Genomic DNA, 144,179 nt, shown 5'->3' with positions numbered 1-144,179 from the left:
AAAAAAAATTGGTTAATGTTTCATGTGGAAGTGTGTTTTGTTTAAAGAGTGAGAGTGAAACATGAATTTTCCGTTCCGTAATTTTTATGTTTCTCATAGTGGTAGGATGCCAACTCCTACCAACTACCCTCAGAATTTACACCCATATGGACCATGTTCATACTGCTCCAATCCGTATCATAGTTCTAGTAATTGTCCATCTTGGGGACAATTGTCCAATTTTTCATATGAGCAGATGAATACAAATTTCTCCAGTCCAGGGTCTGAATCAAATTCCAATTTCTACACCCCAAGCTGGAGCAACCATTCTGATTTCTCGTGGCAAGCTCATGCTACGGGAAATTATGCTCCCCAAGTCGATGAACTGCACCATCCTGAATATTCGCAGTTCGATAATCCATCTTCCATTCCTTCATCGTATGACTATCTTCCTCAACAATCTTCGCTAGAAGACTCTCTCAAGGAATTCATGTAACTAACTAGTCAGCCATGAGTCCCGTGCCACAAGAATTATCATTGGAAGACGCACTCAATGCATTCAGGCAAACAGCCAACTAGTGCATACAAGAGCTTAAGAACTCAACCATGGTTGATAACCAAGCCATTCAAGAACTCAAGAATGTCACCATGGACAACACTCAAGCAATTGCAAGGTTGGAAGGTCAAATTGATCATCTAGTTGCTGAGCTCAACAAAATCAAGGAAGAGGAGCTTCAAAGTTAGGAGATGGCGAGAGGGCAATACATGATTGATGAGGACGACATCAGCAATCCTTATCATGAGCATGTCCAAGCCACCACCATAATTGGGAGAGAGGAAATTATTGAGGAAACTGTTGATGAGCCAAGTCTGGAGGACCCAATAGAAAAGTGCTTTGCTCAATTTGGATGTGACCTAGACCTTGACAAGTTACTTGAGCAAGCTGATTCCTTATTGGACTCCACTCCTGAGATGCAAACTGGAAATGGGGAAACCACCAATACAAAAAAATAGAGGTTTAGTGATGGTTTAGGGCTAAAACCCGTCACTACTTTTGTAGTGACGATTCCGAAAGGTAACTAAACAAAGGTAGGAAAATGGGAAAATGTGTCGGTTTAGGCAAAACTGTCACTAATTAGTGATGGTTTTTAAAAAAACCATCACTAATTTATTATATATATATATTGTTTTTCCCACTTATTTATTGATTTCTTTTTTCATTTTTTACATTTCATTTTCATTTTCATTTTTATTTTTATTTTCATTTTAATGTCGATCAAATCCAGATCTCCTTCTTCTTCTCCTCATTCTTCTTCTTCTTCTTCTTCTTCTTCTTCTTCCTCTTTTCTCCTTCTTCTCCCTCTCTTTTCTCGATCTCCTTTGTTGACACCAACATTGATCTCTCTGTACGTTGGGCTTCTTCTTCTTCTTCTTTTCTCCTTCTTCTCCCTCTCTATTCTCGATCTCTCTCTGTTGATGCCGGCATCGATCTCTCTGTTGGGCTTTTTCTTCATGTGATTTTGGCTCTTGCGGCTTGCAATCCAAAAATGGCACGCACAAAATCAACCTTGGATTCCAAGGAGGTAGCACAAAACTTCACATCTAGAATGGGCTTAGATTCACAAACATCCAGTGTCCTCTTGATTGCTTTGGTTTGGGAAAGATGTTGAGGAACCACCATATGAATGGCTGCCTATATAAAAATGCACGAAAAAAAAAAGGTGATCAGAAGATCTAGTTAGAAAAAAAAAAAAAAAAAAAAAAAGAAAAAAAGGAAGAAACGTGAAATGGGATGATAGTGTGTTAAACTTTTAAACCCAAAAAAAGATTCAAATTAGAAAGGAGGGTTGAATCTGTGTTCAAAATTCAAAATTTGAAATTGGTGTTGGTTGAACAGTCAACTGACACCAATTTTAGTGTTAGTTTTTGCTCTACTGACACTAAATTAAAAATGGTGTCAGTTGAGCAATAAACCGACACCTTTATTTGTAACACCCCACCTTAATGACACACAATATTGTCCGTTTTTGGCTCCCCCAAACCAGACTTCCCAGGAGGTCACCCATCCTGCTACTATTCTAGCAGAAGCACGCTTAACTGCGGAGTTCTGATGGGATCATGACCATCACGGCTTTAAAACGCATTGTTGTCATTAAGGGTGTAGTATACATTTAAGCATATCCTCATCTCCACGCCCAGGCGATGTGGGACGTCACAATCACCCCCTCTTAGGACCCAGCGTCCTCGCTGGCGGCCCTCATGGGATTAGCCCATTCTTGGCATCTGTCCCAGGGAGTGCCCGCTAGCGATCTACATGGGCTTGTGCACGCTCCCCCCATCTCAGGCTGGGCAATGGCTCTGATACCAAAATTGTAACATCCCCAACCCATTAGAGTTAGGTTTGTTAATCCTTTTTCTTACTCGCAACGATCCATAAGGTTTACCAATTTTAAAAGACTAGAATAAAATGAATGCATGAAACTCTAGAATATCATGTCCTTAAAATAAACCGAAATATTTATGCTTAACAAAAAAATATGTCTCACAAACGATAATAACGTTCCTTATAAATTCATCAATCTCTGAAAGAAAACTGTACCAATGCACTTATTAACTTGACTAATATGAAATCACAAGAAATCCTAAATACGCCTGCCCCCATTCCGGCCTCCTAATGCAACCTGATCACCACTTGAAACAAGAAATAAAACTGATGAGCCCAAAGGGGGCCTAGTAAGTGAAATCCACAACCATAAGCAGTTTTACTCCTTGTCCCATTTTAAAAATTGGAACTCATAACTATATATGTTCCCAGTATATTTTTAAAGAAAATAGAAAGCAAATAAAATATATTATTATCAATAAAATTTATGATAGTCTTTATCTCATACTAGGGCCCATGTATACTATTGCCCATGTGTACTAGGGTTGCGCGGTCCTTGCGACATGGGATGAGATATTGTTGCCGCAGCCCCATCCCCTGGCCAACCGATTAACTCTAGGTGCACTCAGTATGGCAAAAAAAGAAAACTATGATGGAACCACCTTCTGGCAGAGCCTCTTTCAGCGGTTGCACCTCCATCCTTAGCATCGGTACCGAGCTTCTCTCTTGTTTCTCTTGGGGCCAAAAATACACTCCTCCCTACATGTGCCCTAATTTTATAACACTCTTTTCTCATTTCTTGTACTTCTCTAGGTACATCTGAGGGCAACATGTAGGAGGGTTTATTATCATTTTCTCAAAATTCTCTTTATAAACATCACTATTTTCACAATGTTTCTTTTTCTCAAACTTGTCATGCATATAGCATAATTCCATAATATAAACAAAATAATCATTTGCAGTTTGAAACAAAATTGCATAAATAGCATGACATGATAATTTTTTCTGGAAGGGATAGTAAATTCACTTACCTCTTGACTACAGTAAAAATTTCCTCTGACTGCTAACTAGCCTCCTGAAGGAAATACAAACATGTTACTACCCTCATACACGTCACAGTAAAGCATTCTATTACTACTATGAGTTGGCTTGCTAATCAATTGAGAATGAACTTACTTAGGTATTTAGGTATGTTTTCCCACAAAATTTTCAGAACTTATTTTATTTAGTAGTACTCCTTTATATATATATACTTTTAAGTTCTTCCGTATATATATATTTCATACATAACCATAGATGATAGTGAGGGTCTACGGCTAGCTAGAGTGGGAAAGAAGAAAATAACATTAATGGGAGAACCTGTTAAAACAACAATCAAGAGGGCTGGTTTTAAAAATGTGAGTTTGGCACATAGTCATAACTTTATTTTCTCTAAGGACAAGTAGGTGTGAGATATGGCAATGGAATCACGTATAGAGTAAAAGAAAACAATCCCTCCTTTCCACTACAAGACAACACGATAACCGAGGCTACAATACAAACAATAACTTTGACACCACTTGCTTTTGAATGAGTATATGTAATAATAAGAAGAAGAGTTGTGAGTCCAAGGGTCATACCTAGCTAACACTCACGTTGAGGAGGGAATTGCACCTAGACTTGGTGTGAGTGAATTACTGAGAGAGAGAGACGTATTATGAGATGTGGTTGTCCCTCTAGGGTTTGTCTTATTTGTATAAATAGGCTTGGCAAGAGGAGAAAAAGACAGGCGGCGCTTAGGCTTTTATGGTTTCTTTTTTTTATTATTATTATTATTCGCTGGTCCATTCTCATTGTTAACTTAAGCCAACCCTTTTTAAAACCTATGAGTCAACTAAAAATACCCTAAAGGGACTTAGGATTGTCACAGTTAGTCCAAACACGAGTGAACCCTCTCCGATACCAATTGAAAGAACAACAAGGATCGTGTTCTACCCCCAAGTCAAACTCATAAGCAGTTTATATAAAGGAAACAAATTGCAATGCACAATATCACCAAATAACCAAGGTATGGAACTAGGTCATATAACAAAATAAAACTTCCATAGCGAAATTTAAAGCAACATCACAAACACAACACAAAGTTTGTTTACGAAGTGGAAAACCCTTGAGCACCTCCTCATAAGTCATGTTGGATTGAATCTGCAGGGGCTCGCTTTCCAATACATGCGTGGGGTCCGATACGTACTTCCTTAGCATGGATATATGAAATACGTTGTGAATTCCTATCAAGTTTGGTGGTAGTGCCAAACGATATGCCATCGTGCCGATCTTCTTGAGAATCTTAAAGGGACCCACAAATCTGGGGCTCAGCTTCCCTCTTCTTCCGAACCTCATTACTCCTTTCATAGGGGCGACCTTGAGAAAGACCTTTGTGCCGACTTCAAACTCTAGTTCTCGTCGTCTGACGTCGGGGTAGCTCGTCTGTTGACTCTAAGCTGCTGCTAATCTCTACTTAATCACTACTATCTTCTCACAGGTGTCTTGAATGATCTCTGGTCCAAGTAGTTTTCTCTCTCCTACTTCATCCCAGTATAATGGTGACCTACACCGCCTTCCGTACAAGGCTTAATAGGGTGCCATCTCCATGCTAGCATGATAGCTGTTGTTGTAAGCGAACTCTATCAATGGAATGTATTGAATCCTGCTTCCCTTGAAGTCCAAAACACATAGTCGCAACATGTCTTCCAAGGTTTGAATCATCCGTTTAGTCTGTCTGTCTATTTAAGGGTGAAACGCTATGCTGAAGGTTAGCTTTGTTCCCAATGCTCCCTGTAAACTCCGCCAAAATCTAGTGGTGAATCTTGGATCCTGATCCAACACGATCGACACAAGAATCCCATGTAATCGTACAATCTCCTTGATGTAAAGCTCGGCAAGTTGGTCCATACTATAGGTCATCTTGATGGGTAGGAAGTGGGCAGTCTTAGTCAACCGATCAACAATGACCCATACTACATCTTGGCCACTAGAAGCTCGAGGAAAGCTTGACACGAAATCCATCGAAATACATTCCCATTTCCACTCAGGAATAGGTAGAGGTTGCAAAGGTCCTGCAGGTCTCTAGTGCTTTGCCTTGACTTGCTGACAAATGAGGCACTGTTATACATATCGTGCGATATCCTTCTTCATTCCTTTCCACCAATAATTTCTACATAAATCCCGATACACCTTGGTGTTACCTAGATGGACTGTATATAGGGACTGATGGGCTTCTAACTAGATGACCCTCTTTAGTTCTGCGTCCTTAGGAATGCACACTCATTTGCGAAACTTTAATATCTCATCTCCAGCTATGTGAAAATCCGATTGTACCCCTTTTTCCACTTCTACAGGGCTTCTACTAAATTCATTGTCCGATAGCTGGGCGGTTCTAATTTGCTCCATTAAGATCGGCTCCAAGGTTAGGCTACTCATGTAAGACTGGATTTCCCCCACCATCATCTCTACTCCGGCTCTCTCCAAGTCAAGGAGTAGTTCCTTTTGCATAGTGAACGTGGCAAATACGCTTCCAGCTATGGTTTTTCTACTGAGAGCATCAGCAACTACATTCGCCTTCCCTGGGTGGTAGTTGATCGTATAATCGTAGTCCTTTAGGAGTTCCAGCCAATGTCTTTGGCACATATTGAGCTCTTTCTGGGTGAAGAAGTATTTTAGGCTTTTATGATCTATGTAGATTTCACAACTCTCCCTATATAAGTAGTGTCGCCATATCTTAAGAGAAAAGACTACTGCAGCAAGCTCAAGGTCATGAGTCGGATAATTGCGCTCATAAGTCTTCAACTGTCTCGAGGCATAGGCAATTACTTTCCCTTACTGCATTAGTACGCAACCCAACCCTTTGTGTGAGTCGTCACTATAAATTATAAATCCATCCAATCCTGATGGGAGCGTGAGGGCCGGTGCGATGACTAAACGTTGCTTCAATTCTTGGAAACTTTGTTCACACTCCTCCGACCACTGGAATTTCTCGTTCTTCCTTGTAAGTTTGGTCAATGGTGCTGCCAACCGAGAAAATCCTTTAACGAACCTCCTATAATAGCCAGCAAGACCCAGAAAACTTCGCACCTCATGGGCATTCGACGGCCTCACCCAATTGACTACCGCTTCCACTTTACCTGGGTCTACTGCAATTCCATCCTTGGTAACAACGTGCCCTAAGAACGCCACATTGACTAGCCAGAATTCACATTTCTTGAATTTCACATAAAGTTGGTGTTTCCTCAAGACGCTCAACACAGTCCGTAATTGCTCCCCATGCTCCTCCCGACTCTTTGAGTAGATTAAGATGTCGTCGATAAATACCACCATACACCGATCAACAAGCTTTCAAAAAATCTGGTTTATCATATCCATGAAAGCTGCCAGAGCATTAGTTAACCCAAAAGGCATTACAAAGAATTCATAATGCCCATACCTTGCTCGGAATGCGTCTTATGTACATCCTTCTCTTAAATCTTGAGTTGGTGATAGCCGGAACGAAGGTCAATCTTAGAGAATACCTGTGACCCTTGGACCTGGTCAAAGAGGTCATCAATCCTCAACAGTGGATATCTATTCTTGATTGTCACCTTATTCAATTCTCAATAGTCGATTCATAATCTCATCGACCCATCCTTTTTCTTCACGAATAGGACTGGTGCTCCCCATGGAGAAACACTAGGGCAGATAAAACCCTTGTTCAGAAGTTCTTGTAACTGATCTGTGAGTTCCTTGAGTTCCTTGAGTTCCAACGGCACCATTCTGTACGGAGCCTTGGATATGGGTGCGGTGTCTGGTAATAAGTCAGTGGTGAATTCAGTCTCCCTGTCCGGCGGTATCCCTGGCAGCTCTTCTGTAAAAACGTCCACAAATTCTCGTACTATAGGTATTTCGTCAATCTTGCGTCCTAATTTCTCTTCCATCACGCAAGCCAAGTATCCTGAACACCCACTTCTCAGTAATTTGGTCGCCTGTAGTGTAGATATCAATTTGAATGTGCAGGTATTTTGATTCCCCCGAATCTTGAACTCTGCTACTCCCGGTGGTCTAAACACGATCTCCTTGTGGAAAAAGTCCACGCAAGCATGATACATGGATAGCCAATCCATACCTAAAATAATGTCAAACCCACTCATCTCAAAGATAATGAGATTCGCTGGCATGACATGGCCTTCAACTAGAATATGACAACCCTTAACTACTGAGGTGCATAAAATTGTACTCCCTACCGGTGTAGCAACTGCTAAATTTACATCTATGGCTTCAGACTCCAGACAACAGGCTTTAGCAAAGAAATACGACACAAACGAGTGTGTTGCCCCTGAATCAAAAAGAACAGAAGCTCTACCAGACGAAATAGGAAGAGTACCTATTCCTACGTCATTTGACACTGTTGCATCACTTGGCATCAAAGCATACACCCGAGCAGATGCTGTGGTTCTCTGTCCCTCTGGATAGTTCTGATTGGCTTAGTTGTTGGCAGGGGTCCTACATTCCCTTGTGCTATGTCCAAGTTTCCAGCACTTAAAGCAGCCTGATTGCCAGTAAAGGCAATTCCCAGTATGCATCCTACCGCACTTCTGGCATGATGGGCGTTGTTCGCCCCCTCTTTGGTTATGGAATTGCTGAGGTATGTAATTCCTTTCTGCTGGTTGGTTAAGTCTCCTCTTATTGGCATGGAATGATTGTCCCCCTGAGCGGTTTCCTTGCAGTGTAGTTCTCTTCTTTTGATTGAAGTATTCCGAGTTAATTTTTTGTGTCCGCTCAATTACTGCCGCCTTACTGATCAAGTCTGTCAGTTTGCCAATCTCGAATCCCACAATCTGGTTCACGGTAACCCTCGTTCAAACTTTCTTTCTTTGAGCTCTTCTGTGGACACCAAGTAAGGCGCGAACCGAGAAAGTTCAATGAACTTGGCAGCATATTGCTCCACTGTCATTGATCCTTGAATGAAATCTATAAATTCCTGGGCCTTGACCTGTCGGGTTGGTTGAGGAAAGAATCACTCCAGGAATGCCTCCTTAAAGTCCTTCCAGGGAATGGTTGCTCCAACACCTAGTCGTTGTTGCAGGTTTTCCTTCTGAGCGGTCCACCATCGTTCAGCTCCCTCAATGAGGTAGCAGGTAGCATACTTGACCCTCTGTTCTTCGGTGCAGTTCATCACATCCATCAGCTTCTCTATTTGTAAGACCCAGTTTTCAGCAGCTATTGCGTCGGGTTGTCCCTAAAAAAAAAGAGGGCATTGCCGATTAAACCTTTCAAAAGTACACCCTCGTTGTCTTTCACTGGTTGTTCCTCCCTTGGTATTATTGGTACCCATTGCTAGTAAGCTCTCAAGTTGCGCCGCCAACGCAGTCAGAGCTTCTTGTTGTTGGTTGGCAGTGGTGTTTCCTTCATTCCCAACCTCGTTGCCCTCCATATGACCCTCCTCAGTGTTGTTAGTATGGCTGCGAGTCGGGGGTGCCATTGTTCTACGACCGTGGTAAAAGAGAAGAAAATAATAAGCAGTTAGAATGTATTCATGTTCTATGTATAAGTGACTACAAAGACAGTCTCTACTTGGCTGGAATGTGGCTTCCCATTACCCCGCTACTTCTATCAATAGTTCTAATTCTTAAAGTCTACAGAACCTTATGACTTTTGCTCTCATACCATTTGTAACACCCCACCTCAATGACACACACTATTGGCCACTTTTGGCTCCCCCAAACCAGACTTCCCAAGAGGTCACCCATCCTGATACTACTCTAGCAGAAGAATGCTTAACTGTGAAGTTCTGATGGGATCATGACCATCATGGCTTTAAAACGCGTTGGTGTCATTAAGGGTGTAGTATACATTTAAGCATATCCTTATCTCCACACCCAGGTGATGTGGGACATCACATTATTAGTGTCGGTTTATTGTTCAACCAGCACCATTTTTAATTAGTGTCAGTTGAACAGTAAACCGAAACTATTATTAGTGTCAGTTATTGTTCAGCTGACACCATTTTTAATTTGGTGTCGGTTGAACAGAAATTGACACGTTATTGTGTCAGTTTCTTAAACCGACACAATCCAAACCGTCACTAAAACCGGTTTTTTATTTTGTAGTACACTGAGATATCATCCCCTAAATCATCTTCGTCAGCAGCAATGCCTCTCAGCTATGAGGAGGAAGGAGAAGAGGAGCAGGTTGAGCACACAAAGCCCCTGCCAACTCCAAAATTGTCCAATGACAAGGAAGTGAGTACTGAAGCTCACTGCTTCATCACAATCCCTCTTGAGACACTCCATGAACCCCAAGCTTCAGTTCCCCAAAGTCTCAAAGAGCCATCTCATTCTAAAATTCTCAAGGATCTATGCAAACAAGTGAGCAAATCTAGGAACCTTTGTCCTAAGAAGATCCTTCTAAGCAACAAGGTTGGATACCTAAAATGGCGAAACATCCTTCCAGAGGGATATCAAATTCTAAAGAAGAAATGGTGGCAGGAATTGGTCGGACACCCAAATGATCAGGGAATGTGTGGTATTTTTTCTTTTTTATTTTTCGCACTTTATTTTTTAGTCTTTTTCTTTTGTCATTTTATTTCTTATCATTTTTTTTTTCTGACAGCAATGTCATGCCCGAAGGGCATGACATTCCATTCATAGTGGCCAAATGGTGTAACAAATATTGTTTTGTAGCTATCTTGTTCATGGATTTGGATCTACCAAAATCCACTTTTCATATCAAATTTTGAAAACACATTGGCTTGACCTATTCTATTTATCAGGTCCTTTTTGTTTGGAATAAGATATCTTATCCACTGTAAGACTTTATTAAGAGGTTTGTAATTTATTACTAATCTTGGAGCTCCTCTTTCTAATTCTGCATTTTTCTGTACGTAAGAAGCTGAACAATACAAAGGGGATTTGCTTTTTCTAATTATTCCTTCATTAAGTAATTCTTTAATCTCCGTTTTACAAAGTTCCATTAAGTCTTGACTCATTTGGATGGGTCTAGCCTTAGTAGGAATATTTCTTTCACTGAAATCTTTTACTTAAGGAAGTTTTACAATATGCTTTTTCCTATGCCAAAAGGCATTGGGGAGATCAGAACAAGCTTCATTTTGTATTTTTTCTTTGAATCTTTCAATTTTCTGTAAAAAGGATTTCACTTGATAGTTGTTCTTCGATTCTTTTATTTTTAATTTCTTCTTTTAGTTTTCCGCTTATATATATATATATTGCTATGTTGTTGTTAAGCATGAGCTTGCTGTACCTATGGAGTTTGTTGTACCTATGGAGAAGAAGAGAAGGGATCATTCGAGGTCCGACGCCCCGAAGCACTTCAAGAAGAAGTTCAATAATCACAATTTCACCCCGCTCAACGCCAACATTTCTGAGGTCTTGATGGAAATCAAGAAAGATCAGAAATATCGAAGACCTCCTAGGGCTCCACAAAATCAGAACTCAGATCACTATTGTGAGTTCCACGAGGTTAATGGGAATTACATAGAAGGCTGCATTGCTTTGCGGAATCTCATCGAAAAGTTTATCAAAAAATGGTAAACTCATTCAATTCTTGGGAGAGCAAAGAAGAGCAGCCCCTCCTCGAAAAAACTACGTCCAAGAAGTAAATTACAACCCTCCCCTGGATCAATGGCGATAGGAACGTTATCGAAGCAGAAGTTCCAGCCGCAGAAATCACAATAGGTATCCTCGGGAAGAGAGAGCAAGATAGGAGGAACCTAGAGGAAGGCATGCCTGCCTAACCCGTGAGCCTAAGAACCAAGCAAACATCCAGGAAATTCACACCATAATTGGTGGATTCACCAAGGGAGGTGAGTCAGGAAGGGCAAGGAAGGCCTATGCCTGACAACTGGAGAGCTCTCATGAAGTCTACACTATAGGAAGACCAATGAAGCAATCCCGAAGAAACAAGATAGTGATTGGATTCTTGGATGCGGACTATGTGGGTATATCTTACCCACACACAGATGCCCTGGTTGTCACCCTAACAGTGGCAAAACATAACGTCCATCGCATCTTGGTGGATAATGGGAGCTCGGCAGACATCCTATATTGGTCTGCATTTAAGAAGCTAAATCTGAGGTAGGAGAGAATCATCCCAACCAGCTGTCCCTTGTTGGGATTCACAAGGGAACAAGTGCAACCGGTCAAATCAATCGAACTACCAGTCATGGCAGGATCATACCCAAGACAGACACACTGTTTGTCTTGGGTATGATCCAAGATAGACAGTGTCTTGGATTGGGTGTGGACAAACACACTGTCTGTTTGTTTGTTTGTGTCTGTTTGTTTTATTTTGTCAGTTTTGTATATATATATGAATGGGGCCACGATATATTACAATTTCTTAAGGAGGGCAAGCTGCCATCCGATAACAAGTTAGCATGGAAGATTCGCAACCAAGTAGCACGCTACACGCTAGTTGACAAGGTCCTGTACCGAGGGGGTTACACCCTCCCTCTGCTCAAGTGCCTATCAAAGGATGAAGCCGCATACGTACTCAAAGAAACTCACAAAGGAGTATGCAGCAACCACTCAGGTGGAAGAATGTTAGCTCACAAAGCTGTCAGAGCAGGGTATTACTGGCCAGGAATGAACCGAGATTCCCATGAAATGATAAAACATTGCGACAAATGCCAGCAATTTGACAGAATACTAGCCAATCCACCCGAGGAATTAAGCCCAGTTTTGGCCCCATGGCTCTTCGCGCAATGGGGGGTCGACTTAGTAGGCCCACTTCCAAGTGGAAAAGGAGGATGTCGGTTTGTCGTAGTCGCCGTTGATTATTTTACTAAGTGAGCAGAAGACGAGGCATTAGCCACTATAACCACTAGGAACATAAGGAATTTCTCTAGAAAGCAGTCGTTTGTGGATACGGCATCCCGCATGCTTTCGTAACCGACAACGGCAAACAATTCGATTGCGAACCTTTCTGAAGTCGGTGTGCCGAGCTTCATATCAGAAACTACTGCTCATCTCCCAGACACCCTCAGGCCAACGGTCAGGTAGAGGCGACAAACAAAACTCTGATGAAAACTCTGAAGAAGAAGCTCGAAGACAAGAAAAAAGCATGGGTAGAAATCCTTCCAAAAGTGCTATGGTCATGCAGAACGACCATCTGAACACCGACGAGAGAAACCCCTTTCTCTCTGGCATTTGGATCCGAGGCAGTCATCCCGGTAGAAATTGGTTCGATCAACTTCTGAGTGAAGCATTACAACCCCAAGATGAACAAAGAAGGAATGAAGTTAAGCTTGGATTTGCTCCAAGAGAAGAGGGACAATGCTCAGATGATGATGGCAGCCTATCAACAAAGAATGGCCAGATATTTCAATAAAAAATTCAAGCCAAGACAATTCAAGACTAGGGAATGGGTCCTTCGGAAGGTTAGCATAGCCACCCAGGACCCAGCAGCAGGAAAACTCAGACCAACATGGGAAGGACCGTACAAAGTCATTCGAAGTCATCGACAAGGAGCCTATTACCTACAGGATGCGGAAGGAAAGCCACTGCCGAGACCCTGGAATGCCGATCATCTGAAAAAATACTATCAGTAATTTTCCCATTTTATTTTATTTCTTGTACTTCCTGAATATTTCAATATAAAAGTCTATTCATGAAGACTCACTTGAGCGTCGGAGAACCCTTGGTCAAAACGACCATCGAGCCAGGTGACAAATTCCCTGTCTTGCAGTAGTCTAGGAAAGAAAGGAGTAAACCCTTAACGAACAAAAATCCCTCATCACAGAAACATCCCGTAAACCCTTAACGAAAAAAAATCGCTCGTCTCGAAAACAAGAGAGTAAACCCTTAACAAAAAAAAATCCCTCATCTCGAAAGAAGGGAGTAAACCCTTAACAAACAAAAATCCCTAGTCTCGGAAACAAAGGAGTAAACCCTTAATGAAAAAAAAAAAAAAAAAAAAAAAAAAAAAAATCCCTCATCTCGAAAGAAGGGAGTAAACCTTAACAAAAAAAAATCCCTAGTCTCGGAAAGAAGAGAGCAAACCCTTAACGAACAAAAATGCCTCGTCTCGGAAACAAGGGAGTAATCCCTTAACGAAAAAAAAAAATCCCTCGTCTCGGAAACAAGGGAGTAAATCCTTAACCAAAAAAAAATCCCTCGTCTCGAAAGAAGGGAGTAAACCCTTAACGAACAAAAATCCCTCATCTCGGAAACAAGGGAGTAAACCCTTAACGAAAAAAAAATCCCTCGTCTCGGAAACAAGGGAGTAAACCCTTAACGAACAAAAATCCCTCATTTCGGAAACAAGGGAGTAAACCCTTAACGAAAAAAAAATCCCTCGTCTCGGAAACAAGAGAGTAAACCCTTAACAAAAAAAAATATCCCTCGTCTTGGAAACAAGGTGATAAGTGCTAAAATATTCATATTTTCAGCCCTTAACTTGCATGTTTTAATCCTTTGGTTTTAGTTAATTAGGTCATTTTAATTCCTTTTTGTGTTTTTCATACTTTTCCAGGCTTTCGGAAGAAAATGAAGTAAAACTAGGTGATTTGGGCTCAAAGAGAGAAGATGGATAAAATTGGAGCTCCCTGACACTGCGATCAATCGCAGGGTACATACAATCGAGCGCAGTACCTGAGAGGACACAACACAAAGCAGGCCAGGAGCGATCGAGCGCATGCCAGAAGAAGGATCGATCGCAAACGGCGATCGAGCGCACACGAGATGTGATCGATCGCACCCGTGCCCATGAGACACATCACGTGGCGGCTAAAGTGTCACTCTTTCCATATTAGGGTTTTCCAACTCCCAATTGTAATAGGTATCAAAACCCTACAAAATCCCTAGGTTTACTACTTTGTCTAGGACTTCTAAAACCTATAAATAGACCTTTAAGCCTCTAGAATTGAGATGCCTTGTAAGGAGAAGAAGAGGAGCTCTTGAAGTTCAAGTGTCGGGTTTATTCTTTTCTTTTCTTTTCTTTTATTCTATGAAGATGTTTAACATTAATTTTACGTGTAGCTAATTTATTAGTAGGGCTAGATTGAAGCCCTAGTTATGTTTATTTAATATTTCAATATTGGCGCCTTTGTGATGAACTTGATATGATATCTAACTTGATTAATACTTAGTTTCATGGATGACCGAGTCCTGGGTTTAACAAAAGTAATCCACACTGGGTTCTTGGGTTAATCAACATGGGGAACCGGGAGTAGACAGCCATGCCCTAGGCCTCATGTGTTTGTCGATTTCGACAATTTTTATGCTTTCTTAAAGAACAACTTAGTAGACACCCATGCTAAATCCTTTAAGAAAGAAAAGAATTAGAGTAGACACCCATGCCTAATTTGTTGCTTAGGGAAATCAATAGCTTAAGGAGTAGACACCAATGCCCTTAGGTTGACAAACATTAGATATTCATAACATGATCAAAACATTGGCATATTGATATATTAACTAAATATAATTAGCGGTGGATATCAAAGCCCTACCTTTTTATCATTATCAACTTAACCCAATCTTTGTTTTAGTTTACTTTTGGAATTGATTTTAAGCAAGATTCAGCAATCCTCATGGGAATGATTCCGTATTTGCACACTATACTACTGTGTTGACCTCATGCACTTGCGGGTAAAACACATAATTACTTGCCTATTAATATAGGTAGGTAATTGTGAACAACACAAGGGAGTAAACCCTTAACAAAAAAATCCAACTAGGAAGACCGAGGATTCATCAATAAAGACATTCAAACACGGCGAAACAAACAAACAAAGCCAAGAAGAGGATTCATTACACAACTCCAGCGAAAATCATGCCAGAAAAGCAGTATGCAACACATCAATGGAATCCAAGGTAAACGTTTCATTGAATATTTTTTACATTACAGGAAGATTCAATTACAATAGCCACAAAAGATCAAGTCAAAACAATTAGATGAAAAATCAAGCAACAACAGACATTTAGCTGCTTATAAATCCAACTATCACATCCGCACTTGATCTGGTACTCTACGTCCGAAGAGACGATGTACAAAGAATTGCATTTGGGCAAACACCCAGGAATATGATGAACAAGAAATTTAAGGCCCTAGAAGGGCCATTGCCGTTTATATCGAAGGCTACTCTCGGTGACCTTCACTCGGTGGACCATGTTTCTTAAGAGCCCTAGCATTCCATAACCGATATTTTCCACGAAGTCTCCGGCAGTTCTCCTTCTCCTTCAGAAACAATCGAGTAGAAGAGTAAACGTCAGAGGCTTTCTTCCCTCTATTTTCATGAATACTAACAAGATAAGCCTCGAGATCCACGATTCGCCAATTTCGTGACTCCAACTGCTGATCTTTCCAGGCTATTTGATAGTCCTTCACCTCAATATCGCCCATCAACTTCGCCAACTGATTGGAGCTGTCCACTAAGCACTGTTCCCATCCCTCCAACAACAAACATAGTTCGGCAACTTTTGCCTCAGAACCGCGAGGGGCAGGAGAATGAAGCCGCTCAGCTAGTAAACAAGATGAAGAAGCAACATCCCCAGGAGGAGGAAAGGCGGTTGTTAAGTGCCAAAATATTCATATTTTAGCCCTTAAACTTATATGTGTTAATTCCATTTTATTCCTTTTCTGCATTTTCTGTGTCTTTGTAGGCCTTTGGAAGAAAAGGAAGAAAACCTGGAAGTATTGAGCTTAAAGAGCAAATTTGGGAAAAGCTGGAGGCTCTGGTAGTGCGATCGATCGCAGGGGATCTGTGATCGAGCGCACCACAAGCGGAATGACCAGACGAGCGCAAGCATGCACTTGTACACACATAAGGAGACTCGATCGCAGACGTGCGATCGAGCACACACGAGCTGCAATCGATCGCACCCGTGCGCTGGAGAGCAGTGAGCTGTGGCCAGAATTCCCTTTCCATCCATATTAGGGTATTCCAAGTCCCACTTGTTATAAGACTAAACCCTACGAATTTTCTAGGTTTACTAGTGTTTCAAGGACTTCTAGAGGCCTATAAATAGACCTCTTAGCTTCTAGGAAAAAGTGTGGAGAAAGAACCACAAGCTCTAGAAAGGAACTGAAGGCTAGATCAAGAGGAGTTTGGGTTTTTCTTTTCTTCCACCTTTCAATTTTGTTATGTAGGTTATATTTTAATTAGGGCTAGATTGAAGCCCTAGTCATGGCTATTTATGATTTCAATATTGGCGCCTTTGCTACAATAATATTTTGGTGTATTTAACTTGATTAATTCCTGTTATCTTGAATTCCTCATATGTGTTTGCCTGATCAACATATGCATGTGGTATGGATTAGTTAATTAAATCAATTTTGATGATCGAGTCCTGGGTTTAATAAGAGTAACAAAAGAAATCCACACCAGGTTCTTGGGTTAATCAACATGGGGAACCGGGAGTAGACACCCATGCCCTAGGCCTCATGTGTTTGTCAATTTCCATAGATTTATCCTTTCTTAAAGAACAACTTAGTAGACACCCATGCTAAATCCTTTAAAAAAGAAAAGAATTAGAGTAGACACCCATGCCTAATTTCTTGCTTAGGAAAATCAATAGCTTAAGGAGTAGACACCCATACCTTTAGGTTGACAAACATTAAATATACTTTTATGATTGGCGCATTGACATATACTTATCTTAATTAGTCTGATTAGTGGTGGATATCAAAACCCTAATCCTTTTTAGTTTTAGTTTATCTTTTATTTTATTTCTTTATTTTAATTCAATCGTGACAATTGATTTTTATCAGTTAATTAAATAGGAAATTACTTCTAAACATAATTTACCAATCCTCATGGGAATGATCTCGTATTTGCCTGCTATATTATCGTTTGATCTTGTGCACTTGCGAGTAAAACGTATAATTATTTGCCTATTAATTTAGGTAGATATTTGTACAAGAGCGGTAGAAGCGACCGATGACTCTGTCTCCGCCAAACTCCTAGATGAAGAAGTAAAAGCCATGAACAAAGAAATCAAAGAGAAAGAAAAATCGAAGTCAGTTAAATGAAAATACCTTACATCCAAAAGAATATTTATAGTACGAAAGCCCTTGGAAAACGAAAAGTCACCCTTAAATGTGAGAAGACGTCCCGCACAGAGTTGCCTAGGAAATCCAAATGGTAATGCACCACGTGTCCCTCCATGGAAGACCGTGCAAGATAATGATGATCTCCAAAATTTGAAATGGCATATACCAAAAGGCTAACGGAAAATCTAATGACCGAGGTTTAAAATTACATTTTAATCCTCGGCCATGGGGGGTAGAACACCCGACCATAGAGTACAACAACGAGGACATTCAAAAGCATCCGGAAATATCAAAAGGCATTCGAAGATCAAAAGGCATTCAAAGCATCCAGAAACACCAAAAGTTCATAGACAGTTCAAATATGCACAGAGCAAAAAATCCTTATACAAACAAAGAATAAAAGAAGGTTTTAAGTCAGGGGAGCTACTCCCACATCATCAGCATCATCATCTATGACAATCTCGGGACCAAAAACGGGGGGTAAGTCGCTTCTGGTCTGAACCCATGCACATTGATTTTCGGAGCATCAGGAATCAATTCTTTACCTGCATCAACCATTTCATCAACAGCAGTAGTAGGCACCTCCAAGGATTTCGACTCCACTGTGGCGGGGTCAATGCCAAACTGATCCTTGCAGATGGTTAGGTATCGATGATTCTCAAAACCCCAATGAAATCTGCAGGCCCACAATAAATCCTGGAGCCAAGGAACAAACAACAAATCCGCAAGATAACGGACCGCTTTAGCCTTCCAGTAGCGGTACCCTTGGCGAAATTGATCACACTTGGCCTAGGAAGCTCCCAAATCACCTACAAGCTTCCCACAAGCGTCTTTTGACTGGGATAATTGAGCCTCAATCGTCTCGGAAAGTTTTTGGAAGCCTTCTTCGGAAACCAGATCGGGTAGCTATGGACTCTGCCTCCATGACTATTGCTCCAACTCCTGGCCCTTCCAGTCGGCAACTTCTAGACGCGTCTGAAGTTGAACATTAGCCAACTTTGATTCACTAAGCCTTAGCTTGCTCTCAAAGAGCACATTCTCCTTTTTTGCCAGCAGAAGGCGAAGATTCTCTACTTCAAAATTAGAATCCTGAGAACCGGAGGCCTCTTGCGGATTGCTCATCTTCAGAACTAAATTTCAAAGAGTGGCTCTCTCATCAGCATACTCCTGCTGACCTTCCAAGAATTCTTTGTACTAGCCCGCGATAAGGGTAGAACTCTACACAAGAAGAAAACTACGTCAGAAACCACTGAGACGTCTGAAAAATAAAGTACAGATAACTCACCGAGTAATGACCCTCTCCACGAGTATGGTCCTCCGGAAGCAGCTTGGTGACAGCAACGAAAGGGTTCCCACCCAAACCCGATGTCAATGACCTGATTATTGGTGAATTCTTTCCAGAAGGCCCCCTAAGCAGCTGCCCTCGGTACACGAGAGCTTGGATGGATGGTTCAGTCAGGGGGTCCATAGGTTTACCCCTAGGAGAAGCCGGAACACGAGTCTCATTTTGAGTGGCCACTAGCTCTCCCAACTCCCGAGGCCGCACATCCAAAGGAACTACATGAAGGGAAGTGACGTCCACTGAAGAAGGAGCGGGCTCCAGAGTTTCGTCCGAATTGCTAGGAGGTCCAAACGTTACCGGAGCAGAGTCGAGCCGAATGGAAGACAACAAGTCCAGGAGATCCCTCGATTTGCCCAGTCACCCTTTCTTCGGAAGCGGATCCAAGGGCGCTTTGCCTTTGTCAGCTTTTCTCTTGGACACCAACGAGTCAGCCTCAGACACCGGAACTGATGAAACCTGACCCTAAACATGGGATGAGATGACTTAGAAGCCAAGTCCGAATCTCTCAGAGTAGGAACCGCAACAGCAATCGGTTTGCACGAATAGGAGACATTCTTATGTGCTCAACTCTTTTTGCTTGGAGGCATCGCAGGCGACTTCGGAACCATTTTGTTGCCAGTTGGATTTGGTCTCTTAGGATTTCCTTGATGATCCCAGATGTTGTGCAAATATCTACCTAAATTAATAGGTAAATAATTGTACGTTTTACCTGCAAGTGCACAAGGTCAACATAGTAGTATATGGTGCAAGTACAGGATCATTCCCACGAGAATTGCTGAATTTTCGTTTAAAAATAAACTCCTTAAGTAAAACAAAGATTGATTTAGTTGATAATGATAAAAAGGTAGGGCTTTGATATCCACCACTAATTATATTCAGCTAATATAACAATATGCCAATGCTTTGATCATGTTATGCATATCTAATGTTTGTCAACCTAAGAGCATGGGTGTATACTCCTTAAACTATAGATTTCCCTAAGCAACGAGTTAGCCATGGGTGTATACTCTAACTCTTTTCTTTCCTAAAGGATTTAGCATGGTATATACTAAGTTGTTCTTTAGAAAACATATGTTCTATGGAAATCCACAAACACAAGAGGCCTAGGGCGTGGGTGTATACTCCTGGTTCCCCATGTTGATTAACCCAAGAATCGCGGTGTGGATTCTTTTGTTACCTATGTTAAATCCAGGACTTGGTCCTCCAAATTAATCTAGCTAACTAGTCCCCACATGCATATGTTGATCAGGCACACACATATGAGGAATTCATGCAAGCAGGTATTAATCAAGCTAAATAGCACAACAAGATCATCACAAAGGTGCCAATATTGAAATATTAATTAAACATAACTAGGGCTTCAATCTAGCTCTACTAAATAAATTAGCTACACATAGAGTTGATGTTAAACATCTTCATAAAAAGAAAAGAAAAGAAAAGAATAAACCCGAGACTTGAACTTCAAGAGTTCCTCTTCTTCTCCTTACAAAGCATGTCTATTCTAGAGGCTTAAGGGTCTATTTATAGGCTTTAGAAGTCCTTGACAAAGTAGTAAACTTAAGGATTTCGTAGGGTTTTAAGACCTATTACAATTGGGAGTTGGAAAATCCTAATATGGAAAGAATGACACTTTAGCCGCCACTTGATGTGTCTCCTGCGCACGGGTGCGATCGATCGCAGCCCGTGTGCGCTCGATCGCAGGTCTGCAATCGATCCTCTTCTAGCATGCGCTTGATCGCTCCTGGCCTTAATTGTGTTTAATCCTCTCGGGTACTGCGCTCGATCGCAGGTACCCTGCGATCGATCGCAGTGTTAGGGAGCTCCAATTTTCTCCATCTTCTCTCTTTGAGCCCAAATCATCTAGATTTACTTCATTTTGTTCCTAAAGCCTGTAAAAGTATGAAAAACACAAAAATGAATTAAAATGGCCTAATTAACTAAAACCAAAGGATTAAAACATGCAAGTTAAGGTCTGAAAATATGAATATTTTAGCACTTATCACACCCTCAAACTTACATATTACTAGTCCCTTAGCAATACAAGACTGAAAACAAGAATGGAAAAACAGAAAACCAAAAGATAAATCCATCTTTCATGGGATGTACGATTGCATTTAGCGTATGCAACAAGCCTTTTAAACCCCTAGGAATTCCCTAGTGGACGAGTGAAGTCTCGTGAGGGTTTTCCAAAAATGTTACCCACAAACATCATGTACAGTTCATGTTATCCCAAAAATTAAAGTATCACTTCAAGATCATGGTTTTCATTCATAAGCAAACTTAAAAAGATGAACTCCATCTTCACAATAAATTGGAATCTCAAAGTGCAATTACTTACAAAGGACATGCTAAATCATCACAAGTTTGAAAATTGTGTACAGTGAACTAGTACAAAATTATGAGGCTTCCAAATCTTTCCAATATGCAATGTCTCCTTATCTCAGAATTCACTGAAATTCCTATTAGAATGACACACTGGCATATTTCTTTTTCTTTCTTTTTCATTTTTTCTTTTGGTCAGGTTGTGCAATGTTGGTTCCCTTAAGCTTTCTATTTGACCCTTTTAGCGAGTGTTAAGTCAATGACTCCCAAACCAGATGGTTTTTAGGGCATTAGGTGTAGAGACACCCCTAAGGACCTACTAACTTGAGTCAAAAAGGCCACAAAACCAACTAACCATGACATTGATCAAATCCAAAATTTTCACCTTTTGACGTGAACACTCAATGCTTTGAGACAAGAGGTCCATTTACTCAGTGAAATGCCATCAATGATCATTTATTTATTCTTTTTTTTTTTTTTCATCACTATATATGCCATAGTGTCATCTAATAAGTCATCCAATTTCATCCAAGATGCAAAAACACACATATCAGACCTCATGTCATAACTCACAGATTATGTGCTAATGTGCTTGTGTGATCAGATCAAACATGTGATTTTTCAACTATCCTCAACAAGTAACCAAACTAACAGATTCACTCATCAGATCATGTGTTCAAAATTTTAAGCTCACTGATGAATTCAAATCACAATTCTTTTTAGATCAACTTTAAAATTTTTGAGCAAACCAGAACATGCATAAAAAATTTTAATTTTTTTTTTAATTTTTTTTTTCAAATAAACGAACAACAATATAAAACAAATAACATGAAATTGGGACAAAGTGTGTGTGAACATGTGTGCCCATACCCCCAAACTTAAATGACACATTGTCCCCAATGTGTCTAAGTAAAGGAAAGAATGTACCCGGGAGATGGTGGACATAGTCTTGGAAAGCATGGCTCATAGCACACCCCCAAACTTGAATTAAAGCACACTTGTCGCTGCAAAATAAGAAAACACACAAACAAGTAAAAATGAACAAAATCTAAAACTAAATAAAAATTGAACTGAAAACACATTAAACAAAACAAAATAAAAAGATAACTATGGGATGCTGCCTAAGTGCGCTCGATCGCACACATGGTGCGTTCGATGGCACTAACAGAATGCGTTGAACCTCAAGTGGAGACCTGCGCTCGATCACACCGCAGGTTGCGATCGATCGCAATAACAGAATGTAAAAACATGACAAAAGACTTGAAACACTAAAACACCAAAAACAACAAAACAAAAGGATATGCTATGGGGTGCCTCCAATGAGTGCTAAGTTTTATGTCTTCAGCCAGACAGTGGTCCCATCTCAATGCTGTCCAGAAGTAGATGCTCCATTTTGGATGGATTGGAGTGCCAAATCTTCATTTCTTGGTACTAATTTTACTTCAAGATATGGCTTGACTTTGTGTCCATTGACTTTGAATGATTGGTTGGTCTGGGGGTCGAGAACTTCCAAGGCTCCATGAAGGAATACTTGTGTAATAATGTAGGGCCCAGACCATCTTGACTTAAGCTTTCCATGGAAGAGTTTCAATCTTGAATTATAGATCAAAACCTTCTGTCCTATTTGAAACTCCTTCCTGACCAGTTGTTTGTCATGGTATGCTTTGGTTCTGTCCTTGTAGAGCTTGGCATTCTCATATGCATCACGCCTCAGTTCCACCAGTTCATTTAGTTGGAGCTTCCTCTAGTCACCAGCTTGCTTCATATCGAAGTTAAACTTCTTGATGGCCCAATATGCTTCGTGTTCCAATTCTACTGGTAGATGACATGCTTTCCCAAAAACCAAACGATATGGAGACATACCGATAGGTGTCTTGTAAGCAGTCCTATAAGCCCATAGTGCATCATTAAAGCACAGTGACCAATCCTTCCTGTTGGGGTTCACTGTCCTTTCAAAGATGCCTTTGATTTCTCTGTTGCTGATCTCCACTTGGCCACTGGTTTGGGGATAGTATGGAGTGCCAACCTTATGAGTGATGCCATACTTCTTCATCACAGAAGTAAAAGCATAGTTGTTAAAGTGGCTCCCCCCATCACTAATGATTGTCCTAGGTGTTCCAAATCTAGCAAAGATGTTTTCCTACAAAAACTTCACAACCACTTTGTGATCATTAGTCCTTGAGGGGACAGCCTCGACCCATTTAGACACATAATCCACACCCACAAGAATACATGAATACCCGAATGAGTTAGGAAATGGTCCCATGAAGTCAATACCCCAAACATCGAAGAGTTCTACAACTTGAATATTTTGCAGTGGCATTTGATTTCTGGATGAGATGTTACCTGTCCTTTGGCATTTATCACAAGAGCTGCAAAACAAGAAAGTATCTTTAAACATATTAGGCCAATAAAAACCAGATTGTAATACCTTAAGCGCTATTCTCTTGGCCCCAAAGTGTCCACCACAAGCAAACTGGTGACAGTGCTGCAAAATACTCAAGTGCTCATCTTCTGGGACACACCTTCTAATGATTTGATCAGGGCAGAATTTGAACAAATAGGGGTCATCCCAATGGTATTGTCTAGACATAGATATTAACCTCTTCCTTTCTTGGCTAGACATATTTGGAGGAAACACCTTGGTAGTGATATAATTCACTATATCTGCATACCATGGGAGTTGGATATCAACTGCAAACAACTACTCATTTGGAACATTTTCTTTCAGTGGGAGCTCATCTCCTTCCTCCTCGTGGAGTAATCTGGATAAGTGATCTGCCACCACAATCTCACTGCCCTTTTTGTCTCTAATCTCAAGGTCAAACTCTTGTAGTAATAATACCCATCTAATCAATCTTGGTTTGGCATCTTTCTTGGTAAACAAATATCTCAATGCAGCATGATCAGTGAATACAATAACCTTAGAACCAATTAGGTACAACCTGAACTTCTCCAAAGCAAATATGACAGCTAATAATTCTTTCTCAGTAGTAGAATAATTTAGATGGGCATCATTCAATGTCCTAGAAGCATAGTAAATGGCATGAGGTACCTTCTTGATTCTTTGACCTAAGACAGCTCCCACGGCAAAGTCACTAGCATCACACATGAGCTCAAAGGGTAGACTCCAATCAGGTGCTCGCATTATTGGTGCAAAAGTGAGTAGCTTTTTCAGTGTGTTGAAGGCAGTCATGCATTCTTTAGTCCATTCAAACTTGGCCTCCTTCCCTAGCAATGCACAGAGGGGTCTAGAGATCTTGGAGAAATCCTTGATGAACCTTCTATAGAATTCGGCATGTCCAAGAAAACTCCTCACCCCCTTGACTATCAGAGGTGGGGGAAGTTTGGAGATGATATCTATTTTGGCCTTATCCACGTCAATGCCCTTGCTTTAAATAGCATGACCCAATATGATGCCTTGTTGAACCATGAAATGGCATTTTTCCCAGTTGAGCACTAGATTGCATTCTTCACACCTCTTGAGAACATTCTTCAAATGGTGGAGGCACTCATCAAAACTAGACCCAAAAACACTAAAGTCATCCATAAATACCTCAATGGTTTTCTCCACCATGTCTGAAAAAATGCTCATCATGCATCTCTGGAATGTAGCTGGGGCATTGCATAAGCAAAATGGCATCCTTCTGTAGGTGAATGTGCCAAAAGGACATGTCAAGGTGGTCTTCCCCTGATCCTCTGGTGCAATTGCAATCTGATTATAGCCACTATACCCATTCAAGAAACAGTAGTGGCTATGGCCAGCTAATCTCTCTAGCATTTGGTCAATGAAGGGTAATGGAAAATGGTCTTTTCTTGTTACCCTATTCAGTCTTCTATAATCGATGCATACCCTCCACCCAGTGGTTACTCTTGTGGGTATCAGTTCATCATCTTCATTCTTTACCACTGTGATCCCACTCTTTTTTGGCACTACTTGGACTGGACTAACCCATTTACTGCCTGAGATGAGATAGATGATGCCCACATCCAGTAGTTTTAATACCTCTACCTTGACTACCTCCTTCATGTGTGGGTTGAGTCTTCTCTGTGCATCCCTGGTTGGCTTTGCTTCGTCTTCAAGGAAGATTTGATGCATGCACTTAGCTAGACTTATTCCTTTGATATTAGCAATGGTCCACCCCAAGGCGGTTTTATGTTCTCTAAGAATTCTCAACAGCTTTTCTTCTTCCCCACAACTCAGATTTGCAGCAATGATGACTGGTAGTGTCTTGTTTTCTCCCAAGTATGCATATTTTAGGTGCTCTGGCAATTGCTTCAATTCTAGCTTGGGTGCCTGTACAACAGAGGGAACAAGAGAGGTGTTAGTGGGCTCAAGAACTTCAAACGGATGAGTATACTTACCTGAGTATTTTGGAGAGGCCTCAAGGTGATGCACTATTTCAATGATGTCATTAGTAACATCTTCAGGTTTTGGCTCAATGTCCTGCCTTGTGAAACTATGGGTGAGGGTGGCTTCCAATGGATCTTTATGTTGGTCCTGCAAAACTGTCTTACCAACATCTTGGATTATACAAACATCAAAACATTCTAAATCTTCTTAAGGTAATTTCAATGCATCGAATATTTTGAACTCTATTGTCTCACCATTTACCTCCATGCTCACAATACCCTTTTTTACACCTATTGTAGTATCAGCAGTTCTCATAAAGGGTCTTCCTAAGATAATAGGTAAAGGTGATGGCATAGGAGATTCTTCCACATCCAACACAATGAAATCAGCAGGTAGAATAAATGTACCTACCTTTACCAAAACATCCTCAAGTATACCTCTTGGTCTTTTGATGCTTCTGTCTGCCAATTGCAAGGTGATAGAGGTTGGTTGAAGCTCCCCCAATCCCAGCTTTTCATATACAGTGTAAGGCATCAAATTCACCCCTGCTCCTAGATCCAGTAGTGCCTTTTCAAAAGAGTGGTCTCCTATCCTGCAAGGAATGGTAAAACTACCCGGATTTGTTAGCTTTGGTGGTAATTTTCTTAACAAGACTGCACTTACCTCTTCTGTTAAGGTCACTGTCTCATACTCCTGAAACTTCCTTTTGTTAGTGCAACAATCCTTTAAAAATTTAGCATATGAAGGAATCTGTTTAATTGCATCTAATAAAGGAATGTTGATTTCTACTTTCCTTAAGGTCTCAAAGATATCCATGAGTTGCTTTTCTTTCTTTGGTTTGACTAACCTTTGAGGAAAGGGGGGGTGCATTTACCTTCTCCATTTTGTTTACCTTAAAAGTTGATGGTCCTTCTAGAGTTGCTTGAGGTGGCTCTTCAGTTGCAATGACCTTGCCATTCCTGAGAACTATGACTACTTCCAGCTGCTGATGACCCCCTAGATTCGGTATTGTCTGGGCTGGCAATTCTCCCTGCTTTCCTTCACTCAGCTCCTTTGCCATTTGCCCCACTTGTACTTCCAGTCTTTGAATGGCTTTATCAGTCTTTGTATTGAATTTTTTTTTATTAGCCGTGAATTGCTGTTGTGAAGTCATGAACTGCTGTTGAGAAGCCACCAAGGTGTGTATCATATTCTCCAGTTGGTTCAGTTTTGACTCTTGAGTTGGCTGGCTTGCTTGTTGGGAACCTTTTTGTCCTTGATGATTACTCCATGATAAATCAAGGTGGTTTTGCCATCCTGGCTTGTAGGTGTTGGAGTATGAATTGCTCTTGTAAGGGTAGTTGCTTTGTCCCACATAGTGCGCTTGCTCCTGATCTGCAGATGAATATAAAGGGCAAGTTTCAATAGTATGATCTACTTGAGAACATATAGCACATACCTGGAATTGGGTGGCTGGCTGATTGGGAGAGATGCTCTGAGTAGTCATGGCGGTTGCAAGCATAAGGAATGCCTTCTGCATAGCAGCCATCTGATTTTGCATTTCGCTATTTTCTTCATTCCTGCCTTTGCTCCCTACACCATGCCTCCTTTTGGATGGAAATTGTTAAGTGTGTTCACTCAACCTCTCAAAGATCCCTATGGCTTCCTCACTGCTCTTCTCCATCAGCATACCTCCATAAGCTGTATCAACCATCCCTTTGTTAGTATCATCTAAACCTTCATAGAAAATTTGTACCTGCTCATCTTGAGGGATGTTGTGATGTGGGCACTTTAGAAGCAGGGAATTGAAGTGATCCCAGGCCTCAAAGAACAAATCTCCGTCTCGTTGTTGTAACATTTGAAGTTCCCTTTTAAGTTGTTTTTTCTTCTGGGCTGGGAAAAACCTCTTTAGAAACTTGGTGGTCAATTCTTCCCAAGTATGAATGGAATCTGCAGGCAAGGAATTGTACCACAGTTTAGCATTATCATTCAAGGAAAAAGGAAAAAGGACTAACCTGAGTCTCTCTGGAGTTAGGCCTTGGACATGCTGCAACTTGCATAAATCAAAGAATTCCTTAAGATGCAAGTTGGGATCCTCAGTAGCTGTGCCTCTGAAGTGAGTCAATGCATTAAGGATTTTGGGAGTGATATAATAGCTGCCATCCACCTCTGGTTGATATGCTATGCATGAGAGTTGATGGAGGTTTGCTGGAACGTATGCCTGCTTCATTGGTCTCCTCACCCGTGGTGCATTTGCCTCTAATGGTCTTGGTCCAATTGGACTCTCTTACAAGTCTTCCATATCAATTTCTTTATCTCTAGGTCGTTGCCGAATTGTCTGCTCAATTTCAGGATCGAGTGGCATAACGGTTGAGGCTTGAGATCAATGACCTTGCATCAATTGAATTACTTCTCCAGTTAGAGAGCTTCAGTACTGCCGGTCCGGATGCTCCTTGGAACTGCGCTCAATCACAGGTTGGTGAGTTCGATGGCAGTGCGCTCGATCACACCTGACTGACGATTGATCGCAATCACAGAATGCCAATCCGCAACCTGAAACAGAAAACAGAAAAGTTAGGGGAAACGAAAAATTCTTTTTGATTTTTGCTAACAACTAAATTAAAAATTAGAAATTTAAATAACAAAGCTAAAGGAAAATAATTTTAAACAAAATTCGCCGCAATCCCCGGCAACGGCGCCAAAAACTTGTTATGCAAATATCTACCTAAATTAATAGGTAAATAATTGTACGTTATACCTGCAAGTGCACAAGGTCAACATAGTAGTATATGGTGCAAGTACAGGATCATTCCCACGAGGATTGCTGAATTTTCGTTTAAAAATAAATTCCTTAAGTAAAACAAAGATTGATTTAGTTGATAATGATAAAAAGGTAGGGCTTTGATATCCACCACTAATTATATTCAGCTAATATAACAATATGCCAATGCTTTGATCATGTTATGCATATCTAATGTTTGTCAACCTAAGAGCATGGGTGTATACTCTTTAAGCTATAGATTTCCCTAAGCAACGAGTTAGGCATGGGTGTATACTCTAACTTTTTTCTCTCCTAAAGGATTTAGCATGGTATATACTAAGTTGTTCTTTAGAAAAACATATGTTCTATGGAAATCGACAAACACACGAGGCCTAGGGCGTGGGTGTATACTCCTGGTTCCCCACGTTGATTAACCCAAGAATCGCGGTGTGGATTCTTTTGTTACCTATGTTAAACCCAGGACTCGGTCATCCAAACTAATCTAACTAACTAGTCCACACCACATGCATATGTTGATCAGGCACACACATATGAGGAATTCATGCAAGCAGGTATTAATCAAGTTAAATAGCACAACAAGATCATCACAAAGGCGCTAATATTGAAATATTAATTAAACATAACTAGGGCTTCAATCTAGTCCTACTAAATAAATTAGCTACACATAGAGTTGAAGTTAAACATCTTCATAAGAGAAAAGAAAAGAAAAGAAAATAATAAACCCGAGACTTGAACTTCAAGAGTTCCTCTTCTTCTCCTTACAAAGCATGTCTATTCTAGAGGCTTAAGGGTCTATTTATAGGTTTTAGAAGTCCTTGACAAAGTAGTAAACCTAGGGATTTCGTAGGGTTTTAAGACCTATTACAATTGGGAGTTGGAAAACCCTAATATGGAAAGAATGACACTTTAGCCGCCACTTGATGTGTCTCTTGCGCACGGGTGCGATCGATCGCAGCCCATGCGCGCTCGATCGCAGGTCTGCGATCAATCCTCTTCTGGCATGCGCTCGATCGCTCCTGGCCTTAATTGTGTTTAATCCTCTTGGGTACTGCGCTCGATCGCAGGTACCCTACGAGGATCGCAGTGTTAGGGAGCTCCAATTTTCTCCATCTTCTCTCTTTAAGCCTAAATCGTCTAGATTTACTTCATTTTCTCCCAAAAGCCTGCAAAAGTATGAAAAACACAAACAAGAATTAAAATGGCCTAATTAAGTTAAACCAAAGGATTAAAACATGCAAGTTAAGGGCTGAAAATATGAATATTTTAGTACTTATCACCAGATAGTCTTGTCCTTCGGAACCTGGTACCCCAGACGTTCACGAAGAGTGGAATCAATAACAATGTTACCAAAAAGCATCCGGTCTGGATTTTCAAGAAGTTGAGAATACTCCAGGATGTAATCAACTCAGCCTTGTTGCTCCGAGTTCAGTGTAGGGCACTCCTTCCCTGCCAAGGAAAAGGAAATAAGGACGTGAAAAGTAGAATAAAGAAGAAGCTAAGAAAAACCGAGAACACTTACAACTCTCTCAAGAGACACCCTACTCTCTGGGAACGAAATGCTGCAGGGGCAGAGCCTCAGACGTCGATGCCTCCCAAGCTCCAGATACATAAAAGAACTGCTCCACCCAATGCTTATTGTTGGAGTATGTCTTTTTGAGCTCGATCAATTGGTTCTTCCCGCGAACCATGAAAGTTACCGTCTCGGAAGTAAGGTAGAAATGAGGCCCATATATGTTTAGAAATTCTGGGATTGATAGGGTCTTCCCCAGAAATACGGAAGGCCACAACAGAAGCGTAGCCATAAAATATCGCCTACCATTTGGCATCAGCTGTACAGGAGCTACCCCCAAAAAAGATAGCATCTCCTTCACTATGGGAGAAAAGGGCAGACATACCCTGGCCATAAACATACACTCAACGCATATGTCGCTAGGACCACCAACCTTACTGATAGAGCCATCTGGGAAATGTAGAAAAACTAATGAAGGAATGTCATGATTATGGTGGAGCACCCTCTCATCCTCCACCGAGAAATAGGATCTTTGCCGATGGAAAGTCCCTGTGCAAAGATGAAGGAGACGCTTCACCAACCAGACGCACTTTGGCGGAAGAACCGCCTGAACGGCGAATCAGAGCAATCTTCGGTGACTGCTCATTGATGACCTCGCCAGCCTTTGTTGGAAGCTTTTGAGAAGACATGGTCATTGGAAAAATCAAAACGCACTAAGCTCCGGTAAGATTAATGGAGATCTAGAAGACTTAAACAATGAAAGTCGACGGCGAAATCCTTATAGAATGGGAGAGACCTTGGACAAGGCGCAGGGCATTTAATATAGGGACATCATGAGCCTGCAGCCACGCTTGAACCGAAGAGACTCAAGCCATCTTTCCTTTCAAAAATGCAACCAAAGGCGCCATTCACAAGTCGACACCTGTTTTGTCAATTCTCGAACCACGTCCAGAAGAACACGTGGAAAAGATTGCATTTACGTGGATAGAGACAAAAGATTTGAAAAGCCGTAAGATTGCAATAGATCTCGGGATATCCGAAACGTGCAGGTGTCAGGTCCTATAAATGGTTAAAACACCAAGAACAAAAGCTACAAGGAACCGAGTAAGGAAGAGCCTTTGAATAGTTTATAAGAAGATCGAAAGTTTGAATTCTCTCCTCCCGAAGTCTTGGCAAAAGGAATTCGGGGGGTAACTATTGCACATAAACCCATCACTTGCATCGATGGGTCAAAGGCCCAACGTCCCAAGAAAGCCCAATACATCCGAATGGGCTCTATGAACGCAACCCAGTATAAAACAATGGATACGGTGTCGTTCTTCACACTCTCGGACGACCAAAGACCGACTATTATATCACAATGAATCTCCTACACTTAACATCTAGATCCATCCATCACAGTCATGACACAACTCGGCCATATGAACAGCTCACACATAGCAAGATCACTGAAATGGTTATGATCTTGCTCTTAAAAGACTCCTGACAATCATGCGCCATGCTCAGAATCCTATCAATATATGTAACGGCCCCTTGCCAATCATAATGATGGGAGACATGAGTATTAACTCTGCCAGCCGTTACGCCCAAATCCCGGATCCTCAGCCCGATCATCATAGCCACCCCCGCATGATCAACTAGAAAAGACCTCACCCCAAAGGTACACGACAAATCAAAGATACATACTGTGTTTACATAAACACTAACTTAAGCATTGGAGGAGGAACCGCCGGCCACCACCCAACGCATCCTCTTAACGTGTGCTCTAGTTTTGTAGGTCTGACAAGAAGCGCAAGGAAGAAAGGAGTAGCTTGGAGGCTTGGATCCCCTTGAGTTCAACGTACCGGAAACTACATCAACAATTAGAAAGCTTAAGGGAGCTTAAGCATCGCACAACCTACGCACACACACAATAAAAAAAAAAAAAATGCATATCTTGCCTTGGTTGTTTCATTTGATAGGGATTCGAACGAATTTTGAGGTATTTATCTTAAGAATTAAATTGAAGCCTCATGATTGTATGCTAATTTCACTTTGCACCTATCTGAGCATTTATTGTCTCAACTGTCCACTTATGAGTTCTTTGATTCTGGGTTCCCTAATGATTGTGATGATAGTGTTTGTCTTGTTAAGCTTGCTTATGAATGAGATCCATGGTTTGTGTGAAACTTTATTCTTTTCAATGACATAACACTGACAATGTTTATGGGTATCATTCCTATTAAACCATCACGAGACTTCACTCGTTCACTAGGGATGCCTAGAGGTTTAAAAGGTATGTTGCATATGCTAAACTGTGGTATTAAATACTACCTAAATTAATAGATAATATTTAGTACGTTTTAACTCGCAAGTGCACAAGATTAAACGATAGTATAGCAAGCAAATATGAAATCATTCCCACGAGGATTGGTAAACTATGTTTAGAAGTAATTTCCTATTTAATTAAATAAATAAAATTCAATTGTCACGATTGAATTTAATATAAATGATATAAAATAAAAGATAAACTAAAACTAAAAAGGATTAGGGTTTTGATATCCACCACTAATTAGACTAATTAAGATAACAATATATCAATGCGCCAATTATACCGGTATATCTAATGTTTGCCAACCTACGGGCATGGGTGGTGTCTACTCCTTAAGCTATTGATTTCCCTAAGTGACGAATTAGGCATGGGTGTCTACTAAGTTGTTCTTTAAAAAAGCATAAATATGTGGAAATCGACAAACACATAAGGCCTACGGCATGGGTGTCTACTCCTGGTTCTCCATGTTGATTAACCCAAGAATCCGGCGTGGATATCTTTTGTTACTCTTATTAAACCCAAGACTCGGTCATCCAAATTGATTTAACTAACTAGTCCATACCATATGCATATGTTGGCCAGACAAACACATATGAGGAATACAAGATAACAGGTATTAATCAAGTTAAATACACCAAAATATAATTGTAGCAAAGGTGCCAATATTGCAATCATAAATAGACATGATTAGGGCTTCAATCTAGCACTAATTAAAAATATAAATTACATAATGAAAATAAAAGGTGGAAGAGAAGAAAACCTAAACTCCTTTTGATCTAGCCTTCAGTTCCTTTCCAAAGCTTGTGCCTCTTTTTTCCACACCCATTCCTAGAGGCTAAGAGGTCTATTTATAAGCTTTAGAAGTCCTTGTTACATAAGTAAACCTAGGAAATTCGTAGGGTTTTACTCCTATTACAAGTGGGGGTTGGAAAACCCTAATATGGAAATACTAACAGTCTGGCCACACTCTTGATGTGTCACCTGCGCATGGGTGCGATCGATCGCAACCCGTGTGCGCTCGATCACACATGGCCGCTTCATGCTTTGTCTTCTCTGGTAATGCGCTCGATCGAAGGTTCCCTACGATCGATCGCACTGTCAGGGGCTCCAACTTTTCTCATTTTCTCTCTTTGAGCCCAAATCTTCTAGATTTACTTCATTTTCTTCCAAAAGCCTACAAAAGCATGGAAAACACATAAAGGAACTAAAATAGCACAAATTAACATACTTAAGGAATTAACACATATAAGTTTAAGGGCTAAAATATGAATATTTTGGCACTTAACATACCCCCAAACTTACATATTGCTAGTCCCTTAGCAATACAAAATTAAAAGCAAAATGAAAAACAGAAAACACAAAGATAAATCCATCTTTCGTGGGATGTATGATTGCATTTAGCATATGCAACAAGCCTTTTAAACCCTTAGGAATTTTCTAGAGGACGAGTGAAGTCTCATGAGGGTTTTCCAGGAATGTTACCCACAAACATCATGCAAGAGTTCATGTTATCCAAAAATTAAGGTATCACTCAAAACCATGATTCTCTTTCATTAGCAAGCTTAAAAAGATAAACTCCATCTTCACAATAAATTGAAATTTTTAAGTTTAATCACTTACAAAAGACATGCTGAGGCATCACAAGTTTGAAACAGTGTAAAGTGAACTAGCACAAAAATATGAAGTTTCCAATTATTTCCAATTTGCAATGTCTCAATATCTCAAAATTCACTGGAATCCCTATTAGAATGAACAACAATGGCATATTTTCTTTTTTTTTTTTTTTTTTTTTTTTTTCTTTTTCTTCTTCGTTAGGTTGTGCAATGCTTGGTTCCCTTAAACTTTCTAATTGACCCATGAACGAGTGTTAAGTCAATGACTCCCAAACGAGGTAGTTTTAGGGCATTAGGTGTAGAGACACCCCTAGGACTTACTAACTTGAGTCAAAAAAGCTACGAAACCAAACTAACCATGACTTTAACCAAATCAAAATTTTTTACCTTTTGACGTGAATCCTCAATGCTTTGAGGCAAGAGGTCCAGTTACTTAGTGAAAAGCTTATCAATGATCATTTTTTTTTTATCACATATATATGTGCCACAGTATCTATCTAATAAATCATCCTGTTTCACCCAAGACATAGAAACACACACATCAGACTTCATGTCATACCCCACAAATTATGTGCTTGTGTAAGATGAGATCAAACATGTGAATTCTCAACTATCATAAGCAAGTAACCAAACTGAAAAACTCAATTATTAGATCATGTGTTCAAAATTTTAAACTCACCAAAGAAAACAAATCACAATTTTTAAGATCAACAAAAATTTTAAGACAACACGAACATGCATATATATATATATATATATATATATATATATATATATATATATATATATATATATATATTTTTTTTTTTTTTTTCTTTTCACAAACAACAAAAATAAACATAAAATAAAACTGGGACAAAGTGTGTGTAAAGTGTCTCCCATACCCCCAAACTTAAATTATACATTGTCCCCAATGTGTCTATAATATGGAAAGAATTTACCCGAGATATGGACAAAATTGTCTCGGATAGCATGGCTCATAGAAAAACCCCCAAACTTGAATTGAAGCACACTTGTCCCTGCAAAATAATAAATAAATAAATAAATAAAATAACACAAAAGCAAGTAAAAAGAACAAAACTAAAGATAAAGAAAAATATCAAATGAAACACACAAAAATAAAATAACAAGATAAACTATGGGGTGCCTCCCATGAGCGCTAAGTTTAACGTCTTCAGCCAAATTGTGGATCCCCTCTCAATGCTGTCCCGAAGAAGATGCTCCTGATGGTAGTGGCAAACGGCTAAGAATGGACCGCATCAATTCTTCTGAGGCAGCTAGTCTTTGGTCCATCAATTCTTTATCCTCTCGAGCCTCTCTTCTTTGATCAGCCAACTCTCTCCGAAGGCCGGCCATTTCTTCACTGATTGAACGATACTGTGTTGCACGAAAAATGACTGGGGCCTCCTCCTCTGGTGCTTCCGGCTCAGCTGTGGGTGCATCTTCTACCATCGACTCTGCCTCGAACTCTTCTGCTTCAGCTACTACCACTTGAGGTACCTGGGGCATGTGGGAGCAACTTTTGTTCCATTGGCGAATGCCAAATATGGGCGTAGTGGTGACTAGCTCATTAGCTGCGGTACCCTTGATGCCTTTCTTCTGGAGGATATAAGTGATTAAATATGGAAAAGGCAGCCCCCATGAGTGGGTGGACTCAGCTTCTCCGATATGTACTCAATTTCAAAATTTGTGAATTTGGTTCCAAATGATATCGTGAATGGAACACCAGGCACCTTTATGAAAGGCATAGAGTGTTTGGAGAAATTGGTCCCGCCTTTGAGTCTTGTGCCCCAAGGGAAAAGCATTTTGGTGTAAAACAAAGTCCACAAACCAGAGCCGTGGAGGTAGTTTGGACCGGTTGCTGGCATTATGATGAGTGTCGGCATATTGCCCTTGACACATATCTTCAATGATTTTCGCCACATAGAATCTGGGCGGTTGCTCTGCAAGTTGTGCTTCTTCTGGAGGATGCTTGAACTTTAATCTGATTTAACCTTTTCTTGGATTTGGTTAGACTTAACCGCATCATCTAGGTCTTCTCAAAGTATGCTTTCTTCCAAACTTCGCATTTTTCCCTTTAAAGCTGTAGTTTTTCTTCAATGACCTACAAAATACTAAAAACACAAAACTAACACAAAATATTAAATAACGACACAGCTAAAAGATTAACTAATGTAAATAAAGGGGTCCAAATATGCAATATTTGGCACTTATCAATGCTCATCATTGCACTGGAGTGCAGCGGCAGTGTTAGCCCTTGTCACTTCAATAGCTCGGCCATTCACTGTGGAAGATAGGGCAGCCAGCTTGTTGCAATCATGGGACAGGTGGGCATAGAACTCAGTCACCAATTTTCTGTATGCAGTGGAGGTGACTGGCTTGAAGAGCTTCTTTAGCCCCAGGCGCTTCAACTTTGCAGTCGCCCATTGAGTTGCTTCAAGGTGTCGGAAATCTTCTTGGATAGCAAAAGTCGTTTCAAACTTCAACTCCCGCTCCTCAAATGTGGGCGGGGAAGAAGTGGCTTGGGCATCGGAGCCCCGGGAAGATGAAGCCCGAGTTTTCGGCATGATGTGCTTGGTTTGGGAATTCTGCCAAACACCTGGTGTGCATTGGGATGGCCAATGTGGAAAATCTCAGCAACTGCTACCCAAAACCCCCAACAAAAACAGTAAAACCCAACCACAGGAGCAAATGTAGGTGGACCAACACCCACAATTTGCTAAAATTATGAAAAGAAAAAAAATGGAGGTTGGGGGGAAACGGAGTTGGGTATGTGAGTGATGTGCGATGATGGTAGTGGTGGCTGAAGGGGAGGGTAGAGTCATGCAGGTGCAGATGCGGTGCGGTGGTGGTGGTTGAAGGCAGGTGGAAGTGAGGAAGAGTGGTGGTGTGCCGGTGGAGGTGTAGTTGCAGGTGATGGGGTGTGAGTGAGGTGTGTACAACGCAGGGGAAAGCGAAGGGAGAATGCGGGAAAAGTGACCTAAAATGGGTCACGTGATCTGCTGCCCGAGTGCACTCGATCGCACGTAGGGTGCACTCGATTGCACTCGCGCAATGGTGTGCATGTGTGGTTGATGTGCGCTCGAGCGCACACATGGTGCGCTCGATCGCACTACCAAAATGCAAAATAGCCAAAAGTTAGGTACTGCGTTCGATCGCACTTAGGTTGCGCTCAATCACAGTAACAGAATGTAACAAAAATGACAAAGGACTTAAAACACTACAACACTAAGGAGCAACATCACGTGAGCACAAATGCGCAGCAAAGGGTTCTACATGCGTTAGTGCGCTCGAGCGCACTAGCCATGCGATCAAGCGCACCCACGGCTAAGACTCGCACTAGCGCACGAGCACACATGCGTTGCAAGAGAAATCTCATGCTCGAGCACACCTAGTGTGCGATCCAGCGCACTGGCAGAAACTCATTTAGGCGCCAGTTTTAGGGTTTTAAACCCTACAAACCCCTATAAATACAATGTGAAGCTTTAACAAGAGGCGGTTGGTGACAAGCCCAAAATTCTTTACAGTGTTTCTCCATTTCAGTTTAGTTTTCCTTAGGTTTAGATTTATTTTCAATCATGTGGAGCTAAATTAGTTGAGGATGAAGCCTCACCGATGAAAAATGCACTTTCATGTAAGTAAATATTTTCTGATTTATTGGATTTTTAAGGTCTCAATTATTTTGCTTCAATTCAATTATTGAGATTACTCTTGGATATCTATTGTGATTCCTTGATACATGTGATGATTTAGGAGAATGTCATGTGATTGTTTGTTTGGATCTTTATTAAAATAAAATTGGATATGTATTTGTGATTTGTTCGACAGATACAATTAATGATTTGGTTTAATCCGGATATCTTTTGTGATTTATATAAAGAATGGATACATTAGATGATTTAATTGATTTGTGAAGCATAGCAAAACATACATAGGATTTTATGTATGCGAACTTCAGATTTTATTTTATTTTATTTTATTTTTTGAAGAACTTCAGATTTTATTGATGAACATGGAATTGTTCTGAATTGGTGAGTGTGGATTCCGCAACTTTAGTATTTTATCTTTTGATTTTTTTTTTTTTTTGGTCTATTTCTTTGTCATTTATGTTTTATTTTATTCAAAAATCAAAATCATTCAAAACTAGGTTAAAATAGGATTAATTTAGATAGAAATTGATTTTTGCAATGCAATTCCCTATAGATCGATCGCACTTGCACACGAGTCGTGCGCTTGCGAGTAATTTTAATTTGCACATCATTAATGTGTGGGCACCTCAACCAATGCATTTTCCAATGCATTCAAGAGCCAACCAGAAGAGGAGAAACGGTTACACGGGTCTGATGAGTGCAATTAATGCACATGGGTCTTTTTTAAATTCGTTGGGTTGTCCATTTATAAGACCCAATGATTTTATTGCATTGGGTTTTGGAGCATTGTCAACCCGATAGAGAAATTATGTGGGCATCCAAACGGAAACCCAGTTTTTCTTTGGGTTTCGGTCCTTACGGATTCAACGGGCCAAACATGAATTTAGTTGGGTTTCACAAAAAATTGAAAACAAAAACAAAAATTGGCCCATCCAAACTAGGCCTTAAACTCCTAAATCGACAAGATTACAAATAAATCCAAACACATGGATGAAACCCATAGAATCAAGTAGGAAATCAAGATACCTTGTGAAAAAGAGCAAAGGAGGAAGATCAAGACTTGATTTACCACAGAGACAGTGATAGGTGTCAAATATTCCATATTTGGACCCCTTTATTTACATTAGTTAATCATTTAACTATGTCGTTATTTAATGTTTTATGTTAATTTTGTGTTTTTAATGTTTTATAGGTTGTTAAAGAGAAACTGCATCTTTAAAGGGACAAATGCAAAGTTTGGAAGAAAGCACACTTTGAGAAGACCTAGATGATGTGGTTAAGTTTAACCCAATCAAGGAAAGGATTAAAGTGAAATTTTTCTAATCGGAGTCAAAATCGGATTGGATTCAAATTTAAATTCTGCATACGTCTCAGTATTTTGACCATAACTTTTTTCTAAAGTATCGAATTGAGATGATTCAAGTGGCATTGGAAAGGTAACTCAAAATACTACAGTTCATCGTGAAATAGAATTTTCCTAATTCAGAAGGTTACTATGCCAAAAACGCCCCGCAATAAAAGGACACAAATCTGGACGAATCCTATTCCGATTTCAGACTTCTATTTTGACTGTGAGACAGACCTCCGAATTATCTAGGTTTAATAGGGTCTCTAAGACTTTCATAAGCCTATAAATAGACATCTTTACATTCAAGAAAATATACACAATTTCAGAGATCAAAATTCTACAGTTTTTCTCTTTAGTTTAGTTTAGGTTTAGATTTTAGTTTTATTTATGTGGAATTAAATTCCCAACTAATGTTTGGATCAAGCCTCACTAATGAAGAACGACGTTACTTTTATGTAAGTTTTTATTATTCCGATTTTATTGAGCTTAATTTCATTTTTTTTTTTTTTTTACTTTTATTCAATGTGTGGAATAATTCTTGGATATCTTGTTGCGATTCAAGGATACACCTGATGATTTAAGATAATTTCACATAATTAATTACTTAGTTTTATTTGCTTAAAAATTGGATATCCCTTGTGATTTGTTCTTCGGATACATTTGGTGTTTCAATTAAATTTGGATTTCTTTTGTGATTTGTCAATGAATGGATACATGTGATAGTTTTGATTAATCTTTTGAAGCATAGTAAAACATACATAAGATTTAATTTGTGAGAACTTCGGATTAATATTGATGAACACGAAGTATGTTGTTATGATTCGGTGAGTGTAAATTCACAAACCTTAGTACCTTTATCTCTTTTTTCTTCTTTTTTTTTTGTTTATGTTTATGTTTTAATTTTCCAAAAAAAAAAAAAAAAAAAAAAAAAAAAACCCCAAAATCAAAAACCTTTTGGAACTAGGTTAGGATAAAATTAGTTTAGATATAAGTTGTTCTTTCAAAAATACAACTCTCTGTGAGTTCAACCTCGCACTTACAATCCATTAAACTACAAACGATTCGTGCACTTGCGAGTATGTTAAAATTTGCACAACAGACAGGAATGCACTTAAGAGAGATTTAGAAAACTTAAGAAATTTTTTAGAAAAATGGGGAGACAGTAGTTATCGCACGATTCTACAAACTTTCGTCAGGACAAAATCTAATCTATCTTGATGAAAATTTCAAAGGTAAAACTGAAATTTTTTACTCCCCTTTTTGTTAACACAAACCACTGAAAATCATAGGTTGAAAACCTTCACAAGATCCATGAAAAACATAGTTGTCAACAAGAGTATCACTTTGAACAAGAAGATGAACATGTATTGTGAAAAGAAGTTCTTATCAGAGAGATTACTCAGAGAACGTAAAGAATAAGAAATGTCATGATGAAGTGTGTGATCATCAAACCTTATAGCTACCAGGGCTAGAAATCATTGGTTATACAAAAGTCAAACCTTCACAAGATCCAAGAAGTGTGTTGATGACGATGAAGAGAGAAGCGAGATGCCACATTTCTTAATTTATCCTCCTGTGCTTCTTGGTTGCCAACTGATCAACGACAGCTAACGATAGAAAGCCATGCATTAATCTCAAATTGTGACTTTTTCTGCAAATAATAGTTTTTATATCCAACTCAAAATATCATAGTAGATGGGCCATTAATGAAAGTTGGTGATAGTATTATTAATCACTATGGTTGAAGTGATGAGGTAAAAGTTAATGTGTGTAGGTGAAAAAATAAATGAGTGTTAGTAGTGTTTTGGAATCCAGCCTAAGCTTAAGCCTGTTGTAATGGCGTGCACTGCAAGTCAATTAATGGCATCCTCAACCCCATACGCATGTTTTGAAATTGACTCGTCAAACCTGAACCTTTGCGCCTATGCTTTAAATGAAAGGTTGGAAGACCTTTCAAAACTGAATACGCGTGGGATGATCAGGTTTCAAAATTCACCTCTGCATCGAAAGATGATACGTCCCATCATCAAACTAAAACGTCGGTTTTGTCTTTTCATTTAATGCTCCTCCTTATACATAAAATATCATTAGTATATCTGTAATGTTATTCGTGGGGACCCATTACCTAAGGACCTGAGGGAGTGTAAAAGCCTCTGCGCTCTCGCCAATATCTTCAATTATGGTTTATCTCAATTTGCTTTTGGATATCATATAATATCCCTACAACCAATAATTTATATCCCTTATTGTGTTAACTCACAAAAAATAAAAGTTTAAGATTTGAAAAGCCAAGTAAGAGCCCACATTTTCTTGGTTATTAATAGTCATTGGTGAGAAGATCTAGAGGTCTCATTATCCTTGAGATTTGTCTTGGAGAAGGAAGAACGTGTTCTTAGAGAAAGAAAAAGCAAAAAGATTGCACAAAGCCAAGTGTGGCCGTTGATTTTCAAGTAAGTGTTCTTTGTTCTTGCAATTTAATTTTAAATAGCAAATGTTCTTCACATTTTATTCACATGTTCTTCTTAAAGTTCTTCTTGGGCATGAGAATTTTTATTTTTCGTTGTACAACCTCTGATTTGCATACCTATCCCGAGCACTGAGTTGCTGTCGTAAAATAACACCACACCCATGCATAGCAAACACTACTAGTTTGGCTGGCATGATCCTTCCTCCGATGCTCACCAAGCATCCTCGCACCACTTGATTACAAATTACAGTTCCTCTCATAGGAGTGACTACTGCAAGACTAACCTCTAGGGGTGCTACCGCTAGTTTACATAACTTATCAAAATCGCTAGACATAAAAGAATGGGTAGCCCTAAATGAAATAAAACTAAAGCTTTAAATTTAAGAATAGAGATTATACTTGTTACCACTTCTAATTCCTTTAAGCTCTTCTGGAGTGAGCTAGAGCCATTGGCTTCTACACATTGCCTTGTTGCAGTGCCGCTACCTTAGCTATGCAAACCTTTTTGAAGTGACCAAGCTGGCCACACTTGTAGCATACTCTTGTACCAACCTTACAAAGTGTGTAGTGGACCTTGTTGCACTGCTGACATAGAACCGGTGCTTGACTCTATTGATACTACTGTGGTTGATACTGAGGAGCAACTGGAGCACGTTGTTGAGGTGGCCGTTGAGAAGGGTAACCTCCCACAACAATCTTCTTCCCTAGTCTGTCAGAATCATCCCTCTCTCTTTATGTAACACCCACAAAATTGGACTGAGCCATTTTGGTAGGGTTACTAGCAATTCCTCAAGTTCAGTTAACTCATAACTAACTCAAGGGATTGTCCGTCTAACAAACTCAAAGTAAATATAAGCGGAAGACGGACACATGATTAAGAGATTTGATAGTTCATACTTAGGGAAGACGGACTGTATGACATCTAGAGGTTAGGCAGACAATTTGTGCCAACCAAAGATGAATTATACTTATTCCTTAATCATAGTATTTTATTGACAACTCGAGTGACACGATTCTTATCATGTATAGAATGAATTTCCTTCATTAATTTATAATTAACCATTGTTATGCGGTTAGTAGTGAAGTCAACCCCCTATTCTTTCTCCCATTACAATTTACCTTTGCCTTTAGTTTTTATCCATCTAATTTTCGAACAAAAACAACAATCATCTCTTGAATTAGGTTAGAATTAATCATGACAAGCTTAATAACAATGCCAACGCGGTCCTTGAGGTTCGACACCGTCAATATAGCCATATCCTATATGAATTCGTTCTATTGCAAGTAATAATTTTATTATTGATCATTTTTGTATAACGAAAAGACCACATCAGTCATGAAGTGTCATATTCTCTTGGGACCTCGAAAATCAAGTATACCACAAGAAGTTGATATTCGTACACCTGTAAGCAAGTAGAAACAAATGACTTAAAGAGGCTAATCAATGTAAAATCTCAAAAAGAATGACTTATCTATCATCAATGAGATAAGTGAGATGTTGCAAGTTCAAACATTTTTTTATCATCATGGCAAATCGTTCAATCTGCCGAAAGGAAAAAGGAAACAAAAAAAAAAAAAAAAAGAGTTGAGATTAGCATAACTAGAAAACACATAAAGACTTAAGCAATTTCATTTCAAAAAACATAGCATGGAAACCTTAAGAGGACCAAAGAAAAATGTTGGTGATAAAGAATGTCACACAAGTAAACCACAATTGCTACCTAACCAATAACTATCATATCTATTATCACTAAACCAAACCAGCCTCTTTGTAACCTTTCATCAAACACTTGACCTTCATTCCTTCTATTCTAGACCGAGACACATTCCTTCTCTTATGCCTCTTACTAGTTTCCCTTTTATGTCACAATACTCAATAATTAATGTGTCTTTTACTGGTAGATTATCAAAGGAAAAGCAAGCTATATATGCAACTCCTTTAATCAACCCCCACTTGTGACATTTCGATATTTCTCTTCTTTTATCTCGTAAATAAATTCGAGTGTTACGCTGAAAAAATCTTACACAGCGGAAAAACTGTAATTATCAATACAAAACAATGTTATAGTACTTTTAAAAATACCCAAAGCTATGCCGTACAAGGCATTTATACAAATCTATCCGACAGTCTAGACTCTAGACAAAACTTAACCAACTTGGAATCTCTACACATCTCAATATGAATCTCTAATCACAACTACATAATTACCTTGATTTTCCATTCCTGCAAGCACTACGAAAACTGTGAAGTAGTGAGTCAATTGATTTTTGACAATATAAATCATTGTTGAATCATTTATATCAAAAGGCCAGACAAGTTATAAAACCACAAGAATCCGTATTATTTGATATCAATATCATACTCAGTATATAAGAATACTTACAGTGGGTTACATGAATGAATCATCAAAGGTAATTACTTGTCGAAACTCATTATGCTGCAATTGATCATTACCCATAAATTTCCCAATCACTCTCTCTCTCTCTCTCTCTCTCCCTCCCAAACTCTCTTTCTCACCTTCTCTCTCAATCTCCTTTCTTAGATTTCATCTCAATCTCTCTATGTGGTTATAAAGGAAAATAAAGATAAAAATATTTAAAGTGGGAAGGGAGATGTACGTGTGTGAGAGGAGGGAGGTTTAAAGAAAGAAAAAAATAGGAAGTGGGTTGGATTTCACTCCAATTTTTTTTTTTTTTTTTTCAAAAAAAAAAAAAAATCTAATAAAATCCCAACTTTCATTAATAACTCCACGAATTCCTCACTTCATAAAATCTCATTAAATTAATCACCAACTATAATAATCATACTTCAAAATATATTAATCAATCTTCAATTATCATATCTCTTAAATCACCCAATCAAAATATAATCTCTCATATCAAATTAGATTTCAAATCAATATTTATTCCTATAATATTCATATGATCTAATCAATTTCTTAAGAATAAATATCATTACCTAATATGAATAATATATCGTCAAATAAATATCTTTAAAATAAGACTTTGAAAAATCTGGGATGCTACACCACTTCTCTTCCATTACGCATCACGGAAAACAAAAAGAAGATACAAATGTTTTTTAAGTGGAATTCTTCTTTAATGGGTTATGTGTATGCTTTAAGATACATAATTTTTTGGAGAATAAAATATACCTCTAAGGCCCCCAACAGTGGCAGACCAGTTTGCAGCAATACAATAGCACAATTAGTGAAGCAAATTTTAGTTCATACCAAAATAAATAAGATGCAACCTAAACACAATATTGATTTTAACTCTTCAATTTAAATAGAAGAACACTAGTATTAATTGAAATGACATACTAGAATCAATAAAACAAACCCTATTGCCTAGAAACACAATCAAGAGAGATTAAGAGAAATTTTTTATTCCCTTCTTAGACATAACTACATAAGAACCTTAAATCTAAAACATATGAGCCCTAAATCTAAAACATAGAAGCAAAACACAAGTTGAAATGCTTAAGGGATGGAGAGGTGAACTCATGAAATGCTTTGAGCTGGGTAAGGGTTTAGTCCTGTGTTAAATGTAAGGAGTTAAAAATAAATGTGAAGTTGTTTGTTTTCCAAACGACATCACTTTTATTGTCGTTTTGTCACATAAAAAGTCGTTAATTTATAATACTTCGTTTGACATTTTAAACAATATTAATTATTGTCGTTTCTATCAAAGGACATAAATGGCAAACAAATATCATGTTGTTTCCAAATCAAAAGACACTAAATATAAAATTCTATGTCATTTCTAATGAAAGGAAGTAAATTTTTATTTTATGTCATTTATAAATAAAGGATGTTACTTTTCTGACGTTTAATCCTAAATGGTGTAAACAACATAAATTTGCTTCGTTTAATAAAAAAGACCCAAACAAAAATGACACTAAATGCCTTTTTTTTTTGGTAGTGGGTGTATCATGTCATGGGATTCATTTTATTAATCAATTATTAAAGCATTTACCAATTACATGAAATATATTTATGCTCATAACATACGCGTGCTTAGTTAGATGACATATCACACGTTTTAATGAAAAGTAGTTGTAAGTATTTACTTACCTTGTATTCTCGCTCAAATCTTCAGACATCTCAAGTTCCTGCTATAACGAACATAGTCTATCGTTACACGCAGTACTAGATAACCTATTACAAACACATAAGGTCCTAACCGAAAATTCAAACTAAATCGAAGGTCACAAAACCCAAATTTCACCCATACTAGACATACTCGAACGTTCAGACTCGAAGTTCGAACCTTCGATTAGAATACAGAGAATGTTCGGTCAGAATGTAGAGAACATTCGGTCAGAATGCCAAAATGCGTACAAAGCTCCTATATTCAAATCATCACATAACAAATCTCATCATAGGCTCTTAATAGGTTCATAAAAACATAGTAAACCATAACAATATGTAAGCATAAGAAAACAATAGATGTTTTAAAAAAATATTTGAAAACCGTTTTGCTTTTTAAAGAGAATAATAACACAAAATCACCATGGCACTCTAAAACTTTGTGAAAAACATGAAAATCATAAGAACAACATGAAAACCAACTTATTATAGATGAGCTTACCTTGAAAATGACAACCCATTTCAAAATCTTCTCATTCTCTCTTTAAAAGCTCTCTCTCAAGGATTAGGGTTGTAGGTTGTAGGGGTGAGGTCTGAGGGTCGGGGGGGGGGGGGGGGGGGGGGAGGGTCTTATCTATAGGGGGTGAGACGTGCCATGGTTTGAGAAAGTGGATAAATGGTTAAAATTGATTACTGTCATCAAACGTTCGATACTATGTTCTAACATTCGGTGTACTATGACCCAACAGCTCAAGGGTTGCTAGGTCGAATATTCGATGTGGTCCCTAGTCAAACGTTCATGCTAAGGGTTAAGGTCGAACGTTTGATGGTCTCCCATCAAACGTTCAGCTAGAGGCTAAAAGTTGGGTTTTTGGGGTACTTTCCAAATAAAAAGGTTTTAAAACAATTTGCAATTAATTGAACATTATGAAATTTACGAATAAAAATGCTTGCTTTCAATTAGTAGTATTCTTATTTTTAAGGTTTTGAAATTTTTGGGCACACACCCTACTATTTGCGGGCCTTAGCTTCCTGCACAACTCAAAAAAATAAGTGCTTGTTGAACTAGTCCTTGAATCTCTCTCTCCCAAGAGATGGAATGCTTTTAGCCTGGCTGCATGATGAGTAGTGTCTTCCTCGCTTGCCACCATCGCTGTCTATAATTTACATTATATAAGTATCTATAATTGACATAATACATTAATTAGAACTAGAAAACAAGATAAGTTGATACGGATTGTCAACATGTCATTTATATCATTGCAGGTAGGAGGTCAACCAAATCTTCATCTTTCATAGCATCATATCTAATACGTGCTAATCTTTCCTAACTAACAACTCCGACTCATTCACATCTCCATCACCTTGGGTATGTGGTTGTGCATGGATCCCCAGCAATAGCTGAGGAATTGCCCATCAAATTTTTTTAAAATCTTGGCAATTGAATCTCATTTAAGGGTCTAGAAGTTACCACGTGTCCCACTAATTAAAAACTAATAAAATATATTTTAAAAAGAAAATATAAAACAAAATAATAAAAAAACAAAAAATAATAAAAATATGAGGTGGCCGGCCACCCCACTTGAGACATGGGGGTGGCCAAAGGGCCAAACCCAAAAATTTCAACTGGTCCTTGGGGGTGGCCGAACCACCCCCTAGGCCTTAGGGGGTGGTTTGGCCACCCTCTAGGGCCAAACCCAAAAGTTGGAATTTTTGGGTTTGGCCCTAGGGGTGCCTGAACCACCCCTAGCGCTTCGGGGGTAGCAACTGGTACTTGGGGGTGGCTTTCGGCCACCCCCACGTCTCAGGCCACCCCATATATTTTTATTATTATTTTGTTTTATTTTTTTGAAATTTAAATAATATTTTATTAGTTTTTAATTAATGGGACATGTGGCAGCTTCTAGACTCTTAGATGAGATTCAATGGTTAAGATTTAAAAAAAAATTGATGGGCAATTCCCTATCTATTGCTGGGGATCCCGATCCGAGACAGAGTCTAACTCAAAGAACTCTTATAATCTTAAAAAAAAAAAAAAAAAATCCTATAAAACATAAACAAATTGATGATGAATTCCCACGATATAAAAACAAAGTATAACTAAAGATTCAATTTTTCTCAAAAAAAAAAAAAAAAAAACTAAAGATTCAATTAATGAATAATTTTTTTTTTCCCATAATTGTCTCGGCTTGATAGACATATAGTATAGCAAACATTATATTCCAATAAATAAATCTATTCCAATAAATAATTTAATGGTGGACTTAGGATTCTTATATTCCTGTCAATAATTGCACTAAATATGAATAAATCTTAGGCTCTTTTCACTAAAAAAAAAAAAAAAAAAAAAAGTCATAGTTTCTTCTAAACAGAACAATTCATTGCATTTCCTGTTTGATTTGAGCGCCGCCCCGCCACACCATCGGTCACAGACGTGGCAGTTCTTAACTGAAACTCAAAGATAATTATGAAACGGATTGTACAAAAAACTAGCAGAGATTTTTCTGTGAAAGAAACCAAATTAACCAATAGTTCAGATTCAATCACCCCCAAATAGTAATATATTTGACCCAAAAAACAAAAAACAAAAAACCTAGATTGTTTCAGGATTTGATCATATGAACAATTATCTCGAGTGTGATCATAAATTGAAGTCCATTTTTGAAGTCTTGGATTGCCGCCTATATGCTATAGAGGTATTGACAAGGAGCCCATTTGATGAAGACATGCTGCAATGGTCAATTTTTAGTGGTTGAAGACTTGCTGCAACAGTTTGCAAGGATTTCTGCACCGGGAGTCGGCTTGCAGAGGGAGATGGGTATATTCTGGACCGTTGATTTACTTATTTTATTTTTTTAATAAGAAATCTGTTGGAGTTTTTTCTACACCGCCTAAGCCGAATCGATTATGAACAGTCTCACTCTTGAAAACCGCGAGGAGAGTCGCAATCCAGTCCAAATAGTTGAAAGCTCAGGCGGGGGCAAAGCAAGTAAAAAACTAAAGGAAAATAATGAGAGAAAGAAAGTCAAAGCGTTTCTTTAACGCACGCAGATTCTCTTTATATGTAACAGATCTAGAGCCTATGGTTGTAAAATAGAGCGTCTCTTTCAGAGTTCTCTCTCTCAATTGTTGTTGTCGTTTTTGAGAGAGGAGTTGAATGGCGGGCGTGAGAGAAGTGATGTTTCCGTACAGAATAATGGAAGAGGAAACGTCTTCTGATTCGAACCCAACAGACGCTGTGTTGTTCTTTGGGTTGAGTTTGGTGCTGGGAATCGCTTGCAGGCACCTCCTCCGTGGTACCAGAGTTCCTTACACAGTCGCCTTGCTCGTCCTCGGCATTGCACTCGGTTCCATTGGTATTTCCTTTGTTTTCATTTCTTATATTCAAACGATGAATTTTTCTATTCATTTGCTTGTTAATTGTTTTTGGCTCTGCATAATTCATTGATTCATTTAAGTAGTTTCGCAATTGATTCTTTGAGTTCTTAGCCAACCAAGAATTCAGACTCGTGTGTTATTAATTTTTTTTTTTGGAGAATAAGGCTTTTGGATTTACCTGTTTGAACAAAAAAACAAAGAGAGCATAAAAGAAATTTAGAATTACTTCGTTCTGTTTGTTTTCCTTTGAAGATGATGCCCGATTGATTATTCAAATATGTACCTTTTTTATTTTTTTTATTTTTTCAAATTTTCTCGAGAAAGTGCTCTAGAAATGGATCATGAAGTAATCATCATTATCAAAGGTTATCTAACACAAATTCTCTTCCCAGCGGAAACTCTTAAGTATTAGTACAAAGCTATGTCAATTTTTATTCTATTGTACGTATTCATGAAATTGTGATCAATTTATGTTTAACTAGGGTTTAGGGTTTATCAACCACAACTAAAATGGAGGGCATTCCTTGTTGGGTTCCTGGAAAATAAGAAATAATTTTGTATTTATCTGAAGAGTGAAAATAAAATGCAAGGGAGATTCATTAATTGTAATTTGTGGCTCAGAAGAGATTGGATTTTAAGAAAGAGAAAGTATGTGAGGAAAAATGTTCAATGTCTGAAATCTTAAAACTCGTATAGCCTTTGGATGCAGAAATATCTACTAGAGAGTCGTGGTGAAATACTATTTTCTTCATGCGTCCACATCAAATAGAGGGCATCACTTTGCCAATTCTTCCTTGACTTGATGAAGATGGAACTCCTTTTACTTCATATGCTTGGTACATTAATGAAGATCTGTGAAAGAAAGTAAAGACAAGCTAGGAAAACTACAAAAGGGCAGCATGTTGTTTTTCTTGTCCAGATTATCAAGAGATTTATTCTTTTTTTTTTGGATAAGTAAATATGATATAAAAGAGCGCAGAGGGGCGCAACCCACATACACGGGAAGTATAAAAGAGAGCGCCTAAGGGGGAGAAAAATAAAAAAAGAAATCAGAAAAGGTAATCCCTATAGGAGCTAGCCAAGCGGTCATCCAGGAATACAAAGTAAAGAAGAAAAAATGAGTCAATTCCTCTATAGTCCTAGTGGAGTCCTCAAAGCATCTAGCATTCCTTTCATTCCAAATACACCACATAAGACACAGAGGGATCATCTTCCACACTACCGCACTTCGAGAACGCCCTCCCGACCACCAACAATCGAACAAGCCCCTCACCTTGCAAGGCATGACCCAATGCATCCCAAACCTATCAAAAATAGTATGCCAAAGAACACTTGCGATCTCGCAATGAAGAAGAAGATGATCGACCGACTCTCCATCTCTCTTGCACATACAACACCACTCCACTACCACTAGGTTCCTCTTCCGCAGGGTGTCGTGAGTCAAAATTTTGCCTAAGGCCGCTGTCCACCCAAAGAAAGCCACTCGCATAGGCACCTTAGTACGCCAAATGCTCTTCCAGGGAAACACCTCATGGTCAAATTTGGACAATGCCTTGAAGAGAGACTTAACCTCGAACTTGCCTTTCTTAGACGATGACCATCGAATACGATCCATAGAACCTATGGATATCTTGCACGAGTACAACCGGTCAAAGAAAGAAGAAATCAAATCCATCTCCCAATCCTGAACTGACCGCACAAAAATGACATTCCACTCGACAACCCTATTCCTCCAAATAAAGTTATCCTTCACCCAAGCTTCTTTATGTCTGGCTATGCTGAATAAAGAAGGAAAAGCATGCTTCAAAGAGGAGTCCCCACACCAAATATCATGCCAAAAGCGAACTTTCGAACCCACCCCCACCTCATAACGAATACCTTTGGCGAATAAATTCCAACCTTGACGAATGTGCTTCCATAAGCCCACACCATGGGAACCCGAAACCTCCTTTGTGCACCATCCACCCTCCAAATCTTCATATTTAGCTTTAATAACCTTATACCACAGAGCCTCGCTCTCATTCGCATATCTCTAAAGCCATTTATCCAGGAGAGCTTGATTAAACTGATGCAACTTACGAATACCAAGCCCACCGTACTGAAGGGGACGACAGACTTGATTCCAATTTACAAGATGCAACTTAGGCTCGTCTCCCATCCCTCCCCATAAGAAATCTCTTTGAACTTTCTCAATTCTTTTTGCTACACTCATAGGAATCGGAAATAGAGACAACAAGTAAGTCGGAAGATTAGAAAGCGTACTCTTAATGAGAGTTAAGTGACCTCCTTTAGAGAGATACATTCTCTTCCAACTTGCCATCTGACGCTCCATTTTTTCGATCACCTCATTCCACATAACCTTATCCTTATCCCCGCCCCAAGAGGGAGACCCAAATACTTCATCGGCAAATCGGCAACACTACACCCAAGGATATTAGCTAAAACCCCTATGTTCTCCACCTCACCAATAGCCACAATTTTAGATTTTCCAAGATTCACTCTCAAACCCGAAACAGCTTCAAAACATAAGAGAATGAGACGTACATACCGGATTTGCTCGATGGAAGCTTCACAAAAGATTAAAGTGTCATTCGCAAATAAAGAGTGAGAGACCACTAATTCCGATAACACCCTATTTCCCACCGAGAAACCAGTCAAAAAGCCTTGGTCTACTGTCGCATTCACCATCTTACTCAAAGCCTCCATAACAAGCACAAAAAGTAACGGAGAAAGAGGGTCCCCTTGCCGAATTCCCCTCGAGCTATTGAAGAAGCCTTCCGGAGAGCCATTCACAAGAATGGAAAATCTTACCGACGTAATACACCACTCTATCCACGCCCTCCATCTCTCGCCAAAACCACACCTATGCAACAAATACAACACAAAGTCCCAATTCACATGGTCATAGGCCTTCTCCAAGTCTAATTTGCAAAGAACACCTGGTACCCTTGACTTCATGCGACTATCCACACTTTCATTTGCAATAAGAACAGAATCTAGGATTTGGCAACCCCCAATAAAAGCATTTTGAGAGTATGATATGATCTTACCCAACACAATTCTCAACCTGATTGCAAGAACCTTAGATACAATTTTGTACACCCCTCCCACCAAGCTAATGGGCCGAAAGTCCATCTCCACCGCATCTGCCTTCTTTGGGATCAAGGAAATAAAAGTTGCATTCAAGCTCTTCACCAACTGTCGTCTACGATGGAACTCGGCAAAAACCGCCATAACATCGTGTTTGACAACGCCCCAGCAGGCTTGAAAAAAAGCCATGGAGAAGCCATCCGGACTTGGAGCCTTATCACCATCCATGCCTTTGACCACCTCCCAAACTTCCTTTTCCTCAAAATCTCTTTCTAACCACCTATTATCCTCCTCATCTATGGACAAAAAAGGCTGGTTGTCCATTCTAGGCCGCCACGTGCTTTGTTCCGAGTATAATCTTTGATAATACCTCACAATATGATCTTTTACCTCAGTTGGATCATCAGAAAGTACGCCATTAATACGCAACACTTCCACACGATTGAATCGGCGATGAGAGTTAGCCATCTTGTGATAGAAACGCGTATTGCGGTCCCCCTCCTTGAGCCACAAAGTTCTCGATTTTTGGCACCAATGGATTTCTTCACATAGCAAGGTGTTCTCCAATTCTTTCACCATATCCGCCTTTCGAACCTTCTCCTCCTGGGCTAGCACTCTTACCTCTGCCAACTCATCCAACTCCTGAATACCTCCCAACAACTCCTTTTTCTTTCTCCCAATGTCCCCAAACACTTCCTCATTCTACTTTTTCAAATCCAATTTGAGAGATTTCAGTTTCTTAGCAAGCACAAAACTAGGTAAACCCTCAAACGAGTAAGACCCCCACCAAGACCTAACCTTATCAACAAACCCTTCAGCTTTAAGCCACATATTTTCAAATTTAAAGCTCTTATTACCTCCACAAGGGGCCCCACAGTCCAATAACAAAGGGAAGTGATCGGAAATCAAGCGCTGAAGTCTTCTTTGTGACACTGCAGGGTAGTGATCTTCCCAATCCGAGGAAATCAAGAAACGGTTGATTCTAGACCAGCTCTCATTTTCTTGATTATTAGACCACGTAAATTGACCCCCCATCAAGGGCATGTCCACCAAGTTGTTATCTGAGATGAATTCCGAGAAATCCATCATGCCAGTGGAATAGTAAGACACATTGGAGGGCTCACTAGGGAACCGAACGATATTAAAATCCCCTCCAAGGCACCAAGGAACCTCCTACACATTCATCAAACCAGCCAATTCTTCCCAAAGGGCCCTTCTCTCCCCATCCTCATTCGGACCATACACCCCCCCGAAAGCCCACTCCCAGTAGTCCTCCACATTTTGAAAAGAGCAAGCCAAGGAGAAATGCCCCTCACACTCCTCCTTACACTCCACCACCCTCCTATCCCACATCAATAACATCCCCCCCGACAAGCCATTCGACCCTTTAAACTTCCACCCCACATGTTGGCCTCCCCAAAGACTATGAACCACCTCTCGGGAAATAACCTCCATCTTTGTCTCAATCAAACACACTACATCTACTTTCCCCTTTTTCAAAAGCCCCCTAATACGCAACCTTTTTTTGAGGGCATTCAACCCTCTCACATTCCATGCAACTATGTTAAGCTTCATGATCCACCAACGTGCCCCTCTTACAATCCTAGAGCTCCTTTAATCCTGTTGGGCTGGAACATGGGCAGAGATGCCTCCCAAATCAGCATCACCCTGTATCCTAGAAGCTTCAATAGAGTTGAACAAAAGCTCCAACTCCCCTATCTTCCCTTCATCAGTAATGCCAATTTTAGGGCAGAATTTGAGGCAATTATTAACTACCCACCTGGAAGACATCAACCCTGGCCCTAAATCCTCCAACCCAACAGAATCTGAGATACTATCCTCTTCCAAACTAGAGCCAGGTCCTAAAGGCTCCATTGCCGGCATACACTCCACTCCTTTATTTCCCTCCAGCAATTGCGGACACGTGCTACTTGCCTCCCCCCGACAGAATTCCTGCGAGCAGCTCCCCCCTACCATTCTTTTATTCCAACGAGAGGGTATCTCCACCAGGAACTGATCTGTACCCACGCCCGTACCTGCCCCCACATCTTCGGTCTCCACAGTACACATCGGCAGGCTCTGGGTATGTTCCGGCCGGAATTGCGTCTCCGGCACCCTGATTTCGGCGTCGACCCCAGAATCCCTTTCCCCTGCCTACAAGTCGCAATACTTTCCCCAGCTTCTCCGGTCTCCATAGGACAAATCGACGATCTCTAGGCATTTTCCAGCGAACCTTGCGTCTGCGGTACCCTCTGGGCTGATTCCGGCTTCGACCTCAGAACCCCTTTCCCCTGCCACAAGCCGCAATCGAGCCTACCGACGCATCGTCCCAATTTTTCTGCCCAACATACCTTCTCCTATAAGTCAACAAACCCTTTCCCTTTCCGTTAGCCTGAGCCTCAATCGCTGACATGATGGAGACACCGTTGCTTGGCTTCTCACCGACCTTAAACCCATCGCCAACCCCTGCAGAAGTGCCGAAGACCTCTGTGAGTATACCACCTTCCGCTGATACAGCTCTCCCACCCACAGGTAGAACCTTCTCGGCCAGCACCGACGAGTTCTCCGATTGTGCTAAGTGTGGTCTCAGCTCTATCGAATTCTCTTCAGCCTCCTCCCTGATTGCCACCTCAGCTGAAAGACATATATCTTTCGGTCCAACTCTGCCTGGGCTACTGAAGCAGCTCGCGCCTGAGCCCAGCAATCCTTTGGGCTTGAAAATTAATCTTTTTTTCACCTTCCTCTTGCTGTTGGGCTTTGAGCTCAGCCCACACTTTTCCTTTCCTTTCCAAAACTGCCCAAGCCCATTGCCCTCCAACTGCTTGAATACTCTGTCAAGTTTTGTCAATCCCACGTCACATTCCCGTTTCAGATATCTCAAAGTCTCCCTCACGTTGAGGAGCTCGAGATGTACAGCATAGTAGGTCTGCCCAGCATGGTTCACCACTCCCTTCCGTCCCTTCAAGTGCACAGAAGCTGACGTCGTCGCCTTCTGCCCTGTCGGCACTGAATTGCGAGGAGCTCCTATCGGCACCCCCATGCATCCTCCATTCTTCACGCTGTGCCTACCAGTCTCTATCGGACCTGTATCAGACCTCGCCGGCAAGGTTAGCTTCGTCGGACCCATCCCAGAACCACCGATAGCCAATGCCGAATTATGGGCCTTGCTGCCATAATCTTGAGCTTGCTGCTTTCTGTATTCGAAGTCATCTTTCCGCTCCCTAGTCATCCTGGCCTTCGTTTCTTGGAAAGAATTGCAGCAGTCCTTGGTTGACTTCGATGACATTCTCAGTGTTTCCGCATAGCTCCTTCTTTCCTTCTCCTCCTTAACTCTCTTGTCTACCCTGAATACTCGGTGCTCGCTTACCCCTCGAGACTCACAGAGCGACGAGTTTGCCACTCGCATTTCCTCGACGAAACGATCCCACCCAAACCCACGACGTCCTTCAGGAATAATGATTGAGCCGCATCTCCTTCTTCCATCAAATTCCTCCACTGTCAGAAAACATCTATGTCTATTTGAACATTTCTGAGCTATTATTCTAGGATACCCAGCTCTAGATTGATCCCAAAAAACTTCAGAATTATCCACAGCCACCAGAGCCTCACCTATTCACACCATCCACGCCAGCTCGTCCTTTTTCATGAAAATGGACTTTTTGAATCTATTACTCCTCTCAAAAATCCTTACCCCAGCTGCCCCCTCCTTAATCAAAACCTCAAACTCCTTGGACTCCACTGACCATCTCCTCGAACCAGCCATGACACAACCTAACACTAGCACAAAACAGCTCTCACGCGCCCCCCACGCGCCGACACAGGCGAGAGAGAGAAGAGAGAACCTCAGAGAACCTCAACCGAAACTGTATATATCATAATTAATTCAAGAGATTTATTCTAGGCAGCATTTGAGCTTCATGTGATGAAATGATTGGGTCAATATGTAGTCTGTTTTGGCCACCGTGACGATGAATGTGATCTAGCAATCCTTCTATGAACTGTGTGCAATCAAGGGTCTGACGATGAGATATGATTCAAAAGTTGTTTGTGGCATTTAGTTATGACTAATTTTTATTTTCAATTGTAACTGTTGATACGGAATGTGCGAAGTATCACTTAAGAGTCCAGAATTGGTTGTTGTTTCTTATTGTGGAAAGTTTTATTAACTAATTTTTATTTTCAATTGTAACTGTTGATACGGAATGTGCGAAGTATCTCTTAAGAGTCCAGAATTGCTTAATGTTTCTTATTGTGGAAAGTTTTTTTTTTTTTTTTTCCTTTCACTTTATCTTATTTTATTTTGAAATTTATACTTAAGGGGTCCCTTCTGACTGCTAAAATATAAGTACTCTTGTAGATGGTTAACAAAAAATAACAAAAGAATAGTTTGTAGTACATTTGTGCATTGTTATTACTTTTTTATTTTTTATTTTTTTTATTGATAACTAAGAATAAGTTTTATTAGAATGAGGAGAAACCTAATGCATTCTGGAGGTGAACAAAAGACTCACCCAAAACATACTAATGACATTCAGTTGGGATGAAATGTCTAAAAAAGAAGAAAAAAGGATGCAGCCAACAGCTAGCATCCACTCATGCAATGATCTCGGATATCAACTGCTATTTGCCAAACTATTAAACCTCTCCAGATGTAATCTCAACAGGCTAGCCTTCTCATATTTGGGATGTCTTTGATGGCTTACAATCCTTTTTCCGTTTTACTTTTGTACTATGGTTATAGATAGTCTGGTGCTTCTTTAATTCAAAAAATATTCTTGATGGGTTGAGAGTGAAACACCATTTTGGCACCGTAGCCTTTCAAAAGAGTGAAATACCATTTTGGCACTGTAGCCTTTCAAAAATCTGGAAAAGGGCCATATTTATTCTCATTTTGATTTTATTTTTTCCCCTAAGATTTTCATCTGTAAATCTGAGCATCATGTCATTGATTACTTAAATGTATTTGATGTTATTGTTTGTTTCTAATTAAGTTGATCGATAATGGACTAATGTGCAGAATATGGCACCCACCATCGATTGGGAAAGATTGGGGATGGCATTCGACTTTGTAAGTCAGTATATATTTGATATAGCACAACTGCAAGTCTGCAACACCTAATATAGGCTTCACCTCCTAAAACCAGTTTTTGATTGAAGGAGTTTTTTTTTTTTTTTTTTTTTTTTTCTTATTGTTCAATTGTTAGCTATTAAAATGCTGTTAATATATGCAGGGGCAAGTATTGATCCTGACCTTCTATTGGCTGTTTTTCTTCCTGCACTTCTTTTTGAGAGTTCATTTTCAATGGAAGTGCACCAAATAAAGGTTTCATTTCTCTGCCTTTTAGTACTAGTCGTTTCGAGTTTTGGTTATTGGAATTTTTCTTTGGTACCTCCAATTATTGGACTTGCAGATTCTCTCTCTCTCTCTTTCTCTCTCTCACAGTTCCACCCATCCAACCCTCCTTCCACACACACACACACACGCACACTTCCTCCCCAGATATATTGATCTATCACATCGCACTAAGAAGTACTTTTATCTTTGTGGTCCAAGGAAGATATGGGGTCACAGCTAAAATTGTGAATAAATTATCAAGTCCTAGACTGAAAAAAATTAAAACTCATCAAGTGAATTTATAAGATGAATGATAGTATCATCTACGATTCTGGTTGGGAGCTCCCTCCTGCCAGCTGGATCAAGGTTAAAAGTAAGGTTGAATAAATCTAATTCTTGTCAATCTAGGTGAGGGGGACTTTTAGCAATGAGACTAGGAATGTGATGCCTGAGAATCTGGATTTCCAGAAATATGACTATTCCCACATTTGTAAATGATTTGGAGTCAGATAGGATTCCTATGTTTGATTTACTCCTAAGTATCTCATAGAGGTTCGAGTGTGTCAATTTTATGCTCTTGCCATGTCAGCATGAAATCCTCTCTCGTTCCATCGGCGCGTGAGGAGTATCGACGGAGCTTGTGTTAGTTTTTCAATGCTCAGGTAGTGTAGGTTTGGTGTTCATCGAGTTTTGATCAGAGAGATGGGTTATTTGGGGTATTTCTATGTGGAAACGAAAGCATTTGAGATTAGCTCCAATGTTCAAGGAGGTGTCCAACTGGCGGAGAAGAGTCGGGGTAAAACTCGAGAAGTGATCATGGCATGGCCAACCATTTTCTGGTTGGTTAGCTCCTGGGATTACTTGACAAACAGCAAGAGAGTCCGGGAAAATTGGAGGACGTTTCGTTTTGGCTGCTTCTCGTATGTGATGCAGAGAAGAAAGAATTCCCATGGAAATTATTTGGAGCTGTCTGAATATGGTGGCAAGTGATACCGGACAGAAATGGATAAGGAAACAAACACACAAACTCACACACACAAGATAGATAGAAGTTCACCACCCAAGAGATAACACCAAAGGGATATAGATTATCACCACCCAAAGGATTACAACAAGAGATACAGAACTAAGAAACTCACCACTCTAAGGTTCACACCAAAGAGATACAGAGATACAAGGAGAACTCTCCTCTCAAAACCAAAGGCTAGTTTTAACTCACAACTCTGGCCCTAAATCCTACACTAGCACACACAACTATTTATAGAAGCTTAGAACAACCCTCTAAGCATAGGATAATCACTTAATGCAACTAAACAATCAACTAGGGTAGACAAGGAGCAGCAATTTCGTGGGGCAGCAGCCAAAGTGGACAAACAGCCACCTTTGAAGTCAAGGTGTGGAACACATGTCACTAACAGTTAGGTAGCAGCCAACTTAGAACGGCCATAGCTTTCAGTGCCTAACTCCAAATGCGTTCAAACCAGTTTTGTTGGAAAGATGAGATTCTGAACTTCAAGTTTGACCTAGCCATGTGCTTAAAATGATGAAGGAATCGCCGGCTATGGTGTTCTAGAAGAACTCACTTGTCTGGATCCGGATTTCAGCATTTTGGGCCTATGCATTCTGTTGCGCATGTGACTTAACTTGGGCTGAAGCTTGGGCCCTTGTTAAATCATCATTGCTGGACATAACCATGTCATATGAAGCTTGGGCCATTGTCAATGGGCTCTTCCTAGACACACCCGTGTCAGCAAGGGACGGAGGAGTTTTGTGATAATTCCAGAGGGGTATGAGGGGAAAGGGTGGAAAGCATGCCGGTCGCAATTGCAAAGGCTGAAGTTGCACTACGAAAAGAATAGAGAAGGGGTGGAAACTGGGGATGCATCGGAGGGGAAGAAACAAATAGGACAGAGTGGGGTGAACAAAGAGACAACACAGACGGGACTCCAAGACCGGTGATCATATGCAGAGCCAGTGGTCAGTGAAAAGGTCAAGATCGGCGATTTCGGAATTCAGGCAGCCGGCGAGGGGAATCCAAATTGCATAAGGAAGGTGTGCAACCCATGGAGATTGTAGCCGGGAATCACGTTATGCAACAAATGGAAATTTTGGCGCTTCACAATTAGGCAGATATCACGCACAACATTAAGGAGATTCTACTTTCCTTACAAAAGGAAATAGCTAGCTGTTTGATTAAGTTGGAGTTGGGCCGGGGGACTAAGGAGAAGGAGATCTAGCTGGGTCAAGATAATGAGGGGGAAGGGTTGCAAGATTGGGCTTTAAGAGGGGAGAAAGAAGATGGGCCTGTTCAGCCCATACAATTGTTGGATCCTGTTGACAAGCCCACAAGACAACAAATTATCAATAGATATCACAAGATATACGTGCGTAGACCAACCAGACGCAGGCGACCAAAAAGGGTGGGCCGTATGGACCAACCGGAGACTTGCCAGAGTAGGACGCCGGTGCACACAAGTGATGTTCCTGGCACAGATGATGCCGATAGGGCCTCCATCTGCCCTGGAAGTTCGAGAGGACAAAGGGGTAATCGTACATTTTTGCAAATCTGGAGAATGGCTCCTTTATGTGTAATGTGGTGCTTATGGAGAGAAAGGAATGCACGGAGTTTTGAGGACCGTGAACTTGGAATTACAGAGTTGAAGAAAAGGGTGCTTCAAACACTTTTCTCATGGAGAGTTTTGTGGCATTCTTCGCAAGTTTCAACACTTGTGGAATTCCTAGATTTATGTGCGTCATTTTCAAATTAAAAGTTTGTATGTGTGGTCTCTTTTTGTATACTTCCTGTGTATAGGGGTTGCGCTCCTTGCGCTTTTAATAAATTGATACTACCGATCAAAAAAAGCATCTCATAGAGGTTGGGTTATGACTTAAGAATGAAGCATGTGCTCATGCAATCACTTAAATCGTGGGCCAGAAATTTTTTTTTTTTTTGATAAGTAATATTGTATATATCAAAAAAAGTGCAATGAGCCTCTAAGTACACAGTAAGTATACATAGGAAAATCGGTGTTAACCCTCAAAAACCCCCGTATAAGGACCCTAAAACCCAAAAGAAGCCTAAAGAGACCCTGATGCCCAAAACCCAAAACAACCCTAAGCTCACAAGGCAAGCCTACACCCCCTGCCTTTGACCCTACTAGAACCACAGCCTCTAGCCTCAAAATTAATGGACCATTCCAAAATTTTCAACTCCCTCTTCCCCTTAGTATTTGAAACAGAAACCCCCTCTTCACGGCACCGATCCTCTTCAATGACTGAAAAAAGATTCAAAAGGCTTTTCTCGTCACCCCGAAAAGTCAATCCCAAAGTGGGAGCGAATTCCATCGCGTCGAGCACCACTTCAGAATAGCCCTCTACCCCACCACTGGAGTTGTTCACCACAACCTTGGCCAGCAACTTCTTGTTCTTATCTAGCTGCTCTGAGATTACCCCAGCTGAGACTTGGAAATAGAAGAATAAATAGGTGCTCCACTCTCCGTCATTCCAGGATGAGAGAGGCGAAGTCTCATACCCAGCTTAGCCGCCCCTGAGGAAGAACCACCAGAAAACCCTGGGTGAGCAGCCGTCGAGACTGTATGACTGGCCTGTGACTCGGCTGTCAGAGGACCCATCCTCTGAGAAGAAGTTGAAGAGTCTTCCTTGGTAGCCAGAGTCGATGAGGATGCCTCCTTCACCTTAGGCGGAGATGGAGAAACAGTTCTCGACCCAAAAAATCCCCACCAGACCAAACCTTTCGCCGGAGAAGGTTTCCGATCAGTCTTGACTGGGCTTCCTCCACCGTTGGAGAAACAGACGCCACCGCAGCCTCCATCTACCCTAGGTCCACACTCACCATGCTCTGAGGACTCACTGAACACACCATTGCAAAGGGAAGACCTTCTCTGGGTACATTGGAGAAGCCATCCGAGACAACATAAATTGGCGGAGCTAGCTCCGACACCACAGCGATAGACTCCACACTCCTGAGGAGATCACCCTGAACCACCATAGACGCCATCTCCGTTGATGCATCCCCAAGACCCTCTACAAAACTAGGTTCCAACACATCACCCGTAGGAGACTTTGGATTTGGACCCGAATGATGAGGGAGGCCTTCTTCGACTTAAGCCCAGTCCTCATCGTTAACCCACAAAATTATTTGTGCTTTAGGCCCATCCCAGTAGAAAGGACCCGATCCACGTCAGCCCTAATATTTTTGAGACCCTCTTCAATGAGTGCAATACCCTCATCGTCTTCCTCACTGAAGTGCCGCCTCCCTTAGAAGGTCTCCTATCCAGCAACGAACCAGCCTTCTCCTTCTTAGACGACACACCATTCTCAAACTTGAAGCAGTTTACTAGTGATCTCGTCTCCTCTCCACCCTTCACCAACTCAGAATAAACAGCCATCGTAACCAGATCTAAATGATTCACTGTCACCAGATTCACTAAACTAGGAGTGTCGAATATCATTGCCGCATAGGTTCGAGTAGACGAAATACCACCACTGCTGGAAGTAACACTAGAGACCGCCCGTCGGTCCTTTGCAACGATGAGCCCTAGCAAGTGCCGTAGTTTGCCCACAAAACGACGCTAGGCCCTCAGAGGTAGCCAAATAATCCCTTTCTGGCCTCCCTCAACAAAAACAGCCGCCTCTAAGAACTGACCAGCCTTGTTGCTACCCTTACAGACCATTAGAACCTCCACCTCCCCCCAGAAACATTTAGCAAAATCCTCCTTCCCCTAAGACATCAACGCTTCCTCCACTGTGTCCACCAACCAATCCGAGCACCGAATCCCTAGCGATATAGATCCACCAAAACCTTTTCGCTTCTCTTGCAAGCGAATTTCTGACTTACCTGGTTTCGTTGAGAACGAGAATGATTTAGCTTCCACCGTGAAACGACGCTCCATCTCCACCTAAATAATCGCATCTCACGAGACCAAAATGGTCTCTAGCGGGACATGCCTACATGCGCCATTGCCAGAGGAGAGAGAGAGTGAGAGAGTTCTATGTGTGCGCAGTGAACACTCTCCACCTTTCAGCTCTACTTAGGATGATCAACGCCAGAACTTCAGAAAGTTTATGGATTTAAAGTTTGTGAAGGTGAAACAAATTATTTCATTATATCGATGTAGGTAGAATTTGGAACACTGTGACTGTTTTTGAGGTTGAACAATTACTTAAAGTTAGCTACACCTCTAAAGTTCATGGGTTATAGAAAGAAGTTTAATGCTACTGCCAATCATTCAATTGGAGGGCCATCGGTAAGGAATTTTATGGCTTTAAGGTTTTTGAAGGTAAGTTTTGTTTTGTTATGTTTTTTATTTTTTTGGGATAACTTTACTTAGACCCTGTTAACTATCACGCGTTTTAAGAAGACCGCCATAAATTTCAAAAACTCTTAATTTTACCCTTTGAACTTTCAATTTGATGCAATTGACCTCCACCTGTCAATTTTTGCCGTTAAATTCTAACGGAAAACGCTAGAAGACCAAATTACCCTTCAATTTTTTATTTTTTTTAAAAAAATTTGAAATTAAGGGTAAATTTGCAATTTTATAAAATGTTTCATGGGTATACAGTCATTTCATCACTTTTAATGTTAAAAAATTGACGGAGGGGGTAGATTGCATCAAATTGAAAGTTCGGAGGGTGACATTGAGAAGTTTTGAAATTTGGGGGGTTTTTTCAAATCGTGTGGTAGTTTAGGGGTCCTTTGTGAAGTTCCCCCAATTTTATTTTTTTATTTTTTATTTTTGGAAAAACTTAACTTTAAACTCTTGAACTACCGCTGGTTTTGAAATGACCCGCTCAAATTTTAAAAACTCTCAATTTAACCCCCTAAACTTTCAATTTGATTCAATTAACCCCCATCTGTCAGATTTAGCCGTTAACTCCTAACGGAAATGCTTAAAAAGACTAAATTACCATTCAATTTTCGTTTAAAAAAAGAAAAGAAAAATGGTGGGTCACCTTGTGACATGTGGGTCAGGCCGTGACCCATGTTGTGTCAAGCCAAACCCACGCCCGTGACCCATGGCGTGGGTTTGGCTGTGACCCAGCGTGGGTCTGCTGACCCATGGCGGGTCTCTGGCCAAGACCTGCCTGGGTCACCAGGAGACCCACCTGAGTCACAAGTGACCCAGCGTGGTTCAAATTTTTTTTTTTTTAATAACTTTATTATTATTTTTTAATTTTTAGTTTTAAATGAAGGATAAAGTTGAAATTTTATAAAAAGTCAAGGGTATAAAGGTAATTTTATCACTTTTATCGTTTAAAATATGATGGAGGGGCCAATTAAATCAAATTGAAAGTTCAAGGGGTTATGAGAGATTTTGAAATTTGGGGGGTCTTCTCAAAATGCGCAGCAGTTCATGGGTTTAAAGTGAAATTTCCCCTTTATTTTTTTTATATCGGTGTGGGTAATTTTGGTTCAAATTTGACAATAAGTTGATGAGGTTCCAAGAGAAAAGAATCGTGGAAATCTTTGGTCACAGGGAACAACAGGCAAACAACCTCCAAATGCTTTGAATAAGATGTCAAAATGTTCCTTTTGGAGTTGTCTAGCTACTTGTAAAATATTAGACCAATCGGAGTGAGTTTAGTGGTCAAAAGATAGGCGAAACGACTTTCTGACCTGGAATTTTGAGCACATGAAACAATAGGCAAATAGACTCCAAATGCTTCCTGTGAGATATCAAAATGATCGTCTTTGGAGTCATCTACCTACTCGTTAAATTTTAGGTCAATTGGAGCACGTTAAGGGGTCGGAATTAGGCCAAACAGAGGGGCTGCATTTGGCAGCCAATGGCTGGCTGACATGTGGCAGCTATCACATGGCAGCGCCTGCTTGTTCCATGTGGCACAAGCAGCTAGACCACCCAGCTGCTGATGTCATCAGTGATGTCATCGGATGATGTCATGATGACATCAACTGAAGTAGGTGGTGGCTCATGGGTGACACAGCCCATTGCCACCTGCTATGTGGCCACATCTGGGTATTCCAGATGAGGGACACGTGTCCCTCATCCCATGACCATGGATGGCTATAAAAAGGGTGCTTCACCCTTTCAAAAATTCATACCATTTCTCATTTGTTCCATTCTAGTGAGAGAAAGTTCAAGCGAGGTTGAGGTTTTTAGTGGGAGAAAGGCCAAGCAACTTGGGAATAGTGTACTTGGAGCTGGGGAAGTGTTATATTTTAAGTTATATAATGATTTTATGTTGTGAAGTAGAAGCTCTGGTATATTTTATAATGTCAAAGAGAGAGCAAAAATTTATTACTTATTTTTCCGCTGTGTTATTATAAGTTAATGATAGTAATGTCACATGGGAAATGAGATAGTTTCACTTTCTCCCTTGTGTTTTAAGGGTGGGGCGTTACATTTAGCATTCTTCTTGTGCTTTTTGTACCTGTTACGAATAACCAATTTTTGCTTATAAAATGATGGATAAAGTTTTCTTCCAAACTAGATTGGAGGAAAATTTTGTTCTAAAATGATTTACTATGAGACAATAATTTCTAAATGCTGTACACACAACAAAAGCAACCTCTATAGAGATGATGGCCACTTTAGACTTTGTTGCAAATGGTAGACGGAATTAGCAAGGATATCAACCACATGACTTTGTTGAAACTTGTTCAAACCATCACTCTTAGCTTCTATTTGCAGCTTAACAGAATAAAGCTCTTTGAAGAATTCTATAAGGCCCATTTAACTCCTTGATATGTATAATTATTTATGTGCATATAGTTACCCTTTTGGAGTTATTGATGATTGTGAAGTTTTCCGGAATTTAAATGAACCAGCTGCTCTCACCATTTTTTTTTGTGCAGAGGTGTATGGTACAAATGATTTTACTCGCTGGTCCTGGTGTACTGATATCAACCTTCTGTCTTGGATCTGCTTTGAAGGTATAATTCACCTTGCTGTTTAGACTAAAATACTTGTTTCACATAATCACATCTATGATATCCTGCAGTTCACCTTCCCATATAACTGGAGTTGGAAGACATCATTGTTGCTTGGGGGACTTCTGAGTGCTACAGATCCTGTGGCTATTGTTGCTCTGTTAAAAGATCTTGGTGCAAGTAAAAAACTAAGTACAATAATTGAAGGAGAATCTTTGATGAATGATGGGTATTTATATTTCATGATTTACCTCTTATTTATTTTTATATATTATCTCCATATAAATTTGTATGTGTAGCATCTAATACCAACCAATTACTTATGTATAAAGTATATGTATGTATATATTATATGTATATGGTTATGCTTATGTATATATATGTGCTTCCTCCATCCCATATTAAGCGTCTTACTTTTCCTTTAGGTGTTTCCCAAAATGAATGTGCCCTCTCAGAAAGTCAAACCATTTTTTATCTGTGTTTTCCCTTATAATTTTTTCCTACTAAAACACATAACCCAAACACTGATTAATGTCAATATGCTATGTACATATACTAGATGGGGTGTGAGGTGTTGCTGTTCTAGAAACTTGGTGACGTGTCCCTAGTGAGCTGTCCTAGTATGGTCTTGTGTATTTTCCAGAACATTATACAAAGCTTCTATATATAAGAAGAGAGGGAAAGAATGATAAAGCCCATGTTTCAAATAATCTATGTAACATGGTATCAGAGTTAGCTTTTGTGCATTGAAACCTTTCCCTTGATTGTGTGTCCTTCCCTTTTTCTTCTTCTTTGTTTTTCTTTCACTTTACCTTCTTAGTCTGGTCACTGGTCAATAAGTGAGGTTTGTGACCAGACATCTATTCATTGGAAGAAAATGGTGCCATCATCATTGTACAGGTTGGAATGACTGACGCCATCAACCTCCTTGTGGTTGCCATTGTCGTGAGTCACCGATATAGTCAATGGTGGTTTCAATTGATCCGGCACTAGATGAGGAATGTTAGAAGTATTGACATTTTCAGAGAAGTTTGTGTTGTGTGTGGAAGATAGTCGTGTACGGCGATTCCTTGGTTGTTGGAGACCCAATTAGTGGCTTAGTCATGTGATTGATCAAATTTGATGTTTTTTGTTGTTGTTTGGCTTTATTGGCATTCTGGTTGTGGTTGCTGGTGAGCCTTGTTGTCACTGGTGAAGTTTGGACGATGTTTTTGAAGCAGAAAGGTTCTGATTGGTTGCGAGCACATCTTATCCCTGTCAAGGATAATGATAACCCCTGGCTGGTTTAGTATCCTATCCCATTTTTGTTTTATCTTTTTGTGGGCCACAAACCAAACTTTAGCCCAAAGGCCCATGTTTGTTAGGTTCTCAGCCCAAGCTTACAGCCCAAAGAAGATATACAACTCACAATGCCACAGCCCACAACCCAAATATGCCCAAACTGTTCCTAACCAAGCCCACCACTACCAAGCCCACTCCAACCATCCAACCCAAAACACCCCTAAGCCAAACCATCTCAACCCTTCTTAGGTCAGAGTACTCGGACCCGACTTCATACCAAAATCCGGATTTGACTTCCATGCGTGATTTCCGCCGAAACCTCACAGTTCTTCACCCTTTTATTACTTGATCTGGTGATTTCCAGTGGATTACCAGCTAGATCTGTCGGTGGTTCTCAGTGGTTTTTTGGCAATCCTTTTTCTAGTGTTTTCCAGCCGATTATTGCTGGTTTTAGTGGTCTTTGGTGGTTTTTCGGTGATCGTCAGTGGTTCTTGGCTGCTTCTACCATCTTTGGTCGTCATTGATGGTCGGTTCTAGAGTAGGACAATCCTGTATGCTATTGGGTTGATCCTTTCGACCACGTTAAATGGCCCAACATAAGGGGTGCTTAGCTTTTGCCTTCTTGCCGATTCTCTTCGCACCTTACTTTCAAAAACACCTTGTCCTTGGCTTCAAATGCCATCTCTTGATAGTGCTTATCCGCATGGCTATTTCATGTAGACCAGAGTGCATAGGATTTCATGAAGAAGATTGGAGCAGATGTGAGTGCGGAGGGTCTTCAGGGGACAATGCCAGCCAGGGGCGTTAAGACAAGATCACAAGCTTGCGTGGACAAATTGTTAAAATAGTCACAAAAGCCTCCGTTCGATAGCCTGTTCGAACGTGCTAGCGAACGGAGCACCCAGGGAAGTCACAATAGTAATTCCCGAGACGTCTGTTCACTATGTTGTTCGAATATGCTAGCAAATGAGACATTCCAGAGATGTCCTTTTGCTAGACGTTCGAACGTGCTAGCGAACTAGACATTCTAGGAAGTGGTCCGAAAGTTAGCAAAGCGGGAGTTTATCAATGAGATGTTAGCCTCTAAGGTTATATTTGTGCTATTGGGTAAAGAGAGTAATGCCACAGGAGTGGTGCCGGAAGGAGTTTCTAGAGGAGTTTGCCAATGTTCTTTGCAGAGTTACCAGAGGAGCTGCCACCCTTACGAGACATTCAACATCAAATTGACATGGTACCGGGGTCCAACCTCCCAATTGACCACATTATCGCATAAGCCCTAAGGAGCACGAAGAGTTGAGGCGACAAGTGGAAGAGTTGTTGGCTAAGGGCCATACATGAGAGAGCCTGAGCCCTTGTGTGGTTCCCGCTTTACTTACGCCCAAGAAAGGTGGTATGTGGAGGATGTGCGTGGATAGCCGAGCAATCAACAAGATCACAGTGAGATACAAATTTTCTATTCCACATTTGGATGAGTTGTTGGATCAGCTGAGTGGGGCAACGGTATTCATAAAGCTTGACTCGAAAATTGGGTACCATCAGATTCGGGTTTGCCCAAGTGACGAGTGGAAGACGGCGTTCGAGATGCGTGAGGGGTTGTATGAGTGGTTGGTGATGCCATGTTGGTTGTCTAATGCCCTCAACACATTCATGCTAGTGATGAATCAGATTTTTCGCCCTTTCATTGGAACGACTACTAATGCAGGGTTGTACATGCCCCTTCCTATTCCAAAGGGTACAGGGACTTCGTGTTGGGCTTGCCAAAGACTCAAAAGGGTAATGATTCCATCTTTGTGGTAGTTGACCGATTTTCTAAGATGGTTCATTTTATTGCTTGCAAGAAGACCTTTGATGCCGTGAATGTGGCGCAATTGTATTTTCGAGAGGTCTATCGACTCTATGGTTTACCATTGTCCATAGTTTTTGATCGGGACACATGGTTTCTTAGTCGCTTTTGGCAATGTTTGTGGAAGTTGTCCCATACGAGGCTTGATTTTAGTAGTGCCTATCATTCGCAAACTGATGGGCAAACAGAGGTAGACAATCGCTCAATGGGGGCTTTACTTCGGAGTTTACTATGGGAGCAACTTAAGTCATGGGATCAGAAGTTATATCAACCTGAGTTTATCTTCAATCGGTCAACAAATCGAAGTACCGGACTTAGTCCATTCACCATTGTCTATGGACACAATCCTCGTGCGTCGTTGGATTTGGCACCTATTCCTGATTTGAAGAAGGTCCATGCGAGGGTCGAGGATTTGATTGCTCAAATACAAGAGGTACATATGATGACCATCTAGAACTTGCAAGAGTCAACGGCGAAGTATAAGGCATATGCAGCTAAGAAGCGGTATGCTCTAGAGTTCGATGAGGGAGACTTTGTATGGGCTGTCTTGACCAAGCATAGGTTTCCCATCGGTGAGTGTAATAAGTTGGCTGCTCGCAAAATTGGACCAGTGGAGATTCTTGAGAAGATTAGTCTGAACACCTATCGGCTGAAGTTTCCAATCCACATTAAGACGTTTGATGTCTTTAATGTCAAGCATCTCGTTCCATTCACTGGCGTCTCTTCCGATGACGATGCGAATTCAAGGGCGAATTCTGTCCAACCTGGGGAGGATGATGCAGACCAGAGTGCATGGGAGTTCATGAAGAAGATCGGAGTAGATGTGAGTGTGTGGAGGGTCTTTAGGGGACAGTGCGAGCCAGCGGCGTCCGGACAAGATTACAAGCTCCTAGAATGTAGCTTTGTTATATTTTATCTGTTTTTCAATAAGAAAGCTTAGAGTTTGAGTTTCTTCTATATTTTGTCCTCAAATCCTAGATAGACTCTTGTGGTTTGAGAAGAATTCCTTAGATCCTTGATAGACTCAAGGTTTTTAAGAAGAATTGTTTCTTTCTTGTTGTTTATCCTTGTGACCCACGACGTCACGCTGCATCACTCTTCAGCTAGCTTTGAGCGGTCATCATTCTATGTTTGGTCCCAATGGGGCTGTTTGGCATTGGATACTGCCCTGAAACTGTAGCAAGATCTGATTGATGTAGGAAAAAAGTAAGAATGTTTTGTATAAAAAAGTGAAAAAATTTTGTTTTGTAGTGATTTTTTTATTTGAATAGTAGTAAAAAGTGATTGATGTTATGTAAAAAGTAAGAATTTTGGGAGTTAATTTTGAGATGAATATTATTAGGCCTATTTTTTGGCCTTTGGCAAATAGCCCCAATAGTTGTCTCTCACCTACCTAATCCCAGTACAAGGGCGAGTGACACTTGTGCCCGTACAACGCCTCATACGGTGTCATACTAATGGTTGCTTGAAAGCTACTATCGTAGGCGAACTCAATCAAGGGTAGGTATTGGATCCAACTTCTCTTGAAGTCAAGAATGTACATCCGTAACATGTCCAATACTTAGGTGGTCCTTTCCGACAGACCATTATTCTTTGGGTGATAGGCCGTACTAACTTTAACACTGAAAAACCATAGTTTGAAAACAACCTTCCATTTTGACTTCATCAACCTAACGTCATACTATCCTAATAAAACGAAAGGAACACTTCTTACATCATCAAAATCATCACCATAACAAAATATGTCCAAACTTCATACTTTATCAAATTATCATAAAACCCTAATTTCAAAAATTCATTGTTTCATGCTCTCCATTTCGAACTCCTCATTCTCTACCTTAGCAACCTAACAATCACAACACTACTCCAAAACAACACTACACAATGTTAAACCCTGCAATCTTTAAATTAAATGACTCATGATATTAAAAAGTAGGGTTTACCTTTGGATTTGTCTTCCCAAAGCCTTGCACCACTTCAATCATCAATTTCTCCTTCTTCTCTTCCCTCTACCTCACTCTGTTTCTAAGCTTCTCTGGACGATCAAAAGAAAAACCAAGTTTTTCTCTCCATTTTTCAGGATTAAATAGGCTCAGGAAGATGGTGGGGATTAAGCACGGTTGATCAAACCTTACTTTCGATCGACTAATGGGTGCATTTAATGCTTCGCCGCTTACACATGTGTGAGTTGATCCCAAGAATTGTTTTCCACCGACCATTTTTAGATGTTGCCACGTCAAGATGCTGTTCTCTCAGTCAATTGAGTTCTCCTCTCAGCTGATCGATATCTCCAACTTCAATCTCGACCATCAATTTTCTTGCACAAAATCCCCTATGACCAGTGGCATAATTATCTCGGTCGATCTAGACTTGTATAGAAACTTTTAAAACTTCAAGTTCCGGCTGCGATTCTCCCAGTTGTTACACCCTACCTTTTGGTAAACAAATGATTGGCTGCAAATGGGTCTATGCTGTGAAATTTAACCCTGATGGGTCTGTGGAAAGCTTAAAAGCCCCATCGGGTGCTAAAGGCTATGCTTAGACTTATGGGATTGATTATGATGAGACATTCTCTCTTGTTCATAAAATCTCTTTTGTTTGCGTCTTATTGTCTCTAGCTGTTAATTTGGACTGGCCCTTATTTATGCTGGACATAAAGAATACATTCCTCCATGGTGATTTGCTTAAGTTTTTTTGGAGCAACAATGTGCGTTTGTTGCTCAAGGGGAATATTAGAATGGTGTATGCAAATTGAAGAAAACATTTTATGGTCTAAAACAATCACTGAGGGTATGGTTTGGCAAATTTTCGGAGGTTGTAATGGAGTTTGGTGTTCATTGTTTTCAGACAAATCATTCAATATTTCATTTACATACTGATAAGATATATTCTACTTGTGGTTTATAAGGACGATATTGTGGTTACTGGGAATGATTATAGAGACATTCATAGCTTAAAAACAGTTTTTTGCAGCAGCAATTTCATACTAAGATTTGGGCAAACTTTGGTATTTTCTGGGCATTGAAGTAGCTAGATCTTGGATCGGCATCAACCTATCTCAAAGGAAGTATGTACTGGATTTACTCAATGAGACATGACTTTTGGGTGTTCGTCTTGTTGATGTTTCTATGAACCCAAATAAGAAAATCTTGAAGGATGAGGGAGAGTTATTTGAAGATCTTGGTAGATACTGCATACTAGTTGGAAAGTTGAACTATCTTACCATCATGAAACCAGATATCTCATATGCAATTAGTATTTGAGCCTATTTTTGGGAGCACCTAGAATCCCACAATAGGATGTTGTCATTCGCATTTTTGATATTTGAAGAAAAGCCCCTGGTCTCAGTAATACTGTATAGAAAAAATGGACATATCAGGGTGAAAGGTTTTACTGATGGACATTGAGCAAGATCCCCCCTAGATAGAATATCCACCGAAAGGTATTGTATATTCTTTGTTTGAAATTTTGTCACATAGAAAAGTAAGAAACAAATTGTGGTTTCTGATCATGTCAGAGGCTAAGTATAGAGCAATGGCTCATACTGATAGCGAACTAACATGGTTACAACATTTTCTTTAGGAGATTGGTTTTTTAGATCCTATTTCTATTCCTTTGTTTTGTGATAATCAACCTGCTGTGCTCATTGCTTCTAGTACTGTGTTCCTTGCAAGAACCAACCATATTGAGGTTGACTGTCATCTGGGACAAGATACTAAGTGGAGACGTATCTATACCATTTTTGAAGCCTGACGGTCAACTTGCTAATTTTTTTTGTAAAGTCCTTATGTCATAGCCAAATAGAATTTATATTTTCCAGTTGGACTTATGTAACTTATATGCTCCAACTTGAGGGGGAGTGTTAGGATAATTTGCTATGTACATATTCTAAAAGGGGTGTGATGTGTCCCTATCCTAGAAACATGGTGAGGTGTCCCTAGTGAGCTGTCCTAGTATGGGCTGTGTATTGTCCAGAACATTGTAAAAGCTTCTATATATAGAAAGGAATGTCTAAGAGAGGGCCTAAGAGAGGGCAAGAACTACAAAGCTCATTTTTCAAATATTCTATGTAAAAATTTATATAGCTCTAAGCTCAGATCCACATAGTAAACACTAGTGTGGTACTTAACACTTGCCCAGGCAATGACTTCATAATTCATTAACCTAATGTGAGACTTACACATATCCATACAACGCCTTAACAAATATGGGTCGTTTTTATGCTACAGTACCCTAGTGCAACAGGATTACAAGATTGGCTATGGTATAATTTCTTACCATCTGGAGTAGCACTGCATCTGCGCTATACCTTAAAGGACTACTCACCACTGGAGCTCCCTAAAATTATTTATATAGTTCAGTTTCACCATAAACATCCAATCTGGGACTTAGCACACATCCAGCATTTTTATGATTCACTTACTCAATGTAAGACTTAACCCATATTTATATAACACCTTCACAATCCTGAGTATCACGTTGATGACGATGGCATTGATGATTATTTATTGTTATAATGATTATCATTATCAGTAGTATTTATGATAATCCATGCCAAGGATTTGGATCAATGAACTTGGATGTAAGGGTGGATGTATGTGAGATCTACTTCAGGTGTGTATTAGGTCAATCTGGGTTATATAAAAGATTCCTAGCAGCCTTAATAGTGACTGATCATTTTGGGATACTGTGCAAATGTGGTTACGTCCATCGATCATGACACTCATAATTATGATTATCATTGATCTCAATATGATTATTATTTTTGGATTTTGGCTACTGAGAATCACTTTGATTAATAAATGTCTTTTACATATTTGGCCTCCTTTGAATTTGCTTACTTATCTATTCCAGGACAGCGATTGTGGTTTATCAGTTATTCTATCAAATGGTCCTTGGAAAGAGCTTTAACTGGGCTGCAATAATCAAATTTCTGACGCAAGTCTCACTTGGGGCGTACGTGTCAATTTTGTTGCCGTGCTGACAAAATTATTCTGGTTATGACCCTTTTCCTGGTTCAGTGTAGGAATTGGTCTTGCTTTTGGAATAATATCTGTTTTGTGGCTTGGGTGTATTTTCAATGACACAGTGATAGAAATCTCACTGACACTTGCTGTGAGCTACGTTGCTTACTTCACTGTACGTTTCTTTCCGAGCCTAGACACCTTTTCTATGTTCATATGCATTTGTTAGATTCAAATCTCTGACTTATTTGTTTTACATGTTAATTAATATATTTGAGAAATCTGCCAAATCATGCATTATTCCAATCTGTCTGTTAGTTTGTGCTTGATATAAATGGTGGCCCACTTCCTTTTTTTTTTTCCGATAAATAACTCATTTCATTGATAAGCGCAGAGGGCCATAACCCTAATACTTAAGATGTATACGAAGAGATTCCCCCTTAAATGCTAAAAGAAGAACAAAAATCCACAAATTCAGAAAAAGTTAGAAAAAAGAGAAATATTATACGCCCTTGTCCAACTAAAAAGTGATTTGACAAAGATGTTCTTGAGCTCTTCCTTGGTTCTCTCAAGATCTTCAAAACATCCTCCATTCCGCTCTTTCCATATGCTCCACATTAAGCACAATGGGGCTATTGTCAATGGTGGCCCACTTCTTAATAACCTAAGCTTTGGAGTTGATGGTTCTCTCACTCTCATAGAATGATAAATGCTTCAGATGGTTCTTTTATCAAATTTCCTTGACAAAGAAGGTTGGTCGATTACCTCTCTGCACTGTTGCGAAACTTAAGATTCCATGTTCTTTTAAGTTCAATTGTTTCCCATATCTGGTTGACATGGTATGTAGTGAAATCTATAAATTGTCTGCAAAAAGCACACAAGAATTGGCACTTCACATGGTTTCTTAATTAAATGTCAAATGCAAAGGAAGGTTGTTAAGAAGGCTTGGAGTCTTGAATCTAGAGTAATTTAGCTAAAATCAACATGGTTGATTCTCAAATTGATTGTTTTCCAAGTTGCTGATAATTTATATACGTTTATACCGTGTTACTAGCAGTAATTATTGCATAAACATATTACTAGCGGTAATTATTGCATGAAACCTATGATTGGAATTTTAATGGTTTGTTTCCTTTTGATAGCATTTAAAGGATTCCTAAATTTACATCACAAATGTTACTGTAATCATCATCGCTGTCATCCGAACTGTTCCTGAACATCAGAGCAGTTGATGAATCTAGTTTAGTTTTACAATAAACAAATATTTTAATCTGTGATTTTTATGTCTTTCCTTTATGGTTCGGTCCTGGTTCTGTCTGGTTATGGAGTTGTGTCTCTTGCCCTTTCACATAAATCAGAAATAGCTTCAAGCTGTTTCATTTTGTTTGGGTGACACATTATGAAGTTATGACTTTTCAACAACTGAATGGTGGAATTGACTTGCAATTTGCATAAGTTAAAACTGGTATTAGTAATTTAATGTTCAAGAATGTCTCTCTCTCTCTCTCTCTCTCTCTTTTCGGCGCGTGGTAGCGCACTCTGACACTTTTATTCTGTTTGTTTCTTCTTTTGTGTCGGCGATAGGCTAGTTTTCCTTCCGGTCATTTTTGTTATGGTTTTTTTAAGATGGCTCTTTATTGAAGCTAAGTTGTTTGAGTTTGTGGTTGAGGTAGTCGTCTTAGTCCTTTGGATATTTCAAAGAAGCAGGGGTGTCGTACACTAAGTTTTTTTTTTTTTTTTTTTTTTTGGGAAAGATTAGTGTCTTGGTTGCTGGCTACCATGGAAGCTTTGTGTCATGTGGAGGGGCTGAAGGAGTTCATGAAGTCGACTAGGGTTGGTAATAAAGCCTTCCTTGCCCAGTGTTGTTCTAAGAGTTATGGATGTTTCTTAGATCCTACGGAATACATAGGTGGTGGTCGGAGAGGTTGTATTTTGATTCCGGAAGGTAGAGAAGGAATGGGCTGGAGTGGCTTGGCCCTCTAGAGCAAAGTGTTGTCAAACGAAAAGATTTATGGTGGTTCTCATTTGACAAAAAAGGGTGGCAACCCATTGATGGTAGCATTGAAAGAGATTCAAGGTGGTTCTCATTTGACAAAAATGGGTGGTAACCCATTGATGATGGCATTGAAAGCACCGGCTGAGGCTGTCACTAAATGGACTTGCACAAAGGCACTAGTAGGGTCGGGGTAGACTCTTGCAAATTGCAATCTCCATAAAGCAAAAGGGCACTTTTGGTAATCTTGATGCATTAAATTTGATGGCATGGGGTGCTTGTGGTAGGGGAGTGAGCATCTAGAATTTGCCCAGAGCATCTGCAAAATCCAGCTGGTGCAGATTGATTACAGGATGCGAGGGGTGACTTGGGTGAAAACCTGGATGTTCGCGCCTTTGAGAACCTGCTAGTTTTTCTAAAAGTTGTAGTGGACTATTTAATTGTCAATTTAAATTTGGGTCAGAGTCTTCTTAACCTTGAATGTAGTGTTGGCCCAAAGATGGATGTTGTAGATGAGCTAGAGCACAAACTAGCTGAGTGGGCCCATTCTATTCGTATGCAACTTTAAGTTCCAGCGTTGTCGGCCTAGTCCAATAGGGTGATAGGTAAAGGTGTAGAGGCCTACTTTGTTTTAACTGGTCATGGGCGAAACTCATTTTTCAGCCTAGATGAAAACCTATGCTCATATGGAGAGGAGAGTGCAAAAAAGCGTTGGGGGCATCCTCTTCAGCCTCCAGTGTGGGTGTGAGCTCGAGTGTCCTTTCAGCTCAACTATTGTCATGACAGTAGGTCAGCCGGAACTCCCCGAAGACTTTGCCACTCTATGTGGTGGAGATCAGAAAGGGAGTCTTAATGCCTTGAGGGGCATTTTAACATAATGTCTTGCTTGCGGTCATCCATCAATGTCATCTCTTGATTCCCAGCCACCACTATTGCTCGAGGCGTCCTTCTCTAGTGAGAGTCTCCATGCTCAACGACTTCGTTTCTAAGGGAGACTCGTTTGTAACCTCGTCTGTCAACAAGGTTGAGCCATTGCAGCCTCTTCCTCAACACTAAAAGCTTGGAGGTCGCCGGCGTTGAGGCAGTGTTGGCTATTTCAGGTTTTAGGCTTCTCGATATTGTTTCCACTATTGATATTTCCAAGCTTGGAAAGTTCGCTTTTGGCATGATATTTGGTGTGATGATCGACCGTTGAAGCATGCTTTCCCTTCCTTGTTTGGTATTGCGAGGTATAAGGACGCGTGGGTGGAGGATAATTTTAGTTGGAGGAATGGGAGGATTGAGTGGAATGTCCTTTTTGTGCGCGCTGCCCAAGATTGGGAATTGGATGGGGTCTCATCTTTCTTTGAATTGCTGTACTCTTGTAAGGTTCTTCAAAGCATCTCGGATTCCTTTCCTTCCAAAGGCACCATAAAAGACAAAGGAGAGCCATCTTCCACACCACGGCACTACGGGATCTACCGCCCAACCACCAATTAGCAAACATCTCCTTGATGCTTCTAGGCATAACCCAACATATGTTGAAACGAGAGAAGATAACATCCCACAACTTGCGCGCAGCCCCACAATGAAGAAAGAGACGATCCACATACTCCCCATCCGATTCATACATACAACATCGATTAATCACAACAATACCTCTCTTTCGTACATTATCCAAGGTGAGAGATTTCCCAGGGCGGCCGACCAAGCAAAAAACGCCACTCTCGATGGAGCCTTAGTGCACCAAATACTTTTCCAAGGGAAATGGTTGGACTCTTTAAAGACGAGCATCCTATAAAAAGAGCGAACCTCAAACTTCCCTTTTCTTGATGGGATTCACCACATCCGGTCCTCCCCTTCCCCACGTATCGAAAATGAATACAAGAGCGAGAAAAGAGAGGCTAAGACCATCTCCTCCCAATCATGAATTCTACGAGTAAAGGTAACATTCCAGTGAACCATACCATTTAAACCCTCCCGGATATCCGCAATGGACGCATCCTTATTGCTAGCAATATTGAAAAGACCAAGAAAAGCATCTTTGATAGACATCTCGCCACACCAAATATCCTCCCAAAATTTGACTTTCACCCCCAAACCAGGATCAAATCTAAAGTGGCACTGAAACGACCTCCAACCCCTACAAATGTGTTTCCATAACCCCACCCCATGCGTTCCACGAGGAACTTTAGAGCGTGAACCACACCAATACACCCCATACTTTGCCACCAATATACTTCTCCATCATGCTTCTTCCTCATTTTCAAATCTCCATAACCATTTCCTCAAAAGAGCTTGATTAAAAAGACGTAAACTCTGAATCCCTAGGCCAACCTCAGAAATCGGAGAACAAACCTCGTGCCAACTGACCAAGTGGAACTTAGGCTTGTCGTTGAACCCCCCCATAAAAAATTCTGTTGAATTTTCTCAATGTGATTCGCCACAGAAGCAGGGACGGGGAAAAGAGACAGAAAATAGGTGGGAAGATTGGATAAGGTGCTCTTGATGAGAGTGAGCCTCGCCCCCTTGGACAAATACGAGCTCTTCCAAGGGGCCAACCTTTTAGCAATCGTCTCCAACATGTTATCCCAGATAGCCAAAAACTTGAACGAAGCCCCTAGCGGAAGACCCAGATACTTCAAAGGCAAAGAACTAGTGCCACAGCCCAGAATACCAGCCCACAATTTTATCTTTTTCTTGATTGGTGTTTCTATTTATACTATATGTATACTTGGGTTGTGTTCCTTTGAATGTCATTAATACGATTATTTATCACAAAAATCATAATAGATTTTTGGAAATGTGACAAAATTTTCAATTTAGATAAATCTCTTAGTCTATTCTTTTTTCTTGAGTTCATATGTTGATCTAGAAATTTTTTAAGATTGTAACTACAAATTCTTATGTTACTAATTTAGAATTATTTCAAGAGATTCACTTCCATCTGTTGCGTGTGAAAAACCTGATGGGCATTTTTGGTTTCATAGGCTCAAGAGGGGTTTGATGTTTCTGGTGTTTTGACGGTGATGACTCTAGGAATGTAAGTTGAATCGACTCAGAAAGTTTCATTGCCACTTGTAGAATTTATATCTGTTCATATTACAATTCACTCGACAGGTTTTACGCTGCAGTTGCAAGGACTTCTTTCAAGGGCGATGGTCAACAGAGCTTGCATCATTTTTGGTATGTCTTATGGTCGTTATATGTTTTATTAAAGTTGTGTCTGATTTGTCTTCGATGGTTGAAGTGTTGAGGAAAGTATTATGTAACGTATACATGTTAATGTACATGTTATGAGAAAAACAGGAAGAGAAACGAAAGGGAATAATCAAATTGTAGTCAGGGACCGGAAACTATACAATCAACTATCTACTTTAGAATGGTTGGTGAGTTTGGTTTTATTGCGGTAGACATTTCTTGGGGTGCAGCAAAATATTGAGAAGTTAAATTTATATGTCTAAGTTATAGAAACCTGACATATATGGTGTTTTGAGGAGACATATGAAGTGGAGAAAGAGAAAATTTTGTTTATACTTCTAAACTATAGAAACCCGACGTATGCTGTTGATGAGACATGCGAAGTGAAGAAAGAGAACAGCAAATAAAATGGGTGATCTTGAAAGGATTAATGTATATGGTATCTTAAACCTTACTAGCACGAAAGTTTTATGTTTTGGAGTAACTGAGTAATACGAAGAAACCTCTAAAAGAAAAGGTAAAACTAAGAAAACTCTTGTGTCATCTAGAACTATTGGTATTTTTTTTTTTTTTCTCTATTTTTTGGTTTCAATCAGAAATAAATGGTTCACCATTTTTGATAAGTAATAATGCATTAAAAGAGCGCAGAGGGGCGCAACTCAAGTACACAGGAAGTATACAAGAGAGCGACTAAGTAGGGGAGAAAGAAGAAGAGAACATAAGGAGAAAATCAGAAAAGTTGATCACTAAAGGAGCAAGCCAGCCTGAAGTCCAAGTGAATAAGGTGTACAAAAAGAAAAGAATAAGGTCCTCTAGATTCCTCGACGCATCTTCGAAGCATCTCGCATTCCTTTCCTTCCAGAGGCACCAAAGGAGACAAAGGGGAGCCATCTTCCAAACCACCGCACTACTCGTTCTCCCACCCGCCCACCAACTAGCGAACATCTCTTTTACACTTCTAGGCATAACCCAACACATGTTAAAGCGAGAAAAGATAACATCCCACAACTTCCGTGCGACTACACAATGAAGAAAGAGATGATCCACGGACTCCCCATCCGCCTCACACATACAACATCGATTAATCACAACGATGCCTCTCTTCCGAACATTGTCCAACGTGAGAGGTTTCCCAAGGGCAGCCGCCCATGCAAAAAACGCTACTCTCAAAGGAGCCTTGGTACGCCAAATGCTTTTCCACGGAAAGTGATTAGGAACCTTAAGGGCAAGCATCCTATAGAAAGAGCGGACCTCAAACTTCCCTTTGCTTGAGTGAATCCACCACATCCGGTCCTCCCCTTCCCCCCTAATCAAAGACGAGTACAAGAGCGAGAAGAAAGAGGCTAAGGCCATCTCCTCCCAATCATGAATACTGCGGGTGAAAGTAACATTCCAGTGAACCATCCCGTTTACACACTCTCGGATATCCGCAATGGAAGCGTCCTTATTGCAAGCAATATTAAAAAGACCCGGGAAGGCATCCTTGAGAGGATAAAACAAGAAAGGTACACATGGAGGTAGATAACTCTGTTCACTGGTCATAAGGTTCAGGTCACATACGTTGTTGTTAGTGTAATTGTCCCCTAATACCTTGATAATTTTTGTACTAACAGTATTAAGTAGTAGTTAGGACAAAGTTTCTCATCCTTTTCACCACATAATCAGATTAAAGTGGTATTGACATCATAACCAAAGAGAGGCCAATGATAGAACAGGGAGCTTGATAATTATGGTAGAATTGTCTGGTATCTAACTGTTTAAAATTGGTCCAGCTGATGAAAGACATAGATTTTCTCTACAGTTATCATACTACTAATGCTTCGTTTGTTTCAACGTAAAATGTTTTCCGTCGGAAAATGCTTTCAGCAGAATACATTCTTTTGAAAAATAATTTCTTGAAAAACATTTTACGGTGTTTGGCGCGTACGGAAAATCACAATATATATATATATATATATATATATATATATATATATATATATATATATTCTCATCCAATCCTATTAAACTCTAAATTATGAAAGTGGACCTGACCGGGACCCATCTGACACCCCGTCGGGACTTGCCCGCGACCCTGCCGGGACCCAACCAAGTCTTGGTCGGGTCTCGGGTAGGTGCCGGTCGGGTCCTAGTCGGGTCCCAGTCGAGTCCCGGACAGGGTCTCAGACAGGTCTCGGGCGGGTCTTGGCGCGGTCCTGGCGAGGTCCTTGTGGGGTCCTGGCGAGGTCCTTGTGGGGTCCTGGCAGGGTCTTGGATAGGTTTCGGGCGGGTCCCGCAGGGTCTCGGATAGGTCTCGGGCGAGTTCTGGTCGGGAATGAGGCAGGTTTTGGTTAGGTCCTGGGCGGGTCTCGGGTACGTCCCGGGCTAGTCCCGGCCACTTTTCGGTTGGGTCTATCGATTTGAGAATGAGATGCTCAAACTCGGAAAATAGTTTACAGTTTTTAAAAATTGAAACTATTTTCCAAAAATTAAAGAAGAATTTTCGGTCAAACAGAAAATATTTTCCGATTATTTTACATTGCACCAAACACTAGACAATAGAAAAACCATTTGTCATAAAATCATTTTACGCCAAAACAAACAAAGCCTATGTCTTTATTAATGGTACTAAATTTGTTGAAAAGCATCACATCTGATGCTGTGTTTAGTTTGGTCTAGCCTTGGATATTGACCAACCAACTTGATATCATGGCTAGAGATATTCAACCTCCTAAACCATATTCTGCACATACCACTCTCTACCAGTTTCTCCCATCCGAAGACTTTTTATTTTTGTGGATATTTTCCTATTAAAGAGTCATTGAGCAACCTTAACCTGCTTTTTGCCCAACCACCCTCCTGTAAGGGACAACTGATATCTTTTCACCATACAACTCTTTGAAATTTCTTTGGGCTCTAAGGAACTGAGGATGAATTGCGAAAAGAGATATTGCATAGACTCGCATTGTGCTTCAAAATTACTGTAAACCGCTCGCCTATATAGAGATACTACCTATTTTAAATTAGCAATTATCTCAAAAGCTTAAGACGTTAGGATTAGTAAATTTAATAATTTATTTTCACATTTTTTCTCACGTGTGGGTTCAAACTCCCCTGCAACATGTGAGGTCCAAAATGTGGAATATTTTAATTGAAATGTGAGCTAAATTATGAAGCTAAGGTTTGAATTCAGAAACTTTGTTCTGATACCAAGTTGAAAAAAAAAAAAAAAAGAAAGAAGAAAAGAAAGAGAAGAAAGAAATGAAGTAAGGAAAAATTGTATTCTTCCTTGATGATGAGCCATATGGCATCTACATGCGAATTCTGTTCTGATACCAAGTTGAAAAAAAGAAAAAAGAATAGAAAGGAAAGAAATAGAAGAGAAGAAAGAAACGAAGGAAGCAAAACTTGTATTCTTCCTTGATGATGAGCCATACGGCATCTACATGCTTAAATAGAATGGGAAAAGCAGCTTAACATGGAAATAGATTAGATTGTAGATTGCAATCATAATGGAAATATCATCGGAAATTAAAATCAAGAATAATATCTGCCAATTAATTGTTTCCCAACAGCCTGTTCTTCGTAGTTACCCTTGTTGCACATATTTGCACAATACATACCTGAAAGTTTCTCCAAGGATAAGCCTAGAGGAAGACCAATTAACATATGCCAATGCAACATCCTGATATTGTGTTCAACTTGGCTGCATCATGACCTTCTATAACAGGAACTAGCCACTCTTCCCAAGATCAATTCTCAACCCTAAGGTTGTTTCAAAACCTAACAGCATACCCCTTGAATAATGTAGTTGCTTTACGTCAGCTACACAAAAGTAATTGTGTCCTTGGTGAATAACAGATGAGAGATTAATAAATGATTTTCCTGGTGAACTCCTGAAAGCATTCCGTCATCCACCATCTAAGGAATCATCGAGTTCAGTGTCTTTGTTACTAGTATGAATAAAAGAAGAGATGAAGGATCTCCTTGTCTAAGTAGAATTAGAAGAAGTGCATGCTTGTCTTTCAACTGATCTGGTCCTTGAACTATTGCCTTACGTGCCCATCTTTAAGTAACTTATAAGGTTTCTTCTTCTTCTTTTTCTTTGTCATTTTTTGTTTTTTCTTTCTTTCAATAAACAGTGAAAGTTATTTTCTATTGGTATAAATTGTAAAAGTTACTTTAAAGTTCAAGACCTCAAATAAAGGATATGCCCAAATTGAATTTGAAAATGATAGCCATAGCACCATGGCCAGAAAGCATGTATCTTGATATGAATACATACTGTTTAAATTTGATTGAACTTGCATAATCTTCACCTTGACTATGTTCTTGATTGCTTTTTCAGGGAAATGGTTGCTTATATTGCCAATACGTTAATTTTCATATTGAGGTAAGTACTTCATCAACAACTCTTTAATATTTGTTTTATTAATTTTTTTTTATTCTGATGTTTGGTGGTTGGTAAGTGGAAATGAGATATATGCAGCATTCTGGTTGAGCAGATGTTGACGATGTCTCTTTTTATGGCACGCATGTGTATATACATATGCACTGCATTTGGTATAAGCAATTCAGTTACAAGTGCTTGTATCTCATTCTGCACTTTGTAGATATAATAAAAGAAACTTCTAAATGACTTTCAGCTAGATAGAAAGAGATTTATTTCTTTTTGTTTTTTGGAAAGTTAAATTGCTTCTCGATAAGATTTCTCATATCTAAAACTAGGGGTGTGTGCATGTATTTATGCATAGTCTGTGTCATTGCATATGCACTGCCTGCAGATATAAGCAATTTTGTTACATATGCTAGTATTTCATGTTACAATTGCTAGCTTAGTCACATCAGAGATTGTTCATACTTCCGAATGAACCGAAAGTTCCCCATCAGTTGCATATTATTCTGCATGTTGATTCATAGGAAATTTTGGGCTACTATAGAAATTTTTAATGTTTCCCGTAGGTGTTTTAAATTACTAAAACTCTTACTTTGATAGCTTGTCTATATAGGGAACAGTATTTGATGTAGTTTTGTTCTTTAAAACATAACATAGGCCTTCAAGATATCTAATTTTTTGAGTGATGGTGTTTGGAAGCTTGGTGACCATTCCTATTAAAATAGAGCAGTGGCTGTAATTCTCGGCAGTTAATTTGAACCTAGACTTGTTGGTTCTGGTGATCTGTTAGTCTAAGAATGAAGAACTGCAAAACCAGAGTAAAAATAACAATAAAAATGAAATCACCGTTAGAGCCAAGAAATCAAGTTGACATGATTGTGTTGTTCTGGATAACTAGAGTGAACGTAGCCCATTGAGAGTCCCCACAACTGGTTTAAGTCTATTGCACAGGTTGGATTTGAAGAAGTGAGATATTATAAGCATGATATTTATAAATCCGAACCACCGAATACCAGGTTTCTAACCTCCAAACCATCTAATATCATCGGAGTACAAATTATTGACCAATGCGCTAAATGAAACTTAAACTCATCGCTAATCTACCTGATAAAAAATCCCTCTGAACTTTTTCAATCCTATGCGCTACGCTCACTAGAATAGGGAAAAGAGACAAATAATAAGTAGGCAATACTTATAAAAAAAAAAAAAAAAAAAGAATAATAATAAGTAGGCAAATTGGGAAGAGTGATTTCTATCAAAGTCAATCTACCTCCGTTAGACAAATAGAGCCTCTTCCAACCAGCCAAACGATGTTCCATTTTCTCTCATCCGCATCAATGGAAAGGAACGAAACACCATCTAATTTTTGTCTCCAAACTAAACTATCTAGAATACAACTGATTGTAGAATTGCATTATATGCCCCCTTATTTCTGTATATTCAGAAGACCTAGACCGATAATAACTAAAGAACCCACATAATTATTTATTTGATGTGAATTTGCCACCTGGTGGAAGAATTTAGTGTCTTTATCTCCCCCTCTCAATCAAATGGCCCTTGGCTCCTGCCTCAAACTCACTTCTTCAAGAAGGAAAACTCTCTCCAATTACCTAGAAATATCTTCATTCCTCAACCTTTCATCTTCAATTAAAGGTCTTCCCTTTGCACCAACATCCAGCTCACAGATGTCATCCAAAAGATCCTTCTTTTCCTTCCCTACATTACAAAAAACCTCCTCATTCCAATTTTTCATATCCAATTTCAAGGCTTTCAACTGACACGCCAGCACATACCTAGGAGATTCTTGAAAATTGTATGACATCCCCCATGTTTTCACCTGCTCCAAAAAGCCCTATGATTTCAGGCACATTTTCAAACTTAAAATACCTACTACCCCTACCCGACACAGCTCAATCCAATATCAAAGAAAAATGATGTTATATAATTTTAGGGTTGTCTCCTCTGAGAGGCATTTGGAAATTGTTTTTCCCATTCCGGAGTAGAAGAAACGTATCAATTCTGGACCATGACCGAAAGTCATAATTATTAGACTATGTAAAATTCTCACCTACAAGAGGGATGTCCATGAGGCCCTAATTAAAAATGAATTCCGAAAAGTCCAACATAGTTTGTGACTGTCTGGAATCGTCTAATCTTCCACACAAATAACGAACAACATTAAAATTACCCCCAATATTCCATGGCAACTCCCACCAACTCATAAGGCCAACCAACTCATCCCAAAGACATTTCTTGTCAACATCATCATTTGGATCATACATCTCTTCAAACGCCCATTCAAAATTATCAATAACGTTTCTAAAATAACCCTAAGGGGTTGGTTCAGTGGTTGGACAGTTTGGGACTTTGAGTATGTTCTTCAAGGTCTAAGGTTCAAAATCCACCGAGTGCAAAGTGCTTATTGGGGCTTTCAAACTGGGGTTCATCCCTTAAATTAACCGAGGTGCACTTGCGGGAAACTCCTTGCCTAGAGCCTGTGCACCCTCGGGATTAGTTGGAGCGAAGCTCTGGATGCTCGGTGCCAAATTAAACAAAAAAAAAAAAAAAACCACTTCTAAAAGAACATGCTACTGAAACATTTCCCACAAAATCCTCAATTTTCTCCACCACCCGCCTATCCCACATTCACAAAATCCCTCATGATGCCCTTCTTGACCCCAAGAATGTCCAATCCAAATGTGAACAACCCCATAAACAACAATTTACTCTAATTTTGTCTCCTGTAAACAAACAATATATGCCTTCCAATCTTTGAGAAGATCTTTAATCATCAACCTTTTATCCCTCTCATTTAGCTCTCTCGCATTGCATGATACACTCTTAGGTATCATAAGGAACAATTAGAACCCTTCCTCTTTCCTTTCCCTCTACTAGAGCGACCTTCCTATATGTCATAATTAACTGGACAAGCCAATCTATTTAATTCAAGGTTGCCTCTGTTCGCTTACGCACTAGTTGAGCCATTCTGATGTCGACTTGCTTCGTTCACAAAAAACAGAGCCAACATTAGTTCCTCACATGATATCCCTACTACAAGACATTAATTTTTCATCTTCGCAACAACCTAGTCTGAAGACACCGAATGAGGCACTCCTTGTTCTTCAGCCACAGCAAGCAAATGGATTACTAATGTCTCACTTCCCTTAGCCGATAAGTCACCACTACGAAAGAAGGATCATTCACTTCCCTACACGAGGAAAACAAACCGTTATCCATCTCATCTCCATGCAAATAATTTGCTTGCAATAAATAATATTTTGCTTTAAAAAAAAAAAAATTAAATTTACATACCTTCGCTTCTGCTGAGAAATAAATCTTGGACGTTCTTCCATGTATGCTTCTTCAGAAAGATCGGTATGAAGAAAAGCATTCCCGCATCTAGTTCTTACAACGGTCAATGAAATTCTGCAGGCATAGACAAATAACTACTTTGACAAAAGAAATTTTGGCAACTAACAATAATGTCTCGGCATAGTCTACACCATAAATTCGTGCAATAAAAGATTAGCAAAATGCTAGGCTTACAAACACATTTTACAAAAAAACTTTTACAAACTGATGTGGCACAACATGATTGGGTTTCTCAAAATTTAAATTTATCTCATATCCAATCATGTTGAACCATATCAGTTTGTAAAAGTTTTTTTTGTAAAATGTGTTTGTAAGTATAGCATTCCTCATAAGATTATAACACTAGTAAAGCTTTCTATATGTTTTTTTTTTATAAGTAAATATGATATAAAAGAGTGCAGAGGGGCGCAATCCACATACACGGGAAGTATAAAAGAGAGCGCCTAAGAGGAAGAAAAATGAAAAAGAAAATCAGAGAAGCTAATCCCTATAGGAGCTAGCTAAGCAGCCGTCCAGGAATACAAAGTAAAGAAGAAAAAATGAGTCAATTCCTCTATAGTCCTAGTGGAGTTCTCAAAGCATTTAGCATTCTTTTCATTCCAAATACACCACATAAGACACAAAGGGATCATCTTCCACACTACCGCGCTTCGAGAACTTCCTCCCGACCACCAACAATCGAACAAGCCCCTCACCTTGCAAGGCATGACCCAAAACAGCCCAAACCGATCAAAAATAGTATGCCAAAGAACACTTGCGATCTCGCAATGCAAAAGAAGATGATCGGCCGACTCTCCATTCTTCTTGCACATACAACACCATTCCACTACCACTATGTTCCTCTTCCGCAGGGTGTCGTGAGTCAAAATTTTGCCTAAGGCCGCGGTCCACCCGAAGAAAGCCACTCGCAATGGCACCTTAGTATGCCAAATGCTCTTCCAAGGAAACACTTCATGGTCACATTTGGACAATGCCTTGAAGAGAGACTGAACCTCGAAATTGCCTTTCTTAGACGAAGACCATCGAATACAATCCATAGAGCCTATGGATATCTTGTACGAGTACAACCGGTCAAAGAAAGAAGAAATCAAATCCATCTCCCAATCCTGTACTGACCGCACAAAAATGACATTCCATTCGACAACTCCATTCTTCCAAAAAAAGCTATCCTTCACCCAAGCGTCTTTGTGTCTGGCTATGCTGTACAAAGACGGGAAAGCATGTTTCAAGGAGGAGTCCCCACACCAAATATCATGCCAAAAAGGCACTTTCGAACCCACCCCCACCTCATAACGAATACCTTTGGCAAAAAAATTCCAACCTTGCCGAATGTGCTTCCATAAGCCCACACCATGGGAACCCGAAACCTCCTTAGTGCACCAACCACCCTCCTGATCTTCATATTTAGCTTTGATAACCTTATACCATAGAGCCTCACTCTCATTAACATATCTCCAAAGCCATTTACCTAGAAGAGCTTGATTAAACTGATGGAACTTACGAATGCCAAGCCCACCGTACCGAAGGGGACGACAGACTTGATTCCAATTTACAAGATGTAGCTTATGCTCGTCTCCCATCCCTCCCCATAAGAAGTCTCTTTGTACTTTCTCAAGTCTTTTAGCTACATTCATAGGAATCGGAAATAGTGACAAAAAGTAAGTCGGAAGATTAGAGAGCGTACTCTTAATGAGAGTTAAACGACCTCCTTTAGAGAGATACATTCTCTTCCAACCTGCCATCTGACGCTCCATTTTTTCGATCACATCATTCCACATAACCTTATCCTTATGCCCCGCCCCAAGAGGGAGACCCGAATACTTCATCGGCAAATCAGCAACACTACACCCAAGGATATTAGCTAAAACCCCTATGTTCTCCACCTCACCAATAGCCACAATTTTAGATTTACCAAGATTCACTCTCAAACCCGACACAGCTTCAAAACATAAAAAAATGAGACCCACATACTGGATTTGCTCAATAGAATCTTCACAAAAGATCAAAGTGTCATCAGCAAATAAAGAGTGAGAGACCACTAACTCCGATAACACCCTATTTCCCACCGAGAAACCAGTCCACGCCCTCCACCTCTCACCAAACCCACACCTATGCAGCAAATACAACTCAAAGTCCCAATTCACATGATCGTAGGCCTTCTCCAAGTCTAATTTGCAAAGAACACCTGGCACCCCTGACTTCATGCGACTATCCACACTTTCATTTGCAATAAGGACAGAATCTAGGATTTGGCGACCCCCAATAAAAGCATTTTGAGAGTATGATATGATCTTACCAAACACAGTTCTCATCCTGATTGCAAGAACCTTAGAAACAATTTTGTACACCCCTCCCACCAAACTAATGGGCTGAAAGTCCTTCATCTCCACCGCATCTGCCTTTTTTGGGATCAAGGAAATAAAAGTTGCATTCAAGCTCTTCACCAACTGTCGTCTACGATGGAACTCGGCAAAAACCGCCATGACATCATGTTTGATAACACCCCAGCAGGCTTGAAAAAAAGCCATGGAAAAGCCATCCGGACCCGGGGCCTTATCACCATCCATGCCTTTAACCACCTCCCAAACTTCCTTTTCCTCAAAATCTCTTTCCAACCACCTATTATCCTCCTCGTCTATGGACAAAAAAGGCTGGTTGTCCATTCTAGGTCGCCACGTGCTTTGTTCCGAGTATAAGGTTTGATAATAACTCACAATGTGAGCTTTTACCTCAGCTGGATCATCGGATAGAACACCATTAATACGCAACTCTTCCACACGATTGAACCTGCAGTGAGAGTTTGCCATCTTGTGAAAGAAACGAGTATTGCGGTCCCCCTCCTTGAGCCACAAAGTTCTCGATTTTTGACGCCAGTGGATTTCTTCACAAAGCAAGGTGTTCTCCAATTCTTTCACCATATCCGCCTTTCGGACCTTTTCCTCCTGGGCTAACCCTCTTGCCTCTGCCAAATCATCCAACTCCTGAATACCTCCCAACAACTCCTTTTTCTTTCTCCCAATGTCCCCAAACACCTCCTCATTCCACTTTTTCAAATCCAATTTGAGAGATTTCAATTTCTTAGCAAGCACAAAACTAGGTAAGCCCTCAAATGTATAAGATCCCCACCAAGAACTAACCTTATCAACAAAACCTTCAGCTTTAAGCCACATATTTTGAAATTTAAAGCTCTTATTACCTCCACAAGGGGCCCCACAATCCAATAATAAAGGGAAGTGATAGGATATCAAGCGCTGAAGTCTTCTTTGTGACACTGCAGGGTAGTGATCTTCCCAATCCGAGGAAATCAAGAAGCGGTCAATTCTAGACCAGCTCTCATTTTCTTGATTATTAGACCACGTAAATTGACCTCCCATCAAGGGCATGTCCACCAAATTGTTCTCTGAGATGAAATCCGAGAAATCCATCATGCCAGTGGAATAGTAAGAAACACTGGAGCGCTCACTAGGGAACCGAACGATATTAAAATCCCCTGCAAGGCACCAAGGAACCTCCCACACATTCATCAAACCAGCCAACTCTTCCCAAAGTGCCCTTCTCTCCCCATCCTCATTCGGACCATATACCCCCCCGAAAGCCCACTCCCAGTTATCCTCCACATTTTGAAAAGAGCAAGCCAAGGAAAAATGCCCCACACACTCCTCCTTACACTCCACCACCCTCCTATCCCACATCAATAACATCCCCCTCGACAAGCCATTCGACCCTTTAAACTTCCATCCCACATGTTGGCCTCCCCAAAGACTATGAACCACCTCTTGGGAAATAACCTCCATCTTTGTCTCAATCAAACACACTACATCTACTTTCCACTCTTTCAATAAACCCCTAATACGCAACATTTTTTTGAGGGCATTCAACCCTCTCACATTCCATGCTACTATGTTAAGCTTCATGATCCACCAACGTGCCCCTCTCACAATCCTTGAGCTCCTTTAATCCTGTTGGGGCTGGAACATAGGCAGAGATGCCTCCCAAATCAGCATCACCCTGAATCCTAGAAGCTTCAATAGAGTTGAACAGCAACTCCAACTCCCCTTTCTTCCCTTCATCTGTAATACCAATTTTAGGGCAGAATTTGAGGCAATTATTAACTACCCAACTGGAAGACATCAATCCTGGCCCTAAATCCTCCAACCCAACAGAATCTAAGATACTTTCCTCTTCCAAACTAGAGCTAGTCCCGAAAGGCTCCATAGCCGGCATACACTCCACTCCTTTTATTCCCTCAAGAAACTGCGGACTCGTACTGCTTGCCTCCCCCCGACAGAATTCCTGTGAACAGCTCCCCTCTACCATCCTTTTATTCTGACTAGAGGGTATCACCACCAGGAACTGATCAGTACCCTCACCCGTACCTGCCCCCCCATCTCTTGTCTCCACAAAACACATCGGCAGGCTCTGGGTATTTTCCGGCCGGAATTGCGTCTCCGGCACCCTCTGGGCTGAAACCAGCTTCGACCCCAGTCTCCCTTTCCCCTGCCCACATGTCGCAATACATTCCCCAGCTTCTCCGGCACCCTCTGGACAAATTCCGGTCTCCACCGAACATATCGGCGAGCTCTGGGCATTTTCCGGCAAAACTTGCGTCTGCGGCACCCTTTGGGTTGATTCCGGCCTCGACCCCAAAACTCCTTTCCCCTGCCCAGAAGCCGCAATCGTGCCTACCGACACATCATCCCATGTTTTCAGCCCAAAATGCCTTCTCCTATAAGTCAACAAACCCTTTCCCTTTTCGGTAGACTGAACCTTCGCTGGAAAGGTGAAGACTCTGTTGCTTGAGTTCTCACCGACCATAAACCCATCGCCATCCCGAGCAGAAGTGCCGACAAACTCTGTGAGTATACCCCTTTCCGCTGATCTAGCCCTTCCACCCACAGGTAGAAACTTCTCGGCCAGCAACGACGAGTTCTCCGGTTGTACCACGTGAGGTCTGAGCTCCAACGATTTATTCTCAGCCTCCTCCCTGAGTGCCACCTCAGCTGAGAGACATAAATTCGGTCCAACTCTACTGAAGCAGCCCACGCCTGAGCCCAGCAGTCCTTTGGGCTTAAAAACTACTCTTTTTTTCACCTTCATCTTGCTGTTGGGTTTGAGCTCAGCCCACACTTTCCCTTTTCTTTCCAAACTGAACTTTGTTGGCCTACATCTTTCTTATCTCCCTGCCCAAGCCCATTGCCCTCCAACTGCTTGAATACTCTATCAAGTTTAAGCAATCCCACGTCACATTCTCGTTTCAGACAACTCAAAGTCTCCCTAACGTTGAGGAGCTCGAGATGTACAGCAGAGTAGGTCTGCCCAGCATGGTTCACCACTCCCTCCCGTCCCTTCAAGTGCCCAGAAACTGACGTCGACACCTTCTGCCCTGCCGGCAAAGAATTGCGACTGGTCGGAGCTCCTATCGGCGCTCCCATGCATCCTCCATTCTTCACGCTGTGCCTACCAAACCTTACCGGACATGTATCAGACCTCGCCGGCAAGGGCAGCTTCGTCGGACCCACCCCAGAAACACCAAAGGCCGACGTCGAACCTTGGGTCTTCGACAGAAACACCCCTTTGCTGCCATAAACTTGAGCTTGCTGTTTCCTGTGCTCAGAGTCGTCTTTCTGCCTCCTAGTCACTTTGTTCTTCGGTTCTTGGAAAGAATTGCAGCAATCCTTGGTTGACTTTAATGACATTTTCAGTGTTTCCGCATAGCTCCTTCTTTCCTTCACCTCCTTATCTCTCTTGTCTTCCCTTAACACTCGTTGCTCACTTACACCTCGAGAGTCACAGAGAGACGAGTTTGCCACTTGCATTTCCTCGACGAAACGATCCCACCCAAACCCACGACGTCCTTCAGGGATGATGATTGAGCCGCACCTCCTTCTTCCATCAAATTCCTCCACTGTCAGAAAACATCCATGCCTTTTTGAACATTTCTGAGCTATTATTCTAGGATACCCAGCTCTAGACTGATCCCAAAAAACTTCTGAATTGTCCACAGCCACCAGCGCCTCTCCTATTCTCACCATCCACGCTAATTCGTCCTTTTTCATGAAAATGGACCTCTTGAATCTTTTACTCTTCTCTAAAATCCTTACCCCAGCTGCCCCCACCTTAATCAAAACCTCAAACTCCTTGGACTCCACTGACCACCTCCTCGAACCAGCCATGATACAGCCTAACACTAGCACAAACCAGCTCTCACGCGCCCCTCACGCGCCGACACAGGCGAGAGAGAGAAGAGAGAGAAGAGAGGACCAGTTTAAAATTTCATGGAAGCCATCAAAACATTAAGAGACTTGAATATCATATCTCTCAACTTGAATATCATAAAAAATGATGCGTTTACCTTGAAAAGTGTTAAATATCCATCGCGTACCAAAAGCTAGTAAAGCTTTCTATATGTTAAATCACTACTTGTCCCAAAAGCTTAAACTGATAAGAAGAGGTAAAATCCTTCGCCGGAAGGTTTCCAATCAACCTTCATGGGAGCTTCCTCCACTGCTGGAACTATAGAAGCCTCCATCGGTGCAGCTTCCTCAAGGTCCATAGACACCGAAGTCTGGATACGATCACTGGGTTCGTCGGAGGAGCCATCAGAGACCACTGGGTACAACGGAGATAACCCCGGCATGTCAAAGATAGGCTCGACGCACCTGAGGAGACCTCCCTAACCCACCCTGGCGCTAGATCTGGAGATAAAGCTTCCTCCACTACTAGAACTACATAACTCACCAGAGCCTCCATCGGTGCTGAATCCTCAAGGTACCTATACACTTCGCCGGATTAGCCATCAGAAACCCCTGGATATGACAGAGATAACCCCGACATGTCAGAGACGGGCTCCACGCATCTGAGGAGACCCCCTTGACCCACCGCCAGCGCCAACTCCGGAGATGCGATCCCATGACCCACTTCAGAACCCGAGACAAAGTCATCGCCCAAGCCTTCAACCACTTTATCAGGAAAGCCTGCCCACAAGGAAACTAGATCCGAATGAGAACTGGGCTTTGGATTCGATTCCAACATTAATGGCCTCACCTTCTTCAACTTGAACCCAGCCTTCAACGTAAAGCCACGAAAAGACTTGCTGGAAGAAATGACCCGATCCACGTCAACCCTAATCTCTTCAAGAATCCTGTTCCACGACCGCAAGATGATCAACTTCTTCTTCACTAGCGCACCGCCTACCTGTAAGCGTCTCTTACCTAGTAGAGAGCCTACTTTTTCCTTGATATTCGGCGCACCTTGCTCGAACTCGAAACAATTCAGTAGTGATCTTGCCTCCTCACCACCTTTCACTACCTCTGAATAACCCGCCACCAGGAGCAGATTGAACTTATTCAGCGGCTTCAATCCACCTGGTCTCGCGGCGAGCACATCCGCATAGGAATGAATCGATGAAGTAACACCTCTGCTGGAGATGTCTCCAGAAACCAGCAGCCTGTTCTTTGCAATGCTGAGCTCCAACAAGAGCCGCAACTCATCAACGAAATGGCGCCAGCCCCAACCCCCTCGTCCTTCAGCCCATGAATATTATCAGTGTAATTAGGAAGTTGATCCTTTAATTACTGAGTCGTTGAAGTGGATGTTTGTGCACTCTTGTTCTCATATTATATCAGTGACAATAAAAACTGCAGAAAGTCTTATGTTTCCTAATTTTTAATTTTAATTTGTTTTATCTTATCAAATTTTTCTGTTTGGAGTGATATTTTCTTCCTTTGTTGTTGATCTTCCCTTAACCCCTCCCTTCCTCTGCTCAGGGTTTGCCTTTGCCAGCTCAACCATTTGTAGCTTAGATCAGTGCAAATTTTATAGTTTAGCTCTGAATTATCATACAACTTGTTAATGATGTGTTGCATGCATTTAACTGTGTTTCTTTTGCAGTGGTGTTGTTATAGCTGAAGGAATTCTCAGTGGTGACAATGCTTTCCAAAATGGTAGCCCTCATCTGTCTTTGTTCAACAATATGAACTTCTTGATATATTGTTATGGATATGGTGAAAAGCAGTGAGAGTGTTGGAGGTTGGGGGGAGGACTATTGACAGAACTAAAAAATCAATGAAGCGGTGCAATATGGAGGATTAGTTTAAAGAATGAAAAATGTTTTGTTTTCATTTTTTGTCTTTAAACGGTAAGGTTGATGGTGATTGACATATTTGATTTCAAGTGAGCAAAGTGTAGCTTTTTAAAGTATAGGTTAGTAACTCAAACTTAACCCAATTTACAGGTTGGGAAAGTGTAATTAACCCCTTAAAAAGAAAAGGAATATGTTCCCAGGAAGTGGATATTTGTTTTGTTTAGGTGATCTTATGATTTTATCTAGGTTCTTCATTTCGGATACTGATATTTTTTTGTGATCTGGTGCTACTCATTGTCGTATAAAGAATTTTGTGCGCCTTTAAGAGATGGTTTCAGCACGTGAAATCTATTAGTTAACCATTTGTATGTCCTGTTTTTTTATTTATTTGGTATTGGGTAGAAGACAATTTTGTTATATACATTAAGATCGCTTACTTTCATTTAATGTCTTGATGAAAATACATAACACTTACTAAGTTTTTATCTCTTACCAGGACAGTCCTGGGCCTATCTCATTCTCCTCTTTGTTTATATACAAGTTTCCCGTTTCATAGTTGTTGGAGTTCTGTATCCCTTTTTACGGTATTTTGGCTATGGCTTGGATTGGAAAGAAGCTATTATTCTCATATGGTCAGGCTTGCGAGGGGCAGTTGCACTGTCACTTTCACTTTCAGTTGATGTAAGTTTCTGACTTAATGATTTAAATTTTACAACTTATAACTTATGATAAGTTATGTTCTTATTATCATGTCCCTAACTTTTGGAAATTTCTAGATCATTTTTTTTAGATCATGTTTTGGTATCATTACGCTTCTTTTGTTAAATCTCTAGTTGTCCTAAAATCTTAAGTTAGTAGGAAATTGTAAGTTTTATCACTTAATTAATATTCTAACACTCTTCCTCACGTGTGGGCTCAAACTCTTTCTTAATAAGTAAGGCTCAATACATAGAATATTCAATTAAAAGGGGATGTGAATTACAGAGACATGGTATGAACTCATCAGATTGCCCTAAAAGTTGAAGTTGGTTGAAAATGAGAATTTAATCATTTAATTAATATTATTTTTTTTTAATAAGTAAAATATATCAAAAGCGTAGAGGGGCAACCTTAGTACATAGGAAGTATATAAGAGAACGCCTAAGCAGAAGAAGAAAATAAAATAAGAAAATCATTATAGCTAATCACTAAGGGAATTGGACAAGTAATTGTCCGAGTGTAGAGAGAAAAAAAAGAAAAAGGACTTGAGCTCCTCCAAAGTCCGCTCTTTATCTTCAAAGTTTCTCTCGTTTCTTTCCCTCGACAAGCACCACATAAGGCAAAGGGGAACTATCTTCCTCACATCAGCACTCCGAGAACGACCATCAGTCCACCAACAGGCAAACGGATCCGCCACATTGTTAAGCATAACCCAAGATAGCCCAAAGTGACTGAAAATGGCGTACCATAGAGCACTGGCAACGTCACACTGGAGAAGAAGATGGTCGGCCATCTCTCCATTCGATTTGCACAAGTAGCATCTATTGACCACGGTAAGATGTCTCTTTCTTGAGGGAGTCTTGGTCTGCCAAACACTTTTCTAAGTAAGGGAAAGGGGTATCCTCTTTATAGGCAAAGATCTTGTAGAAAGATCTAACGTCAAAATTCCCTTGGCGAGATGAGAGCCACCGAAGCTTGTCCTCTCCTTCCTTTCTCATTATCCGGGAATACAACAAGATATAGAAGGAAGCCAAAACATCCACTTCCCAACCATGAACCAGATGAATAAAGCTAACTTTCCACTGAAGGGAACCACTCGAATAATCCAGGTTAGCCGCAATAGACGCCCCCTTCACACTATCCATGTTATATAAACTTGGGAAAGCTTCCTTGAGACTCGAATCTCCACATCACACATCATCCTAAAATTTGATCTTGGACCCATCTCCCAGATCAAATCTAGTATGGCTAGAACACAACCTCCACCCCCTACTAATATACTTTTAAAGCCCCACCCCATATGGCCCTTGAGGGTCATTGGAGCGCCACCCGCTCCACTTAGAATCGAATTTGGCGTCCAGAACAATTCTCCACCAGGCTTCTCTCAAATGCACATAACGTCATAGCCACTTCCTTAACAGAGCTCGGTTAATTAATATTTTAACATCTTTGTATAAGGGTTTTTATTATGTAAATCTTTCGGAAATTATAAATATAATGATTTTGGAACATCAATTAATTATTCAACTTGATATTCTTGTTCAATTGAAGATATAGTATTGTGATGTGCTTCGCTTATGTAAGAAACTATTGGAAATTAAAATTGTGCCACACCCCAAACTCTAAATGGGCATGGTTTTTGCTAGAAGTATCCATTATTAGAAACTTGTATAAATCTTTTATTTTTACCATAATCTCTACCAATGGCATCTAATATCAGAAATATCAAATAGCTATTTAATCCAAAATGTTAAAAATTTTCTTAAAGATGTGTCACCCCATCTAATATCATGGTTTTTGCTTATTATTTGTAGATCTTGGTAGGTATCATCGTCTAGTTGGAAAGTTGAATTATCTTACTATTGCTAGGCCAGACATCTCATATGTAGTTACTGTTGTTAGTCAGTTCTTAGAGGCTTCTAGGGTTTCACATTGAGAAGTTGTTACTCATTATTTGATATTTGAAAAGAGCTCCTGGCCTTGTGATATTGCATAACCAAATAGACATCTTCGGATAGAAGGTTTTACTTACGTAGATTGGGCAGATATATTCAGCGGAAATATATCTGCACCATTTATGAAGTTTGGAAATCAATTAGTTGATATGTTTACAAAATCCTTGTATCAAAAGAAATTAGAGTTTATTTGTTCCAAGTTGGGCTTATATGATATAAATACTCCAGCTTGAGGGGGAGTGTTAGAAGAGCTTCTTAGGGTTCAAATGTTACACTGGTATTTTGGTCTTTGTATTGAATGTTACACTATATAAATACATTATGAGGGGAGAGGGGCCACGTCAAACGTATAGCCTCTTCTTCTTCTATTTTCTTTTCGTGCAGACCCTACAACAGTCTCGAATGTGACATAATGAAATAGTGAAAATAACTCTCCAAATATTGTTACTTCAAAACAATTGATAAAAGATAAGCAACCATAGATGCGAGGAGTTGCTGTTAATTTAGTTATGTTATGTTTGGCGAAACATATTTTCTGCCGTCCGGTAGAAAACCATCTTTGGTGAAAATCAGTAATTTTTAATTGTAACCTGGACAACAATATTGAAAATGTTTTTAGCAGTTTGGCTCAAACTAAAAATCATTATCTACCGAAGTCTTCAAGGCCAACATGCCTGGGCTCCAGAAGGCGAAGATATGTGCCGGGGGGGGGGAGGGGCACTGAGTGATCCAGCGAGGGGTGTGGATAAGAAGAGGGAATGCTTGAGTGGGAGGTGGATAGGAATTCATGAGGGGGAGAGAGAAAAAGAATGGAAGGGAGTGGAAAATGGATTCCGCTAGTTGAAATTGAACGTTATTATTCTCTGCTCTTAGATCTTTAGTTTTACTTGGACCCAAATATCATTGTTCCTCGAGCAGAATTTTCTTATTGCACCAAACATTACAAATGGAGGAAAATATTTTGTGAAAATGTTTTATGCTGTAACGACCTTATCCTTTGTCCACTAGATAGGCAACCACTAAACAATAAATTTCACCTTGAGGGATCACCGTCTAGCTATAAAAGAGTTATAGGACTAAGAATAAGGCTATGTTAGGAAAAGTGCAAGTTTTATGAAAGTATTATTTAGAAAAAATGTTATAATATGGGAGTCGTCAAGTAGAAATATAAACATTGCATGAGTAGTTGAAAGATTACATAACAAAAATTCTTAAAACAACATATTATGAACTACATACTACTCACTGTGAGCTATAGCAATTATCCCAACCAATCTAAAATAGGAAATTTATCTCAAGATCACATGGTTATATAGGCCGATTTTTTGCATAAGCAATAATGCATTAAAGAGTGCAGAGGGGCACAACCCAAGTACATAGAGAGTATACAAGAGAGCGACTAAATTGGGGAGAGAGAAGAAGAGAACAAAAAGAGGAAATCAGGAAAATTAATCACTATATAGGAGCAAGCCAGCCTGCAGTCCAAGTGAAGAGAGTGTACAAAAAGAAATGAACAAGGTCCTCAAGGTTCCTCGACAAATCCTCGAAACATCTTGCATTTCTCTCCTTCCTAAGGCACCATAATAGGCAAAGGGGAGCCATCTTCCACACCACGGCACTACTAGATCTCCCACCCGACCACCAACTGGCAAACAAATCCTTGACATTTCTAGGCATAACCCAACACAAATTGAAGCGAGAGAAAATAACCTCCCACAACTTGCGCGCAACCCCACAATGAAGAAATAGATGATCCACAGACTCCCCGTCCGTTTCACACATACAACAGCGATTAATCACCACAATACCTCTCTTCCAAACATTATCCAACGTGAGGGATTTCCCAAGGGCGGCCGACCAAGCAAAAAAGGCCACTCTCGTAGGAGCCTTTGTGCGCCAATGCTTTTCCAAGGAAAGTGATTGGGCTCTTTTGAGACAAGCATCCTATAAAAAGAGCAAACCTCAAACTTCCCTTTTCTTGAAGGGGTCCACCACATCCGATCCTCCCCTTCCCCACGAATCGGAGACGAATACAAGAGCGAGAAGAGGGAGGCTAAGACTATCTCCTCCCAATCATGAATTCTATGGGTAAATGTAACATTCCAGTGAACCATACCATTAGAACACTCCCGAATATCCGCAATGGAAGCATCCCTATTGCTAGCAATGTTGAAGAGACTGGGAAAAGCTTCCTTGAGGGACATCTCGCCACACCAAGTATCCTCCCAAAATTTGACTCTCACCCCCAATCCAGGATCAAATCTAAAGTGGCTCTGAAACAACCCCCAACCCTTACAAATGTGTTTCCACAACCCCACCCTATGCGTTCCACGAGAAACTTTAGAACGCCATCTACCCCAATCCACCCCATACTTTGCCACCAAAATACTTCTCCACCAAGCTTCTTCCTCATTAGCAAATCTCCATAACCATTTCCCCAAAAGAGCTTGATTAAAAAGGCGCAAACTTCGAATCCCTAGACCACCCTCAGCTATCGGAGAACAAACCTCTTTTCAACTGACCAAGTGTAACTTAGGCTCGTCATTGAGACCCCTCCATAAAAAATCCCGTTGGATCTTCTCAATGCGCTTCGCCACAGAAATAGAAATGGGGAACAGAGACAAGAAATAGGTGGGGAGATTGGATAAGGTGCTCTTAATGAGAGTGAGTCTCGCCCCCTTGGACAGATACGTGCGCTTCCAAGGGGCCAACCTTCTAGCAATCTTCTCCAGCAAATCATCCCAAATAGCCAAAAGCTTGAACGAAGCCCCTAGCGGAAGACCTAGGTACCTCAAGGGCAAAGAACTAGTGCCACAACGCAGGATACCAGCCAGCTTCCCTGTCACCACCGAACCTCCGACTGGGACCAAGACAGATTTGGCCCGGTTTACTTTTAACCCTGAGACCGCTTCAAAGCCGATAAGGAGGGCTTTAATAAATCTAATTGGTCAGGAGTAGCCCCACAAAAAACCAGTGTATCATCAGCAAAGAGAAGGTGAGAAACAGTTACCCGCTCAGGCACTCTAGCACCCACATAGAAGCCATTGATGAAACCCCTACTGATGGAAGCATTAATCATCCTGCTGAACGCCTCTATGACCGTGATGAACAAGAAAGGCGAAAGAGGATCACCTTGTCTCACCCCACACGAACTCCCAAAGAAACCGGAGGAAGAGCCTTTAATCAACACCGAAAACCGCATCGACGAGATACAATGCTCGATCCATGTACACCATTTCTCGCCAAAAACACACCTCCTTAGCCTATATAACCATATAACATGGTTATATAGGCCGATACCGCACACAAACATCAAATCGGTAAATATGCCATGAAGACATCAAATATGGGCCTGAGGGTAAAATGAGAGAGCTCACGAGGCTCATATAGTTCAGTTCCAGAGTGTGTCCCAAGAAGTTTTATAAACATTTTTCATATCCAAAAATCTCAAAAATTTCCAACAACTCTAAAGTGACTTTAATATACAAAATTTTATGTGAAGTCTGCCAAATAGCATGATACACGATGAAGTATCTGTTCAAATAAACTGAATAGTACAATAAATCATCAAATGGTAAGATTGACGCTTGTCATTTGTGAGTTAAAAACTCTTGCATTTCCACATATTAAATATTAAAAACTAGGAATTTTTCACAAACTTTCAAGTGAAAAAGGCTAATGTATAATATATTTTGGAGAAGTGCATAATTTCATAGATAGTGTTCTAAAATGAAATTTAAGCATATAGATGCTTTCAAGCAATAATGTTTGTTTTCTCCAAAATGTTATTAACTATTGTTAGAGAGTTAATATGTTATATGCGTATTGTGGTCTTTGTATTTAATGTTACAAAATATATAAATATGTGAAGTATGAGAGGAGTGAGGCTACATGAGAAACATATGCCTCTTCTTCTTCTCTTCTCCTTTCTTTTCTTGCAAACCCTAAACCCTACAACATGGTATCAGAGCCATAACTATTGACGGCATCTGATTATTCTCTATCCACTCTGCTTCTTCCTCCCTTCATTATTATTATTATTATTTTTCTGCTTTCCCTTTTGCTCTATTGAGTTTGGAAATCTGAGAATTGGGCCCCGTGCTCGTGAATCATGATTGGGGGTAGATGGTTTGATATCATTGTCATCCCCGCATTCACGTGTGTCGTTGTCGGTCGTGTGTAAATGGCAGACATGGTATCACGATGGTGGGTTGGATTGTACTTTGTGGTCTTTGTGTGATATCCGGTGGTTTCTATGGTGCTAGGTGGCTACTCCGGTGAAGTATGGTGTTTAACGGTGGTTGTTTTGTGTCTCCGGCGAAGTGTGTAGTGGTTGCCGTCACTGTTTTAGTCTAGTTCAATTATTTGTGGCGTGTTCTGACAATTTTTGACATGTTATAATCATGGCCAGCCTATTCTGACCGTTTCCGGCGAATTCTGGTCGTTGCCGGCGACTTTACGGTTTTTTTGGGAGAAGAAGAAGTTTGTTTGGTTACAGGTGCATGCTGTCTCCTATCCAGGATAAGGCTATCCCTAGATCCGGTTGTGCTATTCCTTAACCAGGTTAGGATATCCTCATCCAGGGTTGGAGTAGCCTCATTCCGGTTTTCTTTTGGATCTGGTTCAGGTCAGTTTTTTTGGTATTTTCAGCCAGTTCAGTCTGGTTCTCGTTGTTTAGATTTCGGTTCACCTCAATTCTCACTGTTTTAACGCTGATTCAGTATGTTTCAGTCCGGTTCTACTTATTACCTGACTGGTTCAGTCCGGTTTACTGTGTTTTTGGGCGGTTCAGCAGTAGTTCGACTGGTTCCTCTCTCTCTTTATAATTATTTTGCTGATTGGCGTTTGTTTGAGCTGGTTTTTGCCGTTTTCCAGCATTGTTGCAGTGGTTTTCCCATTATTTTGAGTGGTCGTTGAGGGTACTTATTTGTTATATTGCTGTGGCTTCTTTCTTGTTGAGGTTATGGCAGCTAGACCTGAGACACCCTTAGTTAATGCTCCTATGACTCAAGTGAAACTGAATGGGAAGAATTATGTTTATTGGGCACGGTCTGTCAAAGTTTTTCTCAAAGGCAAGGGCTTGTTTACTTAACCTTAGGTATGCCTAAAGACACTACTTCTCCTAGCCTTTGGGAACAAGAAGATAATCAAATTATCTTGCTTATGTTGAACAGTATTGAGTCGCACATTGGATCGTCATGCATCTATCTACCTACTGCTAATGATATTTGGGATCATCTCAGTCATATGTATTCTAGTACTCGAAATATCACTCGGATTTATGAGGTGTGTAAACAATATTTTGGGCTTGAACAAGGTACTCAAAGTGTGGACGAGTACTACAATCAGGTTGTGGCCATCTGTAAGGAGAGGAGCTTGTATCAACTTCTCTCTATAGACTTGAAGAAAATGGAAAAGCAACGTCAAGATATAGATGTGGTTCAGTTCCTTCTTGGCTTAAAACCTGAGTTTGAGTCGGTTCGTGTGCGGATTTTGGGTGGTTCCACCCTCCCCTCAATTCTTGAGGTTTTTTCTCGAATTCAGCGTGCTACTCTTTCTGATCATGGCTTGTAATTGAGTTCTGAGCGTATTGGTGAACGCTTCGTTTTTCTTGCTGCCTGTGGTAGCTTTGGCAGATCTCTTTTTCGTTGAACGGTTGAAAGCTCATTTGGTTGCTAAAGGTTACACATAGACATATGGTATTGATTATGATCAGATGTTTTCTCCAGTTTCCAAAATTTCTTCTGTTCGTATTTTTATTTCTTTGGCTGCTAATCTTGATTGGCCCTTTTTTCAATTGGATGTCAAAAATCCCTTTTGACATGGGGATTTACATGAGGAAGTTTATATGGAGCAACCACCTCGGTTTGTTGCTCAGGGGGACTATCAGGGTTGTTGTGTGTGCAAGTTAAATAAGGCTTTGTATGGTCTCAAGCAATTGCCATGGGCATGGTTTGGGGAGTTCTCTGCGGTGGTTATGGAGTTTGGTTTCCAGCGATGTCAAATAGATCATTCAGTATTTCACTTGCATACTAGTGCAGGCTACATTCTCCTTGTGGTATATGTGGATGACATCATGATTACCGGTGATGATTCAAGAGGCATTGCTCGGTTGAAACTATTTTTACAACAGAAATCTCCAAGCTACCCTCCACCACCACATTTTGAGGAAAAGGAGGTTTGGGAGGTGGTAAAAGGCATGGAGGGTGACAAGGCACCGGGACCGGATGGGTTCACCGTGGCTTTTTTTCAATCTTGTTGGGTTGTTGTGAAACATGTTGTTATGGCTGTTTTTTCTGAATTCCACCGAAGACGGCAGTTAGTGAAGAGTTTGAATGTAACTTTTGTGTCCTTGGTTCCGAAAAAGGCGGATGCGGTGGAGATGAAGGATTTTTGGCCTATTATCTTGGTCAGAGGGATGTATAAAATTCTATCCAAGGTTCTGGCCACTAGAATGAAAACTGTATTGGGAAAGATCATCTCTAACTCTCAAAATGCCTTCATTGGTGGTTGGCAAATTTTAGGCTCTGTGCTCATTGCTAATGAATGTTTGTATGGTCGTATGCAATCAGGTGCGCCGGGTGTTATTTACAAGCTGGATTTGGAAAAAGCTTATGACCATGTTAATTGGGACTTCGGCTTTACTGAAACGGTGTGGTTTCAAAGAGAGATGGAGGGAGTGGATAGAGTGGTGTATTTTGTCGGTTAGATTCTCCATCTTGGTAAATGAAACTCTGGAGGGTTTCTTTAATAGTTCGTGGGGAATTCGGCAAGGGGACCCACGTTTCACCGCTACTGTTTGTGTTGATTATGGAGGCTTTGAGTAGGATGGTGAATGCGACAGTAGAGCAAGGTTTATTATCAGGTTTCTTGGTGGGAGAAAGGGGCTTTTCAGATTTAGTGGTTTCTCATTCTTTATTTGCTGATGATACTTTGATTTTCTGTGAAGCCATATCCTGAGCAAATCCATTATGTGCGCCTTATCCTTTTATGCTTTGAGGCTGTTTCGGGGTTGAAAGTTAATCTTGGTAAATCAAAAATGGTTGCTATAAGAGAAGTGGGAAACATTGAGACTTTGGCTGATATTCTTGGGTGTAGTGTTGCGGCTTTGCCCATGAAGTATTTGGGTTTGCCATTAGGGGCTACATAAAAGGCTACATCTATGTGGAATGGTGTGACGGAGCAGATGGAACGTCGGTTGGCAGGTTGGAAGAAATTGTACCTATCAAAGGGAGGTCGGTTAACCTTATAAAGAGTACGTTGTCTAATCTTCCGATTTATTACTTATCTTTGTTTCCAGTTCCTATGAGTGTTGCCAATAGGATTGAGAAGATTCAAAGAGATTTTCTATGGGGAGGAATGGGAGATGAACAAAAACTGCATCTTGTTAACTGGAACCAAATTTGCCGTCCTTTAAGGGCCGGCGGTCTTGGCATTCGAAATGTGCATAAGTTCAACCAAGCTCTTTTGGGAAAATGGCTATGGAAATATGCGACAGAGAGCAAGACGCTTTGGTATAAGATATTAAAAGCTAAGTATGAATATCAGGATGGTCGGTGGTGTTCAAAGGAGGTGTCGAGGCCTTATGGTGTGGGTTTTCGGAAGCATATTAGACGAGGATGGGATACTTTTGCAAAAGGTGTGAGGTTTGAGGTGGGCCTAAGATCGAAAGTTCTCTTCTGGCATGATACATGGTGTGATAATCAGCTGTTGAAGCATGCTTTCCCTTCCTTGTTTAGTATTGCAAGGTACAAAGAAGCGTGGGTGAAGGATAATTTTATGTGGAGGAATGGGGTTATTGAGTGGAATGTCATCTTTGTGCGTTCCGTCCAAGATTGGGAGTTGGATGTGATATCATCTTTCTTTGAACTGCTGTACTCTTGTATGATTTCTCATGGTAATGTAGATCGGATTCGTTGGTTCCCATCTTGAAAAGGTATGTTTGAGGTGAAGTCTTTCTATAAGGCCTTGTCCATTCCAGCTTATGAGGTGTTTCCATGGAAGAGCATTTGGCGCTCTATGGTGCCACCGCGAGTGGCATTTTTTGGGTGGACTGCGGCTCTCGGCAAAATTCTGACACATGACAATTTGCGAAAGAGGAGTATTGTGGTAGTGGAATGGTGTTGTATGTGTAAGAAGAATGGGGAATCCGTAGATTATTTGTTGATCCATTGTGAAGTGGCCACTCGGCTATGGCACTATATTTTTACTTTGTTTGGTATTGAGTGGGTTATGCTGCAAAGGTTCCTAGACTTGCTTGCTTGCTAGAATCAGGTGGGGGATAGAGATCTCTCTAAAGTTATTTGGAGGATGGTTCCTTTGTGCGTCACTTGGTGTATATGGCGGGAGAGGAATGCACGAAGTTTTGAGGATAAGGAGTGTTCGGTGGATGGGGTGAGGAAGAATATGATCTCTATGCTATAGTTGTGGGCGTTGGCTCACCACCGTATCGATGTCCTGACTATAGAAGAGTTCTTGAATATGTGCTCTTTGTATATTCCGTAGGGGTTCTCTTGTATATAAATTTGCACTAGGGTTGTGCCCCTTTGCGCTTTTTCAGTAATATTCACATTAATTATCAAAAAAAAAAAATGTTTACAAAATCCTTGTGTCAGAAGAAGTTAGAATTTATTTGTTCCAAGCTGGGCTTATATGATATATATGCTCCAGCTTGAGGCGGAGTGTTAGAGAGTTAATATGTTATATGGGTATTTTGGTGTTTGTATTTGTCAATAGGTTTGCATGGAAGAAGTTAGAGAAGAAGAGGAGGCTCGTATATTGTGTTATGTAGCCTATCTCAAACATATTATTATGTAAGCTGAAATAATTATGACAAAGACTAAAATACCCTCAAAATCCTAGTACATTCTTCTAACACTCTCCCTCAAGCTGGAGCATATATATCATATAGACCCAGCTTGGAACAAATAAACTCTAACCGGTTACGACACAAAAAGTTTGTAAACATATCAGCTAACTGGTCTTCAAACTTCACGAATGTTGTAAATATATCTTCATTGAGTATTTTGTCTTAGACATAATGACAATCGACCTCAATATGTTTAGTCCTCTCATGAAACACTGGGTTAGATGCAATATGTATAGTAGCTTGGTTGTCACAAGATAACAGGATAGGAGTAGGAGCTGAGAAACCAATCTCCTGAAGAAAGTGTAGTAACCATGTCAACTCAGTAGCTGTATGAGCTATTGCCCTGTACTCTGCTTTAGCACTAGATCTTGCCACCACTATCTGTTTCTTATTCTTCCAAGTTACAAGATTACCGCCGAAGAATGTGCAATATCCTGTAGTAGACTATCTATCTGAAGGAGAACCTGCCCAATCTGTATCAGTAAAACCTTCGGCCATAAGATGTCCATTCGGTCTATACAATATCCCTAGACCAGGTTGTCTCTTTAAATACTGAATAATGCGAGTAATAGCTTCCCAATGTGAAACCCGAGGAGCCTCTAAGAACTGACTGACAACATTAACTGCATATGAAATATCCAGCCTGGTGATAGTAAGATAGTTCAACTTTCCAACTAGACGACGGTACCTACCAGGATCTTCAAATAATTCACTTTCATCCTTCAGTAATTTCTTATTTGGATCCATTGGAACATCAACAGGTCGAGAGCCCAAAAGACTTGTTTCTTCTAATAAATCAAGTGCATACTTTCTCTAAGATAAGTTGATACCTATTCGAGATCTAGCAACTTCAATACCTAGAAAATATTGAAGTTTGCCCAAATCCTTTGTATGAAATTGTTCTTGTAGAAATTGCTTTAATCGGGCAATGCCTCTTGAATCATCTCTAGTAATAACGATATCATCTACATATACCACAAGAAGAAAATAGCCTGCACTAGTATGCAAGTGAAATACTGAATGATCCGTCTGACATCTCTAAAGACCAAACTTCAATACCGCTTCAGAGAACTTTCCAAACCATGCTCACGGTGATTGCTTGAGACCATACAATGCCTTTCTTAATTTGCAAACACAGCCCTAAGACTCCCCCTGAGTAACAAACCTAGGTGGTTGCTCCATATAAACTTCCTCAAACAAGTCGCCATGTAATAAGGCATTTTTGACATCCAATTGAAACAATGGCCAATCAAGATTAGTAGCCAAGGAAATAAGAACATGAACAGAAGAAATTTTAGGTACTGGAGAAAAAGTGTCATTGTAATCAATACCATATGTCTGCGTATAAACCCTTAGCAACCAGCCGAGCTTTCAATTGTTCAACCGACTCATCAGGATGAAATTTAACTGTGTAGACCCATTTACAACCAACAGTCTTCTTATTAGGTGGTAAGGGAACCAACTCCCATGTTCCATTATGATGCAAGGCCTTCATTTCCAATTCCATAGCTTGCCTCCAACCAGAGTCGGATAATGCAGCCTACATTGTCTTTGGAATGGAAATACTAGAGAGATGGGAAACAAAACAAGACAATGAAGGAGAGAAAGAACTAGTGGATACAAATTGACTGATCAGATGTTGGGTAGTGCAAGAACGTGTACCTTTCCGTATTGCAATAGTCAAGTGGTCGGATGGAGGTGGGAGCACCGGATCTGTAGACGATAAGGATGATGGTGGCGGAGCACGAGCAGATGGTCGAGGCCGACGCTGATAAACCTGGAGTGGAGCATGTGAGTGGGGACGCAAGGGAAGGCAGCGGAAGAGACGCGGCATCAGATGCAAGGGAAGAGTCGCTCAAAGAAGGAATAGTAGGAAAATAGGGGAGAGACTCATCAAAGGTAACATTAGCGCACATGAAGTAGCGTCGAAGGACCGGACTATAGCAACGGTAGCCCTTCTGGGTTGTGGAATACCCGAGAAAGACACATTTAGTAGCATGAGGGTCAAGCTTATCAAAACCAGGGCCCAAATTATGAATATAGCAAACACACCCAAAAACCCTCAGTGGCAAGGAGAACAGGGATGAAGAAGGATATAAAAGAGAATGAGGAAAGGCCCCTTCTAAGACCGAGGAGGGCATCCTATTAACTAAATAACAAGCAGTGAGAACAGCCTCAGTCCAAAAATGTTTGGGAACATGCATATGAGACAAGAGACAACGTGCGACATCCAATAAATGGCAATTCTTGCGTTCAGCCACACCATTTTGTTGTGGAGTGTGAGCACACGAGGTTTGATGGATAATGCCTTTATCAGACAAATAAGAGGCAAAAGAATGAGACATATATTCTTTAGCATTATCCGAACGCAATATATGAATTTTCTGAGCAAATTGAGTCTTAACCATATTGCGAAAGCTTTGGAAAATAGAAAATAACTTGGAACGATTTTTCATTAAAAATAACCATGTCATATGGGAAAAATCATCCACAAAAGTAACAAAATAGGGGAATTTATTGGACACTGTAGTAATGGGACCCCATACATCAGAATGAACTAACTCAAAAGGACTAGAAACTCTAGGAACAACTCGTGATGGAAACGAGGCACGATGATGCTTACTAAGTTGACAAGCTTCGCAAGACACAGACAATTGATGGCAAAGACTCGGGACTTGATGCTCAACGTAGAGAGGGAAGGATGACCAAGGTGACAATGCCACTGAGGAGTGGAGGCTGACGACTGCAAAGCACGAGAGGGAGGTGTAGGTGCTAGATCCAGATAATATAATCCATCGACTTCATGCCCTATACCAATCATCCTCCTCGTCTTGAGATCCTAAAAAATACACAAAGAAGGGTAAAAACTAACGGAACAATTAAGGGCTTTTGTAATTTTACTAATAGATAACAAATTAAAAGGAAAACCAGGAACATGTAGAACAGACAGCAACTCAATATCAGGACTCAGATGGGTAGTGCCTGAGCCGACTACTTTGGAGAGGGAACCATTAGCTAGGGTGACACTTTTAGGGGTAGCAACAGGATCCATTCTCTTTACTAAACCGAGCCTACCCTTTCCTAAAATCCTAACTAATTAGTAAAATTACAAATTTTTTTTTGATAAGTAATGATGCATTAAAAGAGCGCAGAGGGGCGCAAACTAAGTACACAGGAAGTATACAAGAGAGCAACTAAAGAGGGGAGAAAGAAGAGAAAATAAAAAGAAAATCAGGAAAATTGATCACTATGGGTGCAAGCCAGCCTGCAGTCCAAGTGAAGAGCGTGTACAAAAAGAAATGAACAAGGTCCTCTAGGTTCCTCGACAAATCCTCAAAACATCTAGCATTCCTTTCCTTCCAAAGGCACCGTAAAAGACTAAGGGGAACCATCTTCCACACCACAGTGCCACGGGATTTTCCGCCCGACCACCAGCTAGTGAACATCTCCTTGACGCTTCTAGGCATAGCCCAACACATGTTGAAATGAGAGAAAATAACAGCCCACAAAGTGCGCGCAACCCCACAATTACTAAAATTACAAATGCCTCCCTAAAACTAATTTTTAGATTTCTGTGCGTCATTTCTAGTTTAAAGCTTGTATTTATGGGCTCTTTTGTATACTTTCTATGTACATGAGTTGCGCCCCTTGCGCTTTTTAATACATTTATATTGCCTATCCAAAAAAAAAAAAAAAAAAGAGGATTGGGATTGTTACACCAAGTCAGTTCTGACAAGCATCCATTTCAGAAATAACAGGTTTATTTTTTCTAGACAAAGGTAATTAGATCATAGTATGTCCCTTGGTGTCCATTATGAACATTTTCATATCCATTATTTTTATGTACTTTTGGTGCCTTATACGTTTCTTTTGATTGATATATTGTTGTGGTTGTTTCAGCGTTCTAGCGACAGCTCAACGGAACTCAGTTCCAAAACACGAACTCTGGTATGTTTTTGAAGCAAGCATCTTGATTATGCTTTTCGTTTGGGAGATTTACTAATAAAGACCATGAGGGGGGGCCGGGGGGGTTTTGGTGGGGGGGGGGGTTTGGGGGGGTGGGGGGGGGGAGGGGGTGTTATACAACTAGAAATGAATTACTTAAATTTGTTGATATATTTACGGAAAACATTTCACCGCAGTTCGTTTTCTTCACTGGTGGAATCGTATTCTTGACGCTAATTGTGAATGGTTCAACAACACAGTTCATTTTACACCTTTTAGATATGGATAAGCTATCAGCTGCAAAGGTGAGGACTTGAATAATAAATTTTGTGTTCATCTTATTTTGGTATATGAAATACATTTTCTAGTATTACACTAAGTTGTTCGCTTATTAGTATGACATATTTCTTATTATTTTATGCTGGCCTGTGAATCAGAGTAAATGTCATGAAGAATATCTAAAATATTTCAGAACATAGAAATATGCTTTAGACTCTCTTATTAGGGTTCTGTGATTGATATAAACATCGCTAGGATTACTGACTTACTACTGAAAATTTAATAAATTCTTCATTACATTTAACAAAAATTTAGGTCATATCTTTGTGATGTGTTACAGCAAAGTTATCTAAAACTCTAACAAACTCCCGTGCAAGTCATTTGCTGAAGTCTACATAACTTATTGAATTTAATGTTGTGATTCTACTTCAAGTTATATATTTTGAACCTACATCTAATTTATCTGCAAAGTTATCATTTAAGTCTTCTCTACTTCAATAACAGTTGATTTCTAAATTACTGGCAGTCAGATTTGAATATGGTCGTTCTATAGATTGGTGCTCCTATAGTTTTTGCATAAGTTAAGCCTCAGGAACCTTTATTGTATTGTGGCTTCCTGCTTTTTATCTTAATTATCATAGCTTTTGAGATTGTAATTTCTTAGAGATTCTGGTATATAGTTCTGAGGCTTTTTGCCTATCGCAAAAGGATTCTGAGGCTTCGTTTTATCTTCCTTTAGGTAATAGAGGGTTGCGGACTCTAAATCTTTTTAAAATTTTGTTGTCTACGAGAAGATTTTTCTCACAAAGTTAGGCAGTTCTGCAATCTTTGTCACTGCCCAGTATACTTGTTTCGTTTTCCTTTTTAGTTAGTACTTTTTTTTACTAATCCAAACAAAAAAGACTGGGACACTGCTGTAACCTCCACAACCACAAAACATCCTGTTCCGTCACAAACCTCCACAACCAGTTGCCCAACAATGCACGATTAAATTGAATCAAATTTTGCACCCTTAACTGTCCCCCCCCCCCCCCCCCCCCCCCCAACTTCTTCAAAGTGCAAACCTTCGACCAATTAACCAAATGAAACTTAAATTCATTACCAATTCCTCCCCACAGGAAATCTCTTTGGATTTCCTCAATAATGTTACACCAGATGTTGGAAGCCTTATAATGTGCACCCAATGGAGGACCCAAATACTTAATTGGCAACAAACCACCCCACAACCAAGAATTCTAGACAGCCCTTCCACATCATCTACCTCTCCTACTAGAACAATACCAGATTTTGATAGATTTATCTTCAACCCCAAAACTGCTTCAAAACAGAGCAACAAACTTCTCAAATTACGAAATTGTTCTACATTAGGCTCACAGGAGATTAATGTATCATCTGCAAATAACAAGTGTGATACTACCATTGCCTCTTGATTTCTCGTTCCAACAGAAAATCCATACATGAGCCCTCTCTCCACCGTCATAGTCATCATCCTACTGAAGGCCTCCATCACAACCACAAATAATAAAGGAGAAAGATGTTTTCCCCAAAGCTGTTTTCAATCGATTAGCCAGCACCTGTGAGATAATTTTGTACACCCCACCTACTAAACTGATAGGTCGAAAATCCTTAATATCTACTGCCCCCACTTGCTTCGGAATAAGCGAAACAAACGTAGCATTGAAACTCTTCTCAAATTTTCCACATGTATGAAACTCCTTAAAAACCGCCATAATATCATCCTTTAATATTGCCCAACACTTTTGGAAGGAGCCCATAGAAAGCCATCAAGTCCTGGTGCCTTGTCTCCATTTGAGTTCCTCACCACCTCCCACACTTCACCTTCCTCAAACTCTCTTTCCATCCACTGTCTCTCCTCTACATCATTGGGACTGAATGATTGCTCATCCATCTTTGGTCGCCCCTAATACTCTTCGCAATATAGTTTTTTATAGAAATTCACAATATGATCTTTTATAACTACTGGCTCATCATTCATGCTCCCATTCACCACTAAAGACACAATCGAATTATTGCACTTCTGGGAATTTGCCAATCGATGGAAAAAATCTATATTATTGTCGCCCTCTTCCAAGCACATTGCCCTTGATTTCTACCTCCAACTTACTTCTTCAAGGTGAAAGCACCTCTCCAACTTTCTAGAGTACTCCTCACTTAAGCAATTCATCCTCCGTTAATGATCTTGTCTTTACAATCAGATCCATCTCACCAATATCCGCCTCCATCTCCTTTTTGCGCTTCCTAATATCCCCAAAAACCTCCTCATTCCATTTTTTCAAATCTACTTTCAGTGCCTTCAATTTTTGCGCCAACACATAGCTCGACTTACCCTTGTAATTACAAGAACCCCACCACTTCTTGACCTGCTCCTCAAAGTCGTCTGCATGCAACCACATATCTTAAAATCGAAAAGGCCTACTACCCCATCTCTCCACTCCACAATCCAACAACAATGGAAAATGATCAGATAATACTCGAGAAAGCCTTATTTGTGAGACATCAGAAAACAATTCCTCCCATTATGGAGAGAGCAAGAATCTATCAATTCTGGACCATGTCTGATGATTGGACCACGTGAAACTCCCTCCTACCAACGGAATATCCATAAGACCCTGCTCAAAAGTAAATTCAAAAAATTCTACCATTGCTTGAGATTGCCTGGTTTCACTTACTCTTTCACTTGGATGCTGAACTACATTCCCCCCCCCCCCCATAAGGACATTAAACCAGCCAATTCATCCCATAGATATCTTCTTTCCACATCATCATTTGGCTCAACGCTTGTGGAATTGCTAGATTTATGTGCTTCATTTTCAGCTTAAAAACTTGTATATGTGGGCTCTTTTGTATACTTCTTGTGTACATAGGTTGCACCCCTTTCGCTTTTTATAAATTGATATTACCTATAACAAAAAAAAAAAAAAAAAAAAAAAAAAAAAGAAGCCCATTCAACATTTTCCTTAAAAGTTTTGAAAGCACAAGCTACCACATATCTCCCAACACACTCCTCTATCTTCTCAACCACTGGCCTATCCCACATTAACAATATACCTCCCGATGCCCCCCTCGAACCCAAATACAACCAATGAACATGAATACACCCCCACACACTACACACCACTTCCCTACTAATAATGTCCATTTTTGTCTCTTGCACATCAGAACGAATCTCAAATGATTTAGATTCCACGTAAAAGAAATCGAAATAATCAATCACTAAAACAATAGCATAAAAAGGGAAAAATCTCAAATAATTCTGGTGACGACCTACTTCCGGTGGTCGTGTGTTGGGTTCAATCTTGGTACCCCTTCAAAACAAAGAAATAAGCAATGCAAATGCCGGAGTTGTTCAGAATTTGCCTTACAAAAAATCAAAGTAAGATCATCAAATAATAGATAGGACTAGGGAATGGTAACATTTGATGGGAAATGGCTGAAAGTTGTGAACTTTGGCTTGTGGGATCGTTTCCATCAAGGGGAATGGGGGTGTCACTGTAAGTAGTGTGAAAGGAAGAATTGGGGTTCTCCCAATTCACAGTTTCAAGGGAAGGTGAGCCCACTTCATAGGAAACTGAGCCCACAAATTCTATGGGTTTCTGTTTGACTAGTGGGCATTTTGGGGCGCAACCAATCAGGTCATCAAGGGTGAATCGTCCCTCAAATTTCGTCTAAAATAGTAAATTTCTTTAAATTGGTTGATTTTGATTTCTATTGTAAAAACTGGGTGGTTGATGTTGGGAATGTTGTGGGTAGCTGGGAGTTTGCTTGGGTTTGGTGGAATGGAGGATTACAGAAAGAGTGGACAATAATCAATATTATCATTCCATGGGTCCTTAAATGCTTAATATATCACCTAAAAGTTTAAAATTGAAAAAATCAATCATATTCATAGAAGGGCTGATTCTTCTATGGTCGATTATCAGATATACATTATTTGTCTTAGAACTAGGATACTTTTCTGTAAGTTCTGAAGAAAAGCACAATGTTCCAGTGAACAACATTCTTGGTTGTGGAATTGGTTTTTTTTTTTTTTTTTCAATCCTTCTTTTTCCCTTTTTTGTGTTTGATATTTCTGTTTGTGTCTAATGACAGAGGCGCATCCTGGACTACACAAAATATGAAATGTTGAACAAAGCATTAGAGGCGTTTGGTGATCTAGGAGATGATGAGGAACTTGGACCTGCTGACTGGCCTACTGTGAAAAGATATATCGCAAGCCTACATAATTTGGAAAGGGAACGTGTGCCCCCTTATGGTGCACCTGAAGATGATGATAATCTGGATCATATGAATTTAAAAGACATACGCATACGCCTGTTGAATGGTAAATTTATTATTATTGTTAGTGCACCTGAAAGTGAATAATCTAGACCCTATGAATTTCAGAGATAGAAACACGGGCCTTCTAAATGGTAGATTTATTACTATGTTTCACTTCAGTCCCACTATTGAGTGTTTATTGTTGATGCAATGATCTTCAATCATCTAGCAGGGTTCTTGGACAAGAACGAAAAACTTGCCAGGTCCTCCTTTTTTTCTTTTTTGTTTCTTCCTTTCTTTTAGTGTTAGCATTGGACCTACATACAAATGGGTAGATTTCATTTTCCAAGGACTATGACCTTATTGTACCATATTGTAGCAAGACAGTCTTAGACCTTTATAGATTCTTTATTTATTACATTTTTCATTCTTTAAATGATAAAAACAAAAATTGCATTTTGTACGCTCCTTGCTCTACCCACAAACAGCAACGGTTATGGATTTGGTGTTTGTGGCTTTCCGAACGGGACAATTTTATCCCATGTAGGAAAACACTAGAGAAAATCCTTTATGACAAAGCTATCCCTCAGGAGGCAACAACATTAAGTAAATGTTTTCAAATCAGCTGTTCAGTATGTATGTAGTGACTCGTATAGATCTTGGAGATTGTTTTAGGTCATACAAAGCCTTTTTTAGTTTCTACTCTTTTCCCATAGAGGATGTGTTGTGAGTACACTTGTGAGTGTTGTTTCCCACATTGAGAAAATATAAAAGAAAAGAGTGCTTAATATACCTAAGTCCTTAACCCATTAGCTTAGGCTTTTGGGCTAGAGTTGTGTTCAATTATGTATATTAATGTACTCTAAGTAAAAACTTCACTTTATCTCCGAACAAATGGTATTAGAGCCATGGTTACTTTCTTGGGACGGGTGTCTGGACGCGTCGGGTTTAGAGTTGTGTCTCCATCCGCAACTCTTGACGTGGGACACTCTTAAAAATATAAAAAGACTCACAAGCGAGGGGGAGTTTGGTCAATGTGAATAGACTCACAAGTGAGGGGGAGATTGTTGTGAGTGTACTTGTGAGTGTTGTGTCTCACATTGAGAAAATATAAAAGAAAAGAGTGCTATAGAAAGTAGTCTGGTGCTATAGAAAGTAGTCTGGTGGAGAGGCCAATTGAAGTTTGGTGCTATAGAAAGTAGAACTCTAATTAAGTTCATCTTTGCTACTGGAGAAAATGTTTCCTCATAGTCAATCCCATAGGTTTGTGTAAAACCATTTTCAACTAGTCTGGCCTTGTATTGGTCCACAGAACCATCAACTTTATGCATGATAGTGAACACCCACTTGCATCCAACAACCTCATTCTCATTAGGCAATTTAACAAGATCCCAAGTCTAGTTTTTGTGAAGGGTTTTTATCTCTTCTTGCATAGCTGTCCTCCACTTTGGATTACTAAGTGCCTCCTGTCGGAATAGACAGATGAGACACAAAGGAACAATATGATGGTGAAAGGTGCTCATAGGAAACAAAATCAGATATGAGATGTTGAGTACATGACCCAACTCCTTTGCATTGTACAATAGGCAGATTTATATCATCGACCACAGATATTACAGAATCAGTTGTTTGACATGTAGCCTCAGGGATAGTCTTACTTTTTTGGCGTACTCTCAACTTATCCACAAGCAGCGCATGTGGCTTATCAACAGGTTCTGTGGGACACTCAATAATAAGTTGTTGTTTCTCTTGCTCAAGCATAGGAATGGGAACAGATAACATATTAAAAAAACTACTCTTCACTTAGACTCTCGCTCTGAAGAGGAGGTTGGGTTGAGGAGATATATGGTTGTGTTTCAAAAAATGTAACATCCATTGAGACATTGTTTTCTCGATGGGGAATGATAACATTTATACCCCCTCTACGTAGGAGAATAACCTACAAAGACACATTTGAGGGCCCAAAGATCAAACTTACCCCAAGCAGGACTATGAACATGTACAAAACAAAGACATCCAAACACCTTTGGAGAAACACCCTTTGACCTAGAGAAAGGTGGGGAAAACTCCTGAAGAGGTGTTTTGAAATCTAAGACTCGAACAGGCATCTTGTTTATGAGATATGCAACGGTGAGTTTCCCCTCCAATAATATCTAGGAACATGCATATTAAGGATCGAGTTACCTCTAGAAGATGTCGATTTTTCCGCTCAACAATCCCATTCTGCTGGGAAGTATCGACACAAGTTGTTTGATGGATAATGCCATGTTCACAAAAGTACATCACGAGATCACTTGAAAGATACTCATCTCTATTGTTAGAACGAACTGGTCTAAATCATCATGTGGAACATTTGAAACACAGAGAACACATCACTTGTATCCTTTAACTAGATAAAGAAACCACCCGGGAAGGGCCCCACACATCATTATGTACAAGAACAAAAGGCTCAGCACACTTATTGATACTAGGAATGTTAGATGAGCATATTAGGGTTAATATATTATATGGGGTATTTTGTTCTTTGTACTCGATGTTACATTATATATATATATATATATATATATATATATATATATATATATGAAGTATAAGAGGAGAAGGCTACGTGAAACAACACAGCCTCTTCTTTCTTCTACTAAGCGTGGAATTGTGAGACGTGGGCTTCATGCTCGCGAATAGTGATTGGGGATAGATGGTCGCCGGTGTGGTTTGTGGTGTATTTACGGTCTAGTCTGTGGTTGTTGGTGACGTATATGGCTGCCGACAGGTTATAGTGATGACCAGCAGAAACTGGGTTGTCGTTGAAGTGTGGTCATCGACTGGGTCTGTGGTGGTTTGCCGGCGTGTTCTGTGGTAGTCGCTTGGGTCTGTTGCCGTGGTTTTTGGTATCACTGGTGAGCTCTGTCAGACGCCAGCGTGTTTCCGTGTATTTCCGGCGAGTTTCCGGCGAGCCTCTAGTAAGTCTCCGGCGCAGGTCCCTGTTTGGTTTAACTTCTGGTTTTGGTCTTTCCAGTGGGATTTCCGGCGTGGTCTGCCTGTCCCCGATGAGTTTCGACGGTCTCCGGCGAGTCTCTGGCTAATCTCCAGCGAGTTTCTGGTTTTGGTTTTCTCATTCCTTTTAATTAAGTGGTTGTGACAGTTACAATTATTTTTTTTGTATTTCTGTGGAGTCTGGCTTCTTTGTTGTTGAGATTATGGCCTCTAAACTTGAAACTTCCTTCGTTAATGCTCCTATGACTCTTGTGAAGCTCAATGGAAAGAATTATATTTATTGGGCAAGGTCTGTTGAAGTTTTTCTCTAAGGCAAGGGTTTGTTTATTCACTTAACCTTGGGTATGCCTACAGAGTATCCTCCTAGCCTTTGGGAACAAGAAGATAATCAAATTATCTCGCTTATGTTGAATAGTATTGAGTCTCACATTGGATCTTCATGCATCTACTTGCCTAGTGCCAAGGACATTTGGGATCATCTTAGTCACACGTACTATGGAACTGGGAATATTACTCGGATTTATGAAGTGTGTAAACAATATTTTGGACTTGCACAAGGTGATCAAACTGTGGATGAGTACAAAAACCAAGTTGTGGCTATTTGTAAGGAGCGAAACTTGTACCAACCGCTCTCTAAGGACCTGAAGAAAATGGAACAGCAACGTCAAGATGTGGATGTGGTTCGGTTTCTTCTTGGCTTGAAACCTGAGTTTGAGTCGGTTCGTGCGCAGATTTTGGGGGGTTCTACACTTCTCTCACTTCCTGAAGTCTTTTCTCGGATTCAGCGTGCTAATCTTATTGATCATAGCTCTCAGATAAGTTCTGAGCGTACCGGTGAGCGCGCTGCTTTTATTGCTGCCCGTGGAAGTTATGTAAGTTCTCGTGGGGGACGGGGTGGTCGTGGTGGACGTGATTCTCGAGGTGGAGGTCGCATTGGAGGTCGTGGGCCTCGCAAATGCACTCATTGTGGTCATACTAACCATTCTGTGGATTTTTGTTGGGATTTACACGGCACACCATCTGGGTTGGCCAATCAGGTTGCTTCTCACGCTGATTCCCCAGCTCCATCTGGACCACCTGTTAGCTCGAGCTCACACTTCGAGAATGATTTGATCTCCATTCCGAAAGACGAGTATGCTCAGTTCTTAGCCCATAAGCGGGCTTCTACCTCTTCCACTGCTACTCCTGTTCAGTCAGGTACTGCATCTCACTGTCTTTTATCCTCCACTCGCGACTCTTGGATTATTGATTCTGGCGCCAATAAGCATATGACTGGTTCGTCCACTTCTCTCTGATTATTGTCCTGTTGATACACCCCACAGTGTCACTCTAGCTAATGGTTCCATCTCCACCATAGCCGGCTCTGGCCATACCCATTTGAGTCCAGATATTGAGTTGCTTTTTGTTCTACACGTTCCTGGTTTTCCTTTTAATTTGTTATTCATTAGTAAAATTATCAAAGCTCTTAATTGGTCTGTTAGTCCCTTCTTTGTGCATTTTTTAGGATCTCATGACGAGGAGGATGATTGGTATGGGGCATGAAGTTGGTGGCTTATATTATCTGGATCTTGCACCTTCATTTTCCTCATGTGCTTTACAGTCGTCAACCTTAGCTCTTCAGTGGCATTGTCATCTTGGTCATCCTTCCCTTCCTACGTTGAAGCATCAAGACCCGAGTCTTCGAAACGAGTTGTTCGTGTCTTGCAAAGCTTGTCAGCTTAGTAAGCACCGTCGTGTTTCTTTTCCGTCAAGAGTTGTTAGTCGTGTTTCACATCCTTTTGAGTTAGTTCATTCTGATGTATGGGGTCCTATGAATATTGCATCCAATAAATTTCATTATTTTGTGACCTTTGTGGATGATTTTTCCTGTATGACTTGGCTATTTTTAATGAAAAATCGTTCAGAGTTATTTTCTGTTTTCCGAATTTTTCGTATATGAACTTTGTGGATGATTTTTCCCATATGACTTGGCTATTTTTAATGAAAAATCGTTTAGAGTTATTTTCTGTTTTCCGAATTTTTCGTAATATGATTAAGACTCAATTTACTAAGAAAATTTGTATTTTGCGTTCTGATAATGCCAAAGAATACACATCCAGTTCTTTTACCTATTATTTGTCTGATCAAGGCATTATCCATCAAACATCATGTGCTCACACTCCACAACAAAATGGAGTGGCTGAACGCAAGAATCGTCATTTATTGGATGTTGCACGCTATCTCTTATTTCATATGCATGTCCCCAAACATTTTTGGAGTGACGTTGTTCTTACTGCTTGTTACCTCATTAATCGAATGCCCTCCTCAGTCTTAGATGGTGCTTCTCCTCATTCTCTCTTATACTGTTCTTCACCCGCATTTGCCTTACCACTTAGGGTTTTTGGGTGTGTTTGTTATGTTCATAATTTGGGTCCTGGTTATGATAAACTTGATCCTCGTTCTACCAAATGTGTCTTTCTTGGTTATTCCACAACTCAGAAAGGATATCGTTGTTATAGTCCTGTTCTTCGCCGCTACTTTACTAGCGCCGATGTCACCTTTGTTGAGTCTCTTTCCTATTTTCCTCTTGATGCGTCTTTCGGAGCGTCTACTCTTCAGCCTGATGTAGCGTCTAAGTCTGTCATGTTGCCTCCACCTTCACCTGCTCCTCTCCAGGTCTATACACGTCGGCCACGCCCATCAGCTCCTGCACCTCCACCATCATCCTCCTTGTCTTCGGATCCGCTGGCACCTGCATCTGATTCCTTGCTCATTGCCCTACGGAAAGGTACACGTTCTTGCACTACTAAACATCCTATCAGTCAGTTTGTATCCACAAGTTCTTTATTTCCTTCCCATTCTTGCTTTATTTCCCATCTTTCTACTGTTTCCACCCCAAAGACAGTGCAGGATGCCTTATCTGACTCTAGTTGGAGGCAAGCTATGGAATTGGAAATGAAGGCCTTACATCAAAATGGTACGTGGGAACTTGTTCCATTACCCCCTGCTAAGAAGACTGTTGGTTGCAAATGGGTATACACGGTTAAGTTTAATCTTGATGGTTCTGTTGAACGGTTGAAAGCTCGTTTGGTTGGTAAGGGTTATACACAGACATATGGTATTCATTATGATGAGACGTTTTTTCCAGTTGCCAAAATCTCTTCCGTTCATATTCTTATTTCTTTGGCTACTAATCTTAATTGGCCCTTATTTCAGTTGGATGTCAAAAATGCCTTTTTACATGGGGATTTACATGAGAAAGTTTATATGGAGCAACCACCTGGGTTTGTTGCTCAGGGGGAGTATCGGAGTTGTGTTTGTAAGTTAAAAAAGGCTTTGTATGGTCTCAAGCAATCTCCACGGGCATGGTTTGGGAAGTTCTCTGAGGCCGTTATGGAGTTTGGTCTTCAGCGTTGTCAGACAGATCATTCAGTATTTCACTTGCATACAAATGCAGGCTACATTCGTCTTGTGGTATTTGTGGATGACATTGTGATTACAGGTGATGATTCAGGAGGTATTGCTCGATTGAAACTGTTTTTACAGCAGAAGTTTCATACAAAAGATTTGGGAAAACTCAGATATTTCTTGGGGATTGAAGTTGCTAGATCCCGAAAGGGTATCAATTTATCTCAAAGAAAATATGCACTTGATTTGTTAGAAGAGACAGGTCTCCTGGGTGCTCGTCCTGTTGACACTCCAATGGATCCTAATCAGAAATTAGTAAAAGATGAAGGAGAATTATTTGAAGATCCTAGTAGGTATCGTCGTTTGGTTGGAAAGTTGAATTATCTCACTATTACTAGGCCAGACATTTCATATGCAGTTGGTGTTGTTAGTCAATTCTTGGAGGCTCCTAGAGTTTTACATTGGGAAGCTGTTACTCGTATTATTCGATATTTGAAAGAAGCTCCTGGCCTTGCGATATTGTATAGACCGAATAGACACCTCCGGGTAGAAGGGTTTACTGATGCAGATTGGGCAGGTTCCCTCCCAGATAGGCGATCTACTACAGGGTATTGCACATTCTTGGGTGGTAATCTGGTGAATTGGAAAAGTAAGAAATAGACGGTGGTGGCACAGTCAAGTGCTGAGGCAGAATACAGGGCAATATCTAATACTGCTAGTGAATTAACGTGGTTACAACATTTCCTACAGGAGATTGGATTCACCGCTCCTACTCCTATCCCGTTATTTTGTGACAATCAAGCGGCTATACATATTGCGTCTAACTCTGTTTTTCATGAAAGAACTAAGCATACTGAGGTCGATTGTCACTTTGTTTGAGATAAGATACTCAGCAGAGATATATCTACACCATTTGTGAAGTCTGGAGATCAACTAGCTGATATGTTTACAAAGTCCTTGTGTCGAAAGAAGTTAAAGTTTATTTGTTCCAAGCTGGGCTTATATGATATATATGCTCCAGCTTGAGGGGGAGTGTTAGATGAGCATATTAGGGTTAATATATTATATGGGGTATTTTGGTCTTTGTTCTCAATGTTACATTATATATATATATATATATATATATATATATATATATATATGAAGTATGAGAGGAGAAGGCTACGTGAAACGACACAGCCTCTTCTTTCTTCTCATTACATGCAAACCCTAAATCCCTCTAACAAGGAGAAAAGGACACATGATGGCGTTTTGAAAGTTCACAAGTTTCATACTGAAACATAGAAACATTCTTACGCAAAAATAAAGAAGAAAATATGCATTGCAACAATAAAAAGGAAGGATGCCCTAGTTGTTGATGCCAAAGCCAGATTTTTGCTACAGAGTCATCCGCCCGAACAGTATGATAAGCATGTGTGAGCCGATCTTGTGTCCTAAGTTGAGAATTCAAGTAGTACAAACTATTCCTCAAGCTACTATTGCTAATCATCCTCCTCGTGACTAGGTCCTCAATGAAATCATAATGTGAGTAGAAAATGACTCGACTCAAATCAAGGGTAATACGTTCGATGGATAATAATTTAGTGGCAAAACCAGGTTCATGAAGGACATAAGACATGGTTATAGAGGTTGTGACAAGAATAGATCCCTTACCCGACATTGGTGACAAACAATCATCAGTTGTTCTAACGTTTTCTCTACCGAAACAAGGATTATCTTAAGAAAATAAAGGAAATATACCAGTCATATGATCAAAGGCACCAAAGTAGCAAATGCATTTAGAGCAGTGGCTAAATTACCGGTAGTTCAGGATTATCTGTCATTCGGCAAATTACTGACCTATCATTTTTTCAAAGATCTAAATGACATAGCATCTTCAATGACCTTGAACGACATGTCGTTTTTCATCACCAAAAGGACGACGGGTCGTTTTGCTTCCCGGATACAATCTTTGTGCACAGCCACCGAAGATCCTCAAAAATTCCAGAGAAACCTTAGAAGCCATCTAATAAAGGACATAAGACATGGTTATAGAGGTTGTGACAAGAATAGATCCCTTACCCGACATTGGCGACAAACAATCATCAGTTGTTCTAACGTTTTCTCTACTGAAACAAGGATTATCTTAAGAAACTAAAGGAAATATACCAGTCATATGATCAAAGGCACCAAAGTAGCAGATGCATTTAGAGTAGTGGCTAAATTACCTGTAGTTTAGGATTATCTGTCATTTGGCAAATTGATGAACAACTTGTCATTTTTTCGAAGATATAAACGACACAGCATCTGCAATGACCTTGAACGACATATCGTTTTTCATCACTGCTTCCCAGATACAACCTTTGTTTACAGCCACCGGAGATCCTCAAAAATTCTAGAAAAACCTTAGAAGCCATCGAATATGCAAAAAAGATAACCCTTCACGATTGAGTCATCTAAAAAAGTATTAAGTGTTCATGATGGATCAACCACTACAAATCTTCACCATTCGTCGGTTGGATGACCCAGAGTAATCCGGCAACACCTTCTGTGAGTGGTGCGACCTAGATGATGGCAAGCAACATCCAGTCGCACAACCATAGAGATGTGGGTGCACCAATTGCACAACCACCGGAGAAAAAAAAACGCATTCTGATGTCAAGTTGAAGAAGAGAATTCCTTATTTGATGATGAAATTCCACCTGTTTACATGGGCTTAACTAGGAGAGAATACAAAGTTATTATGGAAAGAAAATAGTAGGAGATTACAATAAAATAAAATCTGAGAATAAAATCGGGGAGAATAAAATAGTTTCCATCTTTCGCAGGTTCTGGTTGACATCTTTCACTATCACACAGTTTCTTCAAATGTTATTTTCTCTCTCTTTTTTTTCTTTTTTTTTTTTTTTTCTCCAATAAGTAGGTTTCTCATAATGTGAATAGCATTGCTTATTGATAATGTCACATTCTTCTCTGAAATTTTTTGTTCTGGTTACATAGTTGTAAATTTATTGTGTTAAATATATTCCTGAACACACACAACCAGCTAAAGATTCCTGTCGTGGTAAAAACTTCTTTAAATAAATTTGATGCTTATCATCCTTCCACCTTCATTGTAGAATTTGATGCTTGCTCCACCCAAGGTAACTTCCTTTGCTGATTTAAGGAGCATTTCTCTTATTAGGTGTCCAAGCTGCATACTGGGGGATGCTTGATGAAGGAAGGATTACACAAACTACTGCAAATCTTTTGATGCAGTCAGTTGATGAAGCTCTTGACTTGGTTTCACATGAGCCTTTATGTGATTGGAAAGGTTTAAAAGCTAATGTTCATTTCCCAAGTTATTACAAGTTACTTCAAACGAGCATTTGCCCGCAAAAGTTGGTTATGTATTTCATCGTTGAAAGGTTGGAATCTGCATGTTACATTTGTGGTGCATTTCTTCGTGCCCATAGAGTCGCACGACGGCAACTACATGACTTTATAGGTAACACAAATTTCCTTGGTCATTGTCAACATGCTTTTCTGGTTAAGGAATTGTTATTCATCTCACACTTTTCCTTTTCTATTTAAATCATTTTCTTTTCCTTTTTCGTTATTTTCACTTCTATATCTCAACACCCCCTGCCCCCCTTTTTTCTTTCTATGTACTTATGAACAAATTCGATTATCTTGATCATAAGGTCCACAAGAGGGCAGAAATCCTTAATGGTTTTTACTGTCCTCCATTTTAAGCAAAAAAACATGTGCTTATTAACAACATTAGAAACTATGATGGTAAGACCAACAACATTAGAAACTATGATGGTAAGACCATTATTCCTACTTTAGCATATATAAATACCAGTTCAGTCCTTGAACTTACATAGCAAGCCCTGATTTTAGTGATTTATGATAGTCAAGTTCTCAGCAATCTAAGAGCACAATGAAAATCTCTTCAATATTCCTATGCTTGTTTTAGTATTTGTATGTTTAGAGCTTGATGATATAGATTGTTGGCCTGCTTCTGAACAGCTTAAGCTTTTGGGACTTATAGGTGAAAATAACTGACCGTATTTTTATGAATAGCCCCACACACTTTGTTATTATTTATAAAGGAAAGTTACATACTTTGACCCAAATACATCTACTTAGTACTTACAAGATAAACTTAAGTCACATCTTCTGAATTAAATGACCATTAGATAAAATATAATTCATCCTAATCTAGCACTCGCCCTTAAGTTGGAGAATATGTCATATAATTCCCGGACATGGAACAAATAATGCAACTTGTCTAGGACCCAGAGCATTGGTGAACAAATCTATCAATCAATCTTCTGTTTTCACATATGGAGTAACTATTTCTTTATTAGTTAAGGAAAGCATTGAAGAACAAAATCCTGTACATCATGCAAGCATTGTCAAGGAAAGCATTGAAGAGCAAAATCCTGCAAGTCAACAGCTAAAACCAGATGAAAAAAAATATCAAACTACCGTGTGTGATTCGAAGGACCAAATCCATCCATTATTTGTGATTACCAAAACCATCCACCAAACGTGTATAAATATCCACAATATGTGTAAAGCAAAATCATCAAATAGAGTCTCATTTTATATACCTCTTTCGTTCTCCATCTCTAATTTTTACATGGTATCAGAGCAACCCCATTTATGGTGAAAATTTTATCTCTTCCTTGCACATCTGAGTCTTATTTAGGTAACAGTGATGGTGCTTCTGTTGTCATTGATGAAAGTAAGGCAGAAGGAGAAGAAGCAAGAAAGTTCCTGGAAGATGTTCGTGTAACTTTTCCTGAGGTATGTAAGCTAAACTCCCCACTGTATTTGATACGATGATCAGTTAAGCTGAATCCTAGTTGGTGTTCATTAGACATAGTCCCTTTGAACTATCATCCATATATTGTGTATGTTGGGGAATTATATTATATTAAAAGATTTTTTTTAATTTTCAGGTTTTGCGGGTTGTGAAGACAAGACAAGTAACATATTCAGTGCTGAACCATTTAACTGATTATGTCCAAAATCTTGAAAAGATTGGGTTGTTGGAAGAAAAAGAGATGCTACATCTTCATGATGCTGTCCAGGTATCTTTCAGTGATGTTTTGTTGTTTACCTTTCTATTGTCTTCAGATTGTGTGTCACCTTATAAAAAAGAGATATTTACAAGAAATGTTGCTTCTGTTCCTGTGCAGACCGACTTAAAAAAGCTTCTAAGGAATCCTCCTTTGGTTAAGCTTCCAAACGCTAGAGATTTGATTAGTCGCCATCCTTTATTTGGGACTGTTCTTTCTTCAGTCTTTGCACCCCATGAAAGTTCTACTAAAGAAACAATGAAGCTGCATGGTGTGACACTTTACAAAGAAGGCTCTAAGCCAAATGGTATTTGGCTTATTTCAAGTGGGGTGGTCAAGGTAAATACAGAATTATCCTTGGATGTTCTGTGATGCATGACTTTCTTGTTTTGCCTGTGGAACATGACATGAATGAGAACTTTTGTTCTGCAGTGGATGAGTAAGAGCATAAAAAACAAGCACTCACTTCATCCAACTTTTACACATGGGAGTACGTTGGGCCTATACGAAGTGCTAAGTGGAAAGCCTAATATTTGTGACATGATCACAGATTCCATGGCTCTTTGTTTTTTTGTTGAAAGTGAGAAGATACTTTCAGTTCTCCGGTCAGATCCATCAATAGAAGACTTTCTGTGGCAGGTGTGGCTATACTAACTTTGCAAAAATAGATATAAAGATATTACCAGTTTACAAATTTCATTATCATTGAAGCTGCCATAGCATGAATAGCCTTCATCCATGGGTAATCAACTTCTAGGAAATTGCAATTATAAGGTCAATGTAACTACGAAGCTCTTTGGTGCCCAAGTGTGGCACATATATATCCATTTCTTATCAAATATGCATTATAGATGTGTTCCAGTATATTTATAATGTCTGAGAAGCATAAAAAAGTTTAGGTGATAATGTAAATGATAACTGGCTCCATTAAGGTATGAGTATTGGTCTCTGAATCAATTAATCTTGCTTTGCAGGAAAGTGCTATTGTACTTGCTAAACTCTTGCTTCCTCAGATATTTGAGAAAATGGCAATGCACGATTTGAGGGCTCTTGTTGCTGAAAGATCAATAATGAATTTATACATAAGGGGAGAAACTATAGAAATTCCTTACCATTCCATTGGCTTTTTATTAGAAGGATTTTTGAAAACTCAAGGTGTTGAAGAACTGATTATATCACCTGCCACTTTGTTGCCTTCACATGGGAGTCTAAGCTTCCAAAGTCTGGAATCATCAGGTACGAGAAGGATTTATCTCCTTATATGTCTCCAAAGTATGGGCTGGGTAAAGATAAAACTTATAACGCATGTGTTGGAACACTCAAAACATCTTTAATAAGCATGAGTAGACCTCCGAGAACAATAGTTTGCTTTTAACAAGCATGTATGTTAGTACTTAGTATGCATTTGGTATTGCAATTTCATATACAAAAAATGCAATTTTAAATTAAATCGTAGAAAATAAATTGTTTGGGATTGCCTTTTTAAAAAATTGCAATTTGAAAAACACGATTATAAAGGTCAAATTGTGATTTTAAAGATCAAACTGCGATTTTGCTAAACGCTTAAGTGCATTTTTAAAAACTTGAAATCACAAACTCAAATGGACCCTTAATCAATTTGAACTCTTGCTTTACTACAATCATTTTTACCTCTTATTTGCTTGGCCCATACAAATACAGGGTTATATCCAAAAATGGTCCCTGTGCTTTTCATGTTTGTCAAAACACTGTTTTTCCACTATTCGATTCTCCATTCTTCTAAATGGTTCGCCTACGGGGTTTTTTAGTAGCTCTTGAGGAGTGAGACAGGGGGATCCTGTCTCTCCCTTTTTATTTGTAGTGGTTATGGAGGCATTCAGTAAAATGATGACCGCGTCGGTGGAGAGAAGGCTCATGTCTGGATTTTCTGTGGGCTCACGAGAAATTGTGGTATCACACTTGTTGTTTGTAGATGACACGGTAATATTTTATGAACCTAATGTAGAACAAGTCCGAAATTTGAGATGTCTGTTGCTCTGTTTTAAAGCGGTCTTAGGATTGAAGATAAACTTGTCTAAATCTGATATCATTCCTGTGGGAGAGATAGATGATGTGGAAGGGCTGGCTAGAATACTTGGTTGCGGAGTGGCTTCGCTGCCAATTACGTATTTGGGTCTTCCTTTGGGTGCACATTACAAGGCATCCCATATTTGGTCCACCATTATTGCAAAAATGGAGAATAAATTGGCGGGTTGGAAGTGGATGTACTTATCAAAGGGAGGTAGGTTAACACTGATCAAAAGCACCCGCTCAAACTTACCAACATACTCTCTATCACTATTCCCTATTCCAATGGGAGTGGCGAATCGTCTCAAAAAACTACAGAGAGACTTCCTGTGGGGTGGAATTGGTGATGAATTCAAGTATCATTTGATGAAGTGGTCAAAGGTGTGTAGGCCAATGAAGTTTGGGGGTTTGGGGGTGCGAAACTTGATTCAATTTAATCATGCATTGATGGGTAAATGGTTTTGGAGGTATGTGACAGAACGGGAGGCATTATGGAGGAAGTTGGTAAAAATTAAGTATGATAGTCATAGGGGTGATTGGTGCTCCAAGGAGGTAGGGGGAACGTATGGAAATGAATTCGAAGGGGATGGGAGGGCTTTGCGCATAATGTGTGGTATGATATAGGAGATGGTACTAAAGTATTATTTTGGCATGATGTGTGGTGTGGGGAACGTCCTCTAAAACTCGTGTATCTATAATTGCTTAATATTGCTTGTAACAAATATGCGTGGGTGGAAGAGTATATGGAGATCCCGAATGATATTCTTCATTGGAATGTCCGGTTTTTCGGCTTGTGCATGATTGCAAATTGGAGGTTGTATCGCGATTCTCTGAATTGCTGTATTCCCAAAAAATAAGATTTGGAGGTGAAGATAAAATTTGTTGGGTTCCGTCCAAAAAAAAAAAAATACTTTTGAAGTAAAATCTTATTATCAATCTCTCTCTACAACAGCATAGGCGTTTGGTCCTTGGAAAAGTATTTGGAAGATGAAGGCTCCTTTGAGAGTGGCTTCTTTGTGTGGACGGCGACTGTAAGAAAAAGTCTCACTTTGGATAATTTACGGAAGAGGAATGTTGTGGTGATAGAGTGGTGTTACATGTGTAAACACTGTGGAGATTCCATTGACATCTACTCCTGCATTGTGAGGTTGCAACTGAGTTATGGAATGTGTTTTTTCAACTTTTTGGAGTTAGTTGGGTTATGCCGTGACAGGTGAATGATGCAGCATTCCTTAGTGGGCTGCAACAAAGAACAACAATAAAGAACGGATAGGTATTTCTAGATCTTTATTCTATCAAATGATCTAAGAAATTTTCTCTAAAACGCTAGATACTCTCTAGGTTTTGAAGGGAAAACAGAAGAACGCCCAACTCTAAGGCATCTTATTGAACAAAACTCAATCATAAACAACAACCGCGTTCTAGGGTCTATAAAACGTGTATATATAGGCCCCCAAACCCTAAACCTAATAAAAGTACGAACTTAAATCAAATTGAAATTCTAAGGAGCTCGTCCGGACGGATCTTAAACGCCCCGAACGGCCACGGACATAAAACTTAAGAACGTGAAATTAACATAGTCGTCCAGACGGTCTCTGGACGAGGATTCCAGGCGAAGCTCTCGGGTTGAGGCTCATTCGGACGGGCTGCAGATGAGCTTTTAGACGAGGCTTCCTGATCTACATCATTTTCCACAGGTTGGAGAGAATTCGTCCTCGAATTCAGATGGATCTTTCCACGATCCTTTGGGTGTCTTGTCAACTTGTTCCATTCTCCCTTTCTCAAGGTCAAGACAAGGCAACACCCCACAAGAAACGTGATGCTCTTAATCACCAGCAGACTATGATGATTATTTTTTTGATAAGTAAAGATATATTATCAAAGCGCAGAAGGGCGCAACCCTAGTACACAGGGAGTATACAAGAGAGCGACTAAGAGGGAGAAAAAGACGAAGAGAACATAAAAAGGAAATCAGGGAAGCTTATCACTAAGGGTGCTAGCCAGCCAACGGTCCAAGTGAAAAGGGTGTACAAGAAAAAGTGTAGAACCTCAATATTCCTAGACGAGTCCTCGAAACATTTAGCATTTCTCTCGATCCAGATGCACCACATAAGACAAAGAGGAACCATCTTCCACACAACAGCACTACAGGATTTGCCACCCGCCCACCAAGAAGTATACAACCCCCTGACGCTACCAGGCATCACCCAACACAAACCAAACCGAGAGAAAATGGCATTCCACAAGATACTCGCAACCCCACAATGAAGAAAGAGATGGTCAACTGACTCCCCATCCGATTCACACATGCAACAACGGTTGATCACAACAATAGCTCTCTTCCGAACATTATCCAGGGTTAGAGTCTTCCCAAGCGCAGCCGTCCAAGCAAAAAAAGCCACTCTCGAAGGAACCTTGGTACGCCATATGCTCTTCCAAGGGAAGGGGGAAGGATCTTTGGAAGCAAGGATCCTGAAATAAGATCTAACCTCAAATTTTCCTTTTCTTGAAGCGTTCCACCACATCCTATCCTCCCCAAGTGCGAATACAAGAGAGAATAAAAAGAGGCCAAGACCTCCACTTCCCAATCTTGAACCCTGCGAATGAAAGAAACATTCCATTGCACAGAGCCATTTATACACTCCCTATTATCCGCAATAGACGCATCCTTATTGGTGGCAATATTGAAAAGTCCAGGAAAAGCATCCTTGAGAGACATGTCACCGCACCAGATATCCTCCCAAAACCTGATATTGGACCCAATCCTAGGATCCAATCTAATGTGGCATTGAAACGACCTCCACCCCCTGCTAATGTACTTCCATAACCCCACCCCGTGCGAACCACTGGGGTCCCTGGATCACCAACCACCCCAAACCGCACCATACTTTGCCACCAGAATCTTCCTCCACCAAGCCTCTTCCGGATCCCTAAGCCTCCCTTTGAGATCGGAGAACATACCTTATTCCAACTAATCAGGTGGAAGTTAAACTCATCATTAATCCCACCCCATAAGAAATCACGTTGAATTTTTTCCATATACTTCGTCACAGATGCAGGGATAGGAAACAGAGACAAAAAATAAGTGGGAAGATTGGATAAGGTGCTCTTAATGAGAGTAACCCTCCCCTCCCCTCCCCCCCTTAGACAGATACAGCCGTTTCCATGGGGCCAGCCTTCTGGCATACTTCTCCAACATGTCCTCCCAACTGGCCTTAACCATAAACGGGGCCCCCCAACGGGAGACCCAAATATTTCAAAGGCATAGAAGCTGATCTGCAACCAAGGATGCCTGCCAAAGTGCCCGTATTGTTCATACTACCAACAGGGACCAAGACAAATTTAGCCAGATTCACCTTTAACCCTGAAACAACTTCAAAGCAAACGAGTAATGCACCAATGTTTCTAACTTGATTAGGATCTGCCCCACAAAAAACCAAAATGTCATCAGCAAAGAGAAGGTGAGAGACAATAACCCGATCCGACTCTCTGCATCCCACCAAAAAACCCAAGATGAGACCCCTGTTTATCGAGGCATTGATCAACCTGCTAAACGCCTCCATGACTAGAACAAACAAGAAAGGAGAAAGAGGGTCTCCTTGCCTCACGCCCCGCGAGCTATCAAAGAAACCGGAAGAGGATCCATTGATCAAAACCGAGAAACGCACAGTTGAAATGCAATGTTCAATCCAAGAGCACCATTTCTCTCCAAAACCGCATCTTCTTAGAATGTAAAGTAGAAACTTCCAATTCATATGATTATAGGCCTTTTCCATATCCAATTTGCACAACAAGCCAGGTTCCCCTGATCTGATTCGGCTGTCAAAGCATTCATTGGCAATAAGAACTGAGTCCAAAATTTTCCTACCTTTAACAAAGGCATTCTGAGGCTTAGAAATGTCCCTATCCATCACTTCATTCTATTGGCTAAGACCTTTGCAACAATCTTGTATGCCCCTCCCACAAGGGTAATTGGACGAAAATCCTTTATATCAGAAGCTCCATTGGTCTTCGGAATAAGAGAGATAAACGTAGTGCTGAGGCTTTTTTCAAATTTACCTCGCTCATGGAACTCCGCAAAAACCGCCATGATGTCCTCCTTAATCACCACCCAGCACTCTTGGAAAAATGCCATAGAAAAGCCATCCGGGCCCGGCGCCTTGTCCCTATCCATACCTTTCACCACCTCCCACACCTCCCTTTCCTCGAAAGGAGCTTCCAACCTAGAGACCTCTCCAACATTCAACATATCAAAATCAAGATCATCTAGCCTCGGTCTCCAGCTGAGACTCTCTGAGAATAGGGACTGGTAAAAATTGGTAATGTGATTGCTAATGACCCCTTGATCTGAAGTTGTAGAGCCCCCCACAGATAGAGACTCAATAGAATTATGTCTTCTGTTTGCATTAGCAATCTGGTGGAATAATTTCGTACATTTATCTCCTTCTTTCAACCAACGAATTCTAGATTTTTGCCTCCAACTAATCTCCTCCTGTAAGAGAAGAACCTCCAAATCTCTGGCTAACAACCTCTTCCTCCCAATTTCATTAGCTGATAACCCTCTCTCTTCCTCCTTCCTATCAAGAGCCTTTATATCATCCATGCGAGCCTTAATACGCCCTCCCACATTGCCAAATTCCTGGTCATTCCAACTCTTAATGTCCCCCTTAAGAGCTTGCAACTTTTTTGCCAGAATAAAACTCGGAGTACCATAGAAATGGTAAGACTCCCACCAGCACCTTACTTTGTCCACAAAACCCTCTACTTTAAGCCACATATTCTCGAACTTGAAGGGTCTCTTACCTCCTCCCAAGAAGCAACTACAATCAAGAATAATGGGCGCATGATCCGAACACACCCGAAGCAACCTCTTTTGTCGCATACTTGGGTAACGAGCTTTCCATTCCGAAGAGACTAGGAAACTATCTAGCCTTGACCAGGAATGGTTGTTAGACCAATTAGAGACCCCCCCGACTAACGGGAAATCCATAAGACCCTGCTCCGATATAAAATCTGCAAAATCCCTCATTGCGGATCGAGAATAAGCCCCCCCCCCCCCCCCCCCAACCTTTCACTAGGAAACAGAGTAGCATTGAAATCCCCACCAATACACCAAGGCAAATCCCATCAACTCATAAGGCCCACCAACTCCTCCCAAAGGAGACACCTTATGTTGTCTCTATTAGGACCATACACCCTTGCAAAAGCCCACATGAAACCATCATCAACGTTTCTAAACGAGCAGGCCGCCACAAATCTGCCCAAAGCAACCTCAACCTTCGTAACTCCTCTTCTATCCCACATCACCAAAATACCACCCGAAGCCCCTCTAGAAGGTACATAGCACCACTCTACATAAGGACACCCCCACAAACTCCTCACAAAATTGTTGGTGACAAAGTCCACCTTCGTTTCTTGAAAACACACTATGTCCACCTTCCAATTTCTAAGAAGATTTCTGACCCTCAACCTTTTATCCCTTAGGTTCAAACCCCTCACATTCCAAGAAAGAATATTCGGCTTCATTAAATAGTCCGAATAGCCCTCCCCTTTTTACTATCCCGCAAAGAACTTCCACTGTGCACCTCATAATTAACAGAGGAAATAAGGTTATTGAGCTCTCTCTTACCTTTTTTTCCCGTATGTGCTTCCATGGCCTCTCCCGCATCTCCCACATCCTCACCAATGACCTCATTATCAGCCATTATAAACCCAAAAGTCTCTGCCAATTTCCCAGCTTCTCCATCACAAGAGACACCCATGAGCTTGCTAAATTGAGTTACAAACTCCACCGTAATCGGCTCTTGATCCTCAACTGATACCAAAGCCAAGGAATCAGGAGCGAACGACTCACCCTGCGAACTGCAATCCTTAACTCCTGACCTAACTTCACCCAGAGAGCAAAAGCTCTCATCACAAACACTGACCACAGCCCCCTTCCTCCTGAAAGAATCATCCGTGCCTGGCAAAACCCACTTCTCCAAACCCGGTGGGATCTCCCCCTGCAAAACGAGCTGCAACTGTCCAGCACTATTTCCCTCCCCCATCTTGCCCAGCTTGACACTAATCAAATGGCCTGAGCCTCCTCCCTCCCCCTTGTCGAATTTCCCCCCTGCCTTCAAAACTTCCGGCTGCCCCATCATTGCCGACTTCTTCAATATCGCATGAGCACCGGCAGCAGACCCAGAGGGTGTCGACAGGACAGAACAGGTCGGCATCTCCCTTCGAACACCTGCTGGAAAAGGCGCCGGCTCCTTACCCAATATTGCGCAAGCACCGGCAGCAAACCCAGAGGGTATCGACAAGACAGAACAGGACGGAATCTCACTTCGAACACCTGTCGGAAGAGTCGCCGGCTCCTTACCCAGAATTCCCGGGGCTGGGTCACACACCCACATCGACGCCGGGGCTTGAGCTACAAGACCGATCGTCGTGGGGAGCACCGCAACATTACCGGCGTCCAGAGCGCTGTCCATTGCGGCAATCTCCTTCGTCGACCCCTTCACTGACGGCAGTACCGTCATCGGCGCCTTTGCCAGCGACACAGAAAGGACCGGCACCCCTGGGCTCGTGTAATTCGAGTAAGGACGAAGTCCTTTGTTGGACGCCGACGCACCCAAATCCCCCTCCTTACCCGCAACCTTCCTTCTATAATATCTCAGAGCCTTGTTGGGTCCAGCACCCACGACAAAGGCCTTCTCCTTGAACTAGCCAGCCGTAGAATTGGGTTGGGCCATGGCCTGGTATATAATCTGACCACTTGACTGAGCTTGGGCCACCTGGATTTTAGGCGTAAAGGATCCAGACCCACAACTACAAGAGCAACGTGCGTCAAAACCTTTGAGACAAATCCTGATGTCCTCTTGTATCTTCAATAGTGATCTCTTCAGCTTTTCCTTCTCCCCTGCACACACGCAACCTTGACTGTACGATCCTGAAGTATGGTCTTCGCAGATTTGCTCCTCGTAACTTGAAGATTTCTTCTGCAGTACCCCACAGCTGGCACAACTATTCACCTCATACCTAATCGCCGGACCCTTCGCCGGAGCAGCCTCCTGAACTTCATGACCAGCTTTAACATGGCAATCAGCAAGCAAGGATTTCCCAAACGAATTACTGGTCCCAGCTCCTAACAACCATTTGGGAACTCTTGCAATCGGTTCTGCAAAGGACCCAAATGGTTCCTCTACCTGTTTCGATGATGAGAGCAATACCTTTGAAAAGCTTCTTCTTTGTTTCCCTGTCGCTGCGTTCCTAGCATCCCCAACAAAAGGTCGAACAAAATCAACAGCAATGCGCAGCTCCGACTGAAGCTGATCCCAACCCTTCCTATGCCTGCCCTCTTGCACCATAACTTTACCTCTTCTATCTCTACCGTCATACTCCTCTAAAACCAGAAAGCTCCCATGCCTATTGAAGCATTTCTGAGCTAAGGCACGTGGGAAACTACGACTAGATTCATCCCTAAAGACCCTTGAATCCTCCACCACCTTCAGCTCAGCAAAGATGTTCGCTAGCCAAACCGCTTCTCTCCATTCCAGCTATATCCAACGTGTCTTACCTCTGCATCGCTCTTGTAGTTTCAACACCGTATCTCCATTCTTTTCTATCACCACAAACTCCTTAGACTCCATTGTCCAGGCCCTTGACAACCCCATCTCAACTCAGTTCTCCAAAAAACTACTACTATGATGATTATTTTGAAGGCCCCGCACGCCGCCTTGCAATACGTTAGGCTTGTCATGCTTCCCTCGCATCTTTTCCCTTCCACATGCCATGAAAATACTCAAGAATGGGTTTGTCGTTGTCTCTTTTGTGAACATGTAATTCTCCTCAACCGCATAAAACTCATCACAATCATGGTTAGGAGAATCCAAAAAAATATCATCTACACCAAGGAAATCAACATAACCTACTTCTTCATCATTAAAATTAGGCCCTCTGCCTGGAAGGTCTTTATCAACCTCACTACAATCTGCGATGCCATCCATAGGTCCTTCCTCTTCCAAGGGGTCATCTTCTTCAGGGTAGAGGCTGCCAAACAAGGGAGGAAACCAGTCTTCTACGTACTCTCCCTCTAGGTCGAATGGCAGGGGCTTTTCCTTAGGATCTTCATCGTCATTGCTGAGATCGTCATCATAGGTTGGTGGAGAATCCCAATCCCGAATCTTTGTGAAGAATCTTCGTCATCGTGATTGGACTCTTCATAAATGAACTCGAATTCCTGGAACTTATCAATAGATTCACCTTCCTAATCCATATTGATGGAATTGGGGATCGCGAATAACGGTCAAGTTGGCCTATCACGGAATCTCCGCCTCAATCCTTGCCTTCCGCCATTGAGATCACGCCCTACTAAGGATAACCACGTCGTCCCTATCCACAAAACATGGAGTTGGTTGTCAACGATGAACATTAGGATCACCCATATTGTTCACTTGGTTAGTGTGGATCTCTATCTATCCCCTTAGTGTCTCCATCATCTCCTCTAAGCGTTGCCAACTAATTTCCGATTGACTCATCCTCTCTTTTGCCTCTCTAGGCACTTTCTTTTTGTCGTATTTTTCTATCTTTTCTTTAATAGGAGACCTTTTGGGTTGCAAGCAACCTTGGAAGTCCAGAGTGTCGAGCTTGACGCCTGCATCCCGTGTAATAGCATGTGCTTTTGCCGTAGGAAATTCCTTCCACACTCCGCGCCTTGCAAAAGGATTTACAGGTTCACTCTCAACGATAAATTTGTCTTCTTCCCCAATGTACCGTAGTCTTGGTTGACGACGACGAATGTTCGAACTACCCATGTCAGCCAAGTGATCGGTAGGGACTCCGTGTTGGCTGTGCACCCACTCCCTCTTCTGCACAGCTATACCACCAAACCTCTCCTCCATGTGCCGCAAACGAATTGCCGGTTGCTCCTTATGTGCCGCCTCCATGCGCCCGTGCACTTCGTTCATGTCTGCATAACGGTTGCCACTCCCCATTCATGGAAGGTAAACTTGAGCTCTGATACCAACTGATGCAGCGTGACTTAGTGGGCTGAAGCGAAGAACAACAATAAAGAATGGATAGGTATTTCTAGATCTTGATTCTATCAAAGGATCTAAGAAATCTTCTCTAAAACACTAGATACTCTTTAGGTTTTGAAGGGAAAACAGAAGAATGCTCAACTCTGAGGCTTCTTTTCGATCAAAACTCAATCATAAACAACAATCGCGTTCTATGGTCTATAAAACATGTATATATAGGCCCCCAAACCCTAAACCTAATAAAAGTACGAACTTAAATCAAATTGAAATTCTACGAAGCTCGTCCAAATAGAACTTAAGGCCGTCTGGACGACTACAGACATAAAACTTAAGAACATGAAATTAACATAGCCATTCAGATGGTCTCAGGACGAGGACTCCAGACGAGGCTCTCGGGTTGAGGCTTGTCCTGACGGGCTGCAAACGAGCTTGCAATCAAGGCTTGCTGTTCTACATCAGCGAAGGATTGCTTGGGGAGTTGGAGGGGACAATTGGGTAATAGGTGTGCTTTGCACCTATGGAGGCTCATTCCATTATGTGTAATGTGGTGGTGTCTATGGCAAGAACAGAATGCATGCCGCTTTGAGTATCATGAGAGCGATATGATTGAGTTGAGAAAGTTGGCGTTAAATACTTTGTTCTCTTGGAGAGTGATTTGGTCTCACTCACATGAGTCTACTTTTTCTGATTATAATTAGTAGGAGTTTCTTTCTATACATCCTGTGTACATGAGTTGTGCCCCTCAACGGGTTTGATAATATACTTGTTACTTATCAAAAAATGTTTATCAAAACACTCTTTGGGTTTTAAATAGAGAATAACTTTCATATAGACTTTATACAAACCAAGACCTTTGTGCCCTCTAATGAGAAAATGACATGTCAGTGAAATACCAAACATGAGAAACTCAAAAGCACCATATTTTTCTTCAACTCATCGTCAAAATCTCTATTCCCCATTCAAGACCATCAAAAGCCACCGCCCCCGTTCCTCCCTATCTGCACATCTCTTTCACTTTGTTTTTGCAATCCACAGGTTCTTTAGTTCAATTTTTCTTTTTTCTTTTTTCTTTTTTTTTCTTGTTTTTTTGTTCTGTTTTTGTTTTCTTTTAAAAAAAATTTGGTCATTCGGCTTTCTAAGATCAGTCCTATCCACTTGCCATTCTTGAAAGCCTCGTAAGACCTATAAACCATTGCTGCGTGTATATATTTGCCATATTCAGCACATCCCCTAAAACCCCAAAAAAAAGGGGAAAACAAAAGTGGCAGGGTGAAAATCTCCTCGGGGGTGGTGGTGGAGTTCTCCGCGCACCCAGTACTGGAGAAAGTGGATCGCAGGAGCCCCCTACCCCAGCGACCACCTCCACGTGGTAGGGGTTCCCTATGAGCTACCTCAGCAGTGTGGGGGTGGGTCACCAGAGATCCCCACCACCACTAGCTAAGGGAATTTTCCCCACCGCTACGGCCACAGCCAACGCTTTCCTTCTTTCTTTCTTTTCTTTTTTTCTTTTGTTTTACAGGATATATACCAATATTGCAAAGATTTACATGTGGCAGCGTTTTATAGGTCTTAGGTGAAATTTTTTAGTATAGTTGGCAAGTGGACGGAATGACTAATCTTATAAAGTCTAAAAGCCTAAGAACCAATTTTATCACTTTCTAAAACTCAAGGAATGTTATAATAAACATGAAAACCATAGACCCTTTTTGGATTTAACTCTAAAAAAAATTCTGGTTCTGAGTTTGTCCTTGGGCCTTAGTCACGTCAACTCATTTATGGCCATAATGAATCTTTATACTAAGAAGGTGAATGCGTGGGCTTAAACTGAAATTGGCTTGATCCTGTGTTGCTAGTAGTTCAGCTTTTGATGGTGCTCAAAACATTTGATGACCTATATGTTCTTTCCTTGAATTAATTTTCTTTAAGCACATTTCTCTTTCTAGGAAAATCGGCTCAAAGTTCCAGAAATGCAAACCATGCTATACAGGGGAATTCCAAAATTGCTAGTCTTCTTTGATCCTATTACGACCGAAAAACTGATTAAACATTCTGTTACTTATTGATGGTAACAGGCACCACAGGAGCCAGTTTTTCCCATCAAGGATGCAGGTATCTAGTTGAAACAAGAGCAAGAGTAATCATTTTTGACATTGCAGCATTTGAAGCAGATCGTGCTCTCCAACAAAGGCCGTCGTTCTTGGTACCTTCTTCAGCTGATCACCTCCATAGACCCCTTAGTAGGGAACATGTTAGTCTGATGAGTTGGCCAGAAAACTTCTACAACCAGAACCCTGAAGAGACCGACCGGAAAGCTAACTCCTTGTCTGCAAGGGCAATGCAGCTGAGCATCTATGGCAGCATGGTACACTCAGTTCTATATGTTCTTTGGTGATTCGATGTTCCTTCATGAAAGAAAAGCTTGGTTATGAAATGAACTTATTTGGCTTAGACTAAATTGTATACAGCCCTTCAGGATTTTCTCTTTTTTCTCGACTTTTTTTTTTCTTTTGGTTATTAAATATTTTAATCAGTTGGCTCTTTTGAAAAAGTTTGAAAACATCATTGAGTTGCTTGATTTTCTGTGCACAATAGTTTTTTCTTTTGCCCCCGCTTATGGGGAAAGGGCATTTGAAAGTCATTCTTAGTGCTCATTCAAAACTAACTATGCCTTGCCTTTTGGGAATGCTATCTTAATTATTTGGGTCTAACCTGTTTCTTGAACTTATTTCACTTAATTTTTGCAAGGTGGATATCCGACGGCGCACTCGAAGTTTTTCAAGAAGTAGTCTCATTAAACAATCACATTGCCTCTCATATCCGACAGTTCCTTCATATCCTGGCCACCGTCTTGTTTCTGTTAAATCAGAAGGAGCTGCTACTGTGAGGAGGAACCTTGGAATGAGTAAGTACACAGGAAATTTTACTCCTGCCCAGGAACAAAGTAAAGACCCAAGAGAGAGTCATGTAGTTGATGGTTCCAGTGACGAATCTGGAGCTGAGGATGAGCACGTAGTGAGAATTGATTCACCAAGTAGGCTTTCTTTTCGCTAGGCTTCTTGGAAGTCTTACATACTCATGGTCTGGCTGGTGTCCATGTAATTTTACTACGATCTAGTAACTCCTGGGACTAAGACGAGGCCAAATCCATGCTCTATTGAGAATCAGATCAGATGAGTGTAAAATTGGAATAGCTGGATCATAAACATAATAAGTTTTACAGCAAAACTCTTAAACGGTGCCGTCGCTCATGCCAAACATGTTTCCTTCCAATGCACGATCTACTTACAGATCAGAAAATTGGAATGCATTGTTCGGGCAACCAAAATGGAGTTTGCTTGTATAGAAAGATCCATATGTATCTCATCATAGTTGTCTTTCAGGTTAAAATGTTGGAGCAAAGTTGATGCTTCTGAATAAGATTGATGGTGCTTTCCATCAATTATTATACGTTGGTATATACCAAGTTATAAGGTGTTTGACAACATTATGCACAAACAATGTCAAAGCATAATACCCTTAGATTTCACCATTATGTCAAGATGTTGGAATTCTTTTTTGGCAGGAAAAAAAAAAACCAACTAACAATATCCTACTTGTTCATTACTCCCACGTAATTGCTTTAAAGGCAATGACAAGAGATGAGTGACCCTCAATAAAATGCTTTCCTTCTCATCTTTCTTTAGAAGTCTCCTTTCAAGGATTGCAAACTCTGTTCCCAAAAGGTAGATCAATCGGTTAGGACCACATCTAATAAAGTGGGGGTCACTAGTTAGTATTTTCTTCCCCTCTCTTGTGCGGACATATCAAAAAAAAAAAAAAAAAAACTCTTTCCACAATAAATATAACAGCAACACCCAAAAACTTTTTTTTTTTTTTCTAAGGAATATTGTGAATATTCATCATCTCAATACAGATCCAGAAAAGATCACACAACAAGAAAGAGAATTCTCTTTTCTTACAGTATCACCTATACTTGGTGGGACAGCCCTCAAGCAAGTAGACATAGTAACATGGGTGGTAACAAATGCGCAGCATTATTGGCGTCCCTCATTAAAAGCATAAATTTAGCGTTCTCCAAGCCACGTAGTTCCCTTTGAATAAATTCAATAAAATGACCATAGCTATTAGACATGGCTCCTCAAAAACAATAGCCTTGATAACTAAAAAAAAAAAATAGCCTTGATAACTAGCATGGCATCTCCCTCAACCCAAAAACTATATATACTAGTTCATAACTCGCGTTATGTGCAAGATTCTTCATTATAATTTAATTTAAAATTTTAAATGCATTTTTATTGTATTATTTATTATACATTGTAAAAAAGAAATCTTGCGCATGTAATATAGTGACACAATGCATGTTTAAATCATAGAAAATTATGTCACCTATTATATTTCAATCAAATAAAACTCATATAATTATGAACATTAAAAAAATTATACAAAGTAAAATAAACAAAATCAGTTATATATATATATATATATATATATATATATATATATATTTCACTCAATATTTAATGCAATCAAATCAATCATCTAATATCATATTCAATGCAAAATTATTTCTTTAGTGTTTAAAAATTCAAATGAAGAACATCTCAACAAAATATTTAATAAACAAAACGGAAATTAAACATAAAAGGAATAATCATGTGTTAATCATCTAATATCATATTCAATGCAAAATTATTTCTTTAGTGTTTAAAAATTCAAATGAAGAACATCTCAACAAAACATTTAATAAACAAAACGGAAATTAAACATAAAAGGAATAATCATGTGTTACTAATGAGAGAGATCATAAGGCATTAAGACACTTAATTCATTAACAAAAATAGAAAAGGAAATTATTAAAAACCGGTTCAATCTTACGAGCGTGTTTAATGCTTCGAGGCGATCATGTCGGCAGGTGGCATGAAGAAATTCGAGTCGTTCCGATCGAGATCGGGGCTCTTGTAAGCTTTCAGAAAAAGTTATCGTTCGTTAGTGAAGATGGGGGGGGGGGGGGGGGCAAACGAACTCAAATCACTTTTTGCCACCCGCCGACATGATTGCCTCGAAGTTCTGTACAAGCTCGTAAATTTTGGGGCCAAATAATTTCGCTTCGTATCTGACCATTTTGGACGGCCTAGGGTTTCGGTCCTAGTTGTGAAAAAATATAACCTCGTCCGATTTGCCCAAAATTTTACGAACGCGCTCAGTGCTTCGTGGCGATCATGTCGGCGAGTGGCACGAAGGATTTTGAGTCGTTCCAACCGGGATCGGGGTACTTTTTAACTTTCAGAAAAAGTTATCGTTCGTTAGTAAAGATCGAGAGGCAAACGAACTCGAATCACTTTTTGCCACCCGCCGACATGATTGCCTCGAAGTTCTGTACAAGCTCGTATATTTTTGGGCCAAACAATTTCGCTTCGCATCCGACCATTGTGTTCGGCCTAGGGTTTCGGTCCTAGTTGTGAAAAAATACAACCTCGTCCGATTTGCCCAAAATTTTTCGAGCGTGCTCAATGCTTTAAGGCGATCATGTCGGCGGGGGCACGAAGGATTTCGAGTCGTTCCAGTCGGGATCGAGGCACTTGTTAATTTTCAAAAAAAGTTATAGTTCGTTAGTGAAGATCGGGGGGCAAACGAACTCGAATCACTTTTTGCCACCCGTCGACATGATTGCCTCGAAGTTCTGTACAAGCTCGTAAATTTTCAGGCCAAATATTTTTGCTTCGCATCTGGCCATTTTGGACGGCCTAGGGTTTCGGTGCTAGTTGTGAAAAAATATAACCTCGTCCGATTTGCCCAAAATTTTACGAGCGCGCTCAGTGCTTCGAGGCGATCATGTCGGCGGGTGGCATGAGGGGCAAACGAACTCGAATCACTTTTTGCCACCTGCCGTCATGATTGCCTCGAAGTTCTGTACAAGCTCGTAAATTTTCGGGCCAAACAATTTCGCTTCACATCTGACCATTTTGTTCGGCCTATGGTTTCGGTCCTAGTTGTTAAAAAGTACAACCTCGTTCGGTTTGCCCAAAATTTTACGAGCGCGCTCAATGCTTTGAGGCGATCATGTCGGCGGGTGGCACGAAGGAGTTCGAGTCGTTCCGGCCGGGATCGGGGCATGATAAGTGCTAAAATATTTATATTTTCAGCCCTTAACTTGCATGTTTTAATCCTTTGGTTTTGGTTAATTAGGCCATTTTACTGCCTTTTTGTATTTTCTTTGTTTTATAGGCTTTTGGAAGAAAAGAAAGCGTTTCTGGAAAAATTCCAAGCTTAAAGGGGCAAATTGGGAAGACCTAGAGGATATGGTTAAGCTTAACCAATCATGGTTAAAGTTTAATCAAATAAAGGAAATGATTAATTCGGAATTTCTCAATTTGAAGTCAAATCGGATTGGATGCAAAATTGGATTCTAAATACGTCTCGGTATTTTGACCATAACTTTCATCTCAGATATCCGATTGAGGTGATTCAAGCGACATTGGAAAGCTAACTCAAACTACTACAATTCATTGTGAAATAGAATTTTCCCAATTCGGAGCGTCGTAAGGCTAAAATCACGCCGCAAGATAGGACCGCAATTCTGGGCGAATCCTATTCCGATTTGGGCTTAGGTTTTCTTTATCCTAATTGGGCTTGGACTTAAATCTCCAAAATTCCTAGGATTACTAGGGCTTCTAGGGCTCTCCTAAGCCATATAAATAGACCTCTAAGCCTCACAATTGGGGGAGGCCGTTTTAAGCTGAATTACGACGTATTGCCGTGGGGAAGCTTTTGCTTTGTTTTCCATTGTAAGTTTTATTCTTTCGAGGATGACAATTCAATTTTTGGTTGTTATTGTTATCATGAGAGGCTAAATCTTTCAGCTAAGGTTGAAGATGAAGCTTCGTCATTGACAAACTCATGTATTCTCGTATTTTGTTTATACAATTTTGACTTCGAATAAGAATGTTGTAGATTTTCATTCAATTGGTTGATTTATATCTTTTAATTGAATGTGATGAACTGTCATTGTTGAAGTTGGATATTTAATGTGTTTCATCCTTCAGATACATCAATTCATTCGATTGAAATCGGATATCCGTTGTGATTCGTTAACCAAACGAATACATAGGATGATTTAATTTCAATTTGGATAATTGTTGTGATTTGTAAAATGGGTGGATTCATTGAATGATTTAAACTTGATATTTGTAAAACATCGAACAACAGTTTGAGCACAACAGTTTGTCGATTGTATGAACAAATACGAGAATATAGAGTTAAGATTTAGCGAAGTGGATTCTGAAACCTTAGTGTTCTTTACCATTTTATTTAATCATTTTCTTTAGTTTATGTTTTGTTTTAGCACAACAAAAATCATGAAATTCGGAACTAGGTTAAAATAGGATTAGTTTAGATAAGAATTAGTTTTCACAACACAATTCCCTATGGATCTACCTCGCACTTGCACACACGCTATATTGCACACGACTCGTGCGCTTGCGAGTACAATTAAATTTGTACATCAAATTTTGGCGCCGTTGCCGGGGATTTGTTTGTTTGTGAAATTGATTTTTATTTGGATTGATTTTATTTTTCTACTAGTCTTTTTCTTTTTGCAATTTTATTTTATTCTATTTGTTATTATTTCTGCCATTTTGATCTAAAAAAAAAAAAAGGAAGGTTTGTTGTTTCTGTTTCTCTTGTTGCTATTTCAGAGAT

At 40.3% G+C, this 144,179-nt stretch overlaps 1 protein-coding gene across 2 annotated transcripts; it reads left to right on the top strand.

Moving 5' to 3' along the window:
• The first annotated feature begins 47,521 nt into the window (after positions 1-47,521).
• On the top strand, positions 47,522-140,007 carry SOS1 (sodium proton exchanger, putative (NHX7) (SOS1)). Of its 2 annotated transcripts, XM_059589699.2 has the most exons (24): positions 47,522-47,964; positions 48,062-48,502; positions 56,632-56,682; positions 56,846-56,937; positions 64,790-64,867; positions 64,936-65,093; positions 72,843-72,944; positions 73,010-73,127; positions 77,915-77,967; positions 78,045-78,110; positions 82,453-82,497; positions 93,763-93,815; positions 94,452-94,636; positions 109,379-109,426; positions 109,621-109,728; positions 113,813-114,044; positions 123,525-123,827; positions 125,040-125,137; positions 125,293-125,424; positions 125,533-125,751; positions 125,845-126,051; positions 126,387-126,648; positions 138,554-138,843; positions 139,227-140,007. In XM_059589699.2, the coding sequence occupies exons 2-24, from the start codon at positions 48,304-48,306 to the stop codon at positions 139,530-139,532; spliced, it is 3,405 nt and encodes a 1,134-aa protein (XP_059445682.1). In that variant the 5' UTR covers positions 47,522-47,964; positions 48,062-48,303; the 3' UTR covers positions 139,533-140,007. The 2 variants fall into 2 exon arrangements, with proteins under 2 accessions (XP_059445682.1, XP_059445683.1); XM_059589700.2 differs by lacking the exons at positions 47,522-47,964; positions 48,062-48,502; positions 56,632-56,682; positions 56,846-56,937; positions 64,790-64,867 and having other exon boundaries at positions 65,017-65,093; positions 72,848-72,944.
• The last annotated feature ends 4,172 nt before the right edge of the window (positions 140,008-144,179 follow it).

Source organism: Corylus avellana, chromosome 4, assembly GCF_965113065.1.
Source record: "Corylus avellana chromosome 4, dhCorAvel1.hap1.2, whole genome shotgun sequence".
Lineage (NCBI taxonomy): Eukaryota > Viridiplantae > Streptophyta > Magnoliopsida > Fagales > Betulaceae > Corylus > Corylus avellana.
Note: the sequence above shows the minus strand (reverse complement) of the source record. Positions and strands in the feature narration are given on the sequence as shown.

Excerpts from the sequence above, each read along its gene's own strand:
- SOS1 (XM_059589699.2), top strand. The coding sequence starts at position 48,304 with ATGGCGGGCGTGAGAGAAGTGATGTTTCCGTACAGAATAATGGAAGAG. Across the intron at positions 56,938-64,789 it reads TGGAAGTGCACCAAATAAAG|AGGTGTATGGTACAAATGAT; the intron begins GTTTCATTTCTC and ends TTTTTTGTGCAG. Across the intron at positions 114,045-123,524 it reads ACGCATACGCCTGTTGAATG|GTGTCCAAGCTGCATACTGG; the intron begins GTAAATTTATTA and ends TTCTCTTATTAG.